Raw genomic sequence first — 127,964 nt, forward strand, 5'->3', positions numbered from 1 at the left:
AATTGGAGCGTACGTCGAAGTACCTCTGTACAGTTCAGTTTTCAAACTTCGCCTTTGCAGGTTTAATACATAGTGAAATTCTATTGCAACAGGCATCGATGTCTTTGTGTTGGGTATCAAACATACTTCAAACCTTATACCCGAGATTGGATTGCCTCCACTGCCCGGAGAAAGCACTCAAGGCCTTCAATAAATCTTATGTTGAGAAATAGAGTAATTGAACTCTGAACTAGGTATACAGAAATAACACTATTCACAGCCAAGTAATAATATTTCGTATTGATATAAAAAAAGTGAGATAGTGAAACATTTTAATTCACTTTAGCAGTATCTATATAATACGCTAAAGTCCTTTGACGCTGTTATAAACCTGTAACAAAGTAGGTAGTGGCCGCAAGATGGTAAGCGAAGACGTGGTAGGCCTGAAAGGAGATGGCGGGAAGACCTGGACACGCTCCTGGAGGGATAGCCGGTTATCCGGATAATCAATCGACCTCTGCCCAGCGGTGGGGCACCGCCATTGGCTAAATAAAAAAGTATTATGAATGAAGCATTGTTTTTAATAACTTGTCTTTGAGTGTTGCTTTGCGACAATAGCCTCATTAAATCGGTTTTATAACTGTCCACTCATTTAATTACGAACTTTTGTCTCTATCGTGTTTATGATTCCACTTAAATGATAGTTCATTAAAATTATCCATGGTTAGATTATGGTCCCATAAAATCGCTCCTCAGTTCTCACTTGTACCACCAGCATATAATTGTTTGAGTAGCATTTAAATAAGTTCCCTTTTGAATAAACTTATAATGAATCATTCTGAAACCCAAAATAAGTCAACATGATCATTAAAAATAATTATAAATATTACGAGGCGAGGGTTTTTCCATATTTATGCCAATCATTCAAGTTCAGTGTCACTCGCCGTGAAGTCCCAATGACAAATTAAATTCGGAAATACAGTAAACAGCAAGCATAAACATTACCTTGAATGATAACTAGCGTCGAAATGATCATTTAAATATTCCGTCTGCAATCTGTTCATTGGTGAATTTATATTAATACACAGATAATATTGACTTGAAAATATAGTAATGGCTGCATTACTCTCATATTCGCAAAAGTAAATCCATGTTATTGGTTTACCTTGACACGATATTTTCAGGACGCATTTAAATGATTCGATATTGACCGTGAACTGGATAACACCTGTAGCTTGGATAGTCTGACCTTGCTTGTAAGGCGTAATATGGTAAAAGCTGTATTTCTATCTTGCTTTCGTGTGGTTAGTTTTCTAGTTCAGTTGCTCGAGCCACACGACGGCCTTTGACTAGCTTACCGGGACTTACTTTGTACTTGCCACTCGACACGGAGCCTGCGGTCTGAATAAAACCTGAGCAAAACTAACACGTCTATGGACTGACTGAGTTAAAGGTCATCTGGCTTATCGTTTACTGACCGTGAATGCAGAGAAATTCTTCTTATATTTAATGGAGTTAAAACTAAATAAAAGGGAATGCATCTCGTCATTAGTTTAATTAGATTTTCAAATAAATAATTACACAAAAAATTGGCCCTATTATTATCTAAGGGCTTAATAGAACGCTGCTTCTTACAATCCCAACTGACATCGGTGTTTAGTTGACGCCATAGGTTTATGTTAATCCGGGAATGATTTTGTATTTTTCAAAAATAAAGTGAAGTTGCCAAACTTTATTTAAAAACTCATTCGTTTTGCCACAAACACAATAGTGGTTGAATACGACGTTATATCGTGCTCTAAGAACGTAAAATGTGACAGCTTTTTAACTTTGTACGGTCTCTTTTCCTGTGGACGGCTAGTTTCGACGTAAGTTCGTTGTCGCGGTCGCCGACCACTTCAATTTCCGTTTGAAGTCTGTTTCTTTCAAAAAACGTACTTTCAAATAAACCTGTACCATTTCACCAAAAAGTACTTGAAACTACGAAGATAAGAGCAAAAATGATTCTCGTTGCATTTTATTTTTAAAGCTGTGTAAATATGCACAGTGAAAGAGTTATACAATAGTTAGTCTACTATTATTTGACTTCCGGAAAATAATTACGGTTTAGAATAAAAACTAGTTCTCGCAAAGTTCACAAATGTCACTAGCACTGACCTTTAACGTGAATACGAAGCGCAGCACAAAATAAAATACTACTTCAAAGCGTCAATGGAAAAAATAAAAGCAGAATATTCAGGGTCTCGGGCACGGCGTTTATAGTGAAAAAGCGTTTGTTTATCAACAATTATTTACTGTGCTCGGCTCTCGTCTGGACAGCGCAGCTCGTACGGGATATTTTATTTTCTTTTTAATATTCAAACTAATCTCATTAACTGGCAAAGGCAGAAAATGAAAACGCCGTCGTTGCCACTCTTGCTATTTTATTTTTTTATAAGCATTCAAAGGAAAGTACTTGTAGGTACAAAGTGGTTTTCATTTTTACTCTCTATTTGAAAGTAAAAGTACAAACTTTCCGCTTTGGGGAAATCAGAAAGGTTGTTAGGGAAAAGCCATATTTATTGAATCAAACTATATCTGACCCAGTTTGGTTACTAAGTTTTGATTTCACGACTGCATTGGCGCGGAATCGCTTCTGGTGGAAAACAGTTTTGCAAAAAACATACACAGCGACGAAAGTTAACATCAAATACCGATTCCAAAGTTTCGAGGTTCGCTTTTTGTCATTTGGTTACCACTACTCGATGGCGTATCTGATTTATTGCAGCTATCGCAGCTCTAGGTAGGTTGTAATCTCTTACCTATTCGTACTTTTCTGTATCCTGGACGTAAGCAAGGAACTGAGGATAACGGTTTTCATGCCATAAAATCTTGTGGATGAAGCGGCATGATTGGCTTAAGTTTTCGCTGCAGCGAATACGAAAAGTACGGCCGAAGACGTATCGAAATGTACTCGGCTTATAAATACACTCCGAGGAATTTTACTCGTATGTCCACTGGAGCAATACTTGGTATTGGAATCGGCGCGTAGCGTGATATAATGCGGCACGTTCAGAGCGATGTCGGTCGTCTTCGCATGAATGGATTGGTGCCACACAGACACGCCGAGTATGTCGATACTGCAATTGTGTAATGGAAAGAATACGATACGTGACCAAGACTGTGTTTTGATTTATGCCGCCTATGTATTTCGTATAAAAGTTTCGCAGAATGCATGTATTTATAAACATGTGTGATGAAGTGTAGTCCCAAATGCAGAAAACTTTTGGAAATATTTATATATAAATTAAATAGCTACGTATCATCTTGTCTGCTCTTGGTGAAAGACATCACGCACGCCTTGTCTTACGGGAATTTTATGTTAATGACTCTAAGCCTAACTCTTAATAATGGTTAAACCGCTGCATATTGCGCGAGTGGTGGCGAGGGCGCCTCTCTCTCTCTCTCTACCTGCCGGTAAAGGCGTGCTCGACCACGCACTCGAAACTTGAACTTGATCTCAGCGGAAATCATTATCTTTTCCGCTGAACGAAAAGATGGCTAACAGCTGTCGAAGTCAGAACCTGGCAAGGTGTATACCGAAGTCGAAGTTGAATTTTGAAAAGAATCTCGTGTCTGGGCATGCTGCAGGAGTACTGGCTCGTACTAGTTAGCAAACTCTAACAGACGTCTTCTCAAATGCATGTAAAGACTCGTGTCTTAAAAATTTCCGAGTTCGAAAAACGGAGCTAGCAATCGTAGATACCGTAGTATTTCAAAGCTATATAAGCTACGGAAGAAAATACGCACATAACTAACTTACGCGGTCTTTACAAAGTTTATAATAACTTTTATACTATTATGTGTTACAAGTGTCGTCATCGTCGAATGTACTCAAAAAGAGAATGTTTCTTTTACATATTTTTTAACGAATAATGAATTTAAAAGAAATTGATGGATCATTAGCAAGAGATACGCTGAATAAAGAAGCTGCAGCATACTTCAAAGAACATCACCTTCAAAAACCGGGGCCGTAATAAAAAAAATACTGTAACAACCTGAAATAACCTTGAAAAAGAATTCGTAGAACTTCCTACGCTTTGCTTTTTTAGCAGAAAAACCTTTTCCTCGAACTGCATAATTTCAGCTGAAACAACGAGCTAACGGGATTGATGCGCCAGTTTCTAACTACGTTCAAACTTCTAGGTCAAGTTCGATGAAAAGTGAATTTCAATGGCGGCATTCAATTAATAGCTGAATATCAGATGACGTGCGCAGCTGATATCGGATGATTAAATATTAACGTCCATGCTCACGGTAACTGGATGGCTTACGCGTATTTAGCAGTAATTATTATTATCGTAACATTGAAAATCATTGTTTGTAAACATATACCAGTTCTGGATTATTCAGACAATATTATGACTGCGTTGCGGAATCCAATTATCGAATTGCTAATTTGTGTGCTAATTGAATACTTTCATAAACACCACTCCAAATATTTTTGGCAGAGTTAGACTCTAGTTCATTATTAAGGGCATTAAGGATGCACAGATTAAACTACGCTCCTAAGTTGAAACATAGCAATAGGTAAACATCGAGCTTAATAGTAGCTAGACGCCAAGGCACAATTATCCTATCTGTAAAAGATTTTCCTCGCATCTCTCGCGGTTCCGCTTGCCAATAGCATACTATCTGCAAGTTTGTCAGTTTAAGTATCTGTTATTGGACATCGAAGAAAGTTCGAAGCTCCGTCTTCTTCTTTATCTTTGAATCTTGAAAACCGTTTGATCCAATTTATTGCAGTTTTTACGATTGGAAATTGGTTTTGCATGGGTTATCAAGGTATGATTTTAAGCATATTCTGTATATTATTTTCTCATGAATAAATCGTTTTTTATAAAATATTTTAATACACACGATATCACGTCATTTTCGCGTAGACAGCGACCACGTTAGTAAGGAGGATCTGCCTATCCCTATGCTCTGTTCCGCTCCTTCATTCACATCCATACGTTGTGTCATACTGGGTCGCAAGTTACGAGTTCTAAGCACCGACTTTTTTGCGAAACATCACTCAAAGTAATTGTAGATTATCTCACATTTATGGCGGTGATTATCCAATTTCGTGGTAGAAAATATGAATGGTCAAAAGTATGGGCTTGGTACGCAGAAAAAAAAAATCTAAACTAATCGTCCTTAAAGTGATCAGAATTTTACCCTAAAAGAAAAACAATGTGCGTACCCCCACTTCTTAGACAGCTCTCCAAATTATTTTAGGATAGCAGAGTGTCAACGTTTATTGAACACCGCGTGGTCCACTCGTTTCAACTTGCTTCAAAATTATTTTTTATGTGTTATAACAGAAAGCTTATAATATTTCAATGCCAGTCGAAGTCCACGAGCGTCTCTGAAGAAAATCACAAAAATCAAGGGTACAAAAAAAAAATTGATGCATCTGCTATGCCACCCCACTGTCACACTAGAAAAAAATGATAATTCTGTGCCTCGATTCTCTACTACTATCGACTACCGACAACCGAACTGTCATCGAAAAATTTTGTATGAAAATCTGATCAGCCCCTCTTGCGGGTGTCGTAAGAAACATTTTGGCAGTACATTCTAAATGTCAAAATTTCGATAGCTAGCCGGTTGTCGGTAGTCGATAGTGGTAGAGAATCGAGGTACTGAGCATGAAGAGAGAGATACTTTAAGTTAAGGTCACTAACTGCTCTCAGGCCGTTGAAGAGTGTTCCACATCGCGCCAAACTATAAGGTGGTTCAATGGCTGAACTAGGCTTATACCCCATGAGAACTCAGCACCACCGTAAATTAAGGTAATGTTGGGACCTTTGTCTAGCAGTAGGTAATGGATAAAAAAAATAAACAAAATAAGAACCTGCTTAGCAGAAAACATAAGTGAACAACAAAATATAGTTTAATGTACAAACTTATTATTTGCAGTTTCTACGATAACCGGGTCTAGGGAACGAATGGCAAAGTAATTTTTTTTCTTGTACTATTGTACCGAACCTCCAGTGAGCAAGTACATTTCGCACTTGGCTGGTTGTTCAAAGTTGATGTCAATGACTAAAACGTTTAGTAGAAGATCCAGAAATATGTTTAATGATTTTTGAAGCTTGAAAATAATTTCATAAAAGTTTGTAAAATTTACTAAGATAGAGTTTTTCAAAATACTAAATGAATAAATAATAATTTAAACTCATTGTTGGGCAAGGGTCTCCTCGCGGAATGAGGCAAGGGTAAGGCCTTGAGTCAAGTTTTCTTTTGGAACTTTGCATACATTTATGTACTGTTCTAAAGAATACTCAGGCATGCACGGTTGCATCACGATGTTTTTCTTCACCGTTGGAACAAGTGATAATTATTTCAAAATACTAATTGAGTTTAATTCTACTCAGTTGCTTATATAAATGTCGACTATGCAAACAAATACAGGTTAGGGGATTTGTACTTGTCTCAGACAGAAAATTGTATCGTTGTGTTTCTTAACAGCTGGAATAATTATATATAACTATTTTTACTGTTATTTGTGTGTTTACATGGTTATAATTTCTTAAATTTATTGATATGTCGGCTTGAAACCCGTGATCATTTGCGTGTCAAAATTGTTCAAGATAACCGTAGGCAGTCTTACTACAACACTAGCTTTATAATATTAGTATAGATTAGTATAGATGACCCTTCGCCACTGGTACGTACATAAGCAAACGCATCTTGAGTATATTCATGCAAATACCTGGGGCTTTTTACAAACGAAGATGGTAAAATAACCATTTTACCTAAATTATTTCGATTTACGTTGCCATCATTTGCGTCTTGCAGATGTATGTAGTTCTCCGCTCTTATTTTTTTTTTTGATTTAATGATATGTACCGTAGTCGCTCACTTTCAACTTTAACGTACTATCGAACAAACTGAATCATGACCCACCATGTGCTCATTTTCTAAAACACGTCTATATACGCGTAGGTCGAAATTGGCTTGAACCTACGTTTCCTTGGTAATGAATTTGTTATCTGTCATTATTGCGACAAATCTTTGTGCGCCAATACAATAATGCTTTGCTACCGTTTTCAACAGGCTCCGTGGCGTAGTGGGTTGATGTTACGACTGCGACGCGTCAGGAGTGGGTTCGATACCCACTCAGGACATGGTTTATTCGGCCATTATAGGAAATAATGTCTGTAACTATAAAAATTTAAATAATATAGGGTAACCAGCATAGTTATTACCCAGTTAAGAAATTGATACACAATTTTGGTTAATAGTATTTTTATTTAGTAAAACATTGACTTAAACTCTATTATAAACGCAACTTAAATATTCTTTCTAAAAGAACATGAGTCGTTTGTTTCAATAACTTTATACTAATTCAAAATTAAACACTTAAAAACAAGAAATACTAGCGAATACTGTTAATTCAAATGTGTTATCCTTAACAAAAATTGCAACAAAATTACTTTTTCTTTTTGAACTACACACCTGTCGCACAAACGTAGGACATGAGTTCTATAAATTATAAATGTTACCAATATTCTAAAAGTGCCATATATCGCAATTAATTTGAACTGGTTACTTTAGAAATTAAAATAAACGTATTATTCCTTAACATTGGCAATCACTGTATGATGGGCAATGACTGTAGTGGTTACCCTAATCGCTTCACAGATTTCTAAATGACGTGCTATTTGACATTTAACACAAATAGGTTTTTTCGTAGTGAAAAGAGTTTAGACTATTTACATTCTAGATTCAAATTAAGAGTGATTTATCGAAAACGTATCTACGTACTGTAATAACAAAAGTCAAAGTTGTCTGTAGTTGTAATATATCATAACACAGTCGTATGCATGTTTAAAATGTCTTAAGTGCAACTTTGACGATAGAGATGAAATTTTTACTGTTTTGACGGTGTCAAGCGAATTATCGGCAAAATGGGTCATGATTCAGTTGGTTCGATAGTACATACAAACGTAAAACTGATTGGCCAGTTGTTTGCATCGTGATATTAAATTAAAATCATTTTCTCTAATCATAGTACGGTATGCGTAACAATCCATGCACGACACTTTTTTTATTTGGCAAGGGCATACCTGTCACAGGATTTACTTGCGGTATTTGAAAGTGATACCCCTCTTCCCCTTTACTGAATATCAATGGATATTGTAAAACGTCATAATATTTGTGTGTGTCTGGTACCCCCTGCTGCTTCACCAGAAACCAAAGCTGTAACTTCATTGATTAATGGTACATTATATCTTCTCTCATGTTCCTCACTTGGCGTACGATCAGGGTGCATAACTAACTTGTAATCTTCGCCTGGCATTCTTTCTAATGCTGTTTTGAAGGTGTTAATGAGGCTGTTATGATTGTGCATCATTCTTTGAATTTTTAAAACAGTATTCTCACAACTCCATCAATGTTTTGACACCTGCGGTCAACTTCACTATTTTCGTTACCCATGAAATAAATCTGCAAAAATTTCGGCTGATAATGTGTAGGCAACAAAAAGCCAATCCTATGATATATCTGACCTTGAATAGTAAATGTAGTAGATAATCCAGGCATTAAAATTTAATTATCTACCCCAAAAGATGTCATTTGGAAACACGAATTATATTTCCTTATACGATTCAAAAATCTTCGTGATTCATTGTTATCGCACAAAAACAGAGATTTCAGGGGTTCCTCTGGCTTACCAAGTAATGGGAGTGAAACTTTACCACCAGAACAACACATGCCGGGAGTTTCATCTTTCCATTTAAGGGCTTCACAATGTATACACTCTTTATCCATTCTACCGATAAGTATTAATCGATGATTACTGTAATCAATTAAAGGGTCATAATCAAAAGCTGCACCTTGAAAGACATCCCATGTACTACGAGCAAAAGCAGTTCTTCTTTGTGCCTGACGTTCAGCGTTTTAAATTCGCCGTCTCTGTGATTCTTCATGGGACTCAGCCGCAATTAGTGATGCATGTCGCTCGGCATCTAAAAGCCGACGTGTTTGATACTGCTGTTCAGTCTCAGCAGCTCTTTGAGCGTCATGACGCTCAGCATTTAAAAGTCGTCGCGATTGACTTTGCTCTTCGCTCTCAGAAGCTCTTTGGGCAGCGTAACGCTCTGCATCTAAAGCCAAACGGCTTTGCATCTACTCTTCAGACTCTTGTCTTCTAGCTATTTTTGCAGCGCGAGCTCTGCTAGAACTACGCGCTGGATTAGATTGGTGTTTTCTAGGCATGTTCCAGTAACGATTGACCGAACAACGTAATTATACAGACGTTCTACCTGATAAACACAAATCAAAAGAGTAGCAAAACTACTAATAAGCATACTCTATATCGACAGCGGTAGATGTCGTGAATAGCGACCTCAAACACATTAGGTGCTGATCTGAGAAGTTTCTAAGCCTGATAAGTGTCAAGCTATAGTGGTAGGCAGTCACCGCAATATTAGCAAATAAGGTCATGTTCATGTACCACCTATTGTCTATAAAGACGCGACTATCGAAATGATATCCTCAGTGAGAGATTTTGGTCTTTAAGTTGATTCAACGTTGAGCTGGAAAGTCCAAACAGTCAATGTTTGTCGTAGAGTGACTAGCACACTGCGAGCTTTATATCGCTTCAAGAACTTTCTGCCATCCAGGACCAAAGCCATGCTCGTGCAGACCTTAATACTCCCTTTAATTGACTATGGTGATGTATGTTACTTTGACCTGAATGCAGATCTCCTCAACAAACTTGACTGTATTCTGATTCTGCATTCGATTTATTATAATCTTTAATAAGAGAGAATGCGTTATAATTTTCCCCGTTTTTGTAACATTTCTCGTTGCTACTCCGCTCCTATTGGTCGTAGCGTGATATATAGCCTATAGCCTTTCTCAATAAATAGGCTATCTAACACTGAAAGAATTTTTCAAATCGGATTAGTAGTTCCTGAGATTAGCGCGTTCAAACAAACAAACAAACAAACAATCAAACAAACAACTCTTCAGCTTTATAATATTAGTATAGATACGTGGTTACTATTATACGTGACTACTTACTTAATTTATCTATATTATATTTGTGTGTGTGTGAATTGAGTGAGCACCCTAAATAAAATTCAATAATATATACTAGTCATTTAGTAAAAGGTGTGAAACAATTGTAAAAACAATCTTACAATTTGTAAAAAGATAAAACATGAGATATATCAGTTAATCAATGCTCACTCAGTTCGCACATACGATCACCCTGAATCTCAGAACGTATGAAGATTTCATGTAAGATTTATGTACTACTCTTTAGTAAAACCTTTATAAAGTTGTCGTTTTAGATATCAATCGCCAAGGGCCGTATAAAAAAAAATTACAAATACTTTCATATGCTCACTCAATTCACACACTTTGAAAGGACCCGATTTCTTATGAACAAACCATAATTTCATTTTGTTATAAATCTTGTTTTATTAAAAGGTATACACGTGATTTTGTAAAATACAAAGCGAACCATAAATGTAGCACGTTTTGTAATAGTTAATTAATATAAGTGCTCACTCAATCCACACAATTCTGAAAAGTTATAAACGTTAATATCTTTGAATTTATAAGGATTAGAAAGCTATAAATTGTGCTAGTTTTAGTAAAGAAAAGTTACTAAAGATTTGCCATTTTACATTTAGTACTCTCAGTTTACTCTAAAAGATATTCAACTGTTAGTGTTTCAATGAAAATCTGCCATACTGTAGGGTTGTCACGCTGGACATTTTTGCTGAACTAAAATTTTATTTATTTTATAATGACCTTTATCTACGAGGTCAGCAGTAGGACCTAACATGGGATGTTACAGTAAGGTCAATGATACACGAATTTGATTGAAACCATTTATTTACATAATTATATACCTTACAGATGAATTCCATGATTTTTTCAGTTCTTTTAGAACTTGATATACGAATTTCAGCTTTGCACTGGGAACATTTACCGATAAAAGAAATTAAATCACTAATTTTGTGTTTTTTAATAGTCCAAGTGCACGGTAGTTTTGTGTGAATCCATATTTTTTCCTTGATTAAACTGCTCCACTTAAACTTTGGCAGCGTTTTATAATTAAAGAAACTCAAAGTACTGCTTCTTCTCCTAGAGGCACTTATAGGCATATTTTTTTTCCAATCGTAAATATCGAGATAGAAAGAAAATGTTTGGCATTCATCATCACTCACAACAACGCTGCTGTTCTCTTTTTCCGACGATGACGACTGTAATAGTGGAGTCGCACAGCCTGAAACGGATATTGGCACCTCATTTGAAATTGTTGCGTTCGAAGTTTCGTCGTTCAGAGTACATATACGGCTTCTATGACGATTCAGTGATATGTATAATGCCATCGGGGACATTTTATTCTCAAGTTCTTCAGACATCTTAGAAAATATTGGGTCGTTATATTTAATGTTGGGAGCTTGTAAGTATTCAGCATGTTTTAGAAATATTTTTTTCTGATTTTCGAAACTTATCAGAGGTTTTCGACCTCTTCCAATTATTACTCTGTAATGCAATAGTTAATTTTTATAGTAGTACGTATTACGGAACCGTAAAAATTGCATTGAACAAATAAAAAAAGAACAAAATATTGTTATTTATTAGCTAAATATACTTACGTTATAGTCACCAGGAAAAACAATAACATTGATAATAGGTACATTATTGCACTGTACTACGTATGCCACACAATAATACGATTAATGTTAAATGACAAACTTAACAAACAAACAGGATTGAATAATCCGAAACTAGGTGCATATTATTATGAGGGTAGTTTAGTAAAATTAACAAAATATGGATAAGGCTGCGTTCGGAAATACCGTGACAACCCTACAGTATGGCAGATTTTCATTGAAACACTAACAGTTGAATATCTTTTAGAGTAAACTGAGAGTACTAAATGTAAAATGGCAAATCTTTAGTAACTTTTCTTTACTAAAACTAGCACAATTTATAGCTTTATAATCCTTATAAATTCAAAGATATTAACGTTTATAACTTTTCAGAATTGTGTGGATTGAGTGAGCACTTATATTAATTAACTATTACAAAACGTGCTACATTTATGGTTCGCTTTGTATTTTACAAAATCACGTGTATACCTTTTAATAAAACAAGATTTATAACAAAATGAAATTATGGTTTGTTCATAAGAAATCGGGTCCTTTCAAAGTGTGTGAATTGAGTGAGCATATGAAAGTATTTGTAATTTTTTTTTATACGGCCCTTGGCGATTGATATCTAAAACGACAACTTTATAAAGGTTTTACTAAAGAGTAGTACATAAATCTTACATGAATTCTTCATACGTTCTGAGATTCAGGGTGGTCGTATGTGCGAACTGAGTGAGCATTCACTAACTGATATATCTCATGTTTTATCTTTTTACAAATTGTAAGATTGTTTTTACAATTGTTTCACACCTTTTACTAAATGACTAGTATATATTATTAAATTTTATTATGTCCGTAAGGATTGAGGAGCCACATCAGATTTTTAAAATCTGATTTTACCATTATTTAGCAGCAAGGAAGCTGATTTTGCAGCACGAATTCTAGATTTAGCAGCAAGATATATAACTAGATATATTAATGCAAAAGTGGCTCCTCAATCTAAACGTTTAAATTGAGGAGCCACCTATAACTCGGTAAGTAATAGATGAATATTTTTGAAAATTTTGTATCATTTAGCAGTAATTTTGCATATTACCGTCTACAAATTTTGCTTCTGTGGCGCTAAAATGTAAGAAAATACAATACTTTTAGTATGGCTCCTCTATCTAAATTTAACAGGTGAATTTCTACTGGATATGAGCGATCAATTATTATATTCGACATAATGATCATTTAGTAGGTGTTGTGTTTGTTTTTGCAGTATAGGAATAAAATAGTAAAACAGAGTAAATTTTGTAGATGAACGCATTTTCTTTGGCTCCTCAATCCTGACGTTCTAATTATATATGTTTGACTGTACCCACCTGAGATGACAACGGAATCTAAAGCCAGAGATACTAGCATTTAGCAGAAATGTCTGCTAAATATATCTGCACAGTTCAGCAATGTATTTAATTTAGATTCTGAAAAAACAATACTTAACTATTTTCTTGTAAATTCAGCGTGTAGGGTGACCATATACTCGTAAATGAAACCAAGATAAGTAATTTGTTAAATTTATATTTTCATAACTGGTTATATCTATTGTACCTACGATTTAATTATTTAGCAATCAATGTGGCTATAAGTTATAGAATGAATGAATATTGGTTGATCAGTGCTTATACGAATTTTATTTTGTAGTATCTCAGCATATTTAGAAAATACTTTTTGTTGATCCACCAGATCTACTATCGATTGGCGGCCTTTCGGCATAATGGTTCTGAAACAACAATAATAATAAATATCCTCAGTCACTTATCTAGTCGAAGCGACCAATCATCAATCTAATAATATTTCGTTGGATAAAATGACTTTTAGTAATTTTTATATAGCATGGTACGACACGAAAGTCGCCGGTTCCGACAGGTTGTTGAATTTTTTCATAACGTAATAATAACAAATATGTTAGAACATGAAAGTGCTTAAATTTTTTCTATTTCAATTTGTAAACTTCGAATCCGAACACTGCGTATTAAATAAATAAATATAAATAATAGCAATAGTCGGCACAAAATGTACTTACATTGAAAACAGGATATCGTACTGCACTTAAATTATCAATCACTGCACAATATTGCACATATTATTAATATCCCCACAATTCAACTATGATGACACAAACGTGATGATTAACTTTATATTTATAGGAAATCCAAGTTAAGTATTTATTTTCTACGTGAATATACAAACGAGAATACTTCACTGCTAATGAACACTTTGTTAAATAAATATTATTGTCGGTTGGTAAGAGAAATAAGAATTTGTAGATACCCTCAAACTGTGGTCACCCTACACGCTGAATTTACAAGAAAATAGTTAAGTATTGTTTTTTCAGAATCTAAATTAAATACATTGCTGAACTGTGCAGATATATTTAGCAGACATTTCTGCTAAATGCTAGTATCTCTGGCTTTAGATTCCGTTGTTATCTCAGGTGGGTACAGTCAAACATATATAATTAGAACGTCAGGATTGAGGAGCCAAAGAAAATGCGTTCATCTACAAAATTTACTCTGTTTTACTATTTTATTCCTATACTGCAAAAACAAACACAACACCTACTAAATGATCATTATGTCGAATATAATAATTGATCGCTCATATCCAGTAGAAATTCACCTGTTAAATTTAGATAGAGGAGCCATACTAAAAGTATTGTATTTTCTTACATTTTAGCGCCACAGAAGCGAAATTTGTAGACGGTAATATGCAAAATTGCTGCTAAATGATACAAAATTTTCAAAAATATTCATCTATTATTTACCGAGTTATAGGTGGCTCCTCAATTTAAACGTTTAGATTGAGGAGCCACTTTTGCATTAATATATCTAGTTATATATCTTGCTGCTAAATCTAGAATTCGTGCTGCAAAATCAGCTTCCTTGCTGCTAAATAATGGTAAAATCAGATTTTAAAAATCTGATGTGGCTCCTCAATCCTTACGGACATAATTTTATTTAGGGTGCTCACTCAATTCACACACACACCATAAATCTTACATGAATTCTTCATACGTTCTGAGATTCAGGGTGGTCGTATGTGCGAACTGAGTGAGCATTCACTAACTGATATATCTCATGTTTTATCTTTTTACAAATTGTAAGATTGTTTTTACAATTGTTTCACACCTTTTACTAAATGACTAGTATATATTATTAAATTTTATTTAGGGTGCTCACTCAATTCACACACACACATTATATTTTTAGGATAACCAGAAGTGGAAGCAAATAAAAGAAAATACTAAACACATAGAACAGTTTTACTATAAGTCACAATCTTTAGCAAATTAACAAGCTCTTTACACATACAAACTGAATCACTTCAAAAATCAATTACAGACAAATAAATAATGAGAAAAATACAGCGTGACCATTCAAACGGGCAGAGGTACCCCTTAGCTAGTGAATCCTATGGAAAAGAGAGCTCAGAATGAGCTCGCAGCCCTTTTATGGACTCGGTCACGTGACCAACGTCACATTTCTTTTACTTCCTCTAATACATATGGCATTTCTTTTTCTTCCTCTAACACGGCCTCTCCTGACAGGAGGACGTTCTCGGACTCCTCTTAGATTCCGCAGGGGCACCGCAGGGGCTCCGCAGGGGATCCGCAGGGGCACCGCAGGGGCACCGCAGGGGCACCGCAGGGGCACCGCAGGGGCTCCGCAGCTACGGAGGTGCTAGGCATAGGCCTAGTCAATCTCTCGTACGTGGCAGCTAGCCCAGACGTTGATTTCAGGTCACCTTGACATCATCTGAGAACATAACACCAGTTGTAAAACAATGAAGACAAAATCTATTTTGTTTTAGACATATAGTTATACACAATAAAGTCGTACACAAAGTCGTACACAAAGTCGTACACAAAGTCGTACACAAAGCCGTACACAAAGTCAAACACAAAGCCACACACAAAGCCACACAAAGCCACACAAAGCCAAACACAAAGCCAAACACAAAGTCATATACAAAGTCATATACAAAGTCATATACAAGGTCATAAAGTCATACATAATAAAGTCAATAAAGTCACACACAATAAAGTCTATAAAGTCAAAACAAACCACAGAGAGGAAGCACTGCGTTCGCTATCTCCGGTGTGAGAAATAGAGGCCACTCGCATATTTCTCACCACCACCAATTACTGGGTACCACCTCAGGTCATCACACCGAGGGAAGATATAGACAGAGGCACGTTCGCTTCACACAACAACAGCAGACGTAGACAGCAGCCAAACGCCAAGATGTCATCCGGGAAACCGCTTCGGCCAGCCACTCGCAACCAGCAATGCGAGGAAAGCACTTCTCATCAGGTCATCTAGAACGCCGCATCAGCCATCCACTCGCAACCACCATTGCGAGACAAACACGTTGTCACTCCAGTCATCACGAGGCGAGCCAGTTGCGCTCACCGGTCGGTAAACGATCTGTAGGTCAAACAAACCTTGGCGCGGTCATTCTATAGATGATGAAATCCTACTCGTAGCACAGTAGGTATCAAACTAAGCTGTAGCCATAATTATTTACCATCATTACCAGAATACCTCACACCTTACCATACCTTACATTACCTCCGTTACCAGAAAATAATACACAAGCAGGAAAATAGCATTGACTCTTTACCAGATAAAACATGACTTTTATCATCTGTGGTGTTGACCAAAAAGTATAGCGTCGATCAGTCGCTCAATCAGGCTTACATCGTGTACAGTGACGACACTCACACAACTTCCGAACGAAGACAAAGCCGCATAACCGCAATTAGCCACTCCACCTCGGTTTGCACTGACCGCCTGAGCCACACAGGCAGCACGGTCCAGAAGGACCGCAGGGGCGCACGGCCCACACGGTGCCGCAAGGACAGCCGCCACACGGACACCCATCTTTCTTACGCTGGACTGCCACGGTACGTGGTTCTCTGGATCACTCACAGCCGACGACCACAGACGGCAACGCACACAGACAGGGCTCTTTCAACGGTACGCGTTGGTCTGTGTAAATCTTCATTCCAAAATGAAAGTACTATCATCGCAGCAACTGCGGCTGTAATAACAATTAACAATTACTAAATTATTATGACTTATGATTATGACAAGACCCTTCCGATGGAGTTTCGTGCGCGAGCTGGTCCGCGTCCGTCCGTGATGGATATGAACACGATGGACTAGTTATCCTACTGAGTTCTTTTTTAAAAGACAACTCCCGCATTAAGAATTACTCTTGTGTCACGGGGACTTTTGCAAACATTCAAACAACGGTCACAAAGTATAACTGGACTCAAAACCACTAATCGTGCATAGCACAAATAATTGTTCTGTGTGGGGATTGAACTCACAATCTCTCGTCAAAATGATAGCGGCGTGGCGACCATAGCCACTGCGCCACAGAGACAGTTAAAACTGCTACTATACACATACAGTTGTTGACACTCTCTTATTTGCTGATGATGCATCGTTTGTCTCTTCCACACCAGAAGAACTACAGAACATTGTGGACAAATTTTCAAATGCATGCCAAATTTTCTCTATGTCTATCAACGCAAAAAAGACTGTCGTGATGGCACAAGGCGTTACCACAAAACCTACCATCTATTTAAACGGCACGCCTCTAGAGGTTGTAGATACATTCTGTTACCTAGGTTCCGTAGTATCAGGCAATGTCCCTCTCGATGATGAGATTAACATCCCTATAGGCAAGGCTTCTCCGAGCAACAAACATCTGACAAATCGCACAAAAATGCTTGTTTACCAAGCTTGCGTCTTAGGCATACTCTTGTACGGAGCTGAGACGTGGACATCATATGCTAAGCAGGAACGAAAGCTCAATAACTTTCACATGCGCTGTCTTCGCAAAATCTTGGGCATTAAATGGGAGGATAAGGTTACAAACGGCAAGGTACTTGCTATCGCTAAGCTACCTAGTGTCATGGCTTTACTAAAACAAAGACACTTTCGTTGGCTAGGACACGTGCATCGGATGGACGTTTCTCGTTTGCCTAGAAAAATATCGCTCGGTGAAATAGCTGATGCTAAAAGACCTGTCGGACCGTCATATTACCCATATTACGTTATAAGGACAGCGCCAAGCGCGACATGGCATCATTTGGCATTGATCACTTGACCTGGGAGAGCCAAGCTGAGGAACATAATGCATGGAAAAGGACACTAGCTGACGGCGTCACTACTCACGACAGCACCTGGCTCAACAAGATAGCACATAAACGGACACCACGACATTTTTAAGTCACGAACGAAGATGTTCCCTCATTACTAATTCATTCCTCTATCTGACGCCACCTGAATCATCTGCAATAGATGAACACAGGCCAATGATGACACATACTGCCCTATTTTTTAAACACTAATAACTCAATCCATAGTCAACGTTCATCATGGACCGTGGACAGCTAGCTCAAGTCTTTTGTCAACAAAACCTCATGACGAACCGAGTTGATCTCCATCGCACAGGAGGCTCGTCCGCCCCTCGTCCCACGACAGGCCAGGTATGGAGCCCGTCGCATCATGTGATATTGCTGTAGGGTTCTTTACTTTCGTCGCAGTAGCTAAGGATCAACATGTCTGCCCACTCATCTCGACGATAATTACAATGTTTACGATCACGTTCAGTAACGTTCAACGACAAAGTTGTACCTGCCTGTTTAAATGATGCATCTCCGGTATAATGACATATGAATCGTTACCTAACTCTGATACACATTTCGAAAACACTGAACTTTGAAACATTCTACCACAGTCTGTTACTATTAATTCTGGTGTACCGAATAAAGAAACAGCATTTGTAAAGAGTCGCTTTAACTCACTAGTGCCCTTAGCCAAGCACAGGACACAGCGAATAATATTTTTTAAGAACCGGCTATATTATTATACAAGTCAGAATCGCGCAAGAAGGGTTCCGTACCACCATCCTACTAATATTATAAACGCGAAAGTTTGTGAGAATGCGTGTATGTATGCATGTACGTATGAACGTATGTATGCATGTTTGTTACTCTTTCACACAAATATTACTGATCTAATTACGAGATACTGCCTGGAGACAAATAGACAGCGCAGGCTTTGCAATAGGGTCCCGTTTTACCCTTTGGGTAAAGAACCCTAAAAAGCATCTATTACAATCAAAACATATCGATAACCATTTGATTGAGGTAGAGGACCTTATACATCTGCATGAACTATGTATGTCTAAGAGACATAAGGTTTCTACCAAGAGTGTATTGGTTGTTGTGGAGCACTCGGTACCTTTCTATGCGTTTAACAAATAAGACAACGATTTGTGTATGTCTGCACAAATATGATCTTAAGCAAGGGAATCAAAAATGATTTCTAACAATCTCTAAAGTCCATATTCATCGTGGAAGACTCTAAGAAGACTAAACATTAACTGGTTTACGACTAAAATAGTCTGCGCGTGACATTCATGTCCTTTACCCTTACGGTACTCCAGGGTTAAGTTAAAATCATGTAAATACATCCACTATCCGGCAACACGTAGCAATAGATTTATTTTTCTGTTGCGTGAACTTAAGTGCATTACGGTCAGTAACCACTTTGAAGAGAATACAGCCTAAATAATGTCTGTACTGCTGCAAGATCTTAACAGCTACTAGAGTCTCGAGCTCACACGAATGGTATCAAAACACCGCTCCCTAAATTCGCTTACTAATATAGCCAACCACTCGCTTGAGTCCGTTTTCATGAACCTGAAGAAGCACTGCACCACACCCAATCGTGCTTGCGTCATGCACGCGCGCTGCCGCAGCCGCAGTAATTGCAGCGATGGAGTTGCATGTTGGCACACATTGGCAGCCGTCGGCTCGCAAGGCGTACGCTATTGTTCCTCAACCATCATAGACATCGACAAACGATCTAGAACATGTTAAATTTGTTGAATTAGTAGGTGAATTAGAGAAACATATGGTCCGCCATTGAATTATGACAGCCGCAACACATATCGCAACTTCTAAAACAGAACTCGCCATTTCTAGAGCGTAAATCACACCAATGACAGCGCAACTCGGGTCTTCCAGGGCGGCTCCTGCTTTCACAACCGTTATTGGGCATATTTACAACATTTTTCTTTATAACCAAGCAAGCGAAAGTTTAAGACATTTAGCTTCAATAGCGATGTTGTGCACAAGAATAAGTTTGGAATACTCACCAGATCTCACTGAAGTACACGATACTTACATGTAGCTCAATAACTCACGTAATCCGTATTTATAACAATAAAATACGCTTTTGTAAAATCTCATAACCGAAAATGTCAAAAGAAATGTCAAACTGCCGTATTCAATGGTCAGAGCGGAATAGAAGGCGTATGGTGTATCCCACTTCTGATTTTAGGATAACCAGAAGTGGAAGCAAATAAAAGAAAATACTAAACACATAGAACAGTTTTACTATAAGTCACAATCTTTAGCAAATTAACAAGCTCTTTACACATACAAACTGAATCACTTCAAAAATCAATTACAGACAAATAAATAATGAGAAAAATACAGCGTGACCATTCAAACGGGCAGAGGTACCCCTTAGCTAGTGAATCCTATGGAAAAGAGAGCTCAGAATGAGCTCGCAGCCCTTTTATGGACTCGGTCACGTGACCAACGTCACATTTCTTTTACTTCCTCTAATACATATGGCATTTCTTTTTCTTCCTCTAACAATATTAATACGTGAAGCAAAAACTTTGGACCGCTTTTCACCAAAAACGCGCGGACGCAGAAGTATGAAATTTGGCATACTTACATTTTATGTGTAGGAGTAGCTAATATTTTTTAATAATTATGCTTATATTATAATACACTAAATCAATAAATAAAACATTACACTCACTACCATGCATTTGACATTTGACTATATACATAGAGCACAGTGCCTCTATTCTCTACTACTATCGACTACCGACAACCGAACTGTCATCGAGAAATTTTGTATGAAAATCGGATCAGCGCCTCTTGCGGGTGTCGTAGGAAACATTTTGGCAGTACATTCTAAATGTCAAAACTTCGATAGCTAGCCGGTTGTCGGTACTCGATAGTTGTACAGAATCAAGGTACTGTGCCTCGATTCTCTACTACTATCGACTACCGACAACCGAACTGTCATCGAGAAATTTTGTATGAAAATCTGATCAGCGCCTCTGGCGGGTGTCGTAGGAAACATTTTGGCAGTACATTCTAAATGTCAAAATTCGATAGCTAGCCGGTTGTGTCGGTAGTCGATAGTGGCACAGAATTGAGGTACTGACATAGACATAGAGTACCATTTTATATGTTTACTGAGGTCTTACTAAATGTCATACCAGTATATTTTTATATTAAATAACTTATATTTTAAATTAATTATAGTCGAATTTCGACTATTGGGCGACCACTAGTTCTAATAATACCGTGTTATTTGCGGAATTTAAACTAAGTAGACAAAATTATAACATTTTATTTGCCAGCAAAAAAAATCCCTCTTTTGGTAGCGTTTGTATAACAAAGTTATACCTTGCGATTTTCGAAATAAAATCTGTCTCCACTCTCCATAACTGCTGACTGTATCTTGTTTAAACCAAGTTTCGTTGAAAGTATTTATTGATACATGGATGTGAATGTGGCAAGGCAAGTTCGTGAGGAATTTAGCAAGTGGCGTTCTTTGGTCTCTGCCTACCCCTTTGGAAAAAAACTGTGACATTATGTATGCATGTGAGATGTATAACACATATTTCTTATAGATTTTTAACTATGGTATTTTAAAAGTTAGAGAGGGGGGCCATTTTAGCACTTTGAAATCTTTTAAACTATTGATTTTGAAAAAACCTCTGAAAAAAGTTGGCGCAAGAAGCGTTATTTATATAACTGGCAAAAGTTACCTGTTTAACTATAACGGGTCATCATGTCACACAGATAGACAGCGAAATTTCTGTAATGGGGTCCCATTTTTGCCCTTTGGACACGGAACCCTAATAACGGTTTTGATACAGAGTAAAAATCCCCATGGTACCCAAAAATATGTACCGTGGAAACAAAAGGCAATTTTACAAAAAAGAAAGTGTAGCAATTTCGCTTAGATAACTATCTTTGTCCACGTTTAAAGATATAGACACTCCACTGTTAGTTTATCCCCATACTTATAAATTCGTCAAGGTCTAAGCTTAAGGCATTATCTTACTGCCTAGTGCCTGGACTGCCTCCTGCAACTTGAGTGTAAAAAGTCATTAGTAAAGTAAAAATGAAATTGAGATACTTCATTGCTAAGGTACACTTTTTAAAAATAAACTCCCGCGCTTTAAAGTGCTTTGGCGTCATGAGAAAATTTAAAAATCAACTTGACGGCATCAGAAACTTGTAAACATGAAACCCTTATGAGCATCAAACCAACGACCTCCCGACTCTGTGGCAAGACCACCATCTTAACCAATGCACTACTTTCTTCCCCCATATTTAAATTTTGGAGCTCATATTTATGAACGACAAGTTCAGAGTAAGAACTGTTCATTGTTTCCAAACAATAATCTATTTATAGTATTACAGCCACAGTCTTAAATAAAAAATTGTGAAGTTTTCATTCATAAAAATAAGTTTGGAAGTGTGACGATACTCCGTATCCTTTTAATTGAACGTTCCTATTCAAGTAAAATATGGATGAATTTCCATAATAATAAGTTAGTATAACAATTAAGTCTTCTTCATCGTATGGTTAGTGGTCAACCTGGTGTCAAAGTTGTTCAAGCGGCCCGAAGGCCTTTGACGTGGCTTAACGACTGGTATCGCAGTAGATAACAACCGGGACCGACTTTTTACGTGCCATCCGAAGCACGGAGACGCCCTGTTCAAATACCACTATGCGGTCACCCATCTATGGAATGACTGCGCCAAGGGTTACTTAACCCACAGATCACTTACCAACCGGTGAGCGCAACTGGCTATGGGCGCCAATTAAGTACCTACACTTTTCACAACTTACTTAAACAAAAAAAAACTATCATTCACTTATTTTTTAACCGACTTCAAGAAAGCATTTTTTTTTTTAAGATATAGTTTCTTTTAATAGGACACGACATTCTTTTGCAACTTACTATTCAGACCAACCCCATAAGAGTATTAAAGTGCACTAAAAAAATGCTTTTGCTTTACAAAATACTAAAATCCCCTTTTAATGGTACCATGCTGAATGGAGATCAAAACTTGCTGCCACCTTTTCAATTTGTATTGGCAATTAGTCAAGTATTAAAAAGATGTGAAGCTTCGTACATACGACTATTCGGATGGAGTGTAGCAAAGGGTACGCAAGGATACTAGAACTTTTTTTTTCGAATATTTCCAAAAATGTTATTTATTTTTTATTTATCAGCCCATATTGTCCCACTGCAGGGCAAGGGCCTCTAAATCTAACTTTAAATCTAACAATTTAAAGTTTATTAAAAGCTAAGGGAATATCATCAGTAAATTTATAAAAATGTTAATTAATAATAAGTTTTTTATCGTATAGATTGGATAAAAATAAGCACTTATTGCCCCTTGAGTTCTTTTGATCCGACCCACCGTTTGCTGACAAATGGGTTTGAAGTTCTCTCATTACTATAGAAAGCTGGACGTTTACTACGAAAATTAAAAAGTCTTAAAATGTTTCTGTTTTTCGGATTGGACTACCACTCTTAATAATTTTGGGCATTCCTATTTGTAATAAACATGTCATTGTCATGTCTATTTTACTTTTATCTACTATTTGACACTAACAAAAAGTTATTAGCAAACTTCACCAAAGTAGAGGAAATTATTTTTTTTGTACAAAACAAGCTCACAAGTGTTTTTATTTACCAAGAAATAGATGCCTATCGTGTTTGTCGTACGGTAGCACCAAGGCACCGCACCCCAAGAACTGTTTATAAAAATAGTGATTATAATGCTTTAAAAGTTGTTTAGATCTCTCAGGAAAATCATATTTACCGTTAATAAACTTATTTTGGGCAAATGTATACTTAAAACCACTTTTTAATGCTGTTTTAGAACTTTCCAAAACTTTACAAACTGTCGTAAAAACTTTTTATGCATTTCCTCGTCGCATAGCTACGCCATCTATACTGTAAAAAGTAAACTAAAAATCTTCCATAGTGACATCTAGTTGTCGTTAAAGAAAATAAAAGTTTACAGAAACTTTAAACTCGCATTTTAGTCAATTAAAAGTACCTCTCTTAAATAAATGTGTTAAAGGAATGTTGTTTGACCAATAAATTAACCATGTTTTTACGTTTAAATAAGCTTAAAGCGCTTAAATAATACTCACACTTTCGTTTACACTTTATGTGCGTGTTTTGTGGCGTAATAGATGGCGTTGTTCTGTGAGCGCTTAAAAAAAACATTTTTATTAAATAGCCAAACTTGAATTAATAATATTATATGAACCCTAACGAAATTCAACGACTACTTTAAGTGTTTACAAATTTAATTGTTTCCATATAAATACTAAACAAAAAAAACCGACAGGAAAGTAAGAAATTGAGTACTGTTAGGAGCAGGCGAAGAATCTAACAATTTAAAGTTTATTAAAAAGTTAGGGAATATCATCAGTAAATTTTGCTGCCATAGTATAATAAATTATACAAAGAATAAATTCTTTAAAAAATCATGTTCATAGCAGGAGCTCAGCGCAGTCAGGATAATAGAACTCTAAAACTTGCATAAAAAATTTTAGGGTCAGTTTCACTTTCATTCCCTATGGATAAGTATCGAATAACCATAAGAAAATGCGTCACGTCGAAGACGCGTCTTCTGTTTTGCAAGCGTATGAACAGTAATTTTTATCCAAAATTTATTCAGAAGTGTTGAAACCTATCTAACCTTTCCTATTATCTTTCACGGTTACATGCCAAATCTGCTTTCTTTGTAATAGTAAGTAGTTGAGATTTGAATTCGATGACAAGGAATTACTTCTACATTACTGTGAACAACGATAAGAGCAAAGAGGCGAAAAACATATAAGTAAGTACACAAAAATGCGACAGTGTGTAGGTACGCACCAAATAATGTTGTGCGTCTGAATACAGCAACAAATCTAATATAAAATAAAAGCAGAGACCTTAATAAAAATGTTTTAAGAAATTACACAAATTTAAGTAGTGCGTACAGTACCCTGCTACATAATAATATAATTACTTATATCGCAATTTATTTCTTATTTCTTGTTCAATAATGTAATGAAATACAAACCGTTATTACTCCTGGCTGATAGATGAGATCAATATAAAGAACAGGGGTAGCCCTATATTGATCTCCCGACTGTAAAGCGGGAAGCAAGGGTCATCTTAACAAAGGGTGTGTTAAATAAAAGGGTTGTTTTGCAGTATTGACTCATTTTTATTATAGTAAATTATTTAAAATAAAACGCTAGACAATCAGTCCCAAATAATAATATAATTATTATTTAATGCCTTACGCAATATTATGTCGAATACGCTATGACATTTATTGGAAAAATAAATAATATTTTTTTTTTAGTTTTGGTTGAGTCACAGTCACAGCATTCATTCATTTCTTATATACTTTGCTTTTTGCTGTTGATTTATCTATTTACAAGATTCGGATGTTCACATTGCAGTGAAGAATGGAGTTATAAAGAATTATAATTACTGATATTTTTATTTCATAATTAATTGTTTTGTAACAGAATCAATTTTTATTAAAATTAAACCTATTATTTGAGTATTAGGTATATTATTTTGATTGGTGTCTTGTTCCTACAACATTCATCATTAGTGACATACATGTATGAAATATTAAAAGTGTTTGAGAGCAGGTATTTAAAAAATTATGTATCAATTCATACAATTATTATTATAAACATGGTAGTACTTTACAGTGGAAACCTTATAAATAATATTACTGTGTGGCCTTTTTAAGTAATATTTTAAGGCCGTTAGTAATAAAAAGATTTATAGCAAAAGTTAAGAGCGTATCTGCAAAACATGTTCCTAATCATTAATAGTACTGAAATCCCGTTCTGGAATAAATATCCGTCACTGATATAAGTATAATTCTTATAATAATCTGAATAATAGCAATGATACATTGAATGATTGAAAGGAATGACGTAATGAAGTTTAATATTAAGTATATTTCACGAAATTAGTTCACGAACTACTCTTCGGCAAACGTTCCCCGTGTATAGCCACTTTAGGATTACAACAACCTACTTTATAGTAGTTCTCTACTTAGTATAAAATTGATACTTTACGTACCTAAACCCTAATTAAAGTATTAAGTCAAGTGCTTACGTCATTCAATAAGGTTTTTAGAGTAAGATGAATGGAGCTTCTCCAATGCAATGTGAACGTTCCTATTAAAACTATTTACAATCAAAAATATAGCGCTATATAATGGTGTAGGTACGTGTATGGCGAATAAATTAGTTAACATTGCACAAGCAATGGCGACTATCAGTACCTACTAAATTAAATACGAATTGTCAAGTGCTCACATGTCTGTACATTCACCTAACCGATATAAATAGCTACAAATATTATAGTTACAATCGATTAAGCATATTGATAGTAATACTTAAGGTAGTATATGAAATACGATCCAACTTCTACCTTCAACGAACGATGCTGTAATACACCTATAGAAAACAACTGTTTCTATATCACAGTGGTTGAAATTCAATGATATTATGATTCTATAATAACCTTTATTGATATGAACATTTTAGGAGGCATTTGGAAATTAATATTGGTAAAGCTCAGTTGCTTCTTGAGCAATGATTGAATTGAATACATTGTAAACATTAACTACGACTTTTTATTTCTCAGTGGATGGAGTTGGAATTCAACAACTACATAACATGATGGTATAAATCGGCATTTTCTATAGGTTCTTAATCTCTTATTTTAATAATAGAAGTGCTAACATTCAATATTGTTCGTGATTATTTTCGCAGTGATTTTTCTGGTTAGATATTTTATTTCTAATTACAGGTATTTAAATGTGTAAATCGCCGAGATGCGTGGTAAATTGTTGTACCGTTGTACTTCTTCGTGTCTTATCTAAGTAATCTACTATTTGCAATAACGTCTTTTTTATTTGTCAGTCGCATTATGAATGTATGTTGTAGCCATCCATTAAACCGCAATACTTTTGTCATTTATCTTAATGCGGTCATGAAGATCTTATTTTATATAATTAGACTAATTTTATGGGTCAGTGTTTTGTTATTTTTGATGCAATTTAGTCTTTTATTGTCATTTATTATATCGGAATGACATGTACAATTTATTCTGCGTTGCGGAATGTGAATTTTCTGATTGTAGCTTTATTTTTGTCATATTGGCCTCTATATTTTTTCGAAAAGTTTTTTAGTATTACGAAATAGATTGTTCAATACACAGTATTTTAACTTTAGTCATTCAAACACTTAACGACATTTTCTAAAATCCTTATATTATTTTATAGTATATTATTATGTAAGATCTATTTGCAACCGGAAACTTCTACTTAGTATGTATTATGTGAAAATAATTAGACATCTGAATTTTATATATTTTCTATGTTTCTCTTAGAACGATACCCTACAGTCTGTCGCTAAGTGTATAGAATTTGAGAATATTAAGATTACAGCTAAAGTGAAGTTTACATTCATGATAAAAGTTACATTGAGTAAGTCTCTCTCAAGTTCTGCTCTTGCTACATTAAATAAATAGGCTCATGAAGCCACAGTTTCCACGTCTGTCTAAACAGTAGTTTATATAATACATCATAATAATAGAAACACAGTTTCTGAGTTACAGACCGATTTACTTATGACATTTCGTTCCGCTCGTTTCTTTACTGAAAGGTTTGTAAAAAAAACAAATGGTACTAGTGAAGAATGTCTAAAATAATGCGCGTACAAATCATAAGTAAACCTTCTTGAAGTCGGTATCTAGAAACTCGAAGGCGAGATGCTAACAGCGATCAACAATGATATCAAAGATTGTGAGTAGCAGGCTTTAAAAGCAACACTTTCTTAAGCCTATCGCTTCTAGCGCAGCTTTGAAAAAAAAACATTATAATCGACATTCTAGCACTGGTTAGACATTACACTGATATATTTGCTAACCTTCAAGTAATTGCTTTTAATGCCTGCGACAACGAATAAGCTAGTACACAGGTGACGCTACAATATATGTATGCTGAAGTTTATTCTATGTAAATATCTTCGATGGGATACGCCGTCTCGATGAATTTCTGATAGAATCGCTGGAATGCCCTCCTGAAACGTAACAATTTTCCTTATTAGAATAGTATCGGTTCATATCTAATTAGATTTGGTTAACTTAACAAAATATATAATTTCATCTTTCGGCCCAAAAAGTTAGTTTAAGGGACACCAGATTTTACAATATTGTTGTATTTTTGAAGGGGCATTTGAATAATAGTTCAAGCCTAAATACGTACGCATGTTCATAGCATGAACAAAAGTCACTCACCCTACAGCTTCGGCAACCGGTCTCGTGGACTCCTGTCCTCTGAAGACGTGGCAAGCAAATCTCTGCAGCGTTGGATGCTTCGTGATGAAGCCCAAGTATCTGTGATCGCGAGGATGGAACGCACAGAACGATACGTTCTTCAATGAGTAGAAGTAGTCGATGCAAGGTCCGCTTCGATTTCTCTGAAATTTGAGAAATAATCGGATTAATAAATGATATTTAGTTTCAAGAAAGATCATAATATTTAAGTTTCATTTTCATCTCTTAACTTTTATTTTACTCTTTGTTTGTACCACGCACACCGGAGAGGGGTGAGTTACTACAATTGTTGACAACCAACTGGCTATCAACAAAATTTCCATGAAAATCTGATCTGTCACTAACGTTGCAGTACTTTTTAAATAATTAACTCGATTGTCGCTCTTAATAAAGATGAATTATTATTAATTGCAAAAATGAAAAGCAATGAAATCAGTATGACGTGGGGGTTTATAATAACTACTGTTATTAAGAGTTGTATGCAGTTATAGCTTAAAAAAAGAGAATACATCATCATTTACGGAACACTATTTTAAAATATTTATGCGCTAAACGCTAGTTTCGTGAAAGTTTATGATGGCATTCACTGGCTGGATCTTTAAGATATTTATACTGAAAGTAATAAAACTAAACAAACCATATGATTTAGTGTCGTCGGGGAAAATTTTCTAGTCTGGTATCTTTATTTGTTTATCAAAAACCATGAATCATAATTCTGCTATGTTTGCAATTATCTATACTAATATAATAAAGCTGAAGAGTTTGTTTGTTTGTTTGTTTGAACGCGCTAATATCAGGAACTACTGGTCCGATTTGAAAAATTCTTTCAGTGTTAGATAGCCCATTTATCGAGGAAGGCTATAGGCTATATAACATCACGCTACTGTCATTAGGAGCGGAGTAGCAACGAAAAATGTTACAAAAACGGGGAAAATTCTGACCCATTCTCTTAGGTGACGCAAGCGAAGTTGCGCGGGTCAGCTAGTTGTAAAAATAGCCGTTATTCTTTCAACCGTGTTCTGCACAAACATGATCTGATTTATTTCGTTTTTAATTGATAAATAAACTGGAAAATATTTAAAGGTCGAGGGTGTTTTATTTATAGACTGTTTGTTTGAAGGAAGTAAATCAACTGTACAAATAAAGTGTTTAAGCTTAAATTTAGGATAATATTTTTTTGGGCTGCTTTATATCGAGCGTGTCTTCGTAATTTCTTTGTTTAAAAACTGTTGTGCCCTGGTTTTTACTGAGTCTTGAGCTTCTTGTAAAGAAGTGAATGATGTCTGCATAAGTTTTTTCAGAAGAAATATATTAATGTTGAATAAATAATTAAGTTTTGTTTTTTACGGCCGACCTCTCACTGGTTGTGTCGGTTTTTCTGTCCCACCGGTCTATGTGAGTAAGGTTTAAGAGAACACACACAATTGGACATTTTAAATTCATGCACAGTTTGCTGGTTAATAAACTGTCAATAAAACTGGCTGCCGTAGTAAAATATCGGTCAGGAGGACTCTGGAGGACATTAAGTTTTGTTACTTCGAAATGACAACTATTTCTATTCCAAGAAGTTATTCTGTTTGTCCATTCGCACAAGTGGCACAAGTACCTACCACCTGTAAATTCGTAGTAAATCGAATTAATACAATACTAACGTCTGGTTTTGATCGATCCACCATGCGAAGGCCTTGATCTGATACTTCAAGAATGCACGGCTGAACTGTGGGGTCGCCACTGCATTCTCCAACAATTTTCTTCACAGCTTGACAGACCACGCCCGTTCCTTTGTGAGCCAATGTCTCGACCGAGCCCATGTATCTACGAACAAAGTATCATGTTAGAACGTTATAAATTATTAAACACATACAGGAAATTCTAGTAATGACTTTATATACTTATAAATTCTTTAAGTGCTCGGAATTGATTAAAGTTTAGAGTTTTTATCTAAACTGAATTGTATCTTTGGCCTTCTGGGATTAAATAGTGTCGAAGGTAAAGTATTTTACGACTTGGTATTTGGTAATATATACGTACCCTAATAAATACCGCTCTCGTTTGACTTTGGCGTTTGCTGGGTCGAAGTCGTTGTAGTCCATGTCAACGGCGTACGCTGAAGGAAATATTCCTTGCTGTCCGGTCCTCAGGTTCACTCCTGGAATCGTTAAACAAATGAGTGAGCACAAGAAAAAAAAATATATCCTGTATTTTTTTATTTCGTTGGAGACTGCGTGGTATCCAATCGGGCACATGAGTGGGTTTTAATTTTGATTTTAAAATTTTGAAGCATAATATTTGACAAGTAGAACATATTTTTTTTATCTTTTGGTTGATGTAAGTTGTTCGATGTCACCAACCCGTACTTGGCTAGCATGAGGACTCAAGGCCTAACATCTCCCTTGTTTGGGAGGAGACCCTTGCCGGGACAATAACGGGCTAAAAATTTTTTTTGATGATTTCTTACCTTCACACCATAAATCATCAGCTTCCTTCTGCACATAGATCGGGTCTCCGATTTCGACTTCAATTTCGTCATGATGTCTCGGGTTGAATTTGTGTAGGCCTCTGTGCGTCGCTTCGAGCATCTCGAGTTGACTGTGGGGTACTGTGGTCATGTTGCCGGCGAAGTTAAGTCCACTGATACTGCAACTTGATGATGGTGACACTGGAAAGAGACGAGGGAATAGCTTGTAGAACAATATTTTTGAATAAAAAGTTAGAAATTTGATTAATTTATTATATACTTAATAAAAACCGTAAAAATCTTACAAGGCTATTTTTCATTTAAATATGAATTATCGGTTGTGTCAGTTTAGTCTTCCACGCCAAAAGTTAAAAGACATTTGTTCTGGAAAATCCTTTGTTCCCGTGACCTATATAATGGATAAATAAAATATTTTTTGTTTTACAATTGTGAGCAAACTAACCATTTTGTTGTAACGGCGTCGGCGATATACTCTTCGGTCCTGTGTCGATTGGTGAGTGGGCAGTACTGTGCCCGCTGTCCACGTCACCCAGGCTCTGTAGCCTCTCTGAATCTGGACTGGAGTCTTCGTCTAGCAAGTAGCCGCATTTGAGGACCAGTAGTGGTCTGCCGTGACATCCTGGCCTGATGAGTAGTCCTGTGAGAGCCCCCAACTCGTCTGCTAATGATGCTGGCTGGTTGCAAGCTAAGATATTTGCTGAAAATATTTAAAACGACGTCAGCAGCGCGATTCGGGTTGATAATGATTTATTTTAATGATTTCGTTTTCGTGACTTTATATTGATGTATTCTAGATTCTGAGAGCAATCAAAAAACTTGTGCCTGATAAAATAGGATCAAGAGTCATATGAATCAACGCTGTAACTAAAAAGTTTTGGGCTTGTTTCGTTTAATGGATTTCACGGAAATATATTCAAAAATAATAAATAAAGAAATAGTTAGTCTACTGTGTGTTTAATAATTTACAAGAATTCTTTAACTAAAAATATGATTAGATCATCCTTTATTACTTATTTTGTGTAGGTATGAAATGTTTTTATAAGATGTGTATTTCTACTAATACCAAATATAAATAATAAAAATTAGCTGTAAGTTGTACAAAAAATGAACATCCGCTATGGATAAATTGTTGATACAGCACCAATTGTAACATCCAATGTACACAGTTATGCAATAAATTTATCTTTATGTATCGTGTATCTTTATGACTGTTTCCATAAAATCAATATTGAAGATGATTATGTATATGTCAAGGTAACTGTCTCATCAGTTTAATTAATTAACTCTCAAAGAATTTGAAGTTTAATTATAGCGACGTGTGCTGATCGTCTTTCTGAAAATGCGGAATAGTACTGTGACAGTAATTTAAGCAATGATGTTAATGCAACAATAATAATAATATGGTCACAGAACGCTTTCATATTATGTTAAGAAAACTGATAGTAAAATATAGGCATATTTAAGTTTAGTCTGTGCTTTTAATAACTAGATATTTTTATACTTTAGACCACAATATGATGTGCTACCTCTTAAAAGCAAATCATGTGCTATAGCCCCAGACTCACTTAATGCGAGTATAATCTATATAAATATGCTGTATTAACACCAAATGAATGAATGATGATAAAATTCTTTACCACTAGGTACCTACACTTGAAATGCTAACCAAGATTTTGAACCATTCTCCTTTTGCAAGGTTTTAATTGAAAGTGTTAACTTTTAGCAACCAGAATTTGAATATTTGAATGTGGTCACGGAAAAAAACATTTTGTAGTATGCGGAATTCTATATACCATGAAAATAGACCCAAAAACAGGTACTGTAAAGATTATGACATTAAATTAAGACAATGAAACCAAATTTGTTTAAGATGTAGGCTAAATCTAATTAATCCGTTACTGTCCCACTACTGGGCAAGGCTCTCTTTTCGGAATAAGGAAAGGGTCAGGCTTTGAGTCCAAAAATAAAAAGATACAAAAAACCAATGACGTAAAGCCGATAAATCATTAAATTAATTCTTTTAAATAACAGGTAAAGGGCAGAATAAAGGTGATGCTTTTTGTAAATTCATAAAAAAAGCTTCTGTGAGAATTGTAATACTACAGTCTACAACATATTTACCATGATTAAGTTGTATTATAACTTTAACGCTATTATAGAACAACAATAATTGATATTTTTATATATTCCTCACTTTTCACTAATTAGATGATTTTCTATGTTCTTTCGCACAAAACGTTGATCATTATTGATAATATTAATTTCAATTCCTTCTGTTTCAATAAATATGTACTGGTTAGATAATATTTTAGATTCCTAACATTTTGAAATAAAAATATGTGCTAGATTTTACAGTATAATTAAGTAATTTTAAAACACTGAAATGGCTCTGGATATTCATTATTTGAGACAGCGTCTTATTATAAAGATCAGAAAAGATCTTATTATTGAATAAAAGATTCAGTTTAAAGATTCAACACAAACAAGTTAGTGTATAAATATTAAACATCATGACAAAGTGTTAGCATTAATCATAACAATTATGTTTATTGAATGTTGTTAAAATAATCAATAAATTGTGTTACTCATTTACTAATAAAATAGTTATAATTCACAGTGATGAATGATGACTGTAGTTTGGCCCTAACATGTTAGAAAGCACGTGATAACACAAGTAATATAAATGGACATTCGGCATAGGCACATTAAGACATCCAGTAGTACCTGAAGAAATAGTAGTCGCTAAAGCGCAGTTGCAATAACTCAACATGTAGATTAAGGTAGGCGCGAGCACACTATATCGACCGACGACCTTTGACTTTGTACTAAACGAAAATAAACAATAGAACAACTAAAATATACAAAACAAAAGAGGCGTGAAGCTTTTACTCACATTTCTTGTTCTTTGGAATCTCGGGGAGTTTTCTTCTTCTTCTCTCCCCGTTTGTGAATGATTGATGATGGGGGCTTCGTTGCGCTTCTGTCATATCTGCCTGGTGGTTGGGCGACACGATGCCTTCATTGACTGTCGTGGTGGGTCCGTCTGTATCACCAACACATCCTCTTTCATCCTCCGGCGATCCCTCACTCTTTGACGACGGTGATTCATCTTCCAATCCCACATTTGGCACTAGTCTGCAATAATAAATAAATGTTTAAGGCTTATACCGCACACAGATTTTGATTTAATTTAAATATTCACGTGCACTGGTTATATTACTGCGACGTGATGTTCCTAGTACCGAGTTCACGTGACAGATTAGTCTGGTACGGGGGCATATTTCTGTCTAAGGGGATGAATAACTGCACAAAAAATTGATGGAGAATGTACTCACGAATAAAACGGTGTGGGGGCCTTTATGTGTTGTGGTAATCTATCAAATACTCTGCGAAATTCTTCGAACTCGCTATCAGCCATGTCGCTTTACACCTGATTGTTGGATAGAGAGAGTGTCGCATGCGCGACTGGCCCCCCGCAACTATATCGACCGAGTGAGGGGAAGTAGTGAGCATTGCGCATGTACAACCCTAGTGCGTGGACAGTGTCACCCCACCGCGCGACGGTTCGCGCTTCCATGTGTTGCCCCAACGTGTGCATGTGTGCGATGCCACTATCCTACTATGATGCATCAGCGGGAAACCCATTCAACACGTAAGGGTCCATGGGTCTGATGGAAATGGTAGGGGTTAAATGTCATTTATCCAACTCGTTATTTAGTTTTATTTTAGGATTCAGGATTTAAACTGGTTCTATTAAAATTTGACAGCGCACCGTAATTTTGAAACATGAGGATTTTATTGTATAGATAAAATTAATTATATAATATCAAAATAACATTTCAATTAAGTTAATTTTATTTGATTATGGCATATTATATTTTTTGTAAGTGTCGCGTCGTAAACAAACAAATTTTCAATATGGCTCGCAAGTAAGAGACCATTTTCACTACCGTTCTCCGTTCTTGCGTCACTTTGGCGATTTTCCCGCTCCGGTAAAATTAATAATACGTTTAATATTAGAATTTTGATACCATACGATACGATTAATATTAGAATAAAACGATTAATATTAGAATTTTACTTAGATATCGAGGCAAATAACAAAGAGAAAATAAATAATTAAATAAATTTTAACAAATATTTCGCGGGGTTCTAATACAAGAAACGTAATGTTCGCTTAATTTTGTTTAATATAAATAATGACAACATGTAGAAGCTTGAAATAGTTACAGAATATATACCTATTTATAAAGGGACTTTAAAGATATGGACGTAACGGGAACCTTCGTTCGGGAGTCCGACTCGCACTTAACCGATTCTTCCTTAGAAGGTCGCAATGTCAAAACTATGATGAATGCTCAGTGTAGTACAGAACCTACGTTTAGTACTGAATACTTAACAAAATTATATTGCAGTGACCCGCATAAATAGCCTCTTTAAAACACCTACAAACGTTAAATTCGATTATTTCAAGGACATGTCATGCAGGCTCTGTCTAAAGAGACAAATATTTACCAACTAAATTCCGACAAAACCGCAGCGGTGCAGTGAAAACGGTCCCTAAGTTACTAGAATGGTACAAAAGAAATTTCATTTATTTATAGGCCTTAATTTATTTCCTTGTTTTAAAGGTAAGTATATTTTGTATTTATTTTTTATAGTTTAGCTTAAAAATAATTTTGATTTTCAATTGTAAATATTCTTGTGTAAGTAGAAAATTATTGAAGATTCAATATTTAGTTTAAATATCAATATCAAAACATAAACCAAATAAGCTTAATTTATTTTAATGAATAGTACCTACTGATCGCTTTAATAATATAAATATGGTTTAAATTTTCATGAGGTTCATGTTTTCCAATGAATATCACTTGTTATTTTACTATGTACAAAGTATTTTGGTTATTTTGGCATTAAGTCCGCCTTTATACAAATTTTGTATAAGAGGTTTAAATAAATAAATAAATATTTATAATAATATGTAAGGTTGGTTGTTATATTAGGCTGCGCTTCCATTGAACAAGCTGCGCTACGTTTATGACGGTGACTCATATTTATTCTACAACTAGCTGACCCGGCGAACTTAAATATCTATTTTTCAATATTTCTGACAAATACGACACAAAAAGAATTAGTAAAATCGGTCCAGCCATTTACGCGTGATGCCGGGACCAAGGAAAACGGGTTTCTACGGGAACTCTATTACTATGATGATTGCGCAGATTCTGGTGAGCAGTGATAATTGAGGGGTATAAGTTGGTACTTCCCATTTGTGTGTATTAAAAATAATTATCACTTGTTCCAACTCTGAAAGAAAACACTGTGATGCAACTTTGCATTCTTGAGAGTTTTTAGAACAGCTTAAAAGTAGGCAAGGACCCCAACACGCACTTGGCCAGCGTGGTGAACTCAGAGCCGCGAGAACCTTGCCCTGCGGTGAGAAATGAATAAATTTCACCGAACTGGTGAATGAAAAAAAGAAATTTGTATTTATTAAGCATCCCTGGTCTTGGACGCATTTTCCCTCTCATCACTTACTCGGTACTTGGTACAATGCGTGTTTTGGTACATTTAAAAAAAATCTAGCCCGTCCTCATAGCACATTTGAGTTACAAAGTTTTTAAGAATGGGCCAAATAGTTTGTTATCGGAGTCTTTATTTTAGCTTACCAGCTACCTCGCACATCCTTAATGGCACCGCAACCTTATTATCCCGAAAAGTTTCTGATCCTTTCACTAGATGGCGCAAATTTATATTTCCAGTAAAATAATGCGGCAAAGTCATTGTTTTCTTTTTGGTATAATAAAAACCTAATAACCTACAATATATCTGCATGCATACTATAATTAATAAAAACGAATCAATAATATTTTGCACTCTATTTTCAAAGATCCGTAAGAGGATTTGTCAGATCTTTTTATTAACAGTCCTTCTGACAAGGTAAATCGCCTTTCGGAGTGTAATCAGTTTTTAAAACCATAAAAAATATTTACGTATTTTGGTCAGTAGCATCATTAGGATAGCCTTACATTATTTTGCAAAAAGGCGCTAGTTTACATTTTTAGGTTCAATTATTAACTTAACACAAAATAAAACAAAGAACGTTATATGAAAGACCAGAGCATTCCTAAAAGTAGCAAATCCTAATATTAATCCCTACAGGCTGCTGCAATTTGCAAAGCATCATCACGGTTTAACAGAATCTCTGACGACGTACGCCACAGAAAAATCAGATTCATACGGCTCCATTCAGAACAAACGTCAGCAGGAGTAAAACAACATTTAGTTCGAGTGGTTCTTAAGGTTTTCTATTGTGGCTGGCGGCGGAGAGGCTTAGTATGTTGACATAACTCTCGGGACGTGCCCGCTTTCAAACCGCTAGGATGAGCGATTACCGACCAGTGCAAATACTTACAGGCTTTTACCGGTATTTTTAGAATCAAGAACTTCGCTATCAGTTGCTAGTATATGACTAGTTTTGTGACTTGTCTAACATGAGGTCTTTATTGTTTGAATAGTCCCTTGCCCTTCGAGGTTTATTCGCATTCAATGGCAAGGCTTTGAGATAGCTATGGAGCTCCTTTGCAAAGAACTCGCTGAATGGTCGATCGAAATGGTTTTGTTTAGTTACTGTTATTAGTTTAGGTTTATCGCGAAATGTGTTTATTATGGAACAAAGTTAATGGGCTTTAGTTGTTTGGGCTTAAAGTCTGTGCAGTAGTGATTAGAAGCTTTTGCTTCTTAACAACTTACTTACTTCTTCTTCTTCTTATCTTACTTACTTACAAAGAACAAACAGCTTTAACAATATTTCAGGTACAATACAATGAAAATATAAATTAGTACAACGTCGTTTGATATTTTTACTTAGGGGGTCACGCGAAAAAGTTCTATGAATAATTGTTTTCAAATAGTTCGTCCACAAAACTTTTAGTCGCATTTTGAAGATCCTTTTAAGTTTAGTTTACCACTCGGAAAGTAGGTAAACAGTTCTACATAAAATAAAGTATAAAATGTTGCATTACGATGTACAGTACACAAATAAAAGTGCAGTCTCCTTCAGGCTTTGAATAAATAAGAAGAGTGCAAGCAAGTTTATATCAGGTTTCAAATACACAGTGAAGTGGTATTGAATTATACATTGCAGGAAGAATTGTGTGAGGAACGAATGCGTTCAAGAAAGTGGGATATAAAATTGAAAAGATACGTAGAACATCAATGCTTGAGCATTACTATGTTTATAATCTTATTAAAACTGGCAATAAAGTGAGAAGTATTGAGAAAATGTTGCTCAGATGGTTTGGTCATGTGGAGAGAATGATTGCAGATTGACAAATGGAAACGCCCTAAAAAGATATGCATATTATAAAGATCATATTACCGGCTATGTCTTGAAAAAAAATCAGATGTTTAGTACTTGTAACCGACGGTCCTGTATGACTAGATGTATGGATGGAATGAGGCAAGGGAAGTTTGTAAGGATCGCAACACGTGATCTTCTTTGGTCCGTGCCCGCACCTATAGAGTAAATGGCGTGATTTTTTGTATGTATGTAAAACTTAGACTAGTAGTTTTATTGTAGGTACTGACATTGCTCCATAAGAAAGGTTTTTAAAACAAACTGTGCGCTGTTTACTTAAAATATTTACATGTTCTTAATTGCCAATTGTACATTGCCAATTTTTTGTCGCCATGCATAAGATTGCATGTCTATAATTGAGTAGTCAAAAGGTATAAACGTTTGCACGACAGACCCCAGAATAGTCACGAGACTATACGTGTTGAGATACGTTAGGCATATTCTTTGAAATATTTATAAAGACACTGTTATGACGTCTCAATAGACATATTATGATGTTCATTTTTATAAGTCTTCTATGTGCCTCACTTCTCCCACTCTATCCCTCCATGTCTGTCTGTCCTGTGCCATACCTCGCATTGAAGGACTGCTGTCTCGTGTGTGGTGTTCAATCCATCACCAGTAGAGTTTAGTGAATGTTGTGGAAACACATTTCGCTACACATAGTTCGATTTTGTTTAGTTTTGTTTAGATTTTGTGCAGTATTGGGAAAACCTATCAAGATCTGCTACTACTCGTAATAACACACAATCCGAGATACTGCGAACCATCCTGTATATTTTAAGATCATCTTCGTACATGAAGAATTGAGAATTAAGGAATCAACTATTTACGTCATTTATAAAGATTTTAAATAAAAGAGGGGTTCAAATTGAGCCCTGAGGAACTCCAGACGAGGTAATCACTGAATTAGATTGGTGACTGCTTATAACTACGTTTTTTCTATATAATTAAAATAACGTGTTAAATTCTGTCTACTCTACCAGTATTAAAAGACTAATTAATGTCAAGCGGAAGACCATCTCGTTGTTTTTATTTTTATACGGCCACTGCCTCTGTAGGAATAAATCGTGTAGCGCGGAGGCCTTCACAAACAAACAAATCATGGACAGAGTACAACCTGAAACAATTGCAATTAACTGTGGATATAAATATTTGTTGCTTGTATTTGTATGGATACTGATAAATATAAAATTTAAAAGACAAAAATTGGAGAACCTGTAAAAGCTCCGGCGTGCCAATATTCCATAATAGTGTTCAGCTTATCTATATCAAGAAAGAGATGTTGAAATCTAACGTCAGGATCAGTTTGAGAATCAATTTTCAAATAGACTATTCGTTAGATAGAGTAACAGCAAAATAATGAAAAAGAAATATCAAACATTTTTAGCTAACTGGCTGAACCAACTAGTGCAACTGGCCATCAATAACCGTTATTCCAATTACATCAATTGCTTTTTAAATAGCGAAGGGAATAGTCCACTATTTTACAAGTTCTATGCACTTATTACGTGCAATAAAATATGAATAACATGAGTAGTAAAATATTATATTGGTACTGGCTATAACGGGTGTGCTGGTAATCTAACACTGTCTGATATATTGCTAGGACGTTACCTACTGTTATTATACCCATTCTTTACTCTCGGCCGACTCTGAATTCGACGTTAGACTGCTGACTTGATTTTGTTTCGTTTTTGTTTAGAAAAATGTTTGTATGTATGTCGAGTGTTTAACATGAAATAGAAAAAAATGTGATCCGCACATAGAATTTTGTAAAATTTAAAGTAATTGCATTTAGAATTGACTATTAGAAAGGAGAGAGGTAAATAACATAAAAATCTGTTATTAAGTTAGAGTACGTCATAATAATTATTCATCAAACTGATTTCGTTTTGCATTCAGGAAATACTAGTCTGCCCAACATTTTTGCGCAGTCTCAGTAACATAAACTGACAAGAGGAACAATAATTTATCTTATGGGATAATGCAACTCTTCGAGATAAAGAAGAAGGGTTATATCTCTGACATAAAATGTTTTCGAAGTTATATAAAACATCTGATTCACACAATCTCTCTTACTAGAATGGACTACGTCAATGAAATCAACTCGGGAGGAAAATAAATATGTTTACCATGTTATTGTGAAAGCCGTGTGTAATAACTTTTGCAGTAGGTAAATAGTGCAATAAAATTGTTGTACAATAACTTTCGTTAATAGGTAGGTTGCAAATTAAAAAATCGTTGTGTTTAGAAAAACCTAAACGCATTAAAACGCAAACAATAGCAATGTGTTTCTTGTTTCAGACGTCCAATAAATTACAAATTCATACTAATATTATAAATGCGAAAGTAACTCTGTCTGTCTGTCTGTTACTCAATCGCGCCTAAACTACTGAACCAATTTGCATGCAATTCGGTATGGAGATATTTTGATACCCGAGAAAGGACATAGGCTATTTTTACCCCGGAAAAATGACGCAGTCCCATGGGAAACTTTAGGTGGCGGACGAAGTCGTGGGTAAAAGCTAGTAATTAATAAACGAATTCATTAGAATAAAGTCCATTTTCTTGTTTCCAGTAAACACGATACTTATAGCAAACCGGTTATTACAGATGTTAGCTGCACAATTTATTTACGACGAATTTTGACAGATCTTTCGTACAAGATGCGTCAGAATTCATTTGAAGATTAAGAAACTGACCCATTTCAGTACCAATATAACTCTAATGCAACTTTATTTAAGGTTCATCAGTCACAAGAATTAAAGGTATAAATCATTGCCCACATTCTCATCGGAAAACTGCGAATTCTTTTTTTATCTACGGTTGTTTTTTGTACGTTGCGCCTGAAAGATACTGGCCGTAACGATAACTGTGCTATTGTTTGGCTCGTGTTTCATATGCGGGCAGTATATTACAGAACAGGTGATACACAATGGAACAGATGCTTTGTGTTGATAGAAAACTATGCCTGATAAGAGATACTTGGAGTAGTACCGAAATTTTGTTTCGATTTTATCTTTTTAGTGACAAGTTAACATATAACGGGGTGTCTTTATTATAATACAATAAGTATTCATATCAATATGCTAAAGTACGGAATCGATTTTGTTTTTCATATGATTATTCTTTGTTATCAAAGAGATTTGTTTTCAAAGATTTTATTACGATAACTTAAGATGAGTATTCGCAAAGTAGGGTAGCTACTGGTCAATATTGACTTCCATAGTACATAGTAGTTCTAGCTCTGAAATAACCACTAAATAAGACGTCCTGTAAATGTGGATCTAACCTGGTTCGCCTCAGATTCAGTAAACGATGGCCGCACTTACCTTGAGATAATAAAAGACACGAATGAATAATTGCTTTGACATTCATGAGAGTATTTTCGTTTGAGCGCATCATAAAATATGGATAAACATGTAAGCATTACCATCGTGTAAGTTAAGCCTAAATATTTATAGGTCTGGTTTCGGCTATAAAAGTAATAGATATTATAAATATTGTAGGCTACGTTACAGGCTTTTCAAAGTAATAGGCCCAACGCGGCAACGCGCTTAAATTGTAACGTTTAAAATGTTTTCTACAGAATATGTCTTCAATAAATTAGAAATGCTATCTTATTTTTGGGTGTATTTGAACACTGTAGACTATGTCTTCTTCTTATCGTATGGTTAGTGGTCAACCTAGTGTCATAGCGTCAAGCCACCCGAAAGGCCTTCGACATGGCTTATCAAGAGACTGTTGTTGTAATTGACGACAACTGGGATATGTACTTGCATGTTATGTAACATAATTTTGGGATAAATATCTCTGATATCACTTTCTTCTACTGGGCTACATTCAGCCTACGACTGAAGCGTGTGAAATATTATTTTATTTTATTAGTATAACCTATAACTAACATGTAGGTACAAGATGCCGTATCACATAAGAAGGTCATTTACACGTTTCTACAGATAGAAAACTTGCATTCTTATCCTGTAGTCAATAATGTACAATTCTGGCCAAATAATATTAATATTTATTTCACGGTTTTCGACATTACCTGCAAGACACCAACAAATAAATAACACTTTATCATATTAGTAAATAATCGCACATAAAACCAGTAGGCAATCAATGGTATAGCTTCATATTTTCGATAAAGAAGCACAGAAGGACGTTGTTTATCGCTAGCCATTATGATATAGGTAACAGTTAACGAAGCGGATAGTCTTGTGTAAAACTTTCTGAAGTACACCTCAATATGTAAAAGTGGAAGACTTTGTTGGCATAAAGCCAAATTACTTGGATCCGTTCGGAACATTTCTTAGTAGAGGCCCAAGTGAGCTCGCGTCAGTTTGTTGACGGAACGTTGTATCAATATATTTGGCGAATCATTGTGTTATTATTCGTATTTTCCTTCTTTCTATTTACTATTCAAGATTATCTTGAATAAAGGGACATAAATCTTGACTAAATCAAGTATTTGGACGAAGAAAATAATGAGAGAATTGCAGAACTGAATAGAATAAAAGAGGCACACTAAACCACTGAATAAAGAATAATTTAACGATAAAACACGTTTAAGTACTATAAAATTATTCACTACACTACCTGTGAATTTAAATTGCTTTTTTACGGTTAAAAAACTGCCTGGCTTTTAATGTTCGATATAAAACCTAATATCAAAGGCGTCTTTGCTGAGCGCAAATACTACAGAAGAATAGAACTTTTAAGAAACTTCATACTGACGGTTTTATTTTGACATCAAATACTAGAAAAACTTATTGGGTTTACTACTGGCCTTAGCAATATTGGAGTGAAAAAGTAAAAATAGGTTTATAGATAAAAAGTAAAAATAGAAATACCAATTAAAGAGTGTTCGAGAGGATGTCCGGTGCCCAGCAGAAGCGTGTAATTAGGTGTGGGAGTGAGATCTTAAAATATACGAAGTGAAATACCGAGTTCTTTCAAATGTCAATCCTTCATTGTTTGATATTTATACGCCTGCTTTATTCAATGTAACCAGGGTACCTATTTTATTAAGTCCAGAAAAGTTGAATCTTGTCTGGAAAAAAATCTTACGTTCTATAAATAAAGATTCGCAAAAAAACCGCATTAACCATGAAGGTAATTAGACAAAAAGCCCAGAACCATTTTTCGTACATTCATTATAGATACTAAACTATTTAAATAGTAGTAGACTATTTTTTTACATCTAATGACTACCGAAAACCAGCACTACTTTTATGTAACAAAGGAGAATGCTCAAAAAAAAACCCAGGCTGTACACAAAAGTTATGTAACTCAAAAAAATAGTTATACTGTGTAATTGAATTCCCAATGTTTACCTCTATTAAATTCGATGGCTGAACATACTATTTTGCTATAACTTTTCAGTAGGGGTTTTCAATATATTTTACATTTTTTAAATAAGTTACCTATATAAATGTTTAATCTTTTTTGAGTCACACATTTTTAATATAGGTATGTAACTGAGTTACAAATTAAAAATTATAAAAAATATATTTTTGAAAAATGAGTCATCATCACCGGGTCATATTATATGTCCCCACCGAGGGGCACGAGCCTCCCCTCTTAACAAAGAGGGGGATCAGGCCTTAGTCCACCACACTGGTCTAATGCGGGTTGGCAGACAATTGGAGGGCTATTATAAGGTAGAAAAGTGTTGTCATGGTGGTAGATTGCTAGCCTATAGCCTATGAAGCACCAAACCCTTCCATCCCTCTACTGACTTTTGCAGTATGCACGGGAAGAAATGCAGCTGGCACCTTCTATGTACTATGTAGTGATAGAATATAATTATTTTATTGTTAATTATTTTTTTTAAATCACAGTTCCATTAAAATTAATTGTTTATTAGTATTAGATATTTACTTATACAATTATATTATTCAAAAAATAATCATTGTGATGAATGTTTGAAAAATATTTTTTTTTTTAAATAAAAAAAAAAAAAAAAAAAAAAAAATAATAATAAAATAATAAATAATTTTTTTTTAAATAATTTAAAAAAAAAATTATTTTTTAAATTCACCTTTCAAATAGTAGATAATAGCAAAAAATAGTATTTAGCCATCGAATTTGATAGAGGCGAATATCTGGAATTGAATCACTCAGTATCACTAAAATTCTGAGCTACACACCGTCTGTGTACGGCCTGGGTTTTTTTCCCATACATTTTGAGCATTCTCCTTTAATATTAGTATAGCTGAATATAAAAAAAACTATTACGTTGTTTCATAGTAATGTTATAAAATAAATGAATGATGTACTTATATATCTGTAGTTACATATCTGGGTGTTTGTAAGAGTTTAAACCACTGAGATGTAATTGATAGAAAAGTTCCACAAGAGAATCAAAGTTAGGTAGGTTTGAATTGAAATTAAAAACAGTTGTGATGCCATGTTGTAATGTGACGGGCAGCAAGACAGGTCGATGACTTGCTAAATATTTTCGGAACGTTTGATTTCGGGTGGCATAGAAAAGGGATAGATTGGGGCAGTAGCCTGTTATCATTTATTGCCAACACAATGTACAATCACTTTGCGGCTCTAGCAATAAATAATCTGCTTATATGCTGAACTGTATTCGTTCAAACTCTGTACAAGCTATATGACAGGCAACTGTATGAATTTCTTATTTAAAATTGTCGATAACTTGTTAATTAAGTTTCATATCGTGAGATTGACAAGTCTAACGAATTCACTTTATTATCAGTTTAATTGAAATTGCCCTACAATATTTCCTACAGTATTTCTTAGTGGTTGAAACACTTACTACGTTAACTTTTTGACATTTCTAGCTCTATTTGAATTATTGTGTAATATCATTAATAATATATATTGTGCGGTTAGAATGCTGTTTCATTTCTTCACCTACAACCTCTGCAGATTATAAAATAAAACCTCTACGCCGCGTCTGTCTTTCATTTCACAATAAGTTCAAAATTTACTGAACAGATTTGGATATGACTTTCACCAATAAAGTAAACTCTTTTCTCTTTCTCCGACTTTTTTAACTTCTTTATATTAACTCCAGCCTTCGTTGCACTTTGTCATAAAATTATAAGCTTCATGACTGGATGGCGATTTGAAGACAAAGAAAAATTGTACTTCCTCGCAATTTTCATTAAGTAAAAGTTTATCAGCATATTTTTTTGGAAATTGTAGTTAAAAAAAGTTTTTTGCATATTAGTAGAAACAACAACATGTAAACTATGACAACAACTGATACTTATAATGACACCTCTTCGATCAAAATATTCCAAAAGAAACAGAATATAAATAAAATAATAATATTATACACAACAAAAAGGGAAGCGCAGAAGACACTGTTTCCGCCCGGGATCGAACCGGGGTCCTTCCGCCTGAAAGGCAGATGTGATATCCACTACACTACGGAAACTGTACTAGGAACATCGAATTACTTGTTAGCATTCGTCCGTTATCGATCCGCTGCAACGCTGTTGTCGGAGCTTTATGGACTTTATGTAATAGTCCAAGATCCCAGAGCTGCCAGACCTACGTCATTTTAGCAAAGCTGAAATTTTGAGGATTGTTAGTATAAAGGGTCTGTTAAGAGGTATGCACATCCACTACCTTGAAAGCGGGGCCGTTTCTGAGGTAGCGCGGAGTGAAGGTGCGTAAAAAATGACCCTACCTACGTTATAGTAGCAAAGTTGGTTTTCAGATATGTTTTTAATGATATTATGTAGAATTAAAATTGACTATTGCCAGACACTTTCCGTGGGCCATTACATCTGCCAGACGTCTTAAATGTTTCAAAAAATTAGGTAAACTACGATAAAGTTACAAGCGTTAATTTTATATGTTATTTTAGGTACAATTTTAAGACCCTTTGTATGCGGACAGACCAATCCGAAGGGCCATTCGTCCCCCAGACGCCTTTAAACTTTCCCTATGAGTGCGACACTCTCGCGAGTGTGCGTATGCCCGACGAAAAATATGGAAAGTCGTAATTTCAGTTTAATAGGGAATTAGTGTGTGACATTGTGTAAATGTGTATCTATAGTACATATTTGTGTATCCACCCACTGCAGAGCTGTTCAATAAAAACAGTTTATTGAACAGCTCTGCAGTGGAACTTTTTTTCCCCGTGGACGCAGAAGAAAGAAAATACATGAACAAGTTAGTGTGAATTATGTGTAAATGTGTATGTTAAAATGAAATTTGTGCAACATAAAACCATTTTCCAGTTTCCGCTGCGCTGACGTTTGGCCATTTGCTAGAAATCATATAAAACCCACCCCTACAACCACAATAATTTTCTTCAAGCCGTACATATGCAAACGAGCGGTAGCTTTAAATTGTTTATAGTTGTAAATGCACGTTATCGAAACGCGCGATCAACGTGTCTTTTGAACGGGCTTTAAGCTTATGCCACGAATCGCTGTAAATGCTTATCTCAACGCTTGCAACTGTCGACTTAGCTTGCATGAAAATCAGCGCCTCTGGCGGCCGCCTCGGAAACTAGTTTTGTAGTCCATTTTAAATGTCAGTCTCGATACGTGATAGTACCAACTGTAGAGAATTGCGCTACTGATCTTTATGCAGATAGTAACATATTGTAAAAGTTATAACAATATGCTAGCACATCAAAGTTTATCACACGTACTAGCCATTTGTTTTAAATTGTTCCTGTTTCAAACTTATGACAACTTTAACATTCGCTTGGACTACTTTCAAGAAAAGATAAGCTTGGTTAGTATGTAGTTTATATATTATCATCATTATTTAAACATTGTAAAAAATCACCTATCAATATTAAAAGATTGTAAAAAAAACTGTTTTAATACTTATCATTACTAATACAGCATTCTTTGTTCGTTTTGCCTCCTTTAAAACGTTCATGAAGATCTATCTGATGAGTAAGTTGCTTTTGGTGTACTCCTTCAAAGATACCGACAAAAAATTTCTAATTCTTTAGCAACATTTGATCTAAGGCGCAATTTTGTGCAGTAGGTACTATCAAGAATCGAGAGTTTGACATTTAGAATGTTAAAATTAGTCCTAACAGCACGTACTGGAGGCGCTGATCAGGTTTCCAAAAAAAAATATTATAGAGACAGTCAGTCGAAGTAGTGTATTTTTTATTACATTATGTTTTAATTTGTTATTATAGCGGCAACATAATACATCATTAGTGAAAATCTCAAATGTCTAACTGTCACGGTTTATTAGATACAGCCTCGTGTCAGGCAGACAGACAGTAAAGTCTCAGTAATAGGGTCCCGTTTTTACCCTTTGGGAACCCTAGAAATGTCGCGCTACTTGAATTCAAAACAGAACAGTTGTTTTTCAAATGACCGTGAATAAATCCCAACTCGGTATCACTGGTCTCACTTTCATCGGTAAAAAGAAAAAATACTCTCTTCTCTTTTTGAAGACGTTAAAAAATCAGCCTTGTAAAGAGAAGCTATTCACATACAAACGTCAAATCGTCGCAAATCAGAAAGGCGCTTGGAGACGTCTCTAAGGAAATTGGATTAAAAGCGCCTCGCCTTCGAGCCAAGTTAAACATTTATTTGTTAGCATTCAATGTACATTTGTATCTCACTCCACGTCTACTCGTGTATTTAATAGCTGTATTGTTTGTAGTCATATTGATTTATGCTTAATTATATTAAGCCATGTTTATTTACCAGTTATTATGTTCGTAGGTACACAATGACAAACATTGCTGGCATAATACTACAGTATGAATGTACGAATTGGGGACGATCAACACGGCTCTTTCGATTGCCGAGTCAAGCACGCTTTTATTGGGTTTTTCTTTTAGGAAATTGTCAGTCGTAGCTCGGAGTCTGGTAATGTGTTCGATAAAAGCCAATACGTTTGCTTCCTGTTGCACGGAGCAGAAAAAACACTTGGCAAAATGGAGCTGAAATAAATCTTTCAATGGCCATCATCAAGATGGTGAATGATGACCAAAAATCGATGCATAGAAAAGGCGATATAAAACTAAAATACAATATCCTGAAAATTAAAAAATTAAAATAAATCCCTATTTTCTCAGTTTGTTCGTGCCCAGTGGTTAACTTTAGTTAAGTGACACTGCTTATCTTGCAAAACAATTTTTAAGTGGTCATTTTATTTACAAATACCTTTTTATATACGTCCCTAACAATTTTATAATTTTATTTCTGTTATGAATCAGAGAAGGCCACTAGCTATGACCGACTTATTCCCCATGCATTTACATGTTGACGTTATAAGTAGGGGGCTATTATAAAATCAAGGTGACTCGTATAACGATCCGAATCGTGAATAAGCACCAAGTTATTGATTCCTCGCTTTGGCTATTTAATAATAACTGAGGAAGGGTTAAGCAACAACTCACTGTTTATGTTTAAGAGATACGTTTACCTTGTTGGTGGAATCAATAGCTTTTAATAAAACAGTCGTGGAATCGATCATAATACACCTTGAAAATGACAAACGATTCTATTTGTAATGTATCTTCAATCGCAATGATTTGATACTAAGGGTTAGTGTCATGGATTATTTTTAAGTATTGGCATTTAAAATTGAGAGATTTGGTGCCTTAACGTAAAATATAACAGGATAAGCCTCAGTTTCACCACTTTTGGATACGATTATATGATATTGGTATTGGGTATCTTATCAGGTAGAATGTTTTCGTTTGATTTTTTTTTACATTTTCTGAAGCTTTCTCCTTAAACGGCTAGTTTTACCGACATTTTGAAAGCTTTGACGCAGTCACTAACTTGTTTTTTAACATCAAATAAAATCGAACTGTAGGTTATAAAATATAATCTGACATTCAGTAAGATTTCATTTAAATCCTTGAAGCACTCTTTATTAATTAATTCTGTGCTCCGACTTGAGACAGCTGTAAAGTGCAATAAGTATGAAGTTAGTAGTTTTGAAAGATTTATCTTAATCTAATGCTCAACTTCACTTAAATCTGCAATGTCTGAAAAGACTCTTTGTTATAATTAATGGCCTGTCAACAAAATTAAAGGATCATTTAGTATAGAGGCAACAACTGCTTGGTAGCTTTGAGACGTAACAGCCGTTTCACTATTTATGTCATATGGAATTTTAATTGTAGTTTTGATGTACTTGGTATCACTTTGTCTAGCAGATAGGGTATCTGATACTTTACCTGACTGACCGTTCGTGACTTCGCGATCAGTTATTAATATTTTCAGGTTAGGTTTCACATAACTATTTCAATATGTTGACTTGTTGAATTCCCTTAAACAGTTAAAAATGGGAAATTCCACTTAACATCTAGTGTATGTCAAAGTAACTATCGAGAGTTATGCATTTAAATTGTTCGTCAAAGTTAGTTCTTACGGCACCCGCTAGAGGCGTGAATCAGTTTTTCATACAAAATATATCGATGTTTAGTCGGTTGTCCAAAGTCAATAGTAGCAGGAAATCGCGCCTCTGTTAGTGCGGTACGTCGAAATGTCTAGTACTAATGACTGTTTGACATTTAAACGTCAGAAACTCAATAGCACTGAAGTGTTTGACATTTAGATAATAGGAACTCGATAACATTGTATTGGAAGTTCTTCACGGTGCATAGAAATGCTGACTAACGGCTGACGTAGCTCTGCCTACGTCTTGGGATAAAACAGTAATCCACGGAGAAAATACTATATATTGTACTCCATAATTGTGTCTTTAGCTGTTACTTTTTTCTGGATAAACCATTGAACCTATTGTGCTTAAAAAATTGCGTATGCATATGCAGAGCATACCTAGATATTTTTTTTAATCAACCCCTAAACCATTTTACATAGCACTTGTACTTTTTTAACCCATTGCGTTCCTACTTCTAAACATGGGTCTACTTGCGAACAAGAGAGAGTGAAAGGCCTCGAGTCCACCACGCTGGTCTACTGCGAGTTGGAGCCTTACGCAGCTATATGTATAATACTTATATCTAAGTGAAAAAACAGGCAAAAAGATTTCGAATAATGTTACACAATTAGTAGTGGCAGAATATACTTGATACAATAAAAACTTTTCATTCTGTTTCTTTTACGTTACTTTTGTGCTAGTTTGAAGTTAGTCCTAGTTTAGGTGTAGTTTTTTCTCTTCTTTCACGAATTTCTGTACGAATTGTTTCACGGACAAAACAGTAGCGCTGTTTTTGTTGCCTTCTATTGTGGGCACATGAGGTACCTTAAGTAAAATAAAATACAGGTTGCTAGTTTTTGTTTAAATATTTTATTTCTATTGTAACGTACCTATGTATGTATTTAACTGCAGCTTCACAGTCTCAGTCTTATATATTTAAAAAAAAACCGAACTTTAAAGACGAAACAAGGATAATTTTCGAACAAAACCAATTTTGAAATTGTATATATGCATCAAATTTCTATAAAATTATGGGTAGTTTATATGGGAAATCGAAGGCAACTTAGATGCACTTTTTTATAATGTTACGTGTAAAACCCTCAGTGTCATATAAAAAAGTAGCCTTTAAATTGAAGTATTTCACTTTAAAAATAGCCTGCTCACTTGCTCACTCCAAGTTTTCAATCTAAGCGTGAATATAACATAGCGAAGTATTGATTTTTTAAGATAACCTAAAGGATCTCAGTTTCAAGACATAACAATCCTTTCGTATAAATTACGGGAATGCTAACATTTGAAAAGTAACCTTTTTGTTAGTCGAGAGAATACGACTTTCAGGCTTACTGTTGTTTTTCTAAACATTTAGATAAATCGTGACAACAAAAACTTATCTATACTAACTTCAAGTGGATACGACGATAGAAACTCTTGGCACTGGGGGAGACCTAAACAGTGATGGCAAGTTGAACACATCCAGTTGATGTTTTTTTAGTAAGATTCCTAGAAACAAGAAAAAGACTGACTTTGTTTAAGTGGAGCGCATGATAAAATAAGTTGTAGGTAACAAGCCTAAATACAAAAGTAGCTTAGATACGCGTCTTATTTCGTCAACTTCATGCGTGGCAAACTCAAAACTCGGTGTCTGTGTTGATAACTTCTTTGTTGATAGCACATTGGAGATGAATGATATGCTTTGTGTCCGTGAAATGACGTGATGGACGTTACTAGTCGGTTAGCCTACTGCAAACTTTTTTATAAACCTATCATTTGCAACTATACGCAGGCCGTTACAAACGTGCGAACTACGTCATAATTTGTTAGTTTGAAATGATCCGAGTATAGTCTGTGTTCTTTCCTTCTTAGCATAAATAAAAAATCTTGCTTAATATAGCTGTGCACATGTACTTACTTATAGTAACTTTAAGGCAGCTAAGGTAGGATTCCAGCATGATTTATTTATTTTAGCACTCATGAATAATCTTTGATACAAAGCAATATAAATAACATTTTGAACGTCCTTGCAAAAACAATGCTGTCCGAAGTAATTAATCGTTTATTGTCACTACGTGGCCACGCTCCAATTAAATTTCCATTGCTCACTGCTATAGAAATAAGACCACGCTTCGCCTCATTACGAGAAACTGGCCGCGATCAAATTTAACTTTTCTTTACCCTTTAAGGCTCAAAAACATTTTGAGGGCGAAATCTAAAATTTACCTTTGAAAGTTAAAAAAAAATTGCCGATTGATATTCGTCGCCGTAGAGCGAAAAGTCACTAACTCGAAAAACCTTGTTTTGAGATATAGCTGTTCAAAGTTTTTAAAAATATAAAAATCAATAACTTACGTTTGCAGTAACCTATCTTTACGTTTATAGTCTTAAAATAATGAAGGAAATTATGACAAAGTTTATTTAATATTGATTACATTAAGAAAATATTGCCTGAACACATGGGAATATCAAAATAAATAAATTAGTTAATTTTATTTTTCAAATATGTAACATAATTTCGAGTTAGTTAATTTTTGATCTGAGTTAGTGATTTTTAACTCAGTATGAAATGCGTTGAATAGAAACTACCTAGTGTTAATGATAAATTAAATGAATTTTATGTAGTATAAATTGCATTTGTTACATACTAACTAGAGTTAGTTATAGTAACACAGTTCTGTTAGATGTATAACACTGTATTTTATAATATCAGTTACCTGTTATGTTCAGATATTTAATGAAACAAACCATATTAATTCGTAATAAATCAATATTTATTTTTGATATTAAGTTTTAATTAAAATATAAAACAAAAGACACACGTAGTTTTGCTTAAAACATAGAAACAATACAAAGTACCTACTTGTCGTTAGTTAAAAAACAAAACATAAATAAAAAAAAATTGTCATCTGTGACATCACGCTCTAAAATTCTATCGACTATGTCCTTATCTGTCGGTGAAGCTGCATACCACGGATGAAGCTCTTGTGGTATTATGCCTTTGCTGCATACACCAATAAGGTCCTTCTTCTTTGCCTCCGAAATCGGGAGAGGAGATAAGTATGCTCTTGGTATCTGGTATTGAATTAAAGCTACCTTAACATTATCAATAGCGTGACTGTCAATACAACCTGTACTTACGTCCTGTCTCTTTCTTTTTAAAGTAACAGGTGTGGTTTTAGGCGGACATCCAAACACATCAAACTCAAGATAGGGACCATTGTGGGAATATCTGAACTTTACAATACCCGGAGAGTTTCTTTCCAATCGTAAACGTTTCATTTTGAGCCATTTAATTTTGTTTCCCTCCTTATCTGTGCTTATGAAATGAGTTTCATTTCGACATCATTTAGACGAATTTCTTATGAATTTTTCATTAAATGCCTTTACTTCAATCATATCACTGTATTATAATTCTTTAATCACATATGGTGGTGCTGAAGCTCTAATTCTTTTAAAACGTGCACGTTCCATGATAAGCTTCCAGTCAATCATTGAATAAACGGAAGCATGTCTCTGTTCTCGTTCTATCGCGCTATGCATGGAGTCTACTTCCATATGAGTGTGACCGCTTTCCAAGTATTGGTTTTTGAATTAAATGCACCAGAAATGCCGCAATGTACTGATTACGATTTTGACCAGCGCATGTGTCACTATACATCGTTACTTCCTTGATATTAACTGGTAACTGGCCAATCCACCAATTCATGGCACTGCCAATTTCTATACTGCCCCTTTTCCCGTAAATTTAATTCCAAGTTATACAAAATGCTTCATGGGGTGGTTTCGATGTGTGGATCGTGTAATTCTGTACGTTTAACTTCCTAGTGTAGTATAATATCCCGACACTATTGACTGGAATATGTAGAGTAGACTGCATGTCAGCTGTTACGACTAAGTAAAGGCCCATTTAGACGGGGAGAGTTTCTCGTACGGTTCTGTGCGAGAAACTATACGCTACTATCACAAGCAATAATCGCCATAACACAATCTTATCAAAATGTTTACATACAGGCAAGAATTCAAATCTCGCCTACGATTATACGGACGTAACAATATTCCATTGCAAGGCAATTGTCGCCCAAAGCAATGAGCGAGGAGAGCAAATGTTTAGACGAAAAAAATGTTTTATATTCCTTCGATAGTCGTATCTTCGAGACGAGAAACTCTCTTCGTCTAAATAGGCCTTAACTGTCATCAATGATAGATCGTTGCTTGTCCAACTCTTTCGCTGCTTGTGCTTCATCCTTCTTTGCGATATGTAGATCATATTCTTCTTTTAGATGGGAAGGACTCCCAGCGGTGTCATAACGAGTACAGAGTATGCATAAATCCTATTTCGGTTTGAAAAATGACAAATTAAATTTAGTCCCAAGATAGTTTTGTAAACATAAAACGAACATGGCTTCTCATTGGATGTTATAAGTTCTTCCTTATATAAATTGTACATCTTAGCAATTGTAAGCTTACTATCCAGATATTGTCTCTTGGATTTCTTCCTGCAGTAATGGGATTTGAGCCTAGGAAAAGAGTTAATATGATTAATAATCTTTTGTTTCGATTCCGGGCTAGTCTTGTTTTTCGGGCATCGAGAACCACGTCCATCACTCCCAGTATAATTTCCAATTTACTGGTCCATTTGATATACATAAAGTTTTCAGGAAAAAATCTTTGCAGACCCGTGTTTTAGTATCCATTTTATTAAAGTAATATGCATAACTACAAAACCTTTCTTTTCTTAGGAAATACCAGCTTTCATCGTTTTTACCGGCTGAGCCATAATATGTTGATGTAAAAATTGTTCCTGAACATTGTAATCGCAAATTTTTCAATAGGCATCACATATTTTAGATCTTTCGTCTTCTGAAAAAATAATTTGGCACTGATAGCGACATCTGATCTAGCATTTTACGGGTTTAGATCTCTTTGCAGGCATACATTGGTTCTTTATACCTAAGAAGGGTAGATCGTTTCGCTTATTAGCTTTAGCTATGTTTTTTTTCAATTACTGGGATCACTTTTTTTCCGACGCGTAATTTTAGCGTTATTGTCTGAAATTACAGAGATTTTGTCTGACTGCTCAATGGATTCACAAATTTTTATATACTTATTGCATACAATATTGTCATCAGAGTTTAAAAATGGTAAAATAGATTCTTGTTGTTGATGTTGTGTGGCTTTTTCGTTATTCATAATGTAAGTGTTAATGTCCAAGCTATCTTCATTAGAAAATCATTTACTGTCTTTGACTTAACCATAGTAAAACTAGTGTTTTTACGGGTTTTATCATAGAAAATAGAATACTCATCACTATCGCTATCACTTGATTCTGCGAAATACACTAAAAATCACAGCTTCGAAAAGAATCTTTTCGAAGCTGATTTTTAGCTACACAATATGGTTTAATTGTATAAAAATGGCAGTAGTATAATATTTTAGCAACATTATTTCCCAATAGTAGCCCGGAGTTTGGTAAAATTCCCGGTATATGGCAATAGGCTCGCCCCCTGTTATAGGCAAAACTTGGTTGTATTTTACATACACCTTTTATTGCCAGGCTACCTGAAAACTGTTTTTTTTTCTGATACAAATCTAACACCGTTTTTGCTGCCACTAAGACATTTGTGTACAACTCAATCACTAAAATCACAATCCCTAGTTAGTTTGTGATTTTAGTGATTAAGTACATAATATATCAAACCTATTTTACAAATGTACTTCGAGAAACTATTTTCAAACTTTTAACCCTCCCGTTTGATAAATGACTCTGGGATCTTTTGTCTTTGACGCACCGCTGATTGCGGGAGCATTTTCCTTTTCATTTTGCAGTTGTAGTTTCCATTCAGGCTTTGCGTCATCACTGCTGCACTGGTATTTATTTTACTGTAATTCACATTTGAAATATATTTACTAAATGAGAAACTTAAAAACATGCAAACGTGTGCGAGATGAGTTTTATATATACATAAGTAGGTATATAGTTTTAAATCTGACCAGTGAAATAAATTAACGTATTTCAAAATATGTATTTGTGCCTCTCCTAAAATCTCTCCACGACGACCAAGTTGCGCGCAGAAGCTAGTTTTATGTTAATGTTCATAATTGTCTGATTTCCATAGTACCAGCTATGCTCCGGTTAAAATTGTTTGGTCGGACACTGCCGGACAAGTGACTTCTCTTCTGATTTAATCCGAGATAAAAAATTGAGTTATTTTCTTCTCTAGTCCTTAATTCAGGAGACATTGTAACCCTTAAAGAAAAGAATATTATAAAACTTAGACAAGCAATATTTAGGACATCATAACGTTTTCCTTCATTAAGGTTAATGTACAGTAAATCTTATAAAGTTTTAGCCTTCAATTATCCAAACAAATGCTTTAGTAACAACTAGCTGACCCGCGCAACTTCGCTTGCGTCACATAAGAGAGAATGGGTCAAAATTTTCCCCGTTTTTGTAACATTTTTCACTGGTTCTCTGCTCCTATTGGTAGTAGCGTGATGATATATAGCCTATAACCTTCCTCAATAAATGGACTATCTAACACTGAAAGAATTTTTCAAATCGGACCAGTAGTTCCTGAGATTAACGCGTTCAAACAAACAAACAAACAAACAAACTCTTCAGCTTTATAATATTAGTATAGTATAGATAAAAGCGATAGTGAGAAAAAATAAAACTCTCTATTTACAAATAAATAGCCTGAAAGGCAATAAAAGCAGAATAAATCGATTACGTTAATGGGATGAAATACTCGATATAATATGTTAAGGTTTTATAGCAGACCGCTAGGAAACAGCACAATGTAAGCCCGTATTCTTTATGTTTAGATTGTTCAATGTGTTTTGCATGTGACAAATATTTCTATTATGTCGTTTAAAGAACACAGTCATGTGTCGTAAAAAGTCTTTAAAACTGTAAAGTCAAGGACATGTTCTTGGCATTTTCGTTCAATTGAAATATTTCTACGTTAATTGTTTTGAGGGGTATATATTATTTTGCCCATTATGGATAACAGGAAACTACACACGTACACGTTTGAAAATCTGATATTACAATTATTTTGTTCTAGAACAAACAATCTTTCTTCATGGAATTTTAGCAAGATTACGTGGAAAGAAGAGAATTTGAAGAGTGCTCTTAACTAATCACTAAATAAAATATGTTATCGATTTAGTACAGCTGCCTATCTTTATTTAAAGAGTTTTCTTAAGGTCTTTAACCGAGCTTTATTGAATTAGAGTTCGCTACAAGAGCTAATATAATATCATTAGCTTTGACCGACTTATAAGGGTAACTCAACATAAACAAGAACAAAAGTGATCACCCTTCTGAACCCTAACTTTTCTTGTATAACCAATGAACGGGACCAACCCATTACCATATTTATACCCGCAAATATTTTCTAATAGATACGGGATAGCGAGTGAATATTAATTACCTTATAACTTGTATATACCTAAGGCTTGCTAATAATAGTAAGAGGATTATACATACATAAGTATGTTAATTTCCCTAGCTAACGAGCCATGAATAGTTAAGAGAGAACGTCACCAAAGAATGAGCTTTTGTGATAGTCATGCAAAGCCGACATGTGGGTCGTATCTGATTTCACAGTGACCAAATACATAACGAGAACAGACTGTGTGAAATATGAACATTTAGCCGAGTTGTATAATTTTGTCTGACTGAATCCACTGCCATACTTATACAATTTATAGTAACCAGGATATATTTTATACGCTACGGAATTAGTTCCATAACAACGTAGACAATACTTACTCCGTATAATTTTCTAAGTATAGGTATTGTTACTGTATTGAGTTTTAATCAATATTATGGAAAATATTGTAAATTACTTTTACTTAATGAATTTTAGTAAATCGTATTATCTCGATAAAAGGTGCGTATTATAAATATTATATTTTGTTCTAAAATCTGTGTTATATTTGAATCAATACTGACCGTATGTTATAACTTAAACTTTCTTGAGAAGCTACATTATGACTGCCTCCGTGGCGCAGTGGTTTAGGTCGCCACGCCGATACTACTGTGTTGGGAGGTCGTGGGTTCGATTCCCACACGGAACAATTATTTGTGCGATCCACAAATACTTGTTTCGAGTCTGGTTGTGCTTTGTGTCCGTTGTTTGTATGTTTGTAAAAGTCCCCGCGACACAAGAGCAATAATTAGTGCGGGAGTTGTTTTTTTTAAAAACAAGAAACAAAAACAATTATCGTTCATTAACGGAAGATATCTAGCGCGAGAAATATTCGTGGGCGGCTTTATGTTTTTATATTCAAATCCCCTTGATACTCGTGAAAAGAATTCATTGAAAAAACGTCAAAAGGAATAGATAGATAAGCTCTAGTTGGCGTTAGACTTTAAGCTTACTGAGTGTTTGTTTAGTCGTCTTTGTGTCTTAGGTTCATTAGATTGCTATCAATTACAATATTTAGCTTAGGGCTTGGTATCCACTATACGGCGTTAATAAATTTTAAATGTCATTCAAAATATTCCCTGAAAGGCACAGATTAGTTTCAAATCATGGGGATAGTTTGAAATATAAAGACTTAACGTGTTGAAGTTTTATAAATTACAAAGATTATGTCCGATTTGAGTTCTTAAAGGTGCAGGGTGCAATAAGATTCGATCAATGTAAACAGCCTAAAATGTTCAAAGTTCACTCTCAAAAATAGATGCAACCGATTCAGATCTGGTTCAAGTTGAATGCCTAAAACGAATATGCGCCCAAGTGGAAGGTCAAGACCCAAATAGAAAACTTTCAAGTGCATACTGAGCCTTCTTTAGCCCCTAACCTAGACGGATATTTACAGACCACATCGACAGACAGTCAATGAATAAGTCCAATATGGAACAAGTTCAGTGCCAGAAGGTTTATCTATTTCTGGGAATTGCAGTTCAATGAAAACGAGGGACAGACGTAGCGAAAGTGAATTTTATTTCAAGGTTAGTTGCTCGACAGTTTTAAATGTAAATGCAATATCAGGCGAGCGTTGTCAAAAAATTAATCATGGCGTGAATATTTTTTTTTGAATTCTGCAATACCTACTCGTACTAGAAGGAGTACTTTCACGTGTCAATTCTACTGAACATCGGGCGTGTTCGGTACGTAATTGGTACAATAAGGCAGAAAATAAAGATCTTAAGTTTAAACTAGACCCGTACTGTGGTGAACTCAAGAACCAACCCCTCTCACCTCTGGAAGGACATCCTTGCGCAGCAGTGGAATAGCAACGGGTTAAAAAAAGTTCAAACTCTGGCTTTTAATGTACATCACTTATTACAACTTTTTGTTTACGTTACTATAATATGCTGTATTCTTATCGTTCAATGCCATTATCACTATTCGGAAAAAGGATTAATTTCTTCATTTAATCTTCCAATGTCCCAGTAATATCAACAATACCCCTTAACAAAAGTTATATCTCAAACCCCGACTATAACTTTTCGTAGAGCAAAGAAATCGGGTGAATAAATGGCGAGCCCCGTGATAATGAATGATAGGGGATGCTCTTTTCGCTAAACAATGGTAATAAATACAGTGACTGGTCCGCTTACCACCCGTCAGCCGGCGGCTTCAAGGTAGGAGTGTTCAGATCTACGCTTACATAGAAAACTATTGCTGTGTGGGACGTATTTTAACATATAAACGCGAGAACATGTCTGCGGTAACTGTTATAGTTTTCAATGTACAATTGTAATGTCGAGGAATTTAAAAGAAAAAAAAATCTTATCTTTCTTTTTGAAGGTTCGCGTCAACACATGCATGTATTTGACTGATTAATACCAATCATCAGATCGACTATGACGTGAAAAGCAGAGAAATGTATTGTTATTTCACAACACATCTATGTTTCGCTTCTGTTGCGAAATAATTTACCACGTACTAATGATACTTAACATGAATTCTATAAATGGACTAAAAAGTATACTTTATATGAATTCTAGAAATGGTATCTTAAAACAACTTACCTTTTGTGCTGAGACATTTACATTTAAAAGTACACAGCTGAAAAATCTTATGAAACTCCACTTAAAACTTAGTTTTACATCCAAGATACTCTCATAAAACAGTTTAAAAACATTGAAATGTAATACATTTTTATAGTGACCCACTTTCTCCAGGCGACCAAGAAAGATTCCCTCCCTAGGGTAAGATGGCAAAAATTAAAAACAAATAAAACGTAGCCAAAGTGTGTCCGTGACTTTACGGTGTGAAAAGAGAACGTTTTCCAAGTTACTCCGAACACTTGATTCAGCCAATCAAATATACCCACCCTCCGACAAGTCTCCCGCGCCTCTTCTCTTTATAAGCGAACAGAGCGCCAGGAAGGGCGCAGTATGTCCCAGCCGTTGCAGCGACACATCCACTAATTAGTCTAATTGTCATACATTCAGAGCACCATTTCACACAAGCACGTTCAAAGTTAAACAATTCATTTAGTAGTTCGCGTCATTTCGTTTTTACTCCTGAAATAAATTTTCAGCATTTAAGTGATTACTTTAAAATTTAAACGTTTTCATTTAAGTTTTTATTTTTGAAAGAAATATGAGTGGTTCTGGAAAGGGTCTTCTAGGACTATGGCTGTATAGGAACGGTTCGGATTGGGAAGTTAAAAACGAGGCTCAGCATCACCCAAAACTTGGAGAACTACAAAGTATGATGCAACAACCGCCCCAACACTCCGAAAGTGAGAGGTTGTCGGTGATTTTCACTTTAAGGAACCAAGTTGGAGGGCTAGTTAAAGCTCTGACCGTCTTTCAAGACCTCGGGATCAATGTCCTTCATATTGAATCCAGGAAATCAGCTACTGAAGTCGCTTCAGTAAGTTTCGATACCGATATTTGTTCGTGGTTGTCAGTATATTTTTTTAACCCTTAATTAACATTTATCGAAAAAAAACACGGGTAATAAAATCATTAACGCCAAGCCAGATACTCAATTGATTTTTCCTAGATATTGGTATTTTTATGCACGTGAGAGCGGCCTCTCATGGTCTAATTAATTGCAGCGGTCCTTAACGTTGTTATGGAATAAATTAGCTTCGCTCCTCTATGGATTTTTATGCAATATTTTTAATAATATGGTTTTATTCTACTTATATTTTATTTTGTTTGGTTTAGTCTGATATTTTGGTGGACGTCGAGTGCGATGCCAATCGGATAGAGCAGTTGAAGCGGATGCTGAAGCGAGAGGTCCAGGAGTTTGAAGTGGTTTCGTCTCAAACTGGCGATGAGTTCCCACCTCCGACACCTTTGTCTTCTACCGCCAGTTTTGGTAAGTACACTTAATTTATATTCTTATTTTTTTAATTTGTCTGAATGCGGGTTATTGTGAGCTTCTTTAAAATCCGAGGATTATTTTACATCTTCGACGATAAATACATTTGTGTGATACTATGATATAATGTAAACTCTAATTTATTTTACCAGTATCTTTCTGTATCTTAAATCAATACCAGAAAGGTTAAATGTGTTTTCTAAGGTTTTAAAAATATGTTTTTGTAGTGCATTGCTAGCGCAATTTAAATTACAATCTTGTATTTGAACACCTCGTTTATTATGCGTAGACCATTATTATAATGACTGAATGCTTGCGTCTAAATAATAATAATAATTTACTTACTCCAAAGTATCTAATTAAGAAGTTTATATTTCTGAAGGAACTTTTACTTTTCATTGTAACAGCGAAGTGCTATTGAGACTCCAATTTTGTTCTTTATAAATGTACTGAGAAAGAAATTCAAAAGCTGTTATGTTTCTATTTTGCATTAAGAACGGCACTCTAGATTCACAACTGCAATCTAAAATCTTTTTATTTTCATACAAATAATAGAAATAATGCGAACAATAGTATTATATTGCAAGGCACATAAAACTTTAGAAGACTTTTCAATCAATTGGAGAAAATTTAGAGATCAAAATAATTTATTGGTCTCCGGAGTTATCTAGTTCTTTTAGTTAGGTTTTTTACTTCCAACTGAATATGAAATTCTACAAAACACACAACTGGGATCAAAGATATTTAATGAACTTCGTTCACAATTGCTATTCCTCTCTCTTGAATACGTATTATTACGTATCTTATTTACCGAAGCATTACATTTAGTTTGTTCAAATAATTAAGATTGCGACCTAAGACAGTAATATTTTACAAGTCATTGTAAGCTTCCGTCGTTATGCGGCTATAATGGCCTATTTAATGTATAAAAAGCAATATTTGAATGTAATTGTGTCCGATACAAAGACATCGATACAAATATATCTAATTATAGAATACAGTATTCGAAATCTCTCACTTTGGTAACGAAATCTATATTTAGCTCCTTTTATTTTACTTTCAAATACTTTTATTCATGTCTCGTATCAAAATCTTTTAAATTGTGTTTGCACGAAGGCTACATTTCAATTCGAAATAAAAAGGGAAGCTCTGTAATGGAATGATTTACTTTGGTTATTTTTGGTGAGTGGGAGAGAATTGATACGCGAATAAATTTGTAGATTTTGGTGAGATGCACTGGTTCCCTCGGAAGATATCCGACCTGGATCGAGCGCAGAACGTCTTGATGTATGGTTCCGAGCTGGATGCTGATCACCCTGGCTTCAAGGACCCTGTGTACCGCAAACGCAGGGAACAGTTTGCTGCTATCGCCAATAACTATAAATAGTAAGTGATTTCATTCTTTGCCATTGCTAATCTTTCAATCCTTAAAAACACTGATTACGCCCTCTTCTTCTCGATTGATCACATTCGATACTTTCCTTTAAAAAACTCTGATTTTAGATTGATCACATTCGATAAGAATAGGGCATAATGCATTATTATTTACTTTAATAAAATTGAATACCACATTATGTCATTGATTTACGACTGCGCAGCAAATTACACAGTATTTGTATATATGTTACTGTAAAAGCCCGAACTGTGGTAAATCCTAAGATTTTCCGGTAAAACCTAAGATTTACCAACTTTCAATGGTAAAAGTCCGAACAAGCCAGAGTTAAAAAACTTTGTTACGATATATAAAAAAATCCTCCTTCATAACTATGTTTATAAATATTTCACGGTATAATTATATACTGTGACATAGTTATAAAGAAGGAGTTTTGGGCAAAGCGACATGGGTAGGTTAGGTTAGAAGGCTAAGGTGGGAGCGAGCGAAGCGAAGCTCCCACCTTAGCCTTCGTGGTTATTTTTTTTAACCACCCAGAAGGCCGGAAATCGGAAAATCTTAGGATTTACCACCGTTCGGGCTTTTACAGTAACATATATAAATCAGATGGTTTCAATACACAGAAATATGCTTTAAGCTTACACCTTCAACAAGACATTCCTGAACATTTATCGAAAATAATAAAAAAGCGGTAAACAAAAATATCGCACGCTATTTTCGTCACCGTTTAGGATATTATTTTTATTGTATTCAGAGCAGAATCAAAAGTAGCGGGACAGATTTATTATTGTCGAGTAATTGCGTCGCTAGCTCAGGGTTTTGCCATATTAATAGGCCGTCTGGAGATGTCGCCTACATTTTAAACGAAACATGTTCGTAGAATATTCGTATAAATAGATAATATTGATCGTATAGTTTGCTACAAGTACGGTCTAGGCAATAATTCTTTCGGTAACTGAGAGTGACAGGATAACGCTTTCCACACTATCTTTTCTTTAACGTATTGCCTAGCAGCTTACATAAGAAATTGCAAGACAATCTTTACTCCAGTAACCTAAAAAAGGGTACGAAACAATAAAGTGATAAGTTAGTAGTAGGACTGTAATCACCAACTATAGCCTAACAACTTATTAGAGAGTCTTGTATGCAAGGTCCGCGGCTGGTAGAGTAATACAAAATTCAAAATTCACAGTGGTCTGGACCTGCATGTAGCGGAAGGTGGTTTGAAACTACACACAATGTTCATATAGTTTTAATAAATCGTGCATGTCAAGGCTCTCTACATTGTTAGTTATCGAGTTATAAGAAATTTTGATTCTGTTTCCAGAATCGGCAATTTTCCGAAAAACTCCGTACAAACAAATCACTTCGCACATGCTTAAGACATGTGTTGAAAATAAGTGTGAAGAATACAGGGTGACTTTATAAAGTAACATAAAAAAAGCAGTTTTCATATTATCTTTCGCATAATTACAAGCAAAAACTCATGTCGTTAAGTAAACGGTCCAAATCTCGTCTAAGCCCACGCCCCATAATTATTTCTGACCTTGTTTTCCTAGCGACAAATGTTAGATCTTACTTTTCGTTTTGAAGATTCGACCTGACTCATCTTGTTCGCATTTTGATATCTTTATTTTGTCTGTGATTATCAAACAACTGTTTTTCGTGTAAACGATTTTAATGCGTGTGAACCGTCATGACATTATTAATCTCAATTTATAACAGACACAAAAAATAGACGTGGTTATGCAACAGTCTCTAATACTAGTAGAATAGATATTTTAAAATATTCTGTGGTACTAGCTGTAACCTATGATTTTTTACGTAGTGAAACAGTCTTATTTCTTTCCTTTTATGTAATACTAGAGGCCGCCCGCAACTTCGTCCGCGTGGTGTATATAGCCTATAGTCTTACTCAATAAATGTGCTATCTAACACTGAAATATATTTTCGAATCGGACCAGCAGCTTCTGAGATTAGCGCGTTCGAACAAACAAAAAAACAAACAAACAAACTCTTCAGCTTTATAATATTAGTATAGATTTCATTGTAATCGATTTTGTAATATTTGCGTGAAAGAGTAACAAACATCCATACATTCTCACAAACTGTCGCATTTATAATATTAGTAGGATTTAATGGTTCTACCTCGTCATCATAAAGTAGCCCAGCCCTGTGTCTGTAATGCCTACGCCGATAGTATTTTCTAAAATATACATAGCTGAAGTATCACTTCACACCCACATTACTTCGATAATGACGTTTGGGTGTGCGAATAAATCACTGTTCAAGTGATCAAACAACACGTGTATGCTGTGTTTTCGGATTTATCATAAACATATTTTTTATATCACACATAATATTGGATATCAAAGGGCTAAATAGATTTTTAAAATGCTATTGAGTTGGCAATGTGCAGTGATAACCGAACGATTTGACTATTCTCCGTTCACGTCTTCCACCGACCAAGTTGCGTAACGATGTACGAAGTCATGGTTTAGGGTCTTGTTTACTTAAAAATTGTTTGTGCAATCTTGAAGAAATACAAGCACCAATCGCTACTTGGGAATGAAATAGAATTCAATTTATTTAAGAAAGCCTGTGTCCAGCATTACGTTTCAGGTTGACAGAGATCGTTAGTCTCTGTTTAACTACTTACTTACTCTAAGCTTTACTTTTATAATGTACGTTTGACGCAGTGGTTAAACTGGTCACCTCGCCGTAATAGCCGTAGAGCCGCGTGTGGGCTAGAATACTGCCTAGGACAAATGTTTGTGTGATAAACACGAGTACCTGTTCTAAAAACTGTAAATTTATTTATTTGAGTATGATTTAGAAGTATACTGTATCAGTTGTCTGGTTACCATACTACTGTGGCTAGTGGCTGTGTCTAGTGTAGAATCAGATGACCGTGTGATATTGTCCAAAAATATTTATTATTAATTACTTGAAGGACATCTCTCACTGATATAAAAATCCTATGTCCCGCGATGTATTACAATACTAGCTAGATTTTTTTTAAGTAAACTATCAGTCAATAGATCGTCAAACATCTCAATAGAAGCTGCTATGTCTAATTACCAGTATTATTACGGTCGGTAATACTTGACATATAATTAAACCTAATCAAATCGACTATTAGCTTTACAGGTCATTGGAGATCAAAGAGCATATTACTAGCGCAGATTTAGTTTGATGTAATGGCAGTAATCATAATCATAAACACATGATTTTACAGTCTCAAGGAGAGGTTTAGCTGTTGTTATAATACTAATTACCGGCAAAACCAATAGCGTGATTCTCTACCACTGTTGACTATCGACCAATGGCTAGCTATTTAAAAATTTGTTTAAAAATCTTATCAGTGCCTCTACCGGGCGCCGTAGAAACTATTTTTGTATCATATTTTAAATGTCAATTTCGCGATACTCGTTAGTGCTGACTGTAGATAATCACGTTGCAGAAAAATCTTACAATAGTAATTGTTGTATAGTAAAGGAAAAACTGCAAATAATGACTTACGTGTGTAATTTCCGCAAGAGACCAAATTCATCTGTTCCCAACAAACCAAATGTTACATTTCTTTCTCCAACAATGGACTCTACTAAGAAACAAAGATTGCAAGGGAAAGTATTTTTTCATTCTATTTCCCTAATAGAGGGTGGCTGGTAACAACGTCCTTAACTTAACTATATTAAGTGAGTTGCCACCTCGCAGACCAATGAAATAAATTGCCTTTTATTAGTCTGGAGCTAAAGTAAATAAAGGTAGAATACGCACACGTGATTTTATTTATTTACGTTTGAGCCTTGCCAAATAGTAAATAGCTATAAAATACGTTATTTTACTCTTGTTCAACAGTTGTGATTGTCGCAAGAAATAATATTTTCCCAGTCGACAATTTACTCCCGATTCAATCGCGACGGAATTGAAAACAGACTTTCCGATTGATTTGCCGAGAGTTTTGATACCGGTTTACAGAAGCCACGTTAAGTGGAAATAAAATCGGTTTCTGAAGCGGGAATAGGGGTCGTTATACCGTTAAAGATACATTTCTTCGGCTACATAATAGTTCGACAACTTAGTAGATAGCCCTAATAATAATATGCAGTATTTATCTAGCATGTGTATCTGTAAAATCAAAATGCTGTATCAAACAGGCCACCATCAGCAGCACGAGCCTGCGAGTCACTCATGTTCTAAATTCCGAATTTTGAGTACCTCCGTCATCAGAGAATGTTGCATACGAGACCCCCTAATAAGTTGTAGGACTGTAATATTGTTGTTGTTCTTCAACATTATTTATTAACTTTCCTACGATTTATACTCGTACAGTAATAGATACATGTATCCAGTAGATATTGACCTGATTGTGAGTTGTTTGTTGCAGTGGCCATCCAATTCCCAAGGTACAATACACAGACGTCGAAATTAAGACATGGTGAGTGTTTACTCGTACTCATGTTATTATTAGTTGGCGCTTTGTTCCAAATATTATTTTGTTTTGGCTTTTAGAATTATTCCTAGTTATTCTTAACATTGTAGCAACATTGCGATAGTGTTTAACAAGCCTATGCGAATTTCAAAATATATTATTTACTTACCAATTTGTTTTGGTAATGTGCTAGCAATATACTGAAAAAAATATCTAAGAAGTTTTATATATTATGTAGTCATAATAATCTCTTAATTACTGTAAGAGACAATATTTCTCATTATATTTATTGGACCGTATAAAATGACACATCCTACACTCGGTTATTTGTGGTGTTAATTTATGAGACATATTTCTTCACAGTGACTGTTTCGTAGCCAACTTGTTGCGTTATTTGCGTTGGATATCCATCGTTCAAAATTAATTACACACGTCTATCGACAAGTTTCGTAGTTCATCTCGAACAGTTTCCACGTCGATTATTACTTCCTCTGTAGTTACCGACCCTCCATAAGTCGATTTCCTTCCAGGGGCATCGTGTTCCGTGAACTCCACAAACTTTACCAGAAGCACGCATGCGATGAATACCTAGAGAACTGGCCACAACTAGTCAAGTACTGCGGCTACAGGGAGGATAATTTACCTCAGGTAACTTTCTAACCTGTGTAAATTACTCTACTACGAGAACATGTTAACACATCAAACAAAGTTATATCAAGTCAACTAACTAGCATCGATATTCCATTAGGATTGATTACAAGACAATTATATTTGAGCCTATCAAAGGATTTTCGTCAAGTTACTTAGTAAATTGACAAAGTCAACTGAAAGCTGCTTATAAATAATGTAGATTCACTCAATTAACTTCGCTATTGCCGTTTACGATTAATTCTCGGCAGCTGAATCACGAATTTTCGTAGTAAATACAATAAATAAAATGAAATAGGAACAGTTGTTCTGGAATGTACAATAAAACTGAACCTTTAGGCAGAAAGCCAGCTGTCATTGTATACGATAAGTACTTTTGTGTTGAACGTACGTTATTTACAGTTGGAGGATGTGAGCGCTTTCCTGAAGCGTAAAACTGGTTTCCAATTGCGCCCCGTCGCAGGGTACCTGTCCCCACGAGACTTTCTGTCTGGTCTGGCGTTTAGAGTGTTTCACTGCACTCAGTATATTCGCCATTCTTCAGATCCTTTCTACACACCGGAACCGTAAGTCGTAACGTTTTAGCTGGATTTTATCAGGAAAATGGAAGCTAGATATACAGATTATGATATATTGAGAAAAGCTATAAATATTAAACAAACAAGGCAGAAATCCGTTCCGTCAAACTGTGCGACGTCTCCAGTGCCTCGAAGCGCGAGGTCAAGTATCATCGCAGTTTTATAAATAAATAAATAAATCTAAGTTTTATTCCAGACGCTTTGATTAATTAGCAAGTACATAATAACATTGCATCAAAAAACATATTTCTATCACAGTGATTGCTGCCACGAATTGTTGGGACATATGCCGTTGCTCGCCAACCCTAGCTTTGCGCAATTCTCTCAAGAGCTCGGACTGGCATCCCTGGGAGCAACCGATGAGGACATCGATAAATTGGCAACGGTAACTGTCGACAACTCATATTTCTTCGATTCTAAGTGAAATACACATTCTCTGTCATAACAATCTGCACGAGTAGGTAGATATCAAGCTAACATCTTATAAAAGTAATTGAAACACGCGTCAGTTGTTTGTGTAAATCCAAGAATTGCTTAAACAATTTTAACTGATGCGTTGAATGATTGTGTTACTCGGATCCAGGAAGTATAAATCTTTGGATCTGTTCCATTAATGTCCATGTAAACAAGAGTATTATTAATGCCAATGATTACATTACAGCTTTACTTCTTCACCGTCGAATTTGGTTTGTGTCGGCAAACTGATGGCAGTTTCCGCGTGTACGGCGCTGGTCTGTTATCTTCCGTTGCTGAGCTCCAACATGCTCTCACCACGCCCGCCAAGATTAAACGCTTTGATCCCGAAATCACCGTAAACGAAGAATGTATTATTACTTCGTACCAAAATGCTTATTATTACACCGACTCCTTTGAAGAGGCAAAGGAAAAAATGAGGTTGGTAAATTCAGACTTGATTAAATATTCAACAGTACTGAGTTAACGAAATTGAAATTAATTACTACGTAGAGCAATAATGTTGTCTATCTGACGATTTAATTATTATGAGTACCGTCTGATACAATGTAAGCAGACGGGTAGTGAACATTTAAACAATGTTGATAGAGATATACATAAGACAGGCTATAAAATTACAGTTTACGGCTGTAACACAGTTTACTATGTTTCAAGAATAGCGAAACGGATGACCATTGTAATTTTTACATTTAAGACTTGTCTGCTATAAAATTGTTCTAATGGTAAAACTAACAAAGCGACTTAAGAAAGAATGCTGTTCACCGAAATACCGCAAGTGGCCTCGCTTTTCTAACAACAACTTTGTTATTACCGTCATTAAGCTCTTTGTTGCTTCTAACAATGTAAGTTTTTAATTATTAAATAACGTAGGCTGTAACCTTTCTGAAAGTTGAAAAGTTTGTAGGTATTCATTTTATACTCTTATTTATACAGGGCGTTTGCCGATAGCATACAGCGTCCTTTCGGTGTTCGATACAACCCATACACCCAGAGTGTGGATATTCTCAGCAACGCTCAGAAGATAACTGCGTTGGTGAGCGAGCTGAGGGGAGACATCTGTATTGTGTCTTCTGCTATCAAGAAAATATCCGCTCAAGATTCCACCTTAGACGTTGAGACGATCGCTAACATGCTCCACACGGGATTACAGGTATAATTAAATAAAAACAAAAAACAAATCTTAAGTAGAACAATATTTTCTTCTCCTGAAAGAGCAACCATAAATGGCTTAGTACATAATAGCCGGATTTTCGCAGACCAAAGCTTATCTCGTCAATTGATAGAAAAGTCTATAATAGGATTTGTACGAGCCGGCCACAATAGGAAAGTTACGGTCGAAATATTATAAAATGTTTGAGCAAGCAACGAACAGATTTCGTTCTCAATATGGTTCCACATTTACCTAAAATCTTCTAGTTTATATATATTTTGTTTTTTCTCAGAAAATGAATGATTGATGGAATATGCAAATAATATTTACCTGGTATTTTGGAATGAATAATCAAAAGACATACTAAATTATGTGTGTTCAACTCAATACTAAAATAATATTGAGCTTTATTTACAGCTTATTCTTGAAAATATTACTGGTACCCACCAGTTGGTATTAAATTCCAAAATTCAATATTCATGTCTCAATATTAGTCAAAACGCGACTGTTTCTGTTCAAACAGTATGAATTCTTGGTAATTTGGTACTTTAAAGCTTTCCACTCGAATGTACTTCATAAATCCAATCAATTCGCAAGAGATGAAGATGTCTAATATATTGTAAGTAAAATCAATTGAGATTGGATCATCGACATCGAAGCTTAATCTTCGTCTGTGCAAATAAGATGCTGAAGGAATTATATTCCCTTCACTGCCTGAGTAATACAACAGATTACGATAAATACTTTCATAAAAAAATGTAGACGTAAAAATATAATCATGAAAGAATTTTGATACTTTCGAAAGAACGTCTAAAAAATTAAGTGCAAGTGTCGGTCTTGTAAAATTACTTAAAAGCATTCATTACATTAGGTAGAGTAGAGTTTCCACGCAATGTTTATTTAGCGTTTTGCAAGTTATCTTTGATCATTAGATCAAAGGTTCACATGTATTTTTGGATATAAAACAAAGTATTTCGTTTACAGCTCAGTCGTTACGAAAAGACGTCGGTTTGCTAAATAATACCGCACGTTTAATTATTACAACGATAATTTGTGCAAATTGACTGTGAAAAACAAGGTGTTTTGGTTCTGTTTTGAATGAAGCAAACATTATTTTCATTATATTGTTTGTTATCGATATTTTACTCTAGGATAAGGTAAATAATCCGCATTCATTTGGATACGACCTCACGCTCATGGTTATTCGTAACAAAGGAACTCATGGAATTATAATATAATATGGAAGATACCTTACACGGGCTTTTACTCAATCAAGGTCTTGATATTAACCTTGTGCGGCGTTATCTGTCTTTTCTCTTTAATATTAATTGTGTTAGGATATAAAAGTTCCGAGAAATAATTATTATCTTACGAGAAAAACAATTCAATGAGAAAATAATTAAATATCACCTTGGCGACGACTTTATTAACAGATCGTAGGAGGAGGAAAACGTATTTTATTCTTAATAAGCTATATTATCAGATGTTATAAGGTTACAGTATTTTTCTTCGAGACAAGGGTAATGTAAATGATCACAATACTACAGAGATCAGTACTGAAACTTTTTTTTTACCCAGTAAACGGTTTCTAGATACACACATATCGTAGTTTGGTCTCCGACAGCTTCTGTATCGCTATAAAATATAAACACCTATTAATAAAACCCAAGATCATTCGTTCTTTTTTGTAACAAAGCACTAATAAAAGTACCGAAAAAGAACGATTTTCTCGTTTAAACCCAATACGAATTCTACGAAAAAGGGTTTGCTTAAATGAATTCAACCCACGACCACGATTTGAAGTTGATTCTAATAACCTTTATATATTTTATGTGGGCATACAACCGAAATATATCGTGATTTATTTACGGTATATAAATATTAAAAACAGACGGTACACATTTGTTATTCAAATCCTTTGTTTTTAAAGTAAATTAGAAATAAGTACAAATGGAATATTCTTGTGTTGGAATCAGAAATTATCCGCCTCTAAATATTTGCCCAGAATTGTAACATTAATTATTATTGTTGAAAGGTCAATATTGCCACGCCTGGTTTACTCGACTGTGCTACTAAATGTGTTAGTTAAGTAGTAATTCTCAAAGATTGTCGAATTATCAAGTCACTGGCATTCCTTAAATTTGATTCGGTAGCCATACTAACAAAATACACCTTTCGAGTTATGGATAAAGGGACGATCAGAAGCCACTTGCAAGTCTGTTTTTGAGTAGGGTTTTTTTATGGAATTATTTTCGATGTTCTTTTTGCCGAATAATTATAAAGAAGTCGCTAACCATCGATTACCAATGCTACAAGTAAAAAGTCTACTGTGTATTTAACAGAAGAACAACTTAGCTCGATCCTCTACTACTATCGACTACCGCGCTCCGTAAGACCTGTTTTGGCAGTAAGTACATTTTAAACGTCAAACTCTCGATATTCGACAATACTGACTGTAGAGAAATGCGATAAAAAGTGAAAAACTTGACACAAACGCTATCAAATATTCGTAATCGTCCTTAACATACCGTTGTTTGTCTTAATTCGAGTTTGTCGTGCTTCCAATAAAACTTCACTCAGAAATATATGGAGAGTTATTAAAGGCATTATGATACTAATCGAGTATAACTCAATCAGCGCTCAATAGCGTTTGGCTCAATACATTCATCGCGTGGCCATAAACGTTAATGACAATTTAAGTGCTATATTCGATTTATGGAACACCAACTGTGGTAGACTAAAATTTAGTGTTTGAAATTGAAGTATTCGGAACGAGTGAGTGGTTTAATAACAGTACCTTAGTCTCGGATATTATTTAGACCACTTTTAGACTAAAAAACGGCGCACTTCTTGATGCTAGTATAAACGGAATTATTATAAGTATAATATAACTGAAATATTCCTTTAATATAAGGCCGCTAAAAATGACACGATTCTTGGAATGAAGTGCTTCGTAGGTAATAAATAAGATATAAATAAAAAGCGTCTTATGTTTCTGAATAGGATTTTTCTGTTTAAATTTCTAAGGCAGACATTATTAATCTTAGAATAATCAAGTCTTGAGAGTTTATTTACAGACGTTTGTAAACATCCAAGGAATTTAATTGAAATAATAATGAACGAATAACTATATGCTAAATGTAGATAAATATTTTTAATCACAAATTATTATATGATAATCTAGAAAACGTAGAAAATCATAGCGATTTAAAAAAGGTTAGTATAATAATATAAACATAAATCTTTTAATGTTTGGTATGTGTTCACACAATGTAATGAAAAAAAAGATTGCTTTTTAACGACGTAATATCGGAAAAACGTATTTAATATTTTTTTGGCTCTATCTTGAACCCAATTTTTATTATAAAACGCGTCATAACGAAGTGTTATATAAGATTCCTACCTCGGCTATTTTTGTTCCTCTAAACCTGTTACTAAATAACAGCCTACTAAAATATCAGTGTCACATAAAACCCGCCCAAGATTACTAATACTCGTGAATCGAATCCGGAGCCGTAGCGGGCAGAATGTGATTGGCAATCGTCTATCAAAAAATATCAGCCATTGTCCGAGATTAGTATTGCGAATGATAAAAGGAGGACTGGTCTTTCAGTTTCTCTCGAGCTATAGTTTATACCTACTTCTATTATAATAAGTATAATAAATACAAAAGTTTGCATGTTTGGATGTTTGTAAGGCAGTTCAATAGTCAATCTTTCTCAAAATACTTAACAGATTTTGATGAATTTATTTACGCAGGTAATTGGATCCACGCTTGAAATACTTTTCACCTCGGGAAATCTTTTCACGTGGACAAAATCGCAGTCAGTTGCTAGTATTCAATACGTCTATGTGGGTTCACTGATGGAATGTTTGGCGTTCTCAAAACAGAGCGCTAAAGATATTTCCCATGACAGTTGAAAGTAAAACATAAACCGAATCAATTTGAAATCCCAACAGTGACGCTGAAACTCGACGCGTGTTTATTTTTATTCCAGTGACTAACGTGTTGATTATTTGTTTAGGTCCAAGAGAGGAGTCCACAGTCCACATCTGGCGGAAGCACACCTAATTCCGAAAGAGGCGTCTCACCACGACCAGACACTAATAAGTGAATTGTAGAATTCTTAAACATGTTTGATATTTACCAGTTATCTGTATATTCGAATGCATGACCTAACATTGTAATTTTTCAAAGATTTTCCTCTAAGCTTAATATCACAGTGTAGTGTTATACAACTGCTTAACATGTTGCTGGATTAGTGTTAGGAGAAAATAGTCAAAAAGTTATTCCTTCAAAATGTTAGCTGCAGTTCTATGAGCTTGTTATTATAAACTTACATTATATGTAATCATTAGCACGTATTTATTGTTTACCTTCGAACATTTCACCATGCGTAATTAGTATGTAGCCGGATACGTCTAAATTTAGCTCGAGTATGTTTATTGGACCTAAGGAGTTGTTTATTGTTGTAATATTCATAGTCTACGCTGTATTTCTATGTAGTTTATAATCTGTTTATTGAAACAACGCAACTTTAAATGTTCATCGAAATTTTAATGTAACTCTATAAAATATTATTATTCTAGCAAATGGTTGTTTTATTTTGTCCGTTGAACCTAAAAAAAATACCCACAAAAACAAAGACAAGAAATTTGTAGACTTCTCTTCAATAATAAAATTAACTCACATAGATTCGAAATAAATGACTACTTGTCTAGGTTTCTTCTCATTATTTACTTCACTCTTTATACAATTGCATAAATAAGAAAAACAATCACCATAAAAATATACTTTGAAAATTCGTATAGTCAAGCTGAATGTTCAAGTCTATCTGCATTACCCGTAGTAGCTTCAGACATCATGTATAAACATAATTTGACTTAACAATCGCGAACAGACCCATATGACATGACGTAGCCCATAAAAGCCCTACCTCATTTCTGTAACAACTATTTTACGATTTGAAGTAAATAACTATTACTTTAAACCCAGTCGTTCGTACAGATATAGGTATTGTTGTATTTCTAATAGTACTGTGTTTACAATGGTCCTTTGTGTGATTGTATAATTGTCAATTTCAGAATAGTTTCACTATGACGTACGTTTAAAATTTTATATACGTAACAAAATGTTATTTACATATTTATGTTAAGGTACACGGGTAACAGTATATTCAAGATTCTATGGTTCCTATGGGAGTGACCTGTCCTACAACGATGCATCATAATGTCCTCGATTTCTAGCGACCATGTACGTTAATACGTGTTAATGAAAGTAATGCAGGTTCATGTATAATATTACTAATGTGCCATTCACACCAGGCAATGTAAACTGAAATGCTATAAACTAAATTCCTAGTTTTAACAGCAAACATTACAGCTTCAGCTAAAATAGATGATTTAACGACACCAATGGTTATTTCATGACGATAAAATAAAATCGATCGCATTAAATTATCAAATTCATATTGGAATATTGCCAAAAATAAAAAAAAGTATAAAAACTTATGATCAAGCCGCATAAGACTGCCATCACTGCTCCGAATCAAACGATCAGAAACTATCAGTCGACACTTACACATAACTGACCGGTCGAGACCAGCATCGGTTGGGCAAGATGCCAAAATATAAAACTATTAATTTTTTAAAACAAAGTGATGCAACAGTGTAAAAATGAGGTCGTACCGAGCTGGAATGATTTAGGACATAGTTAAAATTAAGATAAAAAATAAAGTTATGGCACTACAAAATATTCGAGGCATATATCAAAGATGATGTTCATGGTGAATGTACCAGACGTGTACGGATACATACTGTGCAGCCGCACTGTAACTAAAATAGTTATTATTCGCCATAATCATGCGGAGACCATTCAGAACGCGGAACAGAACATCATCTAGTAGTACACGATTAAACGGTAGTCCTTGGCAATGCTTCTTGAATTTAATTATAACTACTTACGTATCTGTCAAAATCGTATGAAAGTTGGCAAGTGAGCGACACGGGTTGTGTTAATATTAGCTTTTAACATTGAAATTTTGGATGTCACATGTTTGGTTATTTCTGCTTTCGCCTGGTTAAGACGAGTTAGGATTTATAATGACATCCGTGACGTCCAATTTTCTATCCACTTTGTTCTTCAAAGCGAATAGAAAATAGCAGCAGTAAAGCACATTCTTTACAAGGAAATTGGAATTGGGTCGTAAGAACACTGTTGCGGATATCGCCTTCATAATTTTGTCAGTCGAAATAAAGTAAACAAAATAATTTTAATAAATCCGCCGAGTACGTTATGAATATGAACAGCTTCACGAGTTAAAGGAAAACTTGCGTCATCAAGTCGCCTGGGGAGCCAAGTATATTTCGTAATCTTGATTTTTAATATAGGTGAAATTAAACTGTAATTGCGGTAGGTGTTGAGAGCGTGAGTTGCGAGTTTTCTTGCTAGAGTTCTTATAAAGAAACCTTCTCCCGGATTTTTATTATTGGTAAAATCTGGTGAAAGTTTCAGGTATGTTTATGTAACACTCACGTGAGTACAATTTGCCAAGTAAGGTTTCATTTGAGTGTCGTGGCTGTGCCCGGGTGGCGGGAAAGCAGAGTGGCGAAATGTGCGGGTTGAACTTTATCTCTTTATCTCCGTTACGCTAAACATTGTTATTTCACAGGCATACTGTAAACGAAAGTGGAAAAGCACTGAGTGTATAATATTGTTGGGTTTTTTAAATATTCAGTTAAACATGATGTACAAAATTAAATCTCGTTTTCTTTAGAATACACGCGCGTGAAATTATTTGACAAATATTTCTAAAAAAGTTATAAACAAATATCGTTTTTCCGGCTGACGTGAAATATCTGGATTTTTATTTATACGTTTTTATTTCTAATATAAAACCGCAAAGAAAAAATATTTCTTATAAAAAATGCTCTTAATATATTGTACTGTAAATATAATTTTGTCTAAAACGTGATAACAGAAAATAGGTCAGTAGAACAACGTGGTAGCCGCAGGGGCGGGCGTGATCTTTGTCACTTGATTGTAAAAGCCAAAGCTAACTCTGTAATCAATAGAACAGAGTTAAACAGTATGTTGTGTTGTTTAAGTGGACGCTAAAGTTTTTGTAAGCAATTAAGCAGCCGTTGACAGTAGAGTAGGGTGCCGTGCCAGCTTCCAGCGTGTAGGCCCAGCGGCCGCAGTCGCGTTGAGATTCCGTCGCGTCACCACGCCGCCGCCGTTGCTTCCCTGCTTTCTCGCAAATCGATATTGCCGTATTTACCGTATCGTCTCACATGCACGCTTTTATTGCTACACGTAAACATTTTACGGTTGTTTCAAAAGTTTTATGCCGCGGTTTTTCTATACAAAGTTGTCATTCGTCACGTGCTTTGTCTTTGACCGTTTTATAGCGTCTGTGACAGGTATTCGCCGCTAGTAAACAACAGACGCTAAAACAAACGAGAGCAAGTTAACAGCTGATATTTGTGAAAACAGCTGATCGTTTCATGAAGTACGCGCGGAGTTGTGGCTCGTGTTTTTTTTATTTCGGATCACATCCATGGTTTCGGAACTAGTTTAATTTATTTTTTGGTTGTCGAGTACATAAACAACATTAGTTTAAGAGCGTCGCTGATTCGATGAAGTCTTCCAGAGTGGCAGGCGACGTGTTTTATGTTGAGCCTAATGATGCTGTAAATATACCGCGAAAGCGACTAAATGGCGTTTGCGCATGGTCTTCGCATCGTTAATAGATCTTGTGATATATGTTCACGATTTGAGTATATAAACGTTCGAGTGAACGAAGGCCGCGAGTTGCGTCGACGTAGCGTCGTCTCTCCGGGGAAGTTGGCAAGGTGCGCGGGCGCGGCGCGTCGGCCGGCGTGACGCGACACCGCGGGCCCTGACTCGGCCGTGTCTCCCGCGTCTGCCCCCTCAGTACAACCTTGCTCGCGCTGAGGACATGTCCGTGTTATGGATTACCAATGCATCGTCGTGTACACTGTCATCAACATCGCGCCTCCGCGGCTCTCCGCGCAGGCAACAGAACTATCCGATGGCTGTATCACTTGGTTCAAAAACAAGATCAAAAGGTGAGTCATTGTGATCGAATATAATTATTGTATTAGAGAAAATATATCATTTATTTTCTGATCATCGTCAAACTTTTTATGAAGACATTAATACAACTAAGCATTATAAAACTTCGATATTAAACAGCAGGAATAGGAAGTGTGGCCGCTGTGGTTTCCTGTCTGTACACATACTGAAAGACATTTCGCAACTTTTAGCAAAACTTTTTCCAATAATTAAAAAGTTTCTGATAAAGTTTGCGGATCTGACAGAAAGTTAAATTGTCATATCAAACTCTTCAAATACTAATGCCGCAATACGCAAGATTATCGAACTAAGTAATTAAGTCTTGAAAGGGAGTACGAAATTAAATTAATGAAGTCGGCTAGCTATTATTATTCCCCCGATGAGGTATTAGTTGAGTTCATGAAATCCCTCGAAGCACATGAAATATAAATGTAACCAAAATGTGTTGTAATTTAAAATAGACCACATGTTAATGGCCTTAACCTACCTTTTAAGATGTCGAAAAAGTGGTTAGGTCGATGTACTAAAATTAATTATATCGCGTTTCATCAAGAATGCCTTTCAAATATTTCAAATTTCAGGTCATAATAAAATTAGTACGTGATGTGATTATTTCAGAGCGGTAGCAGTGTATCTCCAATCACTGAGGTTGACACCAAACAGCGGCATCATTCATGGGAATTTGGCATGTCTGTACTACAAACAAGGTTTTATAGACCTCGCAATAGACACATACAGACGGGCTATAGAACTTCAGCCCAACTTCCCCGACGCCTACTGCAATCTCGCTAATGCACTGAAAGAAAAGGGTCTTGTATCCGAAGCGGAGGAGTGTTATAACAAAGCTTTACGTTTATGTCCCTCGCACGTTGATACACTTAACAATCTCGGCAATGTTAAAAGAGAACAGGGGAAAATCGATGAGGCAACTAAACTATATATGAAGGCCTTAGAAGTGTTTCCTAATTTTGCAGCCACTCACAGTAATTTGGCGTCACTTTTACAACATCAAGGTTTGTATCAGTTAGAAAAATGCACCATTTCTTTTATATCGTTAGCGAATTCCTCGGGAAATGTATTTGCAATGTTTATTTGCATTGAACAAAAAAATGTTCATACGCTTAATCCAAGAAATGTAGTAATGACAGGAGATATTTGTTGTGCCAATGAGCGTTTTATATGCGAGTGAGAAACACGCCGCAGTACTTAGCACTTATTTAATATTGCGTGCTGATTTGCGTTTATTAGTTTTGCCGTGATACAAGTAGGGCAAGTACACTTCACGTCGATTTAACAATTACATTTTAAATTGGTGACATACGGGGCTGTGTTTGCGGTGTTGTTAGTACTCAATTAACTCGTTGCACAGAATCATTACTGTCTATTTTGAAATAATTATGATTAATGTTCAACTAATTTGATTTTAAACAATTGCAACGGGTGTTAAAAGTAAATTCTTTTACTGCTTGCCGTGTTTAACTCATATGGCACTAGCTTATTTCCATAATTATTCGTCAATTGCTACAGACAAGTGACAAGTGAACACATTTCAACTCACACGGCCTCACTGTTCATGGCAAATATCGATTTTTGTATAATTTGCATTTATAGTCTAATTAACATTAATGCTCGCAATGACACACATCTGCTGGTATTCCGTAGAGACATTAATGACGTATTATGCTCGAGTCAATGGAATTTATAACACCATTAAAAATTCCATAGAAGCCAGCTTTGAGAAATTTATTTGGTAATTTCAATTTTATAGTCATTGTAACATTATAATTGCAGGCAAACTTCACGAAGCATTAATGCACTACAGACAAGCTATAAATATTCAGCCAAAGTTCGCTGACGCTTATAGCAATATGGGAAACACTTTAAGAGAATTGCAGGACATAACAGGCGCTCTTGTCTGCTTCAAGAAAGCAATAGAGATAAACCCGACGTTTGCCGACGCTCATTGTAATTTAGCAAGCATTTATAAAGATATGGGCAACATTAGTGAAGCAATTGAGTCTTATAAAAACGCTCTGAAATTCAAACCAGATTTTCCCGACGCTTACTGCAATTTGACGCATTGTTTACAAATAATATGCAACTGGGATGACTACGAGGAACGCATGCATAATATAGTGGCAATCGTTGAAGACCAATTAAACTCGGATAAACTGTCTTCGGTTCATCCGCACCATTCCATTTTATATCCATTAACAAATGAACAACGGAAAGAGATAGCCACTCGGCATGCCAACTTGTATACAGAGAAAGTGAATATGCTGAATAAAATAACATTTTTACATAACAAAGAGCGGAAGCAGCGGTTGCGGATAGGATACGTGAGCAGTGATTTTGGTAATCATCCAACTTCTCATCTAATGCAATCCATTCCGGGTCTACATGATCGCACAAAAGTAGAAATATTTTGCTATGCTTTGAATGTCGACGACGGTACCACATTCCGTAGGAAAATAGTTAATGAATCCGAACATTTTGTTGATTTATCTTCTGAGCCCTGCTACGCTGAAGCTGCGAAAAAAATTAACAATGACGGCATTCACATTTTGGTAAACATGAACGGATATACAAAGGGAGCCCGGAATGAAATTTTTGCTCTAAAACCAGCTCCCATCCAAGTAATGTGGTTAGGATATCCGGGAACGAGCGGTGCACAATACATGAATTACGTAATAACCGACCAAATATCTTCCCCTATGTCCACGACTTTGGACTTTAGTGAAAAGTTTGCCTTTATGCCGTACACGTATTTTGTTGGCGATCACAAGCAAATGTTTCCTCATTTAAAAAAAGCGTACAGAATTAAAATTGATAATCAAAACTGTTCCGCCGAAAACATGGCTGTATTAAATGGCAGTGAACATTTAATTATTGAAGATATATTTAATGTGATTGAAACAATCGGCTTCGCAGAATATGATAATTTAGAGAAGATAGAAGTGAGGACAAAAGAAATAAACATTCCAGGATACATAATCGAGTCATCAATTGACCCTCAAAAGACCCAGGTAACTTGAATCTAGCCGAGGTGTTTATAATGTACTTTATAGCCGCGATGTAATGAGATAATACATTTCTAATATTTTTTAATCTTATTAAAGGTAATGGTTGACGGCGTACCTATACAGAATGGCTTATCGATTAATCATTGTAATAAAAAGGTAGCAGCCGCAGAAGAAATTTTCGATAGTATAATACTTACTACGAGAAGGCAATACGGCCTGCCAGACGAAGCAATCGTGTACTGTAATTTCAATCAGTTGTACAAAACGGACCCCAAAGTATTGGAATTGTGGGTGAATATACTGAAAAAGGTACCGAATAGCGTTCTGTGGCTGTTAAGTTTTCCCGCTGCTGGCGAACCGAATGTTCATAAATATGCCCAGAGTTTAGGTACTGACTTCATTTGCTTACTCATTTTAGACATGATTGATAGTTGTGTATAACTTCATAATATTTTGCAGGGTTACCACCTGGTCGTATTTTGTTTTCTGACATCGCCTGCAAGGAGGAGCACGTGAGGCGTGGACAGCTAGCAGATATTTGTTTAGACACGCCGCTGTGTAACGGTCATACCACCGCAATGGATGTTTTATGGGCTGGGACACCAGTAGTCACACTCCCAGGAGAAACTCTGGCATCACGGTAATACATACTGTTTTACTACAATAATTCTAGTACTCACGACGGCCTTTATAGTTTTTTATTGATTTTACAATCTGTTTATTTTATTAGCTGTAGGTATGTGTGTAAGTTGTCTAAACTGACATTTATTACAATTTATTTTATACGGTGTGCTTTGAACTATCTATTACAACGTTTGTAGGAGATATTTAACAGTTTATTTTAACAGCATTTCCCTGAATATTAATGACGTAGTGCGAGGATCATCAATTTGCTTGACTAACGGTGTGCCTTTAGAACACACTTGGTACGTTTGACAAATGGAATAATTATGATTTGTTTACTTTTAGAGTTGCTGCGTCACAACTGAACGCTCTTGGGTGCCCAGAACTGATTGCCAAAAGTAGAAGACAATATGAAGATATCGCTGTAAAGTTGGGAACAAGTAGTAAATAGTAAGTAGTTTGTTAGTTTTAAAATTATTTTTAGTTCCAGGAACATTTTTACAATATCGTATCACTTTATATGCCAGCCTTGTTCTCTTTAATATATCTCTACGTAATTTCTGCAACATATTCACATAACGTAATCCCACGGTGTACTTAAAAAGTACGTAACACGAAAACAGCGGGTGGAATACATTATAATTTGAAACTTCTCATCAACTTTTAATTAAGCTACTTAAACCAGCCCTACTCGTGGCTTCGTTCATGTGGAATAAGCACATTTGTGATGAATAAGTACTTATTAAAGCAAAAATTATAAGTTTCGTGTAATCTCACATACGTTTCAGCATTACTATGAGACTGACCAAAAATATACTAACAATTTAATAATACCAAAGATTAAAAATAACAGAAACCAGAACATCCTTCTTAACAGCAGAGTAATAAAAAGCAAAACATAAAGTAATAAAGGAGCGGATCATTAATAAATACGAAAACGATAATATTAAATCTTAATAACCGATCTCAAGAGTCCCATCTGTAAGCACATTGAGCGGATTGTTGCGAAAGATTTATGTCTTTATGAAACATCAAATTGATCTCGATCAAAGCGACTTATACTGTATAAAACGAATTTATTTGACAATTGAAATAAATATTAGGCGTTTCGTAATTAAAACGGCGCGTGTTTGATTTTATCGTACGACGTAAGATTGAAAACGTCTTATATTGAAGTAGTGAAGTTAATAGAAACGGGGTATAGATTTATTGTGACGTTCAGAGCTCTCCGCAAACATTAGTTTATTGAAAGCTTTATTGTCACCGACGGTACTTTGATGGGAGGAATTTCTTCATTTTCTACTAAAGGACGTTTTGCTGCAGAAAATCACGCAGCCATATTAAAGTATGCTTGACAAAGTTGGACGATGTTGCAAAGTGCACTCGCTCTTAAACATCATACATGACTGTGTACGTAATTGAATCTCGGCTGAGCTCCAATGTTGGAACAGAGAAGATATTAACGAATTTACCTTCACTATCGCAACCGACATCTCATTACGTTATATCGAGATGAAAATTTGGTTAGAATGATAGAAATCATATATTATTATTTCTGTGGTTATAAAGACTGAATTAGATTTTTGTTGTGTACCTTTTGTTGACTATGCTCTTGTGTGGCATGAATTACATGGCCTTCACTACAATGACATCGATTAGTTATACAGTTTAGCGATGAAAAATTAAAGACAGGGTTGGTTACTTTTGGATTACTGTGATTTTATTTATTACTAGCTGACCCGTGCAACTTCGCTTGCGTCACATAAGAGAGAATGAGTCAAAATTTTCCCTGTTTTTGTAACATTTTTTACTGCTGCTCTGCTCCTTTTGGTCGTAGCGTAATGATATATAGCCTATAACCTTCCTCGATAAATGAACTATCTAACACTGAAAGTTTTTTTATATCGGACCAGTAGGTCCTGAGATTAGTGCGTTTAAACAAACAAACAAACAAACTCTTCAGCTTTATAATATTAGTATAGATTATTTTGACAGTACGTAGGGCAATCTTTATACAGTTATTCTAGAATAAAGACTTGAATTATAACTACGTAGTATGTATGCAGACTGTCCCTGTGCTTTGAATGGCTCATAAAAAGTCATTAAGGCACTGTTAATTCAAGTCTGGCGTCGTTAAAACACGAACTGACTGTTTCTCAACAACAAAGTCCCATTTCGTCGTTTATACAACACTGAAAATACAGATTGTAGCATGTCATTGTTATCTTATGAATCCTTTTCTCTTTTACAGTCGAAGATATATTCGAGCTAAGGTGTCCAAAGCACGTTTGGATAGCACGTTGTTTGATTGCGAATACTATGTTCGTGGCTTGGAAACTCTCTACGATAAGATGTGGAGTCGTTACGAGAATGGGGAACAACCCGACCATATATTTGCTGTTGGATGAAATGAAAGCCCTGAGAGAACTTAAAGGTAATGGATGTAGACATTATATAATATGATATGTACGATTTCAACTTTTGGCTATTGGGTTTCAAGTAGTTTCTACATTTTTACTAGTATATTTTTGTATGGGATACTTTATCCCGGGGACTTGTCACCTAAAATGACTAATAAGTGCTTTTTGTCAAATTCAAACCACATCATAGGGTTATTACGTATCTCAGTTGTCAACTTTTTGATTGTTACTATGCTGTAAATCACGTTACGTGAAATCAACAGTGCACTGAATAGTGAACAAGGTCCATAATTATATAATAGTGACGAAAACTGAGATATGCGATACACATACAGATTTTTTCGACAGAATTATATAATTATCTTACATTATTAATAAAACAGAGTAATAAGACAATCTCAAAACACGAAGGAAGGGTAAACTAATCGTCCTCATTACATTTATATAAAATTGCCTCAGCGAATTATTCCAGCAAAGCGAAATTATTAGGGTTGAGTTTTTGCGTGTGTATCTTTTTTATTCTAGCGTAAAAATATCAACGATAACTTTGTTATATTAAAATAGAACATTTTCCTGTTCTCAGTTGTACGATTCTATTATATTCTTTCCATAACGAACAAGGAAACTGGTATTAAATTCGAGAAATCAGAATAAAATATGTATTGAGCGTCCGCCACTCCGCCCACGTGGACTATAGTTATATTCTTGATTAATGTTATGTTGTGGACAAAACCATAAGTAATGACTTGTATTTCTATAGCCAATGCTTTACTCTCTACGTAAACTTCACCACTGTCAAGTTCCATCACAGTCCGATCCGTAATTTAGGCGTGATCGAGTAACAAACCTATGACCAAACATCCTCTCAAATTTAAGATATTGATATAGATTTTAACTTCAGCTATTTAGTCCGTTGATATTTTTACTTTAGATATTTTCAGATCCAATAAGAGTACACGTCGATATATAAGTATTGACGGCTCAGTGAACACGCTTAGTAAATATCACGATATAGAATAAATAGAGAGCAAACCTAAATACTGTTTATGAAACGTGTTGCCTTTTCCTTAAAAATAAATGTCGATACAATCCTTTTAATCATACAGTAGCTAGAACTCAAAACATTTGTTTGCTGGGCGTTTCAGCATAGGTTACACTGACCGCGGTCGTGGTCAAGCTGACTCGACTGGGGACCACGGCCAGTGTGCTTAGTCATGCTTCGCAAAAGTTTACTAGTAATAGGTACATAATAAAATTTATATTTCTGATTTCAGGTTCGCTAACTACAATAGCTAAATTGTTGGAAATGCGCACACCAAGTGTCCGTCCAGATGCTGTCCATACGGAATAACCGGGCCTATCATTAAATTTTTAAATTATTAATTATTTATTACGTCAATTTGTTGTGAATGCATGTACCTATTTATGATATGTACATTTTGTGCTATGAATAAATTAATATCTTATACATTAAACATGTACGTGTTATTGTAATCTCCATTATAACTAAGCTTTCCTGCTCATACATAACATTATAATAACAGATTTACGTCGCTATTGATTAACTGTCTATTCAAAGTAAAGATTTGACCTTGGAATTATATAGAAATGAAATAATTGGGCTGTTGCGCAATGTCAAGTAATGGATAGAGAGTTATTTCCTCTGAGAAAAAAGCTGTTGAATTAATAAAATTCTTATAAATGAGCCTCTTGTTAGTGACCAGCCAGACGCTATTTTTATATAATTTAAGGTAAAATATTGACCTACAAACATCTAGGTTTCTCCTACACTGTACTTTTGGTAACATAAAGGTTACTTTTTGGTAATATTTAGCAACTTGCTTAGTAAGATAAAAATACATTTTAGAAAACTATTCTAGAAAATTATTGACAACAGAATAGTTATCTAATTGAAGTTACCATTGAAGTTTATGATAAAAAAAAATATATTTTAGGTGCCCTATAGAGACAGTGACACAAACAAAAAATGCTATCCCTAATTATTGGATAATAATAATATAATAATGCAGTTAGCTTCTGACACAGTTGTATTTTGGTTTTCAGAAAATAATTCTATATTCGGGCAATTGGGACACATTTATAATAATATCACTTAAATTATTTTCTTTTCTATGAGCATTTTCAAGGCCCAATAAACAGGAATATAATTCCCTCAAGTTAAATAACATTTCAGTTCAAGGTCTACATCATAGATGGCGCTGTCAGTTTGAAAATAATTTCTATCTACCATACACAGAAATTATTATCTACTCTTAGATAATGTATTTCTCCAATTATTTTACAGTAGCTACCAACTATTCCAAATAAGTATTTCATATCGCTGATGCATGCCGAGTTCCAAGATCCATTGCCAGGCAAATCTTTTACGCAACCCTGTCCATGTGCAGTGGAATCTGAAAACAGCAATCCTAAAATAAAGTAAAGTCACTAATCCAAAGCATGATGGACTTACGGCTAACCCTTTCTTCTTTTCAGAAATATAGCCTCTCTCAGCAGTGGCATAATAATTGGCTAAAGCTCCTCAAAGTTTTAAAAGTATTATTAGAAAATATTTTTTGTGCAAATACATACGTACATAATCATGCCTTATTCTCATAGGGGTAGGCAGAGACCAAATTTGCTGCGATCCTTATCAAATATATCTACCCTTAAAATAAAGCCACAGTGTTCATGTTCGTTGGATAAGGATTTGATCCATTGACTGCAGTGGTCTACGTCAAGGCCGTTCATTTATGCGTGTTCTTTAATTAATTAGTGTATTCTGGCTTAATGTGATGTGTGATCATGACGATTTCTATAGATCTCGCAATAGTGATTTATTATAAGTCCAGTACTGAGAAAAGCTAAGTCGTTTCACTATTTGAGAAAAACTGTTTAATTTATCGGGAAGGGTTCCACAAAAAATAACACAGATTATTTGAAAAATGTTTTTATTTTTCTTTATCATTTTTACATATTAATAATCGTTCATAAGTACACAAATAACTATAGTGTAGTTAATAATAATACAAAACTGATCTTGCAAAATGTTTGAATGTACACTTTTAGAAATCTAATTCACTGAACAAAATAAGTGGAATAAATTATAACGACGTTGACTGTGACTTCGTAAAGCTTTTAAATCATCCTCATTCATTACGTAACAAACATACAAACAAATGTGCTACAGCCAACACCTACACGTCTTTAGTATTCAAATAACTTATACCGTCATGTTTACTTTCATTTCCTTCAAACAAATAATATAATACATAGACCGGTAACATATTTTAAATTTGCCAAAACAAACACTTTTCATCATTTTTCCTTCGTGAACTGTCTTACTGATTCTGCGATTCTGCATTATCTTTCACAGCGTTTCGTTATAACACTAATTTTGTTCTATTTAACTCTACGATTACATATGAATCATATTCTATCTGTGTAAAATCATCTATCTGTTCTATTTTTTCCATTGTCTATACAATATTTTCTAGCATTTACCAAAAACGGTGGTAAAAAATTACGTTTCGAGATAACAAATCGGCCGCTTGATGTGAGTGATATTTTTATTACTTTATTTTATTTTCATGTAAAAATTATAAGAGAAGACTTACTAACTATTTTATTGAAAGTAGGTAATGTGCGTGTAGATAATTCCAAGACTAGATGATTTTCCAATACATGCTTATTTTTAGTGTGAGCAATATAATTAACATTGCTAAATTCTAGTTTTATTATATTCAAATGGAGTCGATAAGTGCGAGAGTTTATTTTTATTGAAGGTGATTAAGTTTTGTGAGGAACATTTAATAAAGTTAGAAGAAATGGGAGATAGTTATGAGTATTATTAACTTAAACATTACAATATTCATTAAAACCTACAATTCTAGATCTTTGCATAATAATTGAGTAAGTTGGGAAATCTTTGACGGTTCAAACAAACTTTAGGGACGAAGGATCAAAATCGATACTGAGTTGTTACTCTCGAAAAATATAGGTGGAAAATATATACTTGAAAGTATGAACAAAGAGCAACGTTAAAAGTATAAAGTTATTTGAAGGAAAAATATATAAAGTGGTTATAATAATAACGTGTAATATAATATTACTAAAACGTAACGGGTTTCTATGTTTATAAAGAGTTTAATAATAATATAACGTTATGAGCCTCAAAAATCGACATTCACAAAATATTGAAATCAGAATCAGGGCAACACAATGAAATGAATTACTCTCTCGAAAGTTTTAAATCAAATATAGTCCAGAATCGATATTCATCAATAGATTCAGTATTTTTTTGTTACTGATGTTATAATCTCAATTCGCCTTTCAATGATGCGTTTATAAATATCTGTAATTTAGACTATGCGGTTGAGCACTATACGGTTCTGCGACTAAAGGATGAAGGTTACTGTTTTTTAAAGAAGAAAATATTATAAAACATCTAGCTGCTATAATAGAAAGTAACAAAGATTTAAATTATAACAAGCGAGAAGAATTTGTATCACGAATATTTTTTTTTACTGTCCCCGTTAAAAAAATGTAAACTTCATCCCAAATATATGACTATTGTATGTATATCTATTTATAAAACTCTATAATATCTAAGACACGTGCGTTCAAATTTATTATTTATCAATTCTGTAACATTGAAAGTTTATCTAGCGACTCTTTAGAGGATCTATTACAAGATGTTTAGGTATAGTTCATTATAACATTAATACACGGGCGTGATTATTGATTTTATCTTATCCTTAATTTAAGAAGACTTACTTTATGTCACTAAGTATTATTTTAAAACCATGTTTGGCTATAGTTATACAAATAAACATACACAATAAAGATTTTGTTGTTGCCAAAAGTCTCAGATTTTGATCTGAAATTATATAATTAATACGATTTTTAACGAACTTTCCAAATCAAAACAATAGTGGTTGAATTAAAAATGATTATAACATACTTTAAACATTCATATTTGATAACTGTCGTATTTATTGTGAACAAACACATCTTACAGTCTATTCATCGTGGTAGACATTCGTTCGGTAGGCATTTTCGGTGCTTATTGTTTCTATTTCAAAGGTACTTTTACTTATTATAACATGTGGTAACGAGGCTTCATTGACTATAATATTACTCATTAAATCTACATTGCTCTTTTTCTGAAATATAAATGTATACCTATAATTAGTAACAGCGTAATGGCGGCACAATGTCATCAGGTACCCTATCTTAAAATTTAATATTTTTATTTATTTTGTTATTTTATGAAGACTGGAATGTGTTTAATCTAAACTAAAGTACATACGAGACATGGGGATGGATAAAACTATATTATTGTTAAGTGTTGGTAACTAATCATTATTTTGAAGTTTGTCACTTTTACACATATAACTCTTAGAAATGAATACGAAGAATAAATATACGAAAATGAAGGAAATTAATTTATTATTTTTATTTGTTGTACTTATATGGCGTGTTATTTATTTGTTAGCCATTTAATAGACATCATTCATTGACATTATGTTAAATGTATCTTTCCTTTGTATTTATCTACTGATCTTGTAACAGTTAACTGTGCAGTTCTTTAATACAATTGGTATCATTCTTGTTTTTGACAACACACTCTTTACTTTATAGTAACACGAATCCATATCATTTAATCAAATTAATCATAACATTATTCTATCTCTGTCCCTCTGATTGGCACAAGTCTATTCTCATTTTGAGAGAAAGAGTGAATGTAAGGCCATTCTACCAGTGTGACCTAGTGCGGTTTGGCAGACTTATCATATCTTTAAGAACTATTTTCACCTTTACAGCAAGTGAAAATGTACACATAACTTCGAAAAGTCAGAGGTCTTATTCGAAAACTAATATTATTCGTGACAGACCCATGGTTTAACCACAAGGCGTGAGCTACTCTTTTTTCAAAGGTGTTTTTAATAGAATTTTAAAACAAGATTTAAACCAACAAGACTGTCTCATACTAACTTAAATGATATTTATAATAAAGCTTATCATTTACTTAAATGGAAATTAACTTTCCCTACGGAATAACATCTTCTTATATTTAAAAAATAATATTGTAATCATTAAATACATTTATTTCTCTATGTGTCCCTATGTAAGTATTGTATAACTGCACAATGGTATTCGTTTTTAACAAATTCTAATGTAAGCCACGTAAACAATTGAGGTAAAATGTGGTTACACTGACGTCGTAATGCTATTCCTACAGTAATATTCGTGTCTTATTAGTGAACGTGCACATCTACAACATACATTAAGACAATATCTAAGATAAATATCTTTAGAGCTTAGACCTATTTGTCTCTTTAATGGCTAGTCACTAGACATATATTTTAGAATTTCGTTTCGGAGAGACGTGGTCTATGCCGCGCCGTAGAACCTACTTCAAAGTTTTCTACCAGCATCCTATTCATTATTCTATATTTTTATATTACAACATATTTCAGAAAGTCGTAATAAATTGCATTGAAATAAATCAGTGAATACACATTACACAGTGCTTTTATATTTGAGTGCGTTATTATAAAAGGCAAAATATTATGAAGCACGCATTGGTTCAAAACTTTAGTATGCCCATCATTTTGTACCCGCAAAGTACTTATTGTTCAAAGATATTACTTTTCAACATACCTACATATTTCAGGTCGAGAATGTATCTTAATAATAGCTTTGATAAATAAGTCATCAGCAATTGCTCAAAACTTTCCCAAGCACACATAAATTAGTCAATCGTACAGTAATTATGATATTATCGCGCATTGTTCAGTATTCACTTTTACATTCGAAACAATCTCTTGTATTATCAATCCCATACTACTTAGAATTTGAAATTACAATGCGTGCCACACAATCATGTCCTGTAATAAATAATAATATTTATATGTACAATACAATATCGTCTAAAATGTACCTATATAGTACAATATTTTAAACCTAGAATGAGACATCTAAAATTTACAGTGTCTACTTTTCATTAGCTAAGCATTTATCAGAATATATACCTACACTTCAAAAGTGAAGTCACTTTTGGTTTTACAACTAATACGCAAATGGAATTGATTCAATATCATCACACTTAATTTCTTAGTCAATAATTAATATACGACAGAGGATTAAGATATTTGCACGTACGAATTAAGATAATCTTGTTGCTAAATGAACTATTACGACCGCGCCAAACCAGACGAATCTCCATTCTCTCTTAACTGTGTACTATAAAGGGCAGCTAATTAAACGTACTGCTCAAATCAGCATGGACATTTATTCAAAGCTGCAATTACAAATACTGACAGCACCATATGTGTGATATCACATATTTGTAATGGCAGCAGGATGGCCGATGTCAGCAGTACGTCTATGTATAAAATACTTTTCATTACTGTATCCGTATCCTCTATGGCAGCATCAATATTTATTTAATTATGTTAAACTAAATGTTAGCAGTACTTACATGTGTATTCTTTGATAAGTTATATTATTGCCCTTTAAATGTTCAGCACTGTGAACTATTTTCTATTGCTTACCTCTATATCCAGAACATATTTATTGCTTTATAAGTTACTCATCTTTTGAACCTTAGGGAACTCACAATGGTTAAAGAAAAGTCGTAGCTGAAGACAGGAGCCCTGCGTGTCAGATATTTGAGGGTTGATGATGTATTATATCTATCGTTGTGAAGATAGGAACGAGTATTCGACACTCATCACGTTCTCTGAACACATCAGATCACGTGACTAGTCCACGAATAACATTCCCACGTTAACAACGCAGTTCTAATGCTCAATTATACTTCAACTACTGGAGCTTTGGTAGAGTACTAGCGAGCAAAAAAAGCTAATTCATCTAAATCGAACTAATTTAGGAAAGCATTGCATGGACTATTGTGCGGCTAGTAAAGAAATAGCAAATATTCTCAGAGGTAAAATACTTGTATTATTTAGGGCTAAACTATTTGTAACTTATCTAATACATATGCTTTACTATAAAATACAATTGATTGTTACACATAACAAATAATTTTATGTTAATAGTTTGATTCTAGCATATCTATTATCTTTCGTATATAATAAGTGATTATTGAGGAGTTACGACGGGAGGCCTAGTGCGTTGGTATAGTTTATATTCAGGTATGCATCGTTCGGTTGGCATGCGGCCAAGGAAACATTCCAAGAATTAGGAATTCACAGGGATTTATGGAGCCACTGATGTGACATGCGTTCAAATCTACCTTTCGTAAATCCGAACGCATCTGACGCACGTACGTTTCGACATTGAAATGATACTGCATAAAGATCCCTTTTTAGATTATGACAACATCTTTCAAGACAAGGATTTTCTTGTGAGAGATTTATTTTGTGAACGATTACAAGATGTTATTTTTAGAAGTTTTTTGTCACATTTTCCTTTGGCGTGCTGGCTTAGTGAATTAGAAATTACATCAAAGGGTCTTGTTTTTCTAGTCCTAGTCCCTACTGTTGTAACATTGAAGTAATCTTTTATTTTATCATATACTTCAAATCAGTGATCTCCAGCTATGTGTATTTAGTTATGAATCGAGTAGAAATTACTTGACAATCTGTAGTCATATAATAACATAACTAAATGCACATTTGTGATAATCTACGGTATTTAAGAGAGGTTAATTACATACTTTATATCAAGACAGCGATCAGTATCGCTGTGTTTAAATAAATATTAAAATAATAAACCTGAAGCTTTACCTGACTAATATTGATGTATTGAAAAGTACAATATGACAAAAGTGGCTACATACATGCTGGGGATAAAATTGTTAACATTTGGCGACTGCATGCCTCTAGTGGAACTGATTTGCTCCGCTATAATGATAAAAATAAGAATATTTATGGTAATTGGTGAATATTTACCTGTTCCGATTCGTGTAGAAGATATGTACTTAGAATAATTGAATGCAGTTGATTTCTGACATTAAATTGTAACTATAAAACACATTTATAATAAGTTAGAATATAAGAATAAGTAATCAAACATCAAAAACTCAACGTGCATTCGTTGATGGGAAGCAAAGTCAGTTGCTTGAAACATTCATTAATCATTTACAAGTTCCAAAATAAAGCTAAAATTTAAAATAAAAATAGTTCAGGATTGTTGGATGGTTTGCATCTACAATTAAAAATAAAATTCCTAATGATATTATCACAACAATATTAGCAAAGAATAAACGAACCACTAATTTTATGATATAATTACAAAAATTACTAAAACTAATTAAATAATTCAAGCAGAGAAATTTGAGCATCAGATTCGTAATTCTATGAATATTTCTCTATTCCACTCATTTTACCACTTAAACAATAATAATTTGAAACTTGGTTTGGATGTGAATTTATTCATCACTCATTTAGAATTTAGGAACTTTTAATTAATGAAATGTCTTGGGGATAGTTGAACATTTTATAAAAAGATTAGGGTATCAGGACGACACATACATTAACACTCTTTAAATGTTTCGACAATAACAATAAATTCATATAATTTCCAATTAATAAAGCAGCATTTATTTTATTTGCTACATCTTTTGCATCGTATGCATTTATATACACATTCGAAATCATGAATGTACTATTTCTCATTCAAACTATTCATAATGATAAAACTATAGAACTTACTCCCTAAATCTGTTACCAACTCAATAAATAGAAATTTCACGTCATGTCACACGACACGACCAATAATAATTTTCAGTCATTTGGATTCTACTTTAGACTCCAAGAAAAAAAGATCTAGATCTTAAGCTAAATCGTCCATAATTATTCGTATCATTCAAGTCTTTAAGTATTTACAATTTCGTTACGTTACTTTAGATACGTAGTTTTATATAAGTAGGTAATTATCTACATGTTCAGTTTTAGAATAAAGTCCCCGTCTAAATCGCAAAATCGTACGAATGTCCGCTACCATTTAATTTTACTAATTTTGGGAACCCTTTTGATTCCCATGTCACCATGTTGGTATTCGTTTCAAATTATTATTCAACTAGCAATTGTGGAAAAATAAGTGGATTATGTACAGCGCCCTCTATTTATCCTCTTCCAGTAGAACCAGATCGTCAGCCACGACGTCGGATACGTGAAGGTAAATGATCCAGTACATGAGGTTAAAACATACGAAGCAGACGGGAAATACTATGCGCGAGTACTTGTCGATGTCCGAAGGCGTCATGCCGAGCAATTTGCTTATGTCCTGAAAAGTAAAACATTTTTCTAAGTATGCAGCAACGTCATCCAAATATAAAAAGATTATTTATACACAATATATTCAATATAGAACACCGCGAAATATTTTAATAGGCGCATAGCAAAAGAGTAAAATTAAGTAAATAAAAATAACACAGTTATATCGCAAAATATTTTATTTCATTATTTATAATATCGCAAGCATTATAAACGCTGAGCAATACTGAAGAACATAAAGATATTCACCTTTCCGGGGTGCAAAATGTGCGGGGGTGGGCCGGGATTTTCCTCTTCTGCACCTCCCCGACCTCCATTTATAGTGTTCTCCAGGGTACCTCCCTTTGAATGAGCTTTTGGATCATGCACCTTGAATCGCACCTCCTGAAAATTGATAACAGAAATATTTGGAATCCGAAGGAACGATGAATAACAAAACTGTTTTTTAACTGCTGCTTACCGATGGCCTTCCTGGTGGACACCTACTAAGCGTACCCATCTTAGACAAAGTGTGCGGATCCCCTACAGGTGGACAGTCAGGGGGCATTTTCTTCTCGGACGCAATTTTCTGCATAGCCACAAATCTTTGTTTCCTCATCTGTATTCTCTTTGCCATATAACCCACAGTCGCGTATTCTGTAAAGATAGGAGAGAGGTGTCCATAACGCTGTTTCATTACACAAAGAGCGGAGCATACATACGTTCGCTAGAATAAGACTGTAGATAAAATATTTCGCTTAAGTATTAAAAAATCGCATTGCAAAATCGTAATTAAAATCGTAAAAAAGTTATTCAAAAAGATATTACCTAGTAAACTAGCGAAGACCATGACGAAACAGGTGCCCAAGTACACGTCGATGGACTTGACGTATGATATCTTAGGCAGAGCAGCGTTTGTAGATGACATGAGCGTGGTCATCGTCAACACAGTAGTCACACCTAGAGCCACTCGGGCCGGTGTAGCATTCCGGTTTAACCAAAACGATACCCACGATATGATGACAATCAAACCCGAAGGTATGTAAATTTGGATGAGGTAATAACCCATAGAACGAACAAATTGGATTTCACATGCCAATCTTGAATAGTTTCCTGTAAGAATTTTTTTAATTAGAATATTGTAATTGAAGGTTTTTGACAATTTCACATATCCGTCGACGATCATAGTAGCGGTCTGTCATTTTAAAGTTAATTTTGTTGTTATTTTTTTAATATAATAAATAATTTACCGAACCTTGACTTTAAAAGAAAAGTACTTTTTTTCAAACAACAGTCCAATGGAGTTTTTTTTCAATAAGTACGTTTTCAGTAATTATTCTTTAAGAAAATAATATGACATGACATAAAACTATTTCACACCACTCATAGTGTTTTGTGCAGTAATACAAAAGCAGGACGTGAAAAGAATCGTGGCTGTTTCTGTTCAGTGTTCCACGTAGTGGTGTCTAATTCAACCTTCGTAAACTTTCTATTTTAAGATTTCCCCCGCGAACCCATGTACCTGTGGTAAGGGAGATCTCCATAGCTCGTTGGCGATGGCCCAGCACCTTGAACTGCGGGAGCGACACCTCGCTGGAAACACCCACAGAGTTGGGCCCCTCGTTCCATTTGTATCGGATGTCCCGCATGGTGTAGCCGACTGTGCGCAGCGGACATTATAAATGAAACAACCCCAGGCCCATCGCAATGGGTTTTACAACACGAATCGTCTTTCGGTTGGGGTAAGAGCGGGGGAGTCGCGAGCTCGGTGTCGCGCGTCTCGTCGTGCGATTGTCGTGTCGTGTTTTAGCATGTGTGCTTGTGTCGCGGTATCGATCTTCTGCACACGGGCTGAGGGAGACGGGGTCGGTGGTGGAGCGATGGATGGACAGTGCAGGGAGAGCGACTATTGCGATTTGTTACCTGTGGTCAATGTTACGACAGTGGCGCGCTGCCGGTGGCCGAGCACCCGGAACTGTGGCAGCTGCACCTCGTTGCTCATACCGACGCTGGTCAGCCCATCTTTCCAATGGTACCGAATGTCTCTCATTGTGTACCCGACTCCGGAGACATGTCAAACACACAAAACGCTATCACTTACGCTGCGAAGCATCGCGTTTCCCTCGTACGTCCACGGCTGTGTTGAAGATGGGACTCGCGAACTCAAGTGGCGAGACAATTTAGTCGAACCGAGCAACCGAAGGAAAACAGGCGACACTCGGTTCAACTTCATATGGATGATAGAAAAATATAAGTCTACCTACAGGGATGATACGAGGCAACAAGAAAAAAATATCTATGTTAGTCAAAATAAGTAACTACGTAATGCTTAAGATATTTAGAATATGAAAAGAATACAATAATACAAGGACAGCATAGTGAATATGTGGCATGCATTGAGATGGCAAGTCATGCGAGTGCGAACGGTCAGTCAGTGCGTGTGATGAGCGCAAGCGGCGGTGGTGCGAGGGTGTGTGGGTATGTGTGCGCCGGGGGGCGCTTGCGGTGCGCTCCGTCTGCGGCACGGCCCTCGGTGGTTGTGCAGACCCCACCGTCCCCCGCCTCCTTTGGCCCGCTCAGCATATCGCAGCGTCGATGTCTTAGTATCAGTTCGGTCGCTTGATGCTCGTGAGAACAAAGGCTTACTATTTTACGGTCTGCCTTCTGCGGGTGCTGTATGCGAGAAGGAGACATTTCAACTTATGAAAACTCGAGGGAAATCGCAGCACGTGTCGACGGTTAGTTGTACGCTTGTGCTCACAGGGTATCCCTGAGTAGCATCTGTGATACAAGAAAGTGATCACAACACAATATCTGTAAGCCTAGTGATAATTTGCATCGTGGTAAAGAATCAAATCAATGATTGCTTTAGGTGAGCACAACACACACACGTATATTTTCGTTTTATTTTTCTATCATCTGTAACATAATATGCCTCGCACTTCGATTTAATTTTAGTTAGAACAGTCAACAAAAGTTATCAGTTGAATGTTAAGAACGCGATTACAGGATTTGATATCAGACGGCAGTAAAATAAATAAAATCGTTTACACAAAACATACGACATCAGTTTACAACGGACACACAAAGCGTGCGGTTGTCCAGCAACACTCTGACATATATATTGTTAGCTAGAACATTATAATATTGTATTATTCAAGTTGATAGCGATTCGTGATAAATATACAAATAAACATTAGTCACACAATACTGTCGTATTTTATTGAAAAGCTGAAAAAGATACTTACAACTTTCGATCTCTATGTGGCACAGTTGACGGTCCATAGGAAAATATTGAAGATTCATAGGGCATGATGCTGTAATCGTTAACCTGAAAAGCAGGGAAGCAATATATTTAGCAACCATGTAAGAACCGACTAACGAATCATGAAATTTAATTGATCCCGTCATCAAATACAAAACGTAGCTGTATTACCTGATACTTCTAGTGATTGAGCCAGAATAATGTATACGTATGAATTCGTTGCTAGTAGTGGCTATATGGAAATAAGATTGTTTTTCGTTGACAAAGAACGTGTCAGGCACCCATATATTCTTTATGAATTCGGAGCCAACAGATAACGTCTCCACTCCAGTTCTTTTTTTGTATGCTAATCTGGGATCGGTCCAAAATTGTCTGAAGTAAAAATCCAATGTGAAGTCCTGAGAAAATAAAAATCGTTCAGTTCAAGTTTTTACCAAACTCTCGAGCGTTCTACAACGGATATAACAACAATAGGGCTTAATGGAAATGTCACCTACAACAGTTTAGCTTTACTGTAGGGCGGTTCACTCAGAGGACTGCAGTTCCAACTAAACACTTGATGTGCTCTACGTAATCAAAACAATTAGTTTTTGATATTAATGTTGTATGTGTGTAGTAGGAACTCTTCCTTACAATAGATACTTTCGTACGGTTTACAGTATCAATGTTTCTGTGTACTACACAAGTACATTTTGAACAGCAGGTATATAATTAGGGAACTATACATAAACATCTAACATCGGCATGCTAATTTGGAGAACTCCATCCTACACAAAGTGTCAGTCTGTTTACACTGCAGTAGTTGTGGTCAAGAGACTAAGTAAACACAATCTTAGTAGTTAATATATTATGTCGAAGCTTGGTTCTCATGACTTCAGACAGAAATAACACTTGAGAATATATAGACACTGCACTACATTGAATAGACAAATTGAGCGGTAAGCTTTAAACAATTATGAAAAAAAAAAAACAAAATGTGCAGAGAGTGTGATTGTGACATGAAGCCTACGGAACACAGGTGAGGTCTAAGAATGAATCGGGAGATGGGTGCTCTAAGTGACAGGAGAGGGCGAGGTGAGTGGGTGGCGGCGCAGGCGGACACCCACGGCTCGATAGAGGCAATCCTCTCTTAATTGAAGCTAACAAGCCGGCACGTATAGTACAAGTTGCCACCAATAAAGTTTGGACCAGGTTTGTGGAACAAATTAACGTTCATTAATGAGGTCGAATCGAGAGTTTGTGAATTGTAAATAAGGCAACCTCCCCACCCTGGGCCATGGGTCACGTCTCATTGTGACCTTCCCAACCTTGATTTGGTTTCCACTTCGGGGTCCTTCACCCAAACATACGCCTAGCAAGCTCACTCAGTTTGACACTTTGGAAAACCGAATGCGGTTTGGTATTCTGACCGACACACTGCTATACTTATGGCTCGTATTTATATCAAAATAGCAAACTCACGAAAGCATAATTAGAACAAAACAAGGTCAGATAGTATCGATGTTCCAAGTCACTGGAGAAAATAGAAAGTTACAATTATATTGGCAATATTTCAGTAAATACACATAATACGTACATACACAACAAACTACAAAATGAGTCACGATAAGAGATATACAGTCGTCGCAAGTCCATAGAGCCTGAACATATTTAATGTACGTTTTAATTCCACGTATAAGACCGTTTCTTTTACTATTTGGTCGCCTTCATTGCCACTTAATCGTAAACTACCATTATCAAAACTATTGCGTTTCCACGTCAAACCAAGCAGAGAAAGTGATGACCTTCTGTTTGATTTTGAATTTTGTTTGATAGACCGAATAAAGAAGAAATAAAAAGTTTTATATAAATAAGTAGCTAAATAATAGTTTATAGATTATACGGAGTAATAAGTATAAAGCATCAAAATTAAAAATTAGACTAAATATTAACAAAAGCCAATATTAAATATAATAAATTTGGATTTGATATAAAATAGTGTCTTTTAAAAAATTCAAACAGATGTCATCACTACATGGCAGCAACTTTGGAGTTACGAGTACTGCAGGACACACAACTGGGTAATTTCAAGGTTTAACGGGTTGCTTTTCTTATTATGATCTCATTATTAAATTTTGTTTCTCCAATAATAACGAATTTACCAGGAAACATAATAAGAAAGCAAGTGGGCGGACAAAGGGCGATCTGCTCCACCAAACGCGGACATGCTCGCAGCCTCGTGTCTGGGGCTGCTCGGTCGCAGCGGCGCAGCGCGCGGCCGGAGCGACCGAGACAAGCGTGAGCTGACAGTGGCGAGTACCATGAGCACTTCGGAGACGGAGCTGATAGAGAGCACATACATGGTGACGCCCACCTCCACTGGCGGACCTGCAATCAAGCCCAATCGTGAGTCGCGCGCGCGCCTCGCGCCGTGAAAACCAAACCAGAGGACGGTGACGTGCCCCATCGCCAGGCGAGCGGAGCGGAGAGGACGCGAGAGGCGCGGGGTGCGTGCGGGTGACGGGCTGTTTGAGCTCGGCTGGTGCACGTAGCATGCGGAGCGTGGGCCGGCCCCGCTCGCGGGCACGCCTCGCACCCGCGCGAGCCACGCGACTCACGCGACTCGACCGTGCGCGGACCGCGCGGCTCGTATGTCGCGGTGTCGCGCCTATACCGATCAAATGCAATCGAACCGTGGACACGGGTGCTACGATGAACGGTTTAATGCTGGTGATAATGCTAAGGGACAAAATCTTGCTATGTATGCGCTGTGTCTTTAATATTGTTTTGAAAATAAGATACCATTTTCACTTCAGACAGAGAGCTGATGGAGAGCACGTACATGGTAACCCCCACTTCCACGGGTGGTCCTGAAAACGACACAATACACAACACATAACAAGTGTTAGTTTCCGTCGTACGAGCTGTGTCTTAGTTCCCATATTGAGCTCTCCACAAACTTATTAATATTGCTAAGCGTTGTATTATTAACAGTCAGTTAAAGCGAGGTGTGTGCTTCAAACTTAGGCTACGTTAATAGCTAGACGGCTCGTCGGCGCTATGTATCTTCTAGCCGCGAGTTGACTCTCAACTCTTGGAATGTTATTCAGCCTTTGCTCTTGCTAAACATTTCTCATAAAAACATCCCGGCTATAGCGAGTAACAACTAACAATATATCACTAATTGACAATTTTTTATTGATTTAAGTTACCATCATGTGACTTACATTGTTGAAATAATGTAAGTCTCTATGTCTCAAATTGGGAAAGGTATATAATATTTTGTACAAGTTTAATTTAGTTTGTAGTCCCGCACGTCATTTGTTCAATACAAAACGTTGGTATTTGTTCAAGATTCTGAATATATACCTATACATAGTTAAGGTGAGTCTTCATAGTTCAGTAGTTCACACGGTAAGTAGCAATAAAACTACCAAAAAATCAGCAACAATGTTTCTTTTTTAGAAATCTATTCATTCAAAAGCTTTTAAAATAAGTCGTGTACTCACCTCCATAGTTTGGCCTTACTCTTTTGTCATAACTTATACTAAATGAATCCAAAATTGCTGATATATTGACATCGCCGAACATGCCTCCCCCACCGGCACCCCTGTAACAAAAAACCCGTTTAAAACATAATTTAGTGTTGACAGAACACGAGTTTGTATGAAAAAATTGATGAAATATGCTGACGGCAAATGAAGAATTAGTATGGGTAACGTTGATTGGAAATGCCCGATTTATTCATATTGGAAATTGAAAATTTGTTACGTTTTGTTGAACAATTAAATTATATTTTGTATATCAGTAGGATTAAATTTTCAGTTGCTCTGCTGATTTTGTAATTTAGTGGATCTCTATTCTTTCCTTCTGTTAATCTGCCTTAAAAATATCATTTGAACCCTTCATAAGAAGATTCAGTAATGGAATTCTCTTTGCTTTTGAGTTATTTGTTATCTAAAGTATATTTTTCCTCGTTTCAAGAGATCCTCCAAATGAATACGTTTTCTACCCCCACGTTGCACCCCAGTAGGGGTTGATATGAGCATTGTATATTTTAATATGAGGCTCAAGAAGTATATGTACCCTATGCAAATATGTCGATGGAATAAGAATTTCCCAGCTTTGATGTATTCATAGGTTTTTGTTGTCGTATATTTACACAAAATTACGAATAATTGTTGTAATACTGGATTATCAAAGAAATCCGTATCTTTTTTTTTTACTTAATGTTTTCTTGTTTTTGCGATATAACAAAATATTTTTACACAAAGAGCATCCCGAGCAATCATCGACAATGGTATTGATACCAATCGTAATAAAGTTTCCCTAACATTACGTTTTACCGAAGTAAGTGAAAGGAGAAAACTGAATTCAATCAAACCCCTCAATCTACCTATTCTTTTATTAAGCTTGGCATTGTCAAGAGTGAAAGACAGTGGTTGAGGGTGAGATTCCAAATAAAAGACTTTTCTCAACGAAAAATTTGCGAGAATCGAGGTTTTGAGGTCGCAATTTCGCACCCATCAGATTGAATAATGAGTTAGGTACATGGATCTTTGTTTTAATGAGCTACGTTTCAATGAGTTTTGTATTAGAATAATCAAATGTCTAATAAGAATAGAGACATTCCATCTCAGTGGACCGTAGTTAAAAAAAAATGGTATTTCGATTTCGAAATAAGCCGATGAAAGTCTAAGTAGAATAACAAAGTAAACGTTAAAAATATATTTCATTCGACCACTACTATTTACGCCTCAACTTTGTAAAAAATAATAATAGAATACAAGTTCTTTACCGAGAACTGTCAAGGCAGCAACTAAAAAAGAAATACGGAAACCTTAATAGAACGTTGTAGATTTGCGTTTTATTTACTTTTTTAAAACAATTTTAATCTCAATATGGATAAGTTGGCAGAAGTGCTAATAGAATTAATTTCAGTCTGCAGGATTTAAACCGGTATATAAATTTTATCCAACTATGTTTTAAATCTTAATTAGAAAATACGAAATACTAATTTTAAACGTCAAACTACGTCTCGAACGATCCCGACAACTACAATTACTGGTTCGGTTCAGCAGTAATTACCCAAAGCGGCTTAAAGCTGCTAGTTTCTAAGCCGATTAAGCCGCGCGCGTGGTTTATATCTGTGTTTACACTAGTTAAATTGTATCACGTGACTGAATAGTTAGTGCAGATCAGTCCCGAGACACATTCCACTGTCCAATAGTTGACTATCGCTTAAAATTTAAAAGACCATGCATAATTTAGTCATGAATACATCTTAAACAAATACCAATCCACAACGAATAATTCTATACCAAAACTACAGCACAAAGAACATTTTCAACCTCAAAGAAAAAAAGTTGAAAGAGAAATATGAATTTGTAAAATGACAACGAAGTTCTAGTTAATAAATAAAGCAAAGAAACGCTGAATCACTGCAACACCTGCGTCTATCGAGTACTCGGAATGGCACTATAATAACCCCCTATGTGACAGTGAATCTTTTTCAAAAAGGCTTTGTGACAGCGCGTACTTATTCCTTCAATTAACCTGTCACTGGCGGTACAAATGTTATCTATGTCACCTCTGTCGTGTCTCTGTAAATAAACAATGGCCGCAATACAATAGGTCCCGTTGACCCGATTGACGTCCCGACCCTATTTTTGTAACAAGATAATATAATATTACTATACGAAAATAATGAGAACTAAATGTAATAAGGAATATAACGAGGAAGTCCTCCGTTGATACATATTATGAAAAATAAATATTATAAATGATGTGACTGGGATTTGATTTATTACTGACCGTTGAATTTGTAATTGTTTGATCAGTTTTCATAATTTAATCAACTTTAATATTAATCATAAATCAGCTTACAATGATCACCGCAAATGACAATGTACATTATTATTTATTTGCACGCATTAATCATGAGCTTGCTGTAACTTTTGGAATTTGTTATCTTGTTAAGGTTATCTGCGTTTTCCGCTGGCTTAAAGAACTTTTTCTAAAAATAGAATAATAGGATATCACATTTGAATAGCTCCGCTGTCCATACAGAACTCATCATCGCAAATTGCTAACAGAATCAGTTACGGACGTACAATAGAATGAATAATGAATACATTCTTTAAAATTCGATCAATCTGTACAAATATTCTATTCCGAATTGAGGAGAATAGTCATTGTGCCAAAACCAAGGATTGTCTGCCAATCATCCATTCATTGCGAACTTAAATTCACCTGGGTAGACCCTCCTGGCTGTGAGGTTTCATTGTTCAGACTGATTTTCTCATGTGGTAGTCGCTTTGTGCTTTCAGGGTCCCACATTCCTTATTCATTGTGTTAAGCCCAACTCGTTATGCCATAATAAGTGGTTAATTTAACTTGTAAAGTTTAAAGCTATTTTCATACTACCGTACAAGGTAATTATATTCGGTCGCATGTTAGTCGTAAATTAAAATGTTAGAGAATCGATCTTGTTAGTCTAAATCATGAAATCTAGACTGTACGGGCTAGTTTAATTAAATTTCAAGTCAAAACTTAGTATTTTTAGATAAAAAATGTTGATAAAAGACCAACTAAAATATCGTGTAAGAAGCAAATAAATCCTTTTATCGGCGGTCATATCATTGAAATATAAATTTCAAACACGTTTGGCAAGACGTAGTTTGTATAAAATATATTTTTCTTGCTTCAAAGTCGCTGCGCTAAAAACTATTTACCGCGTTGATGTCGTCTTCACAGACACTGCAAAGCCGAAAGCCGTTCCACTTGCATAACAAAACCATAAATGGGTTTATTTGAAACGAGCTAGCAAAATAATGATAATTGAAAATTTCATTTCTTGAAAATACAATAACTAAAACAGATTTAAAATTCAAATACGTAGAAAGCTTTGCAGCCTTGTAGATGCATTTTATATTAGCTTAAATATTAAATAAGTACTGCTATTAGTGGACGAGTCAATATGACATGGGTGTTATTTTATTAAATGCAACGGACATTTGAAATCACTACTTGTTAAGTTAGCCGTAATAATAGGTGTTGGTTTATAACGAGGATGGCTGTGTGAGGTATGACGTTGATAAATATTTTAAATATTCACTTTACTTCGTTTTTGTAGTAACTATGACGTATGATTGCCCATCATGAATTGCTATTTAAAATGGGTAATAAGTTTTGGTTATGTGACAAATTAAAAATCTTTTATCGTAAATCAAATCACAATATAAAATACCGCAGTTTTCCCATAGGGGTAGGTAAAGACGCAAGAACGACATTTAATGCTCCTAATGATTTCAATTGATAGATCACACTTACGATATTTCCACAAAATTATAATTGAGAAATAATTAACAAACATCCTTATGTTTTATAGATTATTTTCACCGTCCTGTCTGGAAGACATTTTACTTGTTAGTAGCTGTCATAAGTCATTCTCCTACCATAGAGACTTAATATTTGAGACAATGCAAATTAAGAAAAACAATTTTTTTCTGCCTGTACATGCAACAACCACCGAATTAATTTCGCGGAAAAAACTTACGAATGTTCATAAGTTTGCGAGAACAGCACGTTCACTTGCAAACGTATTTAATAATAATATTTACTATTGTTAGATACACGGGTATACCTCTAACCTGAAGAGGGTTAATGCCTTAATCCATTTGACATGTGAAATTCACACACCTTGACGAACTATTTCGTATGCATGTTACCTTGCGAGGTTTTCATTTGCCGTAAAACCGAGAGACGATGCAAATTTTATACGGTCGTAACCTTAAAGTCATTCCAGTCTTGATTTTAAAGTCTCTTAGGTATTGGTTCAAGGAGTTTGTAGTCATTCTTACAAGGTTTTATAGATCATAGATTCGTAGCTTGTTATAATACCAATAGCTAAAAACTCTAATAAGCTTATGTAAAAAGCCTATTAGAGTTTTATTATATTATTCTTATTAGTATAAGAAACAAATCTAGTATAAAATAATTACTTCGTTTCAGAAATACATTACAACATTAATTACTACAATGCATTATTATTAACTCTATGGCTAAATTATACGCAAATTTATAACACGAATAGCTATAGCTTTTTCATAGCTGTGGCGGTATAAAATATCTAAACAGTTTTTGCACACCCGTACCAACGTTTTCATTGGTTTGTTAGCAAATAAAAACAATATCGGTCTATTCACTATTTTATGCCGACGCTACAACTTTTTATCGCCACTAACAATGTTCGGATAGTTGTTGTCTAGAATACTAATTACTGTGAAGTGACCTATTTCGTAATGTTCTAGAGCAATACTGTTAAATATTAGGCCAGTATAGATGCACATTCCATTGGGACCGATATCGATTAAGTGTTACGCCTTAAAGGTGTTAGTTCAGTGGAACGTACTATGCAAATGGGCGTTCTAAACCTGGGGATATCATTGATGTAGAGCTCCCGCTACATTATAATAATAATAATAATAAATCATTTTATTTTCAAGCTACAATGGCTCATAGATATATACCTTACAAACTAACATATATATTAAATATATCATATTGTTATTAGTAAATAAATCTTAAGACTATGTTAGTAGCACTTCACTTAAGCACAGTGTCTTTGGTGCTATCCTGTGGTATAAGTCCGCGGAAGCGACGGAATACCACGCCCTGGGGCCAAAAGTCCTCCTTCATGACGAGGGGCAGCACATCGTTTGGGACGCGCACCACGAACGACTTGAATCCGACGTTACGGCGCGCCTCCAACAGCTGCACCCTCATCTGGTACTTGGTCCTCTTACTGATATACGTCACGACATCCTCCTTGTTGGTGAGGTAGTGCAGACGTGAGACGTACACCGGTGTGGTCGGTCTCGCGGCTCTTAAGCACGGTGTTGGCTCTTTAGGAGCCGTACCGCTGCGATTCTGGGTTCGTGTGGCGCGCTTTTTCCTTTGAACCTTCACGAAACCCTCGTCGTCTTCGTTCCCATTCCCCGTATCATTTGGTAAGAATTTGGGAACAGCAGTGCTCGCCGTAACGCTCGCAAAGTCTCTTATTTGAGTCTTCACGGGGGCTGCAGGCCGTGGCAGCGGGACGGGGCGAGCGGTTCGCGCGACGTCACATGGTGATGTCACAGGGGCAGGTGCGGGGGTGGGGGGCGCGGGGGCGCTGCACTCCACAGTACGCGACGGATGCGCTGGCGTCGAATATGCTGACGCAGAGTTCAACGACGGCGAATCGACGACTCGCCGGCACGTGTTGACATTCGATGCATCGGGTGTTGACCTAGAAACCGACACCTTAATGCGCAAATCGTTTATTTCTTTACGCAAATCGGTGACGGTATTCTGGGATGCATCTAACTTCACTAGCACATCCGCAAGGCTGGCCTTCAGCGACACGATGTCCTTCAGAAGGCTGGTTACATCGACGTGGTCGAAGGTGACAGGGGGCAGCTTGTGCAGCTCCTTCGCCACAAACGTCGGCACATCGTCGGGATCAGTCTCCTTGAGTAGCGTGATGATGTCTTGGATGCTCTTCTTTGTCCCGTCACGCCGGCGGGACACCATCTTGTCGCGCTTATTCAGCGTCGTGAACAATAGCAGCTTGGCAGCTGCAATGTCCTCTTCACTGAAGTTACTCGCACATATCTGGATGGCTGACACTTCATCCATCACATCCAGTTTTTGCTGCAAAAACGCCAGTAACTCATTCGCAATAAGTTGTGTACCCATCGCGAAAAAGAACTTAGTCGAGCGTCAGCTTGCGCCGCGCTTATCAAATTAATATAAATAATAACACGTCTGCATTAGAACACGACGCAAGCAAGACTGAACGGGACATTGAACGCTCTCCATTCCTATTTCTAAGGGGTGAATGATCATTAAGAATGGTCAGATTTCTCTCACCGTCGAGTCCGCAGAGCTGCAAATATTTTGTCCGAACTAAATGTTAACTATTTGAACTAATTGCTGAGAAAGTTATCAAGGCTTATTGCCAGACGACGTATTTATGTTATTACGATGCCGAACGTCTTTATATTATTAGGTACAATTGTTTACAGGTATTTGGATCTGTTTGCAGACTTTGAGTAATTGTTTGTTAATTGAAATTTACAATCGAGATCGTTGATTGAAAAGTATATTAATTATAAGTCTCAATTGAAAACTCTATTACTTGAAAACCGCACTCATTATTTATGTTCGTTTAATTAATTTTAACAACGACATGATTCAAAATCAAAAGACTTCTTTTGCCAATTAATTATCGCTGGAGAAAAAAGCCTGTGCGGTATAACGTCATTGTCTTCAATGAGCATTATTGTACACTTACGTATGTATGTAGCTGGGCACATAAAAGAGCGGTGGAGAGACATGGCAGTCAATTAAGACGAGACAATAATAGAGAGTACTTCTTTTTAATTAAACCATACGAAAATACGCATGTCTGGACGCCTCAAAGGTCTGAATTATCGGTTGGCTTAGCTGATCCTGACGTTTCATTAGACACTATATTTTTTACCCCTGTTGTAATACTGCTACGGTAGGATAAAAAAACAAAAGACTATTTTAGTTGAGGCGTTGTCGACGATAGAAATACTAATTAAGGCATCCATAAAGTCGATATTTCTCTGGCATCCATCACGTGTTTCGTCACTGACTGCTGCAAATCTAAAGTGGTCTCCAATAAAAGCACCAAGTAATTATGCTCGAGTCGCAGGGAAATCTAAATTGTTTTCGAACCCGCTTTGAATTTAATTAGAAATTACTAGGAGTAGGAGCGGGACAGTAAGAAGCAGTGCTTGCTAATGAGCTCCTATACATAGGTACATAATATGTTATGAAAATACCATTTTATAATGATGGGACCAATGTGACCTATGACCTAACAAACGCGACAAGCCCATCACTCGAGGTTAATGATCATTTGGGCGAATTTGGAGCGCACCCGCGCTCACTGAAATGGTCCATTAGTATTTTTCAACATTTTCTTTTACAATTTTTACCAAATACTTGCCCAACGACCTTATAATGGCAAATTGTGTTGAAGAATGTATCCTGGTTCGGAGGCAATTCTGTCATAATATTATTTCTGTTTTGAGGAAATTCGTAATGATGGAAAATTTTGATTTTTATTTCGAAAGCAAATTTTATGAATAATAATTGTGGAAAATTAAGCATCGAGTTCGTGTAAAGAAAGAATACGTTGTCATGACCACGAGAATTATTTTGTAACATTATGAAATACTTAATTTATACTCGTATTCTTATAAAATACGAAGAATACAGTTGAAAAGTACATATTTGCATGCGTATGTGCTATTCGGCTAAACAATTTATTTCTGTAGATAGGATTGCTTTAACGTGATATTGTGTTTTAGGTCGACTGAGCAATTTCAAGCCACATTTAATAGAATATTCTAGTGACTGAAAAATAGTTAGCTGCGTGAGCCGCTGTGCTGTAGCTTTATATTCCAACGGTCTCAAACGTACAAAACTTAGCAATGCACAATATCTGTGTGGTATTTTTATATCTGAGAGTTGTGGGAAAAAGTTTGACATAGCAAGGAGTCCGATATGCGGAGTTTGCCGTGTAACTTTCAAACGGAAGTGTTCATGTTTATCGTATAAAATGTTCGCCAGGAATGCGGAGTCTTGTTGGAAATACTGTCGCCTTTGTGCATTTTTTTACACAAAAGTACCAGATTGTTGACGTAAGATAGTGTCATTGTGAAGCACGAAAGAATTCTGTTATTTTAGAAGGTGTGAAATGAAAATATTTAACTCGCTTATCCTCTAGAGAATTGGTTTAATTTCACGCTGAAGGCTATTAAGAGGCTGATGACACTTCAGTTGTTTTCGATAACACTTGTAGACAAGTGTGCTTCGCTGTTTTTCAATTAACTTCTTTTTTCGACACAATGGTTTCAGGTTTAAAATGTTCAACGATATTTGTCAAGTAACTGTAAAGGTCGGAACAATTTATAAATTGACAAGTGGAGTGGGGAATGTGGATGGAATTAGAAATCACGGAATCGTAACATTGGCAATGTAGAACAAGTCTGTGACATTAAATCGATGTAAGTTTAATCAGCCTTTGACGTATATTCGAATGTCATTTGAATAATGAAAATGATTTATTTTAGCCCCGTATAGTATAGCCCCGAGAATAATTCTAAAAATACTTTCACAATTAGAGAGCAACTGGGAGTAATAAAATTTATCTTAAGCATTTTGTTTCGTTTCTATTCACAATATTTCTCTGGGCAACTTTATCTCAAAGAAATCCACGTTTATAGGCAAAAATCCTATTGTACAGTTTTCTATCGCCGTTATAGGCGCTATAAATAAAAAAAACGTTCACGAGTCGCCCGCACACGCATTGGACTTAAATTTTTAAAGGAGTTGACGCCTTTTTCAGCTGTTCTAAAAATAGACGCGGTATCTTGGAGTGAGGGCGCAGCTAACCTGCCCTGCGCGGTACACGGGGCTCCCGTGAACGGGACATCCCTTTCCTCGTAATTTCGGGTACAGGGCTCGTTTTGTTCACCCCAGACCCCCTCCCTCCTCAACCGATTCGCCGCGCTCCTTTAACATTCAGTGCGACGCGCTCGCACCTATCAGATACTTAATGCATATTCAAGTTTTTAATCCAAATATGTTCACTTTTTCGCAGTCTCTTCATATTTTCAGCAATATCAATGCGATAGTTCGAATTATGGTTATAAAGCTATAGCAAGTTATTGATCGACACGAATAGTCCCAAGGGTGAACGTTGATGTAAGCAGGAGCGTATGAAGCAATTTCGGGGCTATAAAAATATCGAGATAAGTAATTGACGATTTGTTAGTTTGAGTTATTTCAGTTCGTAAATAATTTATTTTGTTGCAATACGCGTAAGTGTGTACGTCAAAAAGTTATATGAAAAATTCAGAGCAAATTTTGGGGTGGCGTGTGAACTGCTGAAATATTAATGTTACATAAACAAGTTTATGAATTAACATGGCTCGGTGAGAGCTGAATGTTGGGACTTGAAGGTAATGGAGAGCTCTCAAATGTAATGGCGGCACTAGGGTGAATAAACTGAAGAGCTACTATATGTCACGTCATGGTATTCAGTGAACGCTCCATTCAACAATCTCTCGATTCGTAGAGCAAATGTGGCTAATAAAAGAACATGCACTATAATAGGCATTCCCTTTTGTGAAAAGTATAAAAGTTTTCTGTAGTAAATGCGTATGCACTATTTTCGCTAAAGTTGCTGATGGAATTGCGAATGGATGAAAATAAAATTTAAACACACGCAAGACAGTTTGTGTGAAAAAAATATTTACGATGTTTTTTTTGTTATAGGCTGATCTTGTGCGTCTTGTTTAGAGTCATTGTTCATAATTTGAAACAGCTTAGCCCTAAACATATAACCTTAATAAAAGATTATATTATTAACTCTATCTTTACTATCGAAAACAAAAGCAATTTTTAATTCGATTAAAAGCTTAGGTCGTCGCTGTCTTCAGCATGTAGCGACATTTTAAATACTAAAACTATTTGGCAGTCCAAATTCTAAAATTAAATATTCAGCCGATATTCTAAATATGTCAAGTGCACAAGTTTCCACTATCGCAACAATGACCCATTTTCCTAAATTGCCTTCGTAATTTATCCGCGACCTCATGCAACAGCATTTCAATTAAGTGTCATGTCACCCACTAACTAGTCGCAAGCTTAATATCAATCAAAGCAGATCGTTTACCGGTGAAAATGTACCGCCGTGCTCATATTACTGAAATTAGGAGTGAGGCGCCGACTCAATCTGTTACTACTGCCAGTAATGCGCTATGATCGCATATTCGTTATCGTTTAAGTTACTATACAGATGTACCATCGCGGTACTTACTGAAACGCAGACCGTAAGAATTAGCACGATGGCTTGCTTTTAAATTTGTCTATTTTACAAAAATATTTTTTTACTAGTTGGTCACAAGAATTGTCATTCATTAATTATTGTTTCTTATCGTCAACGTGATTGAATATTATTAGTTACAAGAATCCTAAAATTATGTTACAGTAATGTTATAAAGTCAAGTTTTACGTAAAATACGATTATTTTTCACAAGCGCTTTTACTTATAGCTTTCTCGTTATACGAAGGCAATTATAACTCTTAGCATTTCAAAGGCAGCCTATGATTTTAAACTCAGACGACGCTTAAAGGGTTCTTACTACTCTCTTGAAATAAAGTCTGTTACTTTTTTCGTGAATGTATGAATAAAAATTGCGAATTGACATTTCTTTAGAACCGATGTATGACGTCTTTGCTGTATTGATTTTGAAATTCAATGAATAGCTAACACACAAATGATACACTCGAATCTAAAAAACATCAAAGCATTCGAGCACCCCAATTTGAGTATGGTTTCGATTTTCCCTTTGCGATACGCTACCGTACGATTCTATTATTGTAAAATAAGCAAGTATTCACGCACGAAAATACAGAGTCATGGCATTTGATTTGAGGGGCCTGAAAGAAGGCTAGACAGTTCCGGAAAGAATTGAGTTTAATTAGAACTGAATTTGAACAGTTTGGAAGACAGTAAAAGTGCTCCAATTATGTTCCTGTGTACCATAAGAACGTCATATAGTATACGTAAATAGCTTTCAAATGACTACTTTTTACGTTGGCAACTATAATTATTTAGTTGTGATATTAAAAGTCCGTGGCCCACTTGTTTAGCGTCGTGGGCCACCTACACCTCATTAATACCCTAAATGACATATTATTTTTAGGTAAGCTTATTTTTCTACTGCTTTAACCTCGTTTGTATTTACCCTAAAATGGTCACATAATCGATTGGTTTTAGATAAGCTTCTTAAGGATTAAATAGGTTATTTACATGTAAGATAAATGCCTATAGAGTGTTCAAACGCAGAAAAGCATATACTTTAAAATACGCCTTCAGGCAATTCAGCGTGCGTAAGTAAATGTAAGTTTAACATAATATGACGCGGTCCCTTTCCCTCTTAATTTTGTGTCTCATGTCACGAAGAGTATAATAACAATTTCGGGAGACACGGGTCTCATATCCACTTAATTTAGGCAACGCTAACCAGCGTGCGTTCGATCCGATCGGTTATTTGGTAAAGGTTCGTGAAACACATTGAGCTGTATTTAGAAACATTCATGAAATAATTATATCGTCAATTCAGTCTTATTTAATATTTACCCTCTAACCTTTTTGATGGTCTTTGAATAAATGATCAGAGTTTTGTTTGTGTTTAGTATGTTTTAATTTCCTTTCATCTGTTAATTATGCAGTAGGCTATTCCGAACAATTTTGCGGCGGCTATATCGCGAACTGGCTATTAGTACTCAATTGATTGCATTATTGTTGGTAATGACAGAAATTATGGTAAATACAGGTTGGTTCAGTTGTAATAAAATTGTGTTAGAAAAGAAAAATTATCGTGCCAATTGTTGATTTGGCATTTCATTAAAAATCATTAACAAGATGAATAATGTACCAGAATGAGGAAGCTTTAACTCAAAATTGAAAAAAACGTCATTATTAATTCGCTTCGTAAAAATATTTTTATTTTATATTTACAACCAAATTATTATAAGGTATGCGAGTAATAATGTTTACAGCAAAATACAATTTATTAGGCACTACTTTTTGCTAGATCACAAAGAAACTAGAGGTAATGTCAGAAGACTAACCGAGGCCTAGAAAATCGACCACTTTTATTTTCAAATAAAAAATGGAGCTCAAAATAGAACGGCTAGGGAGGAGCAGGACTAAAGGAACATTGTTTATTGGCTTGAATCTGCGTAGATGTTTAGTAACGAGCCTTGATCGTGGCTTGTTCGAGCATTATACAGCCTTGTTATAGCCTCGGTACTTTAGCTACAATATTGACCTTTACACACGTTCGCCCACACAATTTACGGATGGATGCAATACGTTGGACTAAACCCTTGACGCTGGCTAATTTCCAGACAAGTTTTCGGCTCAGTAATTTTTACAGACGGGATAAAAGTGGCTAAGTTGAATAACCTACAGAAAAAAACATATTTTTCAATGCGGTGATGATTATCCCGCTAACATAGCCCTAATGTTTTGGTTTAAGTTCACCGATCACACCAACATAAAACAATTTTGAATATTAGTATATATATATATATATATATATAAGTAAATTGTGAGAAAATTTTAAGAGACAGACGAATTTGACGTTTTCAAAGTCTGTGATAGTTTTAAACAAAAATGAATAAAGTAGATTCAGCGGCCATAAAGGAAAACTTTAATTTAAAATCAATAAATAATAATCAGCTTAAAAGAAAACATTTTGAAATAAATTTTCCGATAGCGCAATACGCAGCGGTTAAACTGTCACTCTCACAAACTGTCCGAAACGGGATATAGACAGTTTTCGTTTCCATTTATCTAAGCTCACACAACATTACAATGTGGATTTCTTCCTGACAACACCCAAAAAGAATAGCTAGATGTGTAAAAGTTGGCTGTGTTGTTCCACCCAATTCTAGTTATTGATTAATAAAGTGGTAATATTTGGCCTGATAAACATCTTAATATTATCGAAACCAGTCTTGGTAAATTGTTAAGTTCACGGAGTTATAATTTATAAATAACTTATTTGATAGAACGTGAAGTCATTAGTCAATGTACGATATCATTTTAAAGATAAGATTACAAATATAAGAAAACTAAAAAGCTTGGAAACACGTTTTTATTTGAAACCCAATCAATTAATTTCTACTTGAAAGCCTTTATTGCCTAGAAATGTAAGCGGCCCATTACTCAACAGCGTTGGTAGTTGAAAAGTATACATTACCTTTCCACGGGCTCGTGCCTACAGGAAAATTGCTGCAATCGGGCTACTCTCAAATTACTAGTTGTGTGTTCGTAGGGCATTGCAATGACGTTCTAACATCGAGAATTATAGTTCCGATTCCAACAGTAATTTCTTGGGTTAAACATGTGGCATTTTGATCAGGGAGGGTTGTCGACGTAGTTAAGTTCTAACTAACTTTTGATTGGCCATGTTAAAAGTTTTACTTGATTGACTTATTACACGCATGTAAGTGTGATTATCAACCACTTTACTTCAGTTAGCGTTGTTACATTAAACAGGTGGGAAGACGAGTTTGAAATCAGATGCTTCTCTCAAAAGTGACATTCCTCAAAGAAAATACGCTCTAGCATGTCAAAGTCACAAATTTGTTTCCCTGATATTGGCGACGCTGACGCCAACAATGTTTGTGCAGAAATTGGATGAACATTTTTGAGAGAATTTATTGGCGATGATATTTGCGCCAGGCAGCCGGCCGCCATAATATGCGAGCAATGTAGCACAGCCTTTTGCAGTAAACACAGTTGGTAAGAGGCCGAAAACCTCCTCTACCTGACTCTATGACGAAAACAAGCAATTGATCCCTCGCAATTAGACTAAATGGATCGGCATAAATACATAATACTGGGAAATTGTCGAGTGGTTGTAAATTACATAATAATGAAAAATTACATAGATTACAAACTCATTGCTCGACACTTCGTCGACTCTGTTATTTGCTCGACTATTCGCTGTAATTTGCGGTCTTTATCGAATTAAAGCTGAAACAATGTTGTTGGTTAGATTTCACTTCATTATAAAACGATTTCAATCGTTTTGTCTGCGACTGGTATCGTTGATAACTAATTTATTTATGAATGAAGTAAAGTATACGCTAGATACACTTTTATTTGAGTGTGAACCGAAAATAGACTGTGAAATGGTTACAAAATGTAACTGCCACTGTAGTTTACTATAAACGGCCTTAGCTACCAAATACGGAATACTCCACGATAAAAATAAACTTATGAACTAAACCATTCGCCCGTGACCTGTCTATCCCAACTTTCTCTTTTACTATGTTCGGTGTTTCTAGAAATAGAATTATACAATACGTGTAGCTTTGTAATTTACTAGCCGAATGAAATCGTTCAGGACCGATGAAATTTTGTTTTATTTACATGTTAACATTTGTAGTAATCGTTTATTATTGTTGTTGAGGGTAAAGCTATATATACGAAACAAATGATTAAAGAATTGTCCCGACAGTTAAAATCTTTGATGTCTTTGTATTTTATGAAACCATACTAAAGATATGATCAAACGCCGCAGTTATTATACGAAAAAATGCACAAAATAAACCCAAACTTTATCGTACAGTATATTTAGATGCAAATTGTTTTTTTATCGAAACTTTCCCTGGAGAATATATTACAGAAAACTTCTTAAAACGAAAACATGAATTAGATTTTTAATTATTACAACGTTATACTGTAGTAAAAGATAAAAAAACGTACGATAACTAAACATACAGAATTTGTATCACGTGACAAATTACTAGCGTTGCCAAAAAGTAATGTAATAAGTAAAATTATAAATACACACATAAATCTTCTTTCATTGTTAAAGAAACACATAAATAAAAAACAGAAGACGCGTCATTCGTAACTTTCCTTTTTGGTGCTGGCGGAGAAGTGATAGATTGTGATAATAAATAATATCTATTCTGTAAACAGAAAGCTCTCTCCTTTTAGCAGCGTAACAAGAAACGACCAAACCCAATTTCGGCAAAGACTTTTAATCAATAAAATGACTGCGGTAGAAAAAGTACCCATGCATTTTATATGAAAACAAAATTTCCTTAAACAAGAAACAAGATTCGGTTCTCTTTTCAGCCATTAATAAAATTCCTAACTCTCAAATTCTAATCGCTTGGGATAATCTTGAGTCCTTCGCTCAAGGATTTACCTTCTTTTTACAATTTAACGAATAAAACTTGGGATTTTACGTAGCAGAAGCACAGCTTTAGAAAGATAACGTCATTGACGTTCTGCTTTTGAATACGTCGATTTAAACTGTCTTTAGCGTTTTTTTTCACGTGACTAAACGTTTTACACTATATATTATATTAAAATAATCATTTAAATTGCTTAACGTTAAATTGACAATCTTCTGAAACACCTAACAAACTATGAGGGTGAGCCAACCATTCGACAGACACACAATAGAGATCGGATACAAAAAAAATACAGAAAAGAACGAACGCTATTCGTACAGTAACGGCAATTCGGGCGCTGTATTCAAACACACAGCGTTTTGAAAATAGCTCTACATTTGACTCTACGTAGACTGCTAAAAGCGAAGATTGAATTTTAATATTTATTTGCTTTCTTTTTTGGTTTAAATGTTTATTAGAACATTTCTCACGACATTTAAGCATTAGGCTGCAATATCTGATCGAAACACCAAAAGGACTCATCAAGCTCATAGCTGCATCGTTAACGTGGAGGCTGCCGCGGAAGTGAAAATTGAATTTCCGCTAACACCGTCGAACGTCATGTTAATATTTTTAGTGCGGTAAAGTGGCGTAACCTCCAGGCGCCTCCGTAATACTAATAAATGCATTTTGCTGCAAACGCGCCGGTAATGTCAACGTTTAGTAATCAAGTGATCGACTGCATCTGAAATTCAAATGCTCCTCATATCGCATGCGAACAGGGATTTTAAAATTCAACGCTTTTATAGTTGAACAGACAAGCAGTGCCGCTACACACGTCGCTATCGGTTAGTTTCCAGTTCACAAAGGAAAACCTACACACACGCATTCGGTTCCCCAAATTATTTTGTTATTGTCCCCAATTGTACTCGATGTTGTATACAAAGATGTGGCGCCTTGGAGAAAGTTATAACGACCGTCTGCTGGCCGACGTTGTTCCCGAATTTCCCGCTACAAAGTTATTAGCCTAATACAACTTAGTCATAAGCATGCCGTTACTAACCGAAATCACCAAGCCAACGGGTCAAGGACCCGAAATATCCTTTTATTCCTTAAGCGACTGACCACTTTCGATTCGTCACGAAGGCGCGCGAGTCGTACCTTGATTGTGCGTTACTTGAAAAAATGACTTAGTACGTAAGGTTAGTAAGGCTGACAGTTAAATACAGGTTCGCGTGTGGTTCGTCGCGTGAGCACTCGATCGTATATGCAAATATAAGTTCTGCGCGTTAAAGCAACTCGTGGAAGCTAAAAAATCGGATTTGAATACTTTTTAGTATGAAAGTTTAATTACGTAGGTAAACATAGCACGTTATGTTTTTTATTAGAGATATAACACGATAACCTACTTTATGGTTGAAGTAACTACATCATTCTATGTCATTAGCGGCTTCTTTACAACTTATGTAAGTAGAAGTAGTCATTACTTAATATGTTCAAGTATTCGTAGCATACGTTAGACAACGTCTGTGATACTTCACCGATCATTCGTGAAACAAGGCGAAGTTTTGAAAACTCAAAGGCTTGTTTCCAAAGGGAGAACAAAACTCAACCTCTCTTTTGAACGAACGTGTGACTCCACTTCCGGAAAATTCTAATTAAAAAATATGAGGGTATGATACAGCTTTGTCCCATCCCATTCGCACCTAAACTGTTTTCATAATTACATACAAAAAGCTGAAATGAATGTTTGTAAGATGAAAAATATTATACAGACGTTATTTTCATATGGTTTTTAAAATATTCAACGTGAAAGCCGATAATAAAACAATTAATGCTGCGCACGTGTTTTTTATGCAAAATAGGAATATTTGTTATCTTTTGAAAGGCGGATTTATCGGGCTGGATCGGTATCTCGAGAAGGCACAAGAGGCTTGTGCGAAGAGGATGCGCCGCGCCACCTGTATGTTTATTAATTAAGATTCTACGTCGACCACTAACGAAATAGCTGGCGAGCTTTCATGACTGAGTGTTATATTACACGTAAGACAATCTTATTTATTGTAATGAGTTGTTAAGGAGTTCATACTATTGTTTGCCCGAGGTTTAAAAATGTTGACGCTTAGCCTTTATAATTGATCTGCGTGTTTATTGCTGCATAAATAGTTATTGAATCAAATCTTTCGTCGCTGTTTTAGAAACAATTACCAAAACGTTTTCTCTTATCTACTTACATTGAGTAGATATTGGAATGTAGCAAACCCGAACCACACGCGATTCCTTTAATGTCAATATTGGTTCGACACGAACGGACATGTTATGCAATTTCTCATACCGCAAATGGATTAAGTGATGTTGGACTTATAACGAAATAGGGGTCTCTTTATGATACTGCACAAAAAGTATTAAAAGTTACGCAAATAAGCGGCCGCATATTTTTAATTACTTAGGCAAAAGGCGCTTCAAGCAAAACGTATAATAAGATTTTAAGCTGTCTATGTACCTTACGAAATTAAATTACTTTTGTAAGTACGTATACATAGATTATGTTATGACGAAGAAAATATTTGTTTAAGAAAATAAGTTTCTTCGTATGATACTGTGCTCTTAGAAAACGAGCTTATTTACAGAGCATAACAATTGATTTTGGCTTAAGCTTAACCAAAATGCCGCATTATCATTGAATGCGAGGCCGGCGACATTAATGTGTATTGCAGTGGGATTAATCAGGCGAATGTCATATGATGAAATTCTTACCCACTTATAGTAATATTCCATGTCGAGCTAATTTCGCAGTGTTAATTGTGAGTGTCGAAGCGCTTTATGCGCAAACATAAAGCGAATTACATTGAGCGGGGAGTTCATGACGTCATGCCGTTTATTAAAATAATAGTAAAAGCTGGTATAGTTGTGCTTCGTGTTTTATGTTTCATGTGAAAATGTCTTTAGTAGATTTGGCGCATGATGTGCGCGATTCTCTCCGTACATTTACATATTCCGTCGACGCATTGAACGAAAATAGGGGTGCACACGTATAGAACATAATATGTATGTATGGCTGAATAAATTAAGTCAAATCTTGCTTCGTTTTCAGTACCTGATGTGTATGTATATTATTGTTATTGTTTTATTATGCGTCAGCGGGTTTCTAAGATAAAACAGGCAATGCGTAAAATAGATGCGGGTAGATAAAATATTCCCTTATTATAAATGAAATTCATGCTTATATATACTTTTTACTATCCGCCTAAATCCATTAAGTTAGTACAATTCACTTTATATTAGTTTTTCTATAAATTCAAATAAATGACCAACAAAAAGGTCTCTATACATACCACCATAATTACCATTCGTCTTTTATTATAGTTCAAATACCGATACATAGCGACAAACTTACACAGTAACAACTATAAATTAAACACGAAGTCCATTTAAAATTATACCAATTTTGTTATTAGTTGAGCCAAGTTGAACGAATTGACGGAGCTTCAACAACAGAAAAGTATACACTAACTTTTCATAAAAGTCACTAAATATCTTTATCGAAACTTGATTGTATTAGATTACTCAGTTTAGGTATTTTCAGCGGTAATTTTGTCAGATAATTTTAAGAAGAGTTTAATTCATGATTTACGAAATTAAGGTTAGTTTTGCTAAGAAGACGTTAAATACAGACTTTATCAGTGAGGTAGTATAATATCGTAGCCATGCATCGTAAATCTAATGCATTCCATTTTACTGCCCTCCGAGATTTACGATCTCAGCTTATCGAGGAACTGTACTAAACTTTTACGTCAACGCATTTCGTTAAAACTAAGAAAAACTGAGATAAGTGTATGAAAGTACTCACGCGACATGGTTGGCTTGCGGTAGAAAGGCGGCCGCTAGCGCCAGCAGCAGCGGCGCGCTGCGGGGGCGGGCGCCGGTCATGTCGCGTGCAGGAGTCGCATGGGAGCTGGGCGCGTGTGTAAACCGGCCGCGCTCGCTCGCTCGCCGCTTGCCGCCGGTGTCGCGCGGCGGACTGGCAGATCTCGTGTCCGGTGGCGGGCTGGCGGCGCGTCGTGCTCGCAACCGAGTGCTCCCGCCGCCGCGCCGCTATCGATCGCAGCAGGCGTGACCCGGGCCGGCACCGCCTGTCGCTCCAGTATCGACCGTCGCGCCGCCGCAGCCCATGCGACGCGTACTCACCTCCTAATTACTACACAACTGGACTCCTTCGCATTAAAACTTCAAACCTGCGCGCGACACCGCGGAAAATAAATCTCACTTGATTTTACAGAGTTATAATTTTTTTCTACTCTAAATCTGGAGGCACAAGTTTCGTCAATATTTAATGAGACACTCAACTTGACCTCCGTAATTCAAAAACATTCATTAAAAATTCATATATTCAACTAATTAATTTAATTAGCTTTAATTACACGACACAACTTTTAAGTATGGTTTTCCTACTGCTAAGCTGCACTTTACAGCATTTAATTGGCAACAGACTTATCAACAATTCTGTTTCAATCGCGGGTAATTCTGCGGCTTGAAACGTACTATTAAGTTAATTGTTTCGCTTATTTCTACTCAACGACTTCTTTAAAAGCATTCAAGAAAAGATGTCGTTAAAAGACATTATATCTTAATGTAAAATCTGTATATGATAAAAATAAATCAGTACCATATCATTTAAAAATTGCTATCACAATTTTCTAATCAATTTCACATTTTTTTCTTATTAATTATCTGTATTAACCGAGACGAGTATAATCAAACGCGTCCATATTAAGCGGCCCAAATTATCCAGAAAACTCGAATTCTCTTTACAGCCTCACTGATTCAGCTGCATAATCAGAGCTCGCGTATAAAAACCGTATTATACTTGTTCGTTCTGTTCCTTCAATATGCTACGGAATTGTCGTTATTTACCCACCGTCCCAGCTTTTCGTACAATGTGACTTCACTTGCGAAAAAAAAATACATTCCGGCGTTTGTCAGTTGTTTTGTACGTCGCGTCAAAATTTATAACGATTCACTTTTGCGTGTATCGTTTGCCAAACTACGATTGTTAGCGAATGCGAGAACGGCGGAAGTTCAGATGTTGTCCTGTACAAAAACAAAATCGATGTGGTCCCGCTGAAGATGTAACAAAAGGTTTACACGCGCTCGTGTGTTTGTTTAATCTGTGCACTTACGCTGTGGTGTGTCGCAGAGGTGTCTGCCCTACATTTTGCGTACTACCCACATCTCAGCGACACAATATCAGCTTATTTGTATAGGATGTCAAAAGCTCGTGAAAACACTTCCCTTCATCTGTACCATCATATTTTATGCCCTATATATTATATTACATTCCCTTTCTATAAGCTTTGTTTTGCAGAACAAAAAGGTATATTCTAATTCTGGTAAGATTAGGTAGTTATTCAGAACGTGTATTATGTATGGAGATGTCGTGGTCCCGATGTCTTTTTGTGAACACTGACCGATCACGTAGAAAAGAGGCCACACATTTTATATGACGGTCGGGGTCTATTTTTTGTTTAGCGCTCGTAAAGCCTATTTTTGTTGGGTTTATCAATCTGATAAAAACTAAATAAGTTGTAATCAATATCAAATATTTATTCAGCTTACAATAGCAAGTAATGTATTTATAACAAAGGCAAAGAAAACGTATAATCTCAGCATGTTACATTCACGTTTCATAAAATACAGATAAGATACCAAAAGCAATCCAAGTAAAGCAAACTTCGAAGTTCTAAATTCGAATAAATGGTCACATTTTCTCGCATCCAAAAGTAGAATTGCTTTTTCGATTGTGTGCGCTGGGCAGTGCGGTCAGGTGCCTCAAGATGTCAACATGGCTGTCGAGAGGCAATCTTCTACCACCCTATCTACCGCTGTCGACACGTTCAACTGCTATTTCCACTTTAAAAATAGTATTTATCGCAGTGGCCAGTTATTTGGTAACTTTATCTTATTTCGTAGTATAAACTTTCTCAAATGTTCTATTATAGGTAGAGGGGCGCCATAAATAGGCTTTCATAGCCGGTTGAACTTGCTAATGAATTAAACATCAGTAAAGAGCAATCTTCGACGAGTCCTGTCTGCTCTTCACTTAGAGGTTATTTTAAGCAGAGTCCTTTTAGATAAGCCTCATGGTTTGGATTAGGATGACCGACATTGATACTTACTTAATTTCTTCCTCATTTTTTACAGGCAACCTGCTTAAATAAGTAAAAAACCATTTTCAGAACATTTTTACATTATTTTCAACTATGAAATTCATAGCGTAATTTCCCGTTCGTTTTACCGATCAGTTTCATTTTTGGCACGAATCTCCCAACTTGTGCCCGATCTGGGCAAAGTTATACGTCAGGTTTGGAATATTTTGCACTTAGTTAAAGCGCTCCGGGATTTATAGAGTTATTATTCGCCGTCTGAAAACATTTAAATTGTTGCTATTTAATAAAATTATTATTTTTATTGTAAAAGAATGAATTACGCATTAACGTGTTAGGTAATAAAAAATATCTTTCATCTAATTTTAAGAATGAAAGAAAAGATACCTCCCCTTTCACAGTAATAAGACAATAAATAACAAAGATTTCACAAGACAGTTGAATGAAAACAAGTGTGAGCCAGATAAACTGGGGAGAGAGCATTAAAAATTGCAGCAACAAGCTTACGTGTACGGTGTCAATTTGTTAGAGAAAATAACGGTGGAAAAATGCGGTGCGGTAGTAGAGACATATCATTGCACGGACGTACGAGTAAGTGGTAAGGATCGAATGGCGGAATCTTGTTAGTTCCAAGTGCCACGGGCGTCCGTGTGGACACTAAGTAATGCTATTAGAATTTCGACACTGTGGAACACTAAAGTAGAAGGCCCAAGTGTGAGCACTATCGCACACATAAAATGTAATGTATTCTGTGGTGGCCTCGTTTTATAATGTATTTTACTTGGTGTTTTAATTTTAAGGAAGCTTTTTAAAATAAATGTGTTTTTTAAAACTGAATGTGTTTATATTAACCATTATAAATAGCTATGCATAATACATTAAATATTGTGCGTGTGATCCCTAAATATACGAGTATTTTGGTATCAAGCTGCTGAACGCCGATCGCTTCGAGGTAATGCCACGTGCGTCGCACATAAGCGGTTCCGGACACATGGGTAGGTAATGTTGCGGGCTCGTGGCGGTACGGAGCTACATCTAAAGTCCGCGCCGACAACTGGCGAAGGCACCATTTTTCTTTTCAGATGGTTCTGTTCGGATAAATCTTCTACTGCTTTACAGAATAAAAATGTTTTTGCTCTACGTCTACATCTGTTAGATATGAATCAGTCAAGGAAATGTGAGAAAATAGAAAAAGCATAATCTCTTTAATGAAACTTTACAAAAATATGAGAAGATTTATATCTCATTAACGCTGGTACATTAATTAATTACTTCTGGCTCGGTGAAGATGCAGCTGGAGTAGTTAAGACGCGGATAATGTCTCAAAGGAAATTTCTCAGAGCTAATTAGTTGTTGATTACACCGCTGCAGTTATCATAGTTTGCGAGTACACCATGTCTGGTTGATATCGATTTTCCTGTTTGTAATGGCCCAGGAGATATGAGGAAGAATATATTTTAGCTAAGAAAATATAGTAATAAGTTTTGGGGAAAAAGGATTATGTATTGTTGGCCTTATAATGAGTAACTCTGTCGAAAAGAATCTCCCACTACGCGGAATCTGCAAACGGTAGGAATAACGCTCTCAAATAGCTACTAGAACTGAAACATTTATTTGGACTAATCATATATTATATAATAAATCAAAGGTATATATTTCGATAAAACAGATCGACAAATATTTGTCTTACATGATCTTAATAAAATGTACTTAACTGCAATCACCATATGTATGCAATACATCAATAGCCCAAGCCGATAAACGGTCGCTTGTAAATTTAATTTCGTTCTAATACTAGGACAATTTTAGGCCTGCATTAAATAAATTATATGGGACTGTCCAACCTGCAGCTCGTAGCCATCAATTATTAATTAACGAATCATCAATCTATTATTATAATGCACTGTCATTCGAATCAATAGTATTAATTATAATGCTACCCAAAGGACGTCGCTATTTCAAACTTTAAATGCTAATTTGATAGAATAGGGTTACAAGCAAACAGAGGACCACCCAACTACCCTTACATTAAACAATAACTACTGTATCTTACATATTTTTTTTTATAATTTCACTGCAAAATAAAAATATAATAGACTAACGACTTCTAAACTCGCAAATATCTCTGCGCATTGAAACTGCAAAATACAAATGCTAAACTGTTTTGTACCGCGAAATGAGTTTAAGGTAAAGATGAAAGTAGCCACTAGTAAAAGTTGGCTCCCGAGATGTTTTAAGTCTCGGTGTAGGTATTTAATTTGGGTGGTACCGTGGAAAATTGCAGTTGGTAAGTTTCGAGTGGTAACATTCGTAACTATGCTTATTTTCAACCACAAAGTCAGGTCAGCCGTTTGCAAAGAGAAAATAAATGTGAAACGAATTCAAATTTCACATCTCTCCGCAAACGTGTAAGATTTTAGATATTACCATTTTGCAGGCAAGTCGAAATATTTGGTTCGAATCGAATGCTGAATATTTTAAAATCATCTTGTTTCCTTGGGAATGTTTCCTGCTTTGCTACGATATTGTGAGGTGTAAAAGGAAGGAAAGCGGGAAAATTATTATTGAAATAAAGCTATACATAACGATAAAATCTTTCAAGCAAATTCTTTTATCTTTTACTATCACATGCATTAAGATAATAAGAAAATTTAATAATTATAAATACGTTTTCAATTATTAACTTACATAAGATATTCCTTCACGAATAATAAGCAACATTAACCTAAACGGCTAGCAGCTTAAACTTTTAAAACAATGTCACCGTTTAACTACTTGCTATGCATTTATAAAGAGGATTAGTTCGCCAAGTATTTCAGTTCCATAACGGTGCTAAGGCTTTAGAATTGAATCTCCGTTTGCAATAACAGGATTTACAATTGTTATTGAGCGCTGCATTTGGTCCGATCGTTCGTTGCTTAAGCGGAGTGATAAGGCTTCATTGTTCGTGATGAATGAGTGTGACAACGTTAAACCTCAATAAATACAGCTGGATTGAATGCATTGTTTGGTTTTAGTTTGCTGTTATATCGTTTCTTAATATTAAAGTGTACTTGAAGTATAGAATAATACGTACTATCAATCTACTAATACTTATATAACTTTAACATAACTAGTTGTGTAAGAAGAGACTTTGGATGTGAAAAAAAATATTGTTTGTAATACCTATCCTTGTATTTATTTATCGTTTTCAAATGCTTTATGAGCATTTGAAGTGGTCGACTGGCTGGCAATGGATCCAACTTCCCTGTGTTGCACTTTCCTTAGAGACTCAAAATTTCATATTTAACCAGAAAATGATTAACATTATTGTACCGTAAATACCAAGTACTGAAAGCAGTAGTAAAGCTAAATAGTTGAAACAGTTAGTCAAAGGTTCCAAGTGTTATCAAACGAAACATAACTACCCAATGCTATTTCTCTTTGACTGCAAAATTTAATACAGAGAATGGTGTTTTGATTCAGAAGTACGTGCATATAACGTCCAAATAGAACTGGGGTGTTGAAAGCGAGTGAAATTGTTAACCTAGAAATGTTTGCGGCAAACAAAACTAGAGCTCCAAGCGATGCAGACGATGACACTGAACTTAACATTGCTTAAATAGAAAATGAGTTTTGTTTAACTTTATAATTTACGACATTAAATGCAGATTCGTTGAAATATAGAAACACTAAAATATATTTTATTTAACTCATAATTGTCGCGTTTTATGACTGTTGTGGTCAACCACAAACAGAGTTACTTACCTATAGCGCGATTCTCTACAATCGGAACCATCGAGTATTGAGAGTTTGACATTTTTAATGTACTGCCAAAATACTACGATGCCCATTAGAGGCGCTGATTCAAGGCGGTTGTGGGTAGTCGATGTTGGTAGAGAATCAAGTTTCTGTTTCCAAACGTCAATAAACCAAACTAAAACATAATATGATTGCATAAACTTTTGTATAATATCAGATAATAGACTATTCAATAGATCAAGTGATAGCAAAAGTATAAAATTATGAACTTCCACTTGTTAAGCGAACCAACTTACCTAACCTGAGGTGGATGAAAGCGGCCGTTTTATTTTAGTGAGTGGTCAGGAATAAATGGCTCTTGATGACGTAGTGACTTAAGTGGTAAAGGAAACAAATAACCCCTATGAATAATGTATGCGTAGTTCACAAGCAAGGCGTTTGAAGCCAGTTGCAGTCGATGGGCGGTAAACGATCAGAGAGTTCAAACAGCCATTAGTGCAGTCAGCGGACGTCGATACACTTTAGTCTTTCTAAATCGAGAACCCATTAACTGTGTTATAAATATACGACCAGTTGGAAAGTATGGATTATGATTCAAGTAAAAACTTGATGATTTTGATTTACTCAAACTATAATATGTAAGTTTGAACCAAAGAACAACCGGTGCCATTGAGACTTCGCTTACAAAGGTTGCTTTCAACTCCTTTCTGATTGTTGCAGCTAACTTAACGATTGCCGTATCAGTATCGAAATGGTGACGTTTAAGCACTTCCCGTTGTAACGAAAAGGTGTGTCATGTAAATACTTAGTTTCGCTTAACAATAGCCGTCTCGATCTGCTATAGAACTTATGTTTCTTCAAATAAAAACAGTCGATAGCGCCAAGCTGTCGATAACAAAGTCATAAGTGGCTCGTGAGCGCTCCTTCAACGCCACATCTATGCAAAACATGCTTCAGCTCGAAGATTCTCCGCAAAACATACGATAAAATAATTGTAACACATTAATTTTTCATGGTTTTTCATTCATTACGCCGACTCGGCGCCGGCTACCGCTTAAGCACTAGAATTACATTAAACGTCATAATAACATTAATTCTATACAAATCTCCATTTCGCGGGAAATGGAGTGAAAACACAGCCAAAGTAACTTTTGAAAGCTTTCAACCAACTCATTCTTTCAGTGATTTAATTTATAATGCAACTTAAGTTTCCGTCTTGTTGTTTTGAAGATTTGGTTAAATTATGTAATTATTTTAAGATCCACTAAACAATTAGGTTATTGGATCATGGGGACAAAATGAAATAATAACAAGTATGGCTGTTTTAATATAATATATGCAGGGTCTAAAGATAAAAAAAAGGTATGAGTCGATTATCTCTACTGTCATTGCAGAAGCCAGGTGTGACGCATTAATCAATCAAGATTATGTAAAGGTTGTGAAGTGATCATTCATTAAGGATGACTTTTAAAGAGGCAGCTGATAAATATAGTTTAACTTGATTATTGTTTTTTTAATTGACCGATAATAAAAGATACTTTTTGCCACTATGTGGGATGCCTTAAATCAAATCTTAGCCTCATTTGATATGACCACATTCCAATTAGGACTATATACGGTAATGACTACTTTTAATGGTCCCGAATATAATGTTAGAGTATTTTAATATTCAATGGACCTTCGAAGACATAATAACGAAAACGTAAAACATTGTCTCCATTTGTAGATAAAATCGTCAGTATCTTTTCTTCTCTTCTACAATTCTAGAGACACAAACAGGCTTTTATGTTGTTCTATTATGCAGCGCTATGCAATGTGACTACCTGACCTACCTCAACGGAGAGAAGGTTTTCCAAATTCATAGAAAACCGCACGAACCGTTGTGAACTTGCATTACTTGCATTAAACATGTGAATGAACTTCCGAACTAGTTGGCCAGCACATAGTAAGCAACAACAGTGTTTAATGACTTTCAAACTATTTGGGGATAAAATCAATTTAACTTATTGATGTTTTGGCCACGAAGTGATCTTCGCTACCTTCATAACTATTAAACTTTCTCGTTGCATGTGCTTGCGTAGACGGGAATTGCACGAACATGCATTTACCTTCGATAGTTTGACGTTTTGGCGCACGTTACAATGGCCTGATGGCGGTGGTCGCAAGTTGATTGACTTTTGCTACGTTTACAATAAACGTACATGCTCTTATATTTATACTCGACAGTGGAGTTTACTTGTAACATTTTTTTTATTGACATAACTCTCACCTTCTGATAG

General features: G+C 35.4%; 4 protein-coding genes, 1 long non-coding RNA gene and 1 other non-coding gene across 8 annotated transcripts; 2 read left to right on the top strand and 4 right to left on the bottom strand.

Annotated features, from left to right (window-relative positions):
• Positions 1 to 14,910: 14,910 nt before the first annotated feature.
• On the bottom strand, positions 14,911 to 16,639 carry LOC142986431 (uncharacterized). Its single transcript, XR_012960367.1, has 2 exons — positions 16,391 to 16,639; positions 14,911 to 16,093 (listed from the first exon to the last, which is right to left on the bottom strand). It is a non-coding gene; the product is annotated as an uncharacterized LOC142986431 (long non-coding RNA).
• Positions 16,640 to 25,014: 8,375 nt separating this feature from the next.
• Positions 25,015 to 34,130, bottom strand: Aplip1 (JNK-interacting protein Aplip1). The gene is made up of 8 exons (XM_076135153.1): positions 33,990 to 34,130; positions 33,548 to 33,789; positions 31,097 to 31,351; positions 30,634 to 30,834; positions 30,207 to 30,324; positions 29,828 to 29,990; positions 28,137 to 28,318; positions 25,015 to 27,919 (listed from the first exon to the last, which is right to left on the bottom strand). Exons 1-8 carry the CDS (start codon positions 34,070 to 34,072, stop codon positions 27,847 to 27,849), a joined length of 1,317 nt encoding a protein of 438 aa, XP_075991268.1. The 5' UTR covers positions 34,073 to 34,130; the 3' UTR covers positions 25,015 to 27,846.
• Positions 34,131 to 45,358: 11,228 nt separating this feature from the next.
• TRNAE-UUC (transfer RNA glutamic acid (anticodon UUC)) lies at positions 45,359 to 45,431 on the bottom strand. Its single transcript has one exon. It is a non-coding gene; the product is annotated as a tRNA-Glu (tRNA).
• Positions 45,432 to 59,752: 14,321 nt separating this feature from the next.
• On the top strand, positions 59,753 to 73,937 carry Trhn (tryptophan hydroxylase). Its single transcript, XM_076134587.1, has 10 exons — positions 59,753 to 60,219; positions 60,519 to 60,672; positions 61,896 to 62,061; positions 66,459 to 66,509; positions 67,034 to 67,151; positions 67,554 to 67,717; positions 67,988 to 68,114; positions 68,391 to 68,623; positions 69,137 to 69,353; positions 73,379 to 73,937. Exons 1-10 carry the CDS (start codon positions 59,944 to 59,946, stop codon positions 73,466 to 73,468), a joined length of 1,596 nt encoding a protein of 531 aa, XP_075990702.1. The 5' UTR covers positions 59,753 to 59,943; the 3' UTR covers positions 73,469 to 73,937.
• Positions 73,938 to 76,562: 2,625 nt separating this feature from the next.
• On the top strand, positions 76,563 to 85,009 carry LOC142986343 (UDP-N-acetylglucosamine--peptide N-acetylglucosaminyltransferase 110 kDa subunit-like). Of its 2 annotated transcripts, XM_076134796.1 has the most exons (8): positions 76,563 to 77,444; positions 78,070 to 78,464; positions 79,243 to 80,477; positions 80,571 to 80,862; positions 80,934 to 81,114; positions 81,444 to 81,548; positions 83,350 to 83,532; positions 84,793 to 85,009. In XM_076134796.1, exons 1-7 carry the CDS (start codon positions 77,326 to 77,328, stop codon positions 83,504 to 83,506), a joined length of 2,484 nt encoding a protein of 827 aa, XP_075990911.1. In that variant the 5' UTR covers positions 76,563 to 77,325; the 3' UTR covers positions 83,507 to 83,532; positions 84,793 to 85,009. The 2 variants fall into 2 exon arrangements, 1 of the variants encoding a protein (XP_075990911.1); XR_012960350.1 differs by lacking the exons at positions 83,350 to 83,532; positions 84,793 to 85,009 and having other exon boundaries at positions 80,571 to 80,783.
• A 1,423-nt stretch (positions 85,010 to 86,432) lies between these two features.
• LOC142986143 (gamma-aminobutyric acid receptor subunit beta-like) lies at positions 86,433 to 119,842 on the bottom strand. Of its 2 annotated transcripts, none has more exons than XM_076134429.1 (10): positions 119,631 to 119,842; positions 100,498 to 100,598; positions 99,309 to 99,376; positions 97,181 to 97,407; positions 96,993 to 97,075; positions 95,267 to 95,404; positions 94,573 to 94,857; positions 94,226 to 94,401; positions 94,015 to 94,149; positions 86,433 to 93,775 (listed from the first exon to the last, which is right to left on the bottom strand). In XM_076134429.1, the coding sequence occupies exons 1-10, from the start codon at positions 119,708 to 119,710 to the stop codon at positions 93,611 to 93,613; spliced, it is 1,458 nt and encodes a 485-aa protein (XP_075990544.1). In that variant the 5' UTR covers positions 119,711 to 119,842; the 3' UTR covers positions 86,433 to 93,610. The 2 variants fall into 2 exon arrangements, with proteins under 2 accessions (XP_075990544.1, XP_075990543.1); XM_076134428.1 differs by lacking the exon at positions 99,309 to 99,376 and adding an exon at positions 99,791 to 99,858.
• Between the last annotated feature and the right edge of the window lie 8,122 nt (positions 119,843 to 127,964).

Source organism: Anticarsia gemmatalis, chromosome Z (assembly GCF_050436995.1).
Source record: "Anticarsia gemmatalis isolate Benzon Research Colony breed Stoneville strain chromosome Z, ilAntGemm2 primary, whole genome shotgun sequence".
NCBI classification, from domain to species: Eukaryota; Metazoa; Arthropoda; class Insecta; order Lepidoptera; family Erebidae; genus Anticarsia; species Anticarsia gemmatalis.

Excerpts from the sequence above, each read along its gene's own strand:
- LOC142986343 (XM_076134796.1), top strand. The coding sequence starts at position 77,326 with ATGGATTACCAATGCATCGTCGTGTACACTGTCATCAACATCGCGCCT. Across the intron at positions 78,465-79,242 it reads GTCACTTTTACAACATCAAG|GCAAACTTCACGAAGCATTA; the intron begins GTTTGTATCAGT and ends TTATAATTGCAG. Across the intron at positions 80,863-80,933 it reads TAAATATGCCCAGAGTTTAG|GGTTACCACCTGGTCGTATT; the intron begins GTACTGACTTCA and ends AATATTTTGCAG.
- LOC142986143 (XM_076134429.1), bottom strand. The coding sequence starts at position 119,710 with ATGACCGGCGCCCGCCCCCGCAGCGCGCCGCTGCTGCTGGCGCTAGCG. Across the intron at positions 100,599-119,630 it reads CCGCAAGCCAACCATGTCGC|GGGTGCCGGTGGGGGAGGCA; the intron begins GTGAGTACTTTC and ends TTTTTGTTACAG. Across the intron at positions 99,377-100,497 it reads AGTAAGGCCAAACTATGGAG|GTCCGCCAGTGGAGGTGGGC; the intron begins GTGAGTACACGA and ends GCTTGATTGCAG.
- Aplip1 (XM_076135153.1), bottom strand. The coding sequence starts at position 34,072 with ATGGCTGATAGCGAGTTCGAAGAATTTCGCAGAGTATTTGATAGATTA. Across the intron at positions 33,790-33,989 it reads GCCCCCACACCGTTTTATTC|ACTAGTGCCAAATGTGGGAT; the intron begins GTGAGTACATTC and ends TTATTATTGCAG. Across the intron at positions 27,920-28,136 it reads CCGGTTGCCGAAGCTGTAGG|GAGGGCATTCCAGCGATTCT; the intron begins GTGAGTGACTTT and ends GTTACGTTTCAG.
- Trhn (XM_076134587.1), top strand. The coding sequence starts at position 59,944 with ATGAGTGGTTCTGGAAAGGGTCTTCTAGGACTATGGCTGTATAGGAAC. Across the intron at positions 60,673-61,895 it reads GTCTTCTACCGCCAGTTTTG|ATTTTGGTGAGATGCACTGG; the intron begins GTAAGTACACTT and ends ATAAATTTGTAG. Across the intron at positions 62,062-66,458 it reads ATCGCCAATAACTATAAATA|TGGCCATCCAATTCCCAAGG; the intron begins GTAAGTGATTTC and ends TGTTTGTTGCAG.